General features: G+C 55.9%; 11 protein-coding genes across 21 annotated transcripts; 5 read left to right on the top strand and 6 right to left on the bottom strand.

The window, feature by feature from the left end:
• Positions 1-572: 572 nt before the first annotated feature.
• Positions 573-8,568, bottom strand: TUBG1 (tubulin gamma 1). Its single transcript, XM_080369196.1, has 11 exons — positions 8,411-8,568; positions 8,073-8,185; positions 7,258-7,425; positions 6,929-6,997; positions 5,638-5,717; positions 4,910-5,036; positions 4,047-4,133; positions 3,652-3,801; positions 2,181-2,333; positions 1,706-1,867; positions 573-1,286 (listed from the first exon to the last, which is right to left on the bottom strand). The coding sequence occupies exons 1-11, from the start codon at positions 8,457-8,459 to the stop codon at positions 1,089-1,091; spliced, it is 1,356 nt and encodes a 451-aa protein (XP_080225322.1). The 5' UTR covers positions 8,460-8,568; the 3' UTR covers positions 573-1,088.
• Positions 8,569-8,667: 99 nt separating this feature from the next.
• On the top strand, positions 8,668-17,554 carry RETREG3 (reticulophagy regulator family member 3; the record flags this gene model as incomplete). The annotated part of the gene is given in 11 exon segments (XM_080369205.1): positions 8,668-8,730; positions 8,732-8,765; positions 8,768-8,954; positions 9,818-9,924; positions 11,686-11,716; positions 12,849-12,975; positions 13,691-13,775; positions 14,194-14,331; positions 14,846-14,925; positions 15,284-15,416; positions 15,928-17,554. Coding segments are annotated over 11 exon segments (1,419 nt in total). The 3' UTR covers positions 16,362-17,554.
• A 236-nt stretch (positions 17,555-17,790) lies between these two features.
• Positions 17,791-20,839, top strand: PSMC3IP (PSMC3 interacting protein). 2 transcript variants are annotated; one of them, XM_080369232.1, is made up of 8 exons: positions 17,804-18,158; positions 18,358-18,464; positions 18,544-18,633; positions 18,700-18,811; positions 18,942-19,087; positions 19,579-19,632; positions 20,186-20,245; positions 20,343-20,839. In XM_080369232.1, the coding sequence occupies exons 1-8, from the start codon at positions 18,125-18,127 to the stop codon at positions 20,400-20,402; spliced, it is 663 nt and encodes a 220-aa protein (XP_080225358.1). In that variant the 5' UTR covers positions 17,804-18,124; the 3' UTR covers positions 20,403-20,839. The 2 variants fall into 2 exon arrangements, with proteins under 2 accessions (XP_080225357.1, XP_080225358.1); XM_080369231.1 differs by having other exon boundaries at positions 17,791-18,158; positions 18,544-18,811.
• Positions 20,840-21,052: 213 nt separating this feature from the next.
• MLX (MAX dimerization protein MLX) lies at positions 21,053-26,616 on the bottom strand. Its single transcript, XM_080369230.1, has 8 exons — positions 25,705-26,616; positions 25,416-25,452; positions 25,215-25,304; positions 24,669-24,775; positions 24,318-24,417; positions 23,947-24,046; positions 23,319-23,520; positions 21,053-22,753 (listed from the first exon to the last, which is right to left on the bottom strand). Exons 1-8 carry the CDS (start codon positions 25,747-25,749, stop codon positions 22,697-22,699), a joined length of 738 nt encoding a protein of 245 aa, XP_080225356.1. The 5' UTR covers positions 25,750-26,616; the 3' UTR covers positions 21,053-22,696.
• A 1,132-nt stretch (positions 26,617-27,748) lies between these two features.
• On the bottom strand, positions 27,749-33,189 carry COASY (Coenzyme A synthase). The gene is made up of 9 exons (XM_080369195.1): positions 32,500-33,189; positions 31,878-32,092; positions 31,261-31,392; positions 30,802-30,991; positions 30,288-30,352; positions 29,391-29,475; positions 28,644-28,741; positions 28,406-28,552; positions 27,749-28,096 (listed from the first exon to the last, which is right to left on the bottom strand). The coding sequence occupies exons 1-9, from the start codon at positions 33,095-33,097 to the stop codon at positions 28,052-28,054; spliced, it is 1,575 nt and encodes a 524-aa protein (XP_080225321.1). The 5' UTR covers positions 33,098-33,189; the 3' UTR covers positions 27,749-28,051.
• Positions 33,190-33,323: 134 nt separating this feature from the next.
• On the bottom strand, positions 33,324-35,642 carry HSD17B1 (hydroxysteroid 17-beta dehydrogenase 1). 2 transcript variants are annotated; one of them, XM_080369227.1, is made up of 6 exons: positions 35,413-35,642; positions 35,106-35,273; positions 34,640-34,819; positions 34,447-34,540; positions 34,141-34,324; positions 33,324-34,039 (listed from the first exon to the last, which is right to left on the bottom strand). In XM_080369227.1, exons 1-6 carry the CDS (start codon positions 35,507-35,509, stop codon positions 33,863-33,865), a joined length of 900 nt encoding a protein of 299 aa, XP_080225353.1. In that variant the 5' UTR covers positions 35,510-35,642; the 3' UTR covers positions 33,324-33,862. The 2 variants fall into 2 exon arrangements, with proteins under 2 accessions (XP_080225353.1, XP_080225352.1); XM_080369226.1 differs by having other exon boundaries at positions 33,324-34,324.
• A 417-nt stretch (positions 35,643-36,059) lies between these two features.
• NAGLU (N-acetyl-alpha-glucosaminidase) lies at positions 36,060-39,838 on the bottom strand. Its single transcript, XM_080369170.1, has 6 exons — positions 39,357-39,838; positions 39,075-39,222; positions 38,856-39,002; positions 38,612-38,697; positions 38,105-38,361; positions 36,060-37,889 (listed from the first exon to the last, which is right to left on the bottom strand). The coding sequence occupies exons 1-6, from the start codon at positions 39,761-39,763 to the stop codon at positions 36,673-36,675; spliced, it is 2,262 nt and encodes a 753-aa protein (XP_080225296.1). The 5' UTR covers positions 39,764-39,838; the 3' UTR covers positions 36,060-36,672.
• A 1,625-nt stretch (positions 39,839-41,463) lies between these two features.
• On the bottom strand, positions 41,464-71,997 carry ATP6V0A1 (ATPase H+ transporting V0 subunit a1). 8 transcript variants are annotated; one of them, XM_080369158.1, is made up of 23 exons: positions 71,785-71,997; positions 71,447-71,588; positions 71,203-71,281; positions 70,839-70,936; positions 70,094-70,222; positions 65,173-65,276; positions 64,224-64,350; positions 62,964-63,046; positions 62,209-62,302; positions 60,660-60,872; positions 59,798-59,948; positions 59,431-59,570; positions 58,472-58,629; positions 57,911-58,001; positions 56,983-57,101; positions 56,445-56,661; positions 55,729-55,836; positions 54,966-55,040; positions 52,376-52,483; positions 51,734-51,751; positions 49,758-49,875; positions 49,130-49,301; positions 41,464-43,140 (listed from the first exon to the last, which is right to left on the bottom strand). In XM_080369158.1, exons 2-23 carry the CDS (start codon positions 71,561-71,563, stop codon positions 43,047-43,049), a joined length of 2,613 nt encoding a protein of 870 aa, XP_080225284.1. In that variant the 5' UTR covers positions 71,564-71,588; positions 71,785-71,997; the 3' UTR covers positions 41,464-43,046. The 8 variants fall into 8 exon arrangements, 6 of the variants coding, with proteins under 6 accessions (XP_080225284.1, XP_080225279.1, XP_080225281.1 ...); XM_080369153.1 differs by lacking the exon at positions 54,966-55,040 and having other exon boundaries at positions 71,785-71,988; XM_080369155.1 differs by lacking the exon at positions 54,966-55,040 and having other exon boundaries at positions 65,173-65,255; positions 71,785-71,987.
• A 59-nt stretch (positions 71,998-72,056) lies between these two features.
• Positions 72,057-95,596, top strand: CAVIN1 (caveolae associated protein 1). The gene is made up of 3 exons (XM_080369222.1): positions 72,057-72,188; positions 76,927-77,390; positions 92,960-95,596. The coding sequence occupies exons 2-3, from the start codon at positions 76,971-76,973 to the stop codon at positions 93,623-93,625; spliced, it is 1,086 nt and encodes a 361-aa protein (XP_080225348.1). The 5' UTR covers positions 72,057-72,188; positions 76,927-76,970; the 3' UTR covers positions 93,626-95,596.
• Positions 95,597-96,525: 929 nt separating this feature from the next.
• STAT3 (signal transducer and activator of transcription 3) lies at positions 96,526-112,161 on the top strand. Of its 2 annotated transcripts, none has more exons than XM_080369169.1 (24): positions 96,526-96,649; positions 103,773-103,919; positions 104,520-104,664; positions 104,825-104,923; positions 105,351-105,446; positions 105,531-105,612; positions 106,041-106,135; positions 106,333-106,484; positions 106,896-107,054; positions 107,181-107,273; positions 108,033-108,092; positions 108,374-108,403; positions 108,549-108,642; positions 108,725-108,772; positions 108,978-109,061; positions 109,157-109,255; positions 109,416-109,551; positions 109,773-109,825; positions 109,915-110,009; positions 110,322-110,461; positions 110,853-111,065; positions 111,334-111,376; positions 111,715-111,827; positions 111,928-112,161. In XM_080369169.1, the coding sequence occupies exons 2-24, from the start codon at positions 103,792-103,794 to the stop codon at positions 111,981-111,983; spliced, it is 2,313 nt and encodes a 770-aa protein (XP_080225295.1). In that variant the 5' UTR covers positions 96,526-96,649; positions 103,773-103,791; the 3' UTR covers positions 111,984-112,161. The 2 variants fall into 2 exon arrangements, with proteins under 2 accessions (XP_080225295.1, XP_080225294.1); XM_080369168.1 differs by having other exon boundaries at positions 110,853-111,068.
• A 257-nt stretch (positions 112,162-112,418) lies between these two features.
• LOC308055349 (uncharacterized protein) lies at positions 112,419-114,614 on the top strand. Its single transcript, XM_080369228.1, has 2 exons — positions 112,419-113,672; positions 113,713-114,614. The coding sequence occupies exons 1-2, from the start codon at positions 113,528-113,530 to the stop codon at positions 114,507-114,509; spliced, it is 942 nt and encodes a 313-aa protein (XP_080225354.1). The 5' UTR covers positions 112,419-113,527; the 3' UTR covers positions 114,510-114,614.
• The last annotated feature ends 6,878 nt before the right edge of the window (positions 114,615-121,492 follow it).

Raw genomic sequence — 121,492 nt, 5'->3', positions numbered from 1 at the left:
TGCTGCCCCGCGTCCCCGTCCCTTGCAGCTTGACTTATCGTGGGGCAGGACCAGAGCTGCTGCGTCCGTCCGTCCGTCCCCAAGCCCCCATCCTTACTGGTGCTGGCGTGACGCCATCCTCTCCCTCGGGCCCAGCGTGGCACAGGCACCCCCAGCCCCTCGGGAGCCCCTCTCCTGTGCAGCACCTCACCCCTGTGAAACAGCGATGCGGGCACCACGTGCTCTGCGGGCACCGTGTGCTTTGCGGGCAGGGCTGGCAGGGTGGTGCCGGCTCGGGTCCCTGGTCAGCCGTGCCGGCAAGTCCTTCCAGTATTTCTGGCTCTGCCGAAGCAGGCGCCCAGCACCGCCCGGGGCCCAGACAGCACGCTGCCAGCTGGGGCAGGGCTGGCCCTGCGCACCACGGGGACGTGCAGGGGAGCAGCCCCGGTTCAGTGCTCCCGCCGAGCTGGGATGCTGCTGGGCCATGGCTGCACAGCCGGGCTGGCCACCTGGGCAAGGCGAGCACTGGCCCTGGCAGCATCTCCAGCTGCTTCCCTGCCTGGCAGCTCGCTCCAGGAGCCGTGCAGGCAGCGTCAGTGCAGGAACAGCCTTTATTAAAGCAAAATAACCTACAAAAATATAGATAACATCCTGTGCCCCAGGCCTGATCTGGCAAAGGAGGAACAAGGCTCCTGCCCAGGGCGAGGACTAGCTCAGCCACACAGAGCCTTTGGCCACCGGGGTCGGCACCCAACTCTTCAGGCCAGGCCTGTTCCAAGCCCCCGGGTTCGCTCTCATCCTCCTCCGAGCGAGCGTTGCTCCCACGGGCGGAGGTTCCCTACCAGCACAGCGTGCAGCTGCCCCAGTCCCGTCCTGGGCCAGGGCACGTGGTGGAGCGGAGGCTGTCCCCCGCCAAGGGTCTTCAGGGGCCATGCTGCTCCCTGCAGAGCCGCTCCCGCTGAGGAGTGCAGCGTGTGTGTGCAGCTGGGGTGACGGCTCCACCGCGGCCGGGCAGCGCCGAGGGGTGCGAAACGTGGGCGCAGCAGAGACGAGCCCTGCCGGCGTGCGTGGAGGTGGCCGTGGGACCCTCCCACCCCCTGGCAGGGCACTCACTGCTCCTGCGTGCCCCAGGAGATGTAGTCGGGGCGCGTGGCCGCGTGGTATTCGTCGATGAGCTGCTGCACGATCTCCCGGGAGTTGTCCAGCTCATCGAAGTTGTCCTTGAAGATGTCCTCCTTGCGGAACTGCTCCAGGAAAGCCTCCCGTTTGCGCAGCTTGTCGTACTGCCGGCACGTCCGCTCAAACAGCTGGAGAGCGGTGCAGCGGTCAGATGGGACAGAGCTCCCTGGGGGTCCCCGTGGGGTGGGGGTGGGGGGGCCGACCCCTCAGGCTGCTGCCTCGGAGGAGGCAGGCAGCCTGCCCCAGCCTGGCAGCGCGGTAGCTGCTACCCTGCACCCAGCCAGCACTCGGGATCAGCTCATGCTTCCGAGGCTGCCTTTGGCCTGGGAGAAAGGAGTCCCGCTGCAGCCTGACGCTGGGAAAAGGGCACGAGGGGTGCAGCAGGACCAGCAGGACCCCAGACCAGAGCCGGGAGCTGCCCACCCTCCTCCTGTCTGCAGGGCCCTCCGTGGAAGGCGCCAGTCCCAGAGAAGATCCATTTACAACTGAAAGGACCCCAGCACTGCAGCCGTGGGGTCCCAGTGCTGTGTAGAGGGAAGGCACTCACCGAGGAGATGTTGGTGTGGTTTGCCATCATGAGGCCGCTGACACGGTGTGCGGACGGCAGGTACGGGGACTTGCGGGACAAAGCCACCTGGATGCTGGCAGGACCCCAGGGGATGAAGTTGGCCAGTTTCCTCTCCCGGATCCGCTGCAGACTCTTGTGAACCTGGCGGGGTGAGAACAGCAAGGGGCAGCAGGGGGATGGGCAAAGCGGCCTGGTCCGTGCAGAGCCAGGAGCTGCTCCACGCAGGAAATACAGCCCCAGGAAGGCGGATTTTAGCAAACGGCCGGCAGGGAGGCTCCTCATGGCAAGGGACTAGTGGCTTTTCCACGCGGCCACACAGAAGCAATTCGGGAGGCAGTTCTCAGGCACCCCTCAGTCTCACCCCAGGACCCCCACGCAGGAAGACAGTGACTGTGCCCTTCCCTGTCAGGCCATGCCATTGCCATCAGCATCTGAAACAGCCATGGGAGCTCACCTGCGTGGGATCCACCTCCCCCTGGATGATGTTGAGGATGGCGATGTAGCAGTGGTTGGTCTGCCGGTCTCGTCCTGTGGACACCATCACGTTTTTAGGCTGCAGCAATCTTCTCATCACATCCAGGACTGTGGTTTTCCTCACGCTGGCCACCTGCAAATGCCAGCCAGGGGTCAGAGGGAGCAGGCGTACTGCCCTCTTGCCCTCCCCGCTGCCCTGCACACACACACAGAAGCGGAGGGCAGCTGGACGGAGAAGCCCTTGCCCTGGGGATGGGGCCACATGCGAAGTCACATGCAGGGCAGGGAAATCCCAAAGTCACACAACAGGCACAGCCAGGCTGAGAATCGGAGCGTTGGCAGAGGCTCCAGCACACGGTGAGGGACGGTGAGCTGCCCCCTCCAGCAGCACAGCAGGGGCTGGGGGCGAAGCTCAGCTGACAGGGGACATGTGTGTTGTCGCTGTCAAACTGCTGTCCTATTCCACTGCCAAGGCAAGGAGCAGGGCTGGAGGACAGCCTGCTGCACCCCCTCCCCACCTCGCCCTGCACTAAGCCCGTGGGCAAACTGGCCACTGCAGCCCCCGACTGCCAGCGGGGGCTTTGCCCAGCTGCTGCCTGCCAAGGGGGCCAGAGCCAGGGCGGGCAGCCGGAGGAGCGCCCGCAGGCAGGATGGCTCGGCAGTGTGGCAGCCCTGCTCCAGGCACCGTCTGAGCTGCTGGCTGAGCCCTCCCCACACTCCTCCCTGGGAGGACAGATCACACGCTCGATACCCTTTTCAGAGCCAGCAGTTTTTCAGATTTGCTTCTCTGAGTAACATCCTGAGGAAATGCACACGGCGAGAGGAGAAGAGCAGCTGTTAGCTCCCAGCAGAACCGAGACGCGGCCAGCGCAGGTGAGTGCCCCTCCGGACACAACTGCCCTGTTCTCACCCGGGGGGCTGAGGGGGCACTGCGTGGGGATGAGCTGAAGACGATCTGTGCTGTTCGATGCGGTTGAGGGGTGGCAATCCCCTCCCAGAACACAGATCCAAGCCACAGGAAGGGGCTGATTGCCTGGAGCCCACGATCAGGCTCGGAATGACAATGATCAAGTGTTCTGACCCAAACGGTGCGGGCCAGTGGCCCACTGGGCTGGCAGGACGGGCAGGGCCGCTTTGCTGAGCTCCCTCCGATCATTTCTAAGGGTGGTTTTTGTCAGATCAGGCATTGTCGGCTCTCCCATAGCTGCCGCAGCCATTCTGATATATGCAGCAGGGAGCCCAGCACAAGCACAAGCGCCTGCTCAAGTCTGATTCATATCACACGTGGCTGTCACGCGGTGCAGGCACACGGGCCTGGGATGTGGAACACGCAATTACAGCTCACACCAAGACCGTGGGACCGACTGATGTTACCAGGTGAGCACGGCAGCTCCTCCTGCCCTCGGGGGAGGATGCCTGGCAGGCTGCTTTACCGACTGGGGCTGCCTTACCGACTGGTCGGTGGTGAGTGGCGTGTAGCCGGTCATGAGGAAGTGCAGCCGGGGGGTGGGGATCAGCGAGGCGATCAGCCCGATCAGGTCGTTGTTCATGTACCCGGGATACCTGAGCGTGGTGGTGCTGGCAGACATGATGGTGGAGACCTGGGGGAGAGGATGGGGTCAGCATCTCTGTCAGCGCACTGTCCCACAGCACGTTCAACACCTGCTTCACCCAGCCAGGGCAGGGGAAGCTGGAGCACCCCCCCCGGGAAGGGCAGAGGACCCTCATTGACAGTTCCAGGCTGCCCACCACCGCGCCCAGCCCACAGAGCAGGCTCAGACCCAATGGAAGGCAGCGGGGAAGCCCCACGCCACCTTCTCCGAAGGGAGCGAAGGACCCTTCTCACCAGCTGGTTGATCTGAGAGAACGACGGGTTCTGAATGTGCAGCCGGTCTGTCGCGATCCGATTCAAGGCTGTGTTGTCCAGAACCACCTGCAAGAGAAAAAGTGGCTTTGTGAAGAGGCAGCCTGAGGAAGGGCAGTCGTGGCCACGTGTCCCAGGGCACCGGCTCACCCAGCACCGGCCCCGGCACAGCCCTCCGCGGCAGGTGGCAGACACTTGAAACCACGAGCTGACTCATCTGTGGAGCGTAACTGACACTGTCAATGGAAGCTCTTCCCTCACATCTTGGCTGTGCTCCCCAGTGCTCTTGCAAAGAGCGCTGCCTCTGGGCCAGCACCTCGCAGCCACCTTCAGCCCCACCAGCTCTGGCGCAGCACCTCCTGGCCTGCCCCACGCACAGATAAACTGGGAGGGACGGGCAGCGTCTCGGTTAGGACCTGACCGAAGGCCCCAGTGCGGGATGAAGATGCTGCCTGGCTGGGGCTCGCGGGCGCTGAAAGCGATGCTGGAATCGAGTTCAAGCAGAAGGCCACAGCGCAGCTACGCTGAGGAAGCACAGCCAGTCCTCGCTGTCACGAGAAGAATCTGCTGGATCCCGGAGGCAGAAATGCCAAGCCGGACACTTTAGCAGGGGTTAGGGCAGATTCCTTGTCCCTAGAGCCACTACATCGGCTCAGTCCTTCGGTATGGGGGTGTGCTCGCTACTGCGCTTGGGGCTTCGAGGCACACGGCATGCTGCAGCGGCGCCTGTTCCACACAGCTACAGCACTTGCCCCAGCAAAGGCTGTGGCTTTGAGCGGCTGGGGACAGGGCTGCCACCCAGGAGCTGGCTGCACTGCTGGCCCGACACGCAGCGGGACCCTTACCACGCAGTCAGCGTTCTGAGTCAGCCTCTTCAACGTCAGCAGAGAGTTGTACGGCTGCACGACAACATCACTCATCTCATCCTGGTTTGGGAAAACCGAGTAGGTCTCCACTAGCTTCTTGGGATACCTGGGTCGAAAGCACAGCCACCTCAAGGGTTAACACCACCAAGCCAGCACTCTCTCCTCCCACCAGCTCCCTTTGCAGTCTCCAGGGCTCAGGACAGCAGTGAGTCACCAGCGCTGCATGCCAGAGTCAGCTCCCAGGGAGGGAGAGAATTTGTCCCAGCAGTGCCTACCCCAGCAGTACGGGAGCAGGCTGCCAGACGGAGCTACAGGCGAGGCTGAGCCATCCGCAGGCTGATGAAGCAGCTGCCTGCAAGCCTTTTCGAGAGGCTGCAAGCTGGAACAGGCAGAGGTGGCAGCTCAGAGCCCACAGCTAGAGCCTCCCACCCTCCCCTACAGAGCCAGGGTGTCAGAAAGCATCTGCCTGATAAGAATGGCTGAGGGAAGGCAGAGTTTGGACAGCACAAGTCCACTTGCAGAGCCTCTGATGTCCCCAGGCATATCAGGAGCCATCCCTTGCCCAGGCAGCGTGCCAGGGATTGCACAAGGCAGTGTTTGGGTGGGGGCGGTGGCTCTGAGTCAGCTCTCCAGCTCCCGGCTTTGGCAGGGAGCCCAGGCTGGGCCAGACTCTGCCGTGAGGGAAGGGGACAAGGCTGAATACTCACCTGTCATTCAGTCTCTCCAGAAGGTACGAGCCCAGCCCAGAGCCCGTTCCACCAGCAATGGAGTGGCAGAGCACAAACCCCTGGAAGGAAGCGGAATGCAGGCAGCTCAAGGTGCAGCTCAGCCCCAGGAGCTGGCAGAGCAAAGCCACCCGGCGCCACCTCCAGCAGAGACCGGCCAGCCAGGGCGAGAACTCCCCCTGTGACAACCGAGGGCAGGGAGCAGAGGTGAGCCCTGGCTCCTCCAGACCACAGCGACAGCCACGTGCTCCTCAGGCCACTGCTGGAATCCATGTCTCTGCACCCACCGCACTGCAACTTCTGCTCAGGAGCCTGCTGGATTCCTCCCACCCCAGAAAAGATTTCAGAATGGCTCCAATGTCACCTTCAGGGTGCAGTCGGTCATACCGAGCAGAGGTACACAGTCTCAGCCCTTTCCCCAGGTCCTCCATGCCATTCCCCTCCTTTTAGAGTGCCCGAGGCCAAACTCCCTCTGCCTGACTTCAGGGCAGCTCCCACCTGCCACAGGTCCCACAACAGGCTCTTGGATCTTCTGCCAGCTTATTTTACAACATTTTCCCTTCCCCTGTTGCTATGTGACAGCCTGACACAAACACCAGGGAGCCCCTGTGTCTGTCTACGCACAAGAAATGGGTTTACACAGGCTGTGGCCAAGCTCCTGCCAGAGGCACACGGCAAAGCAACTGAAGAGCTGTGGGTACCCCTGGTGCCCCTCTAACCCAGCTGGAGGGAAAATGAAGCTGCAGCTGCCTGCACTCCTGTGGATTTCAAAGCACTCAGCAACTTTGGGTCTAAACACCTTCTTGCCAGCAGCCCGTGGCTCCCTCTTCTGCTGCAGGCAGAGGGGCAGCAGGTGCCTTGTCCCAGCACAGCCCTCCCTGGGGGACAAGCGGTGTTGTGTCCTGCTTCAGCTGACATGAGGGAAAGCCACGTGAGGGAGGTGGAACAGGGAAAGGAAAAAGCACCATAATGCCTGGAACTCTTCCTGCAGACTGTATCCTGCGGGATATGCCCAATGTAAGCAGTAATTGGGGCAGAAAAATGCCCCGCTGAGCAAACAGTAGGAGGGTTTCTAGGGAAGCCTGGCAGAAGCAGTAGTGGTGGGGAAGACCTTTCCGTAGTTCCCATCTCTGCGTGTTCTCTACTCAGCACCAAGAAGCAAGTTGTGCAAGTCTGTATACACCAGAGAGCTGAGCTCGACCTTATAAAAGAGCAGCCTGGCTCAGAAAACACCAAGCAGGGCAACCATATCCAAATCCACGGATTTACTTACCTCCAAACTGTCGCTCCCATCAGCCTCTCTGTCTATTATATCAAAAATATCTTCGTGAATTTTTTCTCCCTGCAAGAGAGACCAGACCAGATTTTGTTCCTTTCCCACACAAAATGCAGAAGAGCTCCTCAAGCCTGGTGTGAAGCCAAGTCAGACCGACAGTGTGACCCTGCACTCAGGGTGTCACAGAAGGTCGGGCGTAAATCCCTGCTGAATGACAAAGTATTCTTCAGAAACCACGGACTGAGCCTGAGATAAGAAAGCCATGCTAAAGCCTCACGCCCAACAAGCTGACCCGTGTTGGCACCCAGGAGCACTAGAGCTGTTACCTGCGAAAAGCCGCTGGCCCAGTTGTTCCCAGCTCCCCCTCCGTGCTCAGACAGGTAGATGTTCTCTGGGTTGTACAGGTTGGCGTAAGGAGAGTTCAGGATGGAGTGGATAACTCGGGGCTCCAGGTCCAGCAGCACAGCTCGCGGGATGTAGTGCTCATCGTCTGCCTTTAACAGGGAGCAGGAAGGTCACGATGCAGTTGCAGCTCCCAACGGCTTCTTACTGCAAGAGGAACTGCAAGTGCGTGTGCCACCCCCTGGCCATGGGACAGCGCGGCACAGCCAGCGCCTGGCAGGGAAGAGGAGGAAGAGAAACGTGTTATGTACAGCTTGTCTGTAACACAGCATCTTTTCCGAGCCCCACAGCATGTCCCGATGGCTGGGCAGGTGGAGGGGGGGTGGCTCGCCCCTAACGGGCTTGCACTCGCAGCGTTATGTAAGGTAGTATCTATAGCAGCCTCCGCCTCGCGTTCCTGCCTCCACAACACATCCATTTCCAGAAACTGGAGTGCAGGCAGGAGCCCTGGCAGCGTGCGGCTCGGCAGGAGCATGTGGCTGGGGCTACCACTCAAACCAGCCTGGGGTCAGCGTCAGCCCACCGGTCCCTGACCCGGAGGGGGGGTTGGTGGAGCGGGCTGCAGCAGTCACAGACAGCCCTGCTGGCCTTCATCAGGGCACGGATCAACCCAGCGACGAGGGCAGGAACACCCTGAAGTGCAGCGTGCCTGACCTGTGTGCCAGGGGCTGGGAGGGCAGGGGCAGGGGCTGAGGCAGGGACAGGGGCTGGGGAGGGGCTGGGCAGGGACGGTCAGTACCTGGTAGAAGAAGACGTCCTTGCGGTCGGTGCCCTCGGTGGCGAACTCCTCCACGATGCCCTCGGGGCTGATGCCGTGCTCGGCGCAGAGCTGCTTCCAGAACTCGAAGCCGACTGCGGGGGCCGCGGTCAGCGGGGCCAGGCCGGAGCAGAGCCCGGAGCATCCCGAGGCCGGCAGACCCCGCCCCCCTCCGTCAGACCACGCCCCCTCAATTAGACCCCCGCCCCCGCCAGCAGACCACGCCCCCGCCACCCCCCTTGCCCCCAGCATCCCGACCCCGCCCGGCGCGCGCTCCCCTGGCTCGTCCCCGTCGCCGCCGGCCCCGGGCGCGTACTCACTCTGGTTGCCGCACTGGCCCAGCTGCAAGGTGATGATCTCCCGCGGCATGGCGGCCGGAGCTCGGCTCGGCTCGGCTCGGCTTGGCTCGGCTCCGCTCTCCCGCCCGGCTCCCCCGCTGCCTCTCCCGCCCGGCGCCAACCACACTGCGCACGCGCACCGCGCACTTCCGGGACGGCGCCGCTGGCCCCGCCCCTCGCGGCACCCTGGGCAACGCGCCTGCGCATCGGCAGCCGGCGGCGACTGCGCTTGCGCCAAGATGGCGGCGCCCAGCGCTCCCCTGCAGCCCCCGGCAGCGGGGGCCGCCATGTCGGTGGTGACCGTGTGCGCGCGCTGGGCGGCCGGATGTTGATGCCGTGAGGGAGCCATGGCGGCGGCGGCGGCGCGGCCCGGCGAGCGGCAGCGGCGGGTGCAGGAGCTGAGCGCGGCGCTGCGGGGCCGCCTGGGGCCCTACGAGCCGCTGCTGAGCGCCGCGCAGGCCGCGCTGGTGTGGGAGCGGCCGGGCCGCAGCGCGCTGTGGTGGGCGGCGGCGCACGGCCTCTTCTGGTGAGCGGGCGGCGGCGGGGCCCGGGCCGCGGCTGGCGGGGCGGCGGGCGGGCCGCACCGGAGGGGCTCGGGGCCGCTCCTCTGTGGGACCGCCGGGCGGCGGAGCGGCCCCCGGTGTCGGGAGGCGCGTCCTGGCCGGGCCCCTTACGGCGGCGGCGGGCGGCCCGGCTGGGCTCCGGAGAGGCAGGAACGCGCCGGGCTGGGCTGGCCCCCCGGCCCCCCGCGGCGGCGCCCCTCGAGTGGGCGCTCGGAGGGCACCAGCGGCCGGGCAGCCGCGGGGCGCACTCGGGGCCGCTCGCTCTCCTTCTCCCGGGGCCTGGCGAGCCGGTTCTCCAGGCAGGAACGGCCCCTCCGCCGGGCAGCCCGGTCCCCTCGCACGGGCCGGGAGCGGCCCCGGTGGGCGGTGGGACCCCCACGGGTGACCTGAGGGCTCCAGCTCGTGGCCTGTTTCAGCAGCTGAGAAGGAACCTGGAAGTGCCGGCGTCTGCTTGAGCTTTTGGCGTGTTTTCCTCGTTCTCTGAAAGCATAAAACTAACGAGCAAAACCCCAAGCGTTGTGTGAGCGGTGGAGGCAGGGCGGCAGGTTCCCTTGCCTCCAACAGGTGAGCTGTAAAGTGGGGCTGTTGGGCTAGAAATGACACGAGCAGATCAGGGTCCCCAAAGCGACCTGACCGCGGCTGCCTGATAAGTTCCCCGCCAGGCAGTGCAGGCAGGCTGGGTGCTGGCTGATTAGCACTTGCTTGCTTTTCTCTGGCTATAACTCTTACTGAGCGACTGATTTCGTTTTGAGTTAGTTCGTGTTACCCCTTTTGTGTGTGTTGCATGGATCTGGTCGGTACCGATTTCTTAATTTCTTCCCCATAGGTTTTTTGCTCTGACTTCTCTTCGCTTGCTGTTCCTGGTTGCATTTACCCTCATAGTAGTAGTTTGTCTAGATCAGTGGAAGAACAAAATCTGGCCTGAAATTGCAGGTAAGTTGCAACATTTGAGTTGACAGCAGCAAATTAAGCACTGCTTTTAGCCCCACAGGTACAGGTTCTGCACCATCTGGAGTTAAATAGTTAAAATCATGTCTCTTTTGCTTCGTGAGTCTAGAAGCAGGCAAGAGTACTGTAGGCATGTGCTTCCTAGAGTTGGAAAATCCTTACCTACATAAACATAAGACAACCTTTTCATGCTTGTCACACTGGTATTTGTCTCGTAATCTTGAAAGATGTGGTGTACGTGAACAAGTGCAGGTTTGGAAGCAGTGATTCACCTTCCGAGCATTTGGTACAAGAGTGAAAATTGAAGTGCATGTTGTGGTTTAACCCCAGCCAGCAGCTAAGCATGAGACGCAGCTGCTCGCTTGCTCCCTGCCCCTGCCGGTGGGATGGAGAGGAGAATCAGAAAAACGTAAACACCATGGATTGAGATAAGGTGGTTTAATAACTGAAATTAAAAAAAAAATTATAACAAAGAGGAGAGGGAAAACAACAACTGATGCACAACACAGTTGCTCATTCCCCGCTGACCAGTGCCCAGCCAGGCTCCCCCAGTAGCGATTGGTGGCCCTCAGCCAGCTCCCCCCAGTTTATATACCAAGCATGACGTTCTACTGTATGGAATAGCCCTTTGGCTAGTTCTGGTCAGCTGTCCTGGCTGTGCTCCCTCCTGGCTTCTTGTGCACCTCTTCGCTGGCAGAGCCTGGGAAACGGAAAAGTCCTTGATTTGGGGTAAGCACGACTTAGCAACAACTGAAACAGTGTGTTATCGATAGTATTCTCATACTAAATCCAGAACACAGCACTGTGCCAGCTACTAAGAAAAAAATTAACTATCCCAGCCGAAACTGGGACATTGGAATACGTCTATTTCTCCTCAGAATCCATAGTAAACCATCTTCATGTTTTAAGATAAAGATGAGTCCCAGCAGCCTTGCTGTTGAGTAGGGATTTCTTTGAAAGGAGAGCCATCTTAGCGGCTGTTAATGAAGTTAGTCTCAAACTTTCAGTAAACAAAGCAGTTCTGTCTATCGTTTATGATATTTATATACTTATGAATACTACCACTCTTAGCAGCTCAGGATTTTGTTGGCTTTGCATGGACAGGTTGATTTTGAAGCCGTGTGTATGGCTTGCATGCTCCCAGAGGTGGTTCTCTAACTAACTAGCAGGTACAACTCCCAGCTTTCTGCTTCACCTTGTGTTCTGTGTCGTTCTTGGGAAGAGGTTAAAGCAGCAGCTTGGCTCCGGCTCTGTCATGGAGTGTTACTACTTACGGGCAGGTATCTGTCCAGCTCCCTCATAACCTTGATCTCTTATTTATCAGGATAACTGGTATGTCCCTTGGTCGCTTTTCAAATCCCAGCCTGGGTGAGAAAGTATCATGAGACTTAAATCTTTGATGCCTCTCAGTAAGCAAGCTGTTGTGCCTTCACCATCTGGTGTGTGCAGGGAAAGGGAGGGAGATGAAAGTGGTGGCTTTTGCAATTATCTGTCAGCATAACCAGAGCAGCCTTCCAGACAACATCCAACAAATACTGAGGAGCAACAAGGAGACCCTCTTGCAGTCTTGTACTGTCACATGTACACCTTCAAAACGCGTTATGCATCTTCGGTTCTTAATTATAGTTAATGTCTTTTCCAGGTATCCCCCCCAACTCATTAAAGCTTTACTTAAATCCCAAGAGCTAAGCGTTCTCATGGCAAAATTCCTTGCAACTAATGTAGTGTCTGTTCTTAATATTTTAGTGGCAAGACCTGACGAATTAGACAATGAGAGGTAGGAAACTAATTTAATCCTCTGCTATTTGGTACTTTGCTGTGATACCATGTAATTATTACCTGCACATGCTTGTAATGTTGGCTCCTTTAAGCGAGGAAGGAAGAGGGAGAAGGGAGCTGCTTAGTGAAGGGAGGATGGAGCTCTGGGCTCTGTCAAGCAGTTGTGACAAGTTTTTGACTTGCCCCAGAAGCCATTATGTTATATTTAACCTTTGCGTTTGCACTAGCCTTCAATAGTGCTTGCTTAAGTGTTGTAAAACTTCCCCCCGCACCCTTAAAGTTAGAGCTGCTGCCTTAAAAGCGATTCCTTTTGTATGTATGGGCTTCCAACAGCAGGAAAAGAGCATTTCATTTGAAAATAATGAAGTCGTCTGAGACGTGATAGGGATTGTTTAATAGGCTTGTTCCAGAAGTTGTTTCTGCATAGTTATGATCTGACGGCAGCAGTAATAATGGGTTAAGAAACGCTGGGGTGTTGTCTTGCTAATAACACCTTCCTCTCTGGGCACACCTTTCTGCCCACCTGTGCTGCCAAGCTGCACTGGATGCTCAACTCCCGATTAAAGCACTTGAGCTGTTGCCAAATGACAATTTTTATGATTTTTTTTTTTTTTTTGCAAGAGGCCCAAGTACAAAAGGAATTGCTTTTCCTAATTTTCAAGTACTTGTGACTGGCAGTTAAGAAGCACTAATAGAACTTGCCAAAGACAATGCCTCCAGAGTAACTGAATATATTAAGTAAGGTACAAGGCTGCTTGTAGACCTCATGCTGAATTCTTGGGGGTTGCAGTTGACCAAATAAATGCAGAAAAAGCAGATGGATTTGCTTGATTTGCTTCTGCACTGCCCTTTCCCTCCAGTAGCATGGAAACTAGTCTAAGCCAAAAGACTGAATGACTGAAATTACTGCTCCTTGGCTGCTATGGGAGAACTGGGACACTTGTAGAATGGTGTGCAGAAGTGCTGCTTTTGGCAAGGTGGAGTTTTGAAAGGCAGGCTGACCCTTATCTCTCAAGCTTAGCAGCTGGGGGATAAGAGAAGGCAGTACTGAGACAGCATTTGTAACCAGTGACTTCTGCACTGATGTCAACGCAGTAATATCTGTTCCCAAATTCTTACCTTCACTGCAGCTGGGGATATGTTCACCCTCGACTGCTCGGAGTGCCAGAACTCTGTCACCACTTGGCTGAAGGATGGGTGTCTGGGACCAACTTCTTAAGTAATCTCTTCATTTTCAAGAGGCAAAACCCTGGCAAGGTAAGAATGTGCAGACCTCAGCAAACAAAATGTTCGGTGTGGAGCCTCTGCTGACCACCGGTATCCCCTTGCGGTGGCATCCACCGTTGGCTGAATGCATTCAGACATGGGAGTTTACTGCGGGAGGTCTCCCACAACAACTTGGCTATTAAGTGGTGGTGAAGAATAGAAAGCACAAGCAGAATAATCAAGTTGTGAGGGAGGGAGGCAAAAACGAGTGTCGGCATGTTGTTTGCACTAGTAAAGTGAAAAACGTATCTGCTCCTTCTGTACATTTCTAGCTTTTTAAGTGTCTGTCAAACTCATGTGTCTCACTGGATTTTAACAGTTTGAGAAAGTGTGTCAAACTTTCCCCCCCCCCCTTTTTCTTCTTTTTTTGAGGCTTACGCAAAGAGGAACCTGTAACACAGTGGTACTGTCCTTGTCCTTTTCATGTTGAAGAGTTCTGTCATCTTTAACCTCTTCTTTGCTTTAAGCCTGCCTGCTTTGGGAAGCTTCTCATATTGTGAGGCAAGAGGCCTTGGTCCGCTGCCTGTTGCTCTGAAGCCAGATGCCTCCTGTGTCTGCGCTAGTCCTAGAGCAGGGTAGTTGAACGCTAGGAAGAATTTGCTGTTAGACTCATGACTTGACCTAGAATCTGTAGAGAACAAGACGGTCAAGAACGATGTGAATCCACTGTTTAACCTTGGAAGCTCACTGTCTCCCATGTCTTCAGTTTTGCCTTCTAGTGTGTGGAGTCTTTACTTTCCTGGCTGTCCTGGGCCGGTATATCCCTGGACTCTTGCTCTCATACTTGCTATGTAAGTAGAACTCTGTGCCAATACAGACTTGAAAAGGGGTAGAGATGAGTGGGATCTGAATGTCTGATGGATGGGGCTCTTCTGCTCAAAAGGAAAGCTTGTGTGAATGGCTTTAAAATTTAAAATAATACATTCTGCCTGGAATGTGGTGGTTCTTGACCAGGACTCTAAGGTCTCTGGTCCAGAGAGAACGCGTTTGAGTGCTTAGTAACCAGAGATCTGAGCACTAGTAGGATGGCCTCTCAATTTTGTTAAATTGGCAGAGGTGATTGCACCAATTCTAACAGCCTTCTGCAGCACTGCCTTCAGTACTCAGATCTTGCATACTCTGTGTGTTGCACTGCATCACAAAATGGGCAAGATGTTTGCCAAGTAGCATCCTGAACAAACTTCTAATCAGCGTTCCCACTTACCTCAGTGCTCTTCATCCTGCTGTGGCCCCTTGCTGTGTACCACAGACTGGGGCAGCGCATGTACATGAAGCTGGAGCCAGCTCTGCAGCGGCTGGATTTCAGTGTTCGAGGCTACATGATATCAAAGCAGCGGGAGAAGCAACGTAAGTTTCTGTACCGTGTTTCTGACCCTTCAGACACTGATCCTGGGTACCTGAAACAGCCTGTGAATCGAGCCCCTGGCCTTGGAGTGGGATAGGGCTGCATGCACGGCACGACAGTCACTCCATTGCCCTTGGCAAATACTTGCAGCTGCTTTGGGTAGGCAGCAAGGCAGCTCTGCCTCCACAGGTGTTTCCCAGTGAGCAGCTGGTTCTTCATGGTGCTGAGCTGCTCCATTTCTCAGCTGCCAGAACTGTGTGTTCCATATTGCAGTTGCACTGAAAAAAAAAGAGGAAGGACTCTCTGCAAGGTAGCTGCTAAACATGTTCATCTCGGCAAAAGATCTGCAGCAGCCCAAGTCAGAAATGATCACGTTGCTTTGCTGTGGAAAAAGCATGCCGCGTTGTTTGTGTCCCAGCTTGCCAGTTTAGGGCTTTTTTGCTTGGCATAAGGTTGGCCCTGTACAGACCCCTGTCCTGGCAGCAATAATAAGCTTTAATTGTGCTTTTCTGGCAGTGCGTCGCCGATCCCTTAGTCAGGAGGCTGCGGATGATGGGAGTGACAGCGAGGAGGAGCTTGCCGCATTCTGTCCCAAGGTAACAAAGTGTCTCAGAAATAGAGTGGCTGAATAGAATAAACTCACTGCATTGCACGGATGTGCAGTGTGTGGCTGTGTATCCAGCTGAGTGTGAAGCTGAGCTGTGATGGAAGATCAGATGAGGATGTTCTTTTAGAGAGATCTTTCCTTATTCTGTCTTGCTCAATGATGTCCGGAGCTGCTTGTACCAACTGCAGTCTCCTAGGCTGGGCAGCAAAATGGGAAATGAGCCTCTGGTGCTAGCCTCCCATGAGGGCTGGGTTTAGCTGGAGGCCACTGGATCACATTTTCTGTCTTGAGGCACAGGAATGAGCTTTCCAGTGTTGATGTTTTCAACTTTATCTCCTATTTCAAAGCTGGATGACTCTCTAGTCGCCAAGGAACTAACCATCTCTGACTCGGAGCATTCGGATGCTGAGGTTTCCTACACTGAAAATGGGATGTTTAACCTTTCGAGGGGCCAGACTCCCCTGACAGAGGGATCAGAAGGTGAGAGGAAATGGGCAGCTTCTGGAAGGTGTGGAATGCTGAGCAGGTGCTGGTGTGGCAGGTTGGAGGGAGGATGCATTGCCTTCTGTCCTTGAGGTCTAACTGTTTGATGTCTTGTCACGCCACCTAAGGTGAGAAGCAACTGCCAGTTTTTTCAGAGCTGAGCTTCCTCCTTCATTCCTGTGGTGCTTTAGTAGAGTAATGACAGCAGCTCTTCAAAGGCAGATCCAGCTCTGCCAGTCTCTGGCTGTAGGGGTACTGGTTGCAGCACAAAGCCTGGGAGGGGGTGCTTTCCTCTGGCAGAAGGTGTCTGGTTCAGCATCTGCATTCCTTGCCAGTGAACTGGGAGGTCAGCAGGCAGCCCAAATAGCTGTGTGTGGGGAGGTTAAAGAGCATTTGGTCTGGGAGCTGGCAAGAGACAGTCCGCCTCCAGCTTCTGTGTGCTGTGCTGCCCTTGCATGTGAAGTGTTTGGCATGTACTGTGTATTTAAAGCATTTTCTCTCCTTCTAGACCTGGATGGTCACAGTGACCCAGAAGAGTCTTTTGCCAGGGATCTCCCAGACTTCCCTTCCATAAACCCAGAAGCAACTGGCATAGATGATGAAGATGACACCAGCATTGGGATCCCAAGTCTGGCTTACCGCCCACAATTGACAGAAGATTTGCATCTCCCTTATGACCAGGAAGAATCCGGCGCGCTACCATCTGTACAGAATCTTACCAACAACATAGCTGGATTTGTCACCAGGGGGATGATACAGCTTGCGCTGTCAGGAGCCCCTCAGCCAGGCTCCTCATGCAGCAACAATCCCCAGAGAGGTGCAAAGACTTACCTCAGATCAGCCAGCTCGGACTTGGACACTGATGCGGAAGGGGATGACTTTGAACTGCTGGATCAGTCTGAGCTGAACCAGCTGGATCCTGCTGGCTCACGGGGCCAGTAAGCAATCCCATCACTTCCCTCTGGTTTTCTGTTGCACATCGTGGAGGGAATCCTGGAAGGAAAAGCCTTGCACAGTTATCTAGATTGTCTCCTGTGTGAGTATGAGTGACGTGACAGCCAGTCCTGGCTGGGAACACCACTGTGACTTGTGACTCTGTAGCCTCGCTTGGATTTTGAAATAAACTACACTGGTAATTCATAGGGAAAAGGCGTTGATGTGATAGCTCCACAATCACCCATGCGTTGCCCTGCACTGTCTGCCAGGATGCTGCTTGCTCCAAACTTCCTCACCTAAGACAATAAATCTGGTGTCTGCGGCTGTAGAGACCACCGGTCAGACCGACTTAGCATCGCCAAGGACAATCCTGAAGCCAGCCTTCCGGGGCTGTTGTGTAACCAGGTGAAGGGGATTGGTTTCCCCTCAGACTTACTGTCTGGGACTTTAATGCTATTCTGTCTTTAAGACAACCATTCCCCACTCCTAAAATGTGCACAGAATCCAAGTCTTCTCTTCCAGCAATATCCAGCTCCGGGTAGAAACAACCCCCTTGCTCCTGTTGTGGACACAGCGGTGTACGGCCGCAATGTTTGTACTTGCAATGACCGCTCATCTCCAGTTCCAGCTTTCTAGTGATGCTATTTTGTAAGAGACGTAATGGCAATAAGACATCGACTGTGATGACTAGAGTCCTGCGAAGAACATCTACATGTGGCAGCTGCTCTTGTGTTGCTTTCCTAAAATTAATGGACTAACACTTTGCTACCCCCCCCCGTGCTCCTCCAGCACACGTGCAGCGCGGACGGTGGCGCAGCAGTGGCCATGCTGCGCTTCCCCTGTCACCAGCTCTCACGGAACCGCTAGGGATGGGTTTTCCAGAGGAGGGAAGAGGTGGAGCTGCGCCCCCCAGCCCGTTGCTGGCCCTGGGGACAGCCTGCTGCTTCCCAACCCTGCGCAGCGGCGGTGGGAGCCATGCGGGGGGCACTGGCCCAAGCCACCAGTGACCGAAGAGTTCGTGGCCGTTGTGGTCACTCAACAAACCAGCAGCCTACAGGGGAGAGACGTTCTGTCAGCCGGGCGGCCCTGGCCCTCTGCCTCGCTGAGCTTCCCCATTGCTTTTCTAAGCCATAGAACCTGATTCCGATTGCGTTTGTTGAGCAAAGAGCGTACCTCATCAGGGAAACCCCTGCACCCGCTCCTGTCGTCTGTCTGTGCCTGCCTTCACGCGGTGGCCGTGCCAGGGGTTCACACTGGCCGGGGGGCTGCTGCCAGGCCGGGGGGGGCTGCCCTTAGCCGCGGTGGGGGGGGGTGGCTGCCCAGCCCCGGGCGAGGCGGTGGCGCTCACAGGTTGCCCCGTACGAGCGCCTGGCTGGTGGGGGGGCAGAGCTGTGGGCTGTGGCGGGTGCCGGCCTGGCTGCCCCCCGCCCGGCCCGGCTGCCCCCCGCCCGGCCCGGCTGCCCCCCGCCCGGCCCTGGCCCAGCGCTTTTTCGCCGGCGGACGGGCCCGTGCCGACCCGGGCAGGCCGCTGTGCCCCGAGGCGGGCGGACCCGCGGGCCGCCCCGCTGCTGCCGGGGGAACGGGCTGGGCCGGGCCGCCGGGGGGCGCTGCTGCCAGCGGCGCGGCTCGGGCGCGGGCCTGCGCTGGGGTCTCCCGCCGGTCGGGGGCGGTTTGTTTTCCCGCTCGCTGATTGGTGGGGAGCGGGCGGCGCGCCGGAAGTGCGTCATCGCCGCTGGCCGCGGGCGGAGCGGGGAGGGAGGTGTCGGAGGATGAGCAAAGGGCGCGAGGGAGCCGCTGCGGGCGGTGAGCGGGGCCGGGGCGGGGAACGGGCATCGGGCGGGTGAGCGGAGAGCGGGAGCGGGAGCGGGAGCGGGGCCGGGGCCGGGGCAGGCAGTGGGCACCAGGCACCGGGCGGGGAGTGGGGCCGGGGCGGGCACCGGGCAGCTGCCGCCCTCCCGTTGCAGGCCTGGGTGGCCGCGGTGACCGGCGGGCTGTCCCACAGGAGGCGCCGCCGCCGTCCTGCTGCGGTACCTGCAGGAGCAGAACCGGCCGTACAGCGCCCAGGACGCCTTCGGCAACCTGCAGCGGGAGCACGGGCTGGGCAAGGCGGTGAGCGGGACCGGGAGCGGGACCGGGGGCGTAGGGCGGGCCGGGGCGAGGGGCCCGGCTGACAGTGCCCCTCCTGCAGGCCGTGGTGAAGGCACTGGAGCAGCTGGCGCAGCAGGGCCGTATCCGTGAGAAGGCCTACGGGAAGCAGAAGATCTACTTTGCCGACCAGGTAAGCCCTGGGCCTGGGCCCCGGCCCTGCTGGCACCTGGCCCCGCTGACCCCTGCCTCACTGCAGGAGCAGCTCCCGGCTGCCAGCGATGAAGAGCTCCGCAGCCTGGATGGGGAGATTGCCACGCTCTCCGGCAAGGTGCAGGAGCTGCAGCAAAGCTGCCGGCAAATGGAGGCCGGTAAGTGTGCCCTGGCCACCCAACCAGCCCCCACCGGTACCTGGAGCAGCTGGCGGCCCCAAGAGCACAGGAAGCAGTGCCCTGGTCCCGTGGCTGTTGACCCTGCTGCTGATCAGTGCCTCACTTCTAGAGCTGAAGGAGCTGAACAGCTCCATGACAACCCATGAGGTGGCCAGAGAGATCGAGGAATTGAGGAAGGACTGTGCAAGTTACACAGAGAAGCTGGAGAGGATCAAGTCTGCCACCAACCATGTGACTCCAGAAGAAAAAGAGAAGGTAAAGAGCTGCCAGGGGCTGAGCCAAGCACCAGCAGCAGAGTCTGGGTCAGGGCTGGGTTGATTGTACCAGGCTTTGCATCAGGTTACCCATCCCCAGTCAGACTGACACCGATGTGAGAGAGGCAGGGGCTTGTGTGGGCCCTGCGCTGCCCCACAGGGCCTCTGCGTGAGCCTCGGCTGTATGTGCGATGGTGACAACTCTCAGGGTGTCTTTAGGCAACAGCCTGAGCTGCCTCTTCCTTGCAAACCTTTGCTTCATGTGGTCACCTGCCACTTGGTCAATTTGTCTTTCCCTGTCTTGCGTGATCCGTTTCAGAGAGATGTTTGTGTCCCCGCAGGGGCTTCATGAGCTGCTTGTGCTGTTAAATAACCTGTTGGCTGTAGCTGGGACGTGGGGTGGGCTCCAGACGCTTCCTGGCATTGGGCTTACGGCAGCTTCGTGGGGCAGCTGCTGCTTGGTCAGTTCTCATGTTCTGTTGCTGTTTGCAGGTGTGCAGCGAGCAGAAGCTGTACTGCAAGGAGTGGCGGCGAAGGAAGCGAATGGTAATGGTCGTGCCATGGAGTGGGGTGGGTGGCCAGCACCGGGGAGGTGGTGGTGACAGTCCTGTGGTGACACTGGGTGACACTGACGCTCTGATGGGGACATGGGGTCTGCTTGGCACCTTGTGGAGCAGCCCCTGTTGGAGCTGAGCACCTTCCCACTGCTGCAGTGTGGAGTGAGGAGGCCTCGGGTGAATGCCGTAGCTGTGGGGCAGGGAGTGCTGCGCCATCCCTGCTCAGTGCCGTCTCTGGGGCCATGCAGGTTCTGGGGAAGACTTGTGGGTACCAAGGTGATCCCCTGGGAAAAGGCTGTGCTGCTGCAGTGCCCAAGCATACCAGCCCCTGCAGAGCTCTGCCTGTCCTCAGGAAACAAACCAGCCTCTCCTCGTGTTAGAGGGCCACTCCCATGCTGTCACCTGAGCTGCAGTGACTTGTGACATCCCTACGGGGGATAGTCCCCAAGGGGGACAGTCCCCAAGAGCTGTAGCAGGGCTACCTGTCACTGGCAGCTCAGTGTGGCCATCGTGCAGCCCTCACAGCACCCCTGTCTCACCAGGCAACTGAGCTGCTGGAGGCCATCCTGGAGGGGTACCCCAAAAGCAAGAAGCAATTCTTTGTAAGTACTGAGGCCGGGCTCTGCCCCGCAGCCCTGGCTCTGCCTGCGCTGCTGGGCCAGGGCAGCCACCCTGCTGAGACACTCTGTGCTTGCACAGGAGGAGGTTGGGATAGAGACGGATGAGGACCACAACGTTACGCTGCCGACGGCTGTGTGAGCCACTGAAGGAGTCTTTGGCCCAGGGGGAAGGAGCTGATGCTGAGACTCAGCTGTTGGGTTGTTGATTTTGTCTCTTTTTGCAGGGCTTGGGCTCATCCTGTGTATATGCGTTTGTTTTAAAATGCTTTGCAGCTGGAAGGGTGGTCGGAGCGACTCGGCCCTGGGCCCTCTCACTCTCACTTGCAGAGGGAATGTGTTTTCCTGCCCGCCAGGGCAGTGAGGTGTCAAGGCTGGGTGTCCTCACGGGGCTGTGCAGGGGAGGCTGTGAGTGAGCGAGTGCAGTTACAGAGTCCCTGGTGTTCTGGTAAGAAAAGGAAGCGAATGAACTAGTGACCCCTTAGGCTGCAGAGCTCTTCGTGTATTTCAGCTGCTTCCCGCAGCGTGACTCAGTGGTACACCAGAACACAACCCATTAAACACCAGGCTTTCGGTTCAGCTGTGCTTTGCTGTGGCATTTTGCTCTGTTCAAAGGGTGGCGGGGCAGGGTTTGGGCTCTGGGTCGCAGCCACCGAGGGGAGGGGAAGGCAGGAGCAAGGAGAGGGTAACTAGAGCCACAACACTGGGCTGGGCTTCCAGAAACTACCCCTCAGTCTCTGAGCAGCGCCAGGGGAAGGCTCCAGGAACTTAGCAACAGAAGCAGAAAAATCATTAAAACATTCAGCAAAATTTATTTAATTACTTTTCACAATAGAAAAATATGTTGCTTTCACATGTGAGGTCTGTAAAACTCCACGTCCTCCCCCCCAAGGCAGGAGGCAGCTTCTGGCAGAGCTTGTCCAGGGGTTCAGGCTGTGCCCCCTGTTCAGCTGCGGAGCCTGATCCCCACCCGCTCACCTCCGAGAGCATTTTCTTCATCACAAAGCAACATCTTCCAGGCAAGACAGAGCTGACCCTGTGTGTGCTATGTCGGTGACGTGCACCACGGCAGGGTTTGACTCTGGGGCTTCCATCGGATTGAAAAAGGCACCCAAAGGCAGGGTTTGAAGAAGAATTTTGTATAAAAATCTCACACACGCCCCACAGTGGGTTCTCTGGTATTAAACAGGGGTAGAAGCAGTAGCTTAAACATTCTCAGGCCGCAGCGTTCAAACCACATAACCTACAGCTGAGTGCTACTTCATCAACAGTGGAGAACCAGTGTAAAATAAATATCTGCTACCCCTGGAGTGGGAGCATCAACACAATTCCAGGGAACAAATCCTGCTGCCAGCACCACCGTGCTGGAGGATCCCCCGCACGCTCGCTCTGTGTGGTGCGCAGCCATCGCTTGGGCAGCAGCTGCACCGCCCCACAAAGCGCCAGAGCCACGACCCAGCGTGTGACAGGTTGTGTCCCAGCGAGCACCCCTCTGCAAAGCTGACGCTGATCGTGCTTCAGGATGATTTCAGTCATTGATAAAAACAAAAATCAAATCAAGGCTCAAGGCTGGTTATATATATATGTGTGTGTGTGTGTATAGAAGTTCTAAGGAGCAACAAGAGCTTGTGGCAGCGCTGTGCTACACCCACTGAATTACTTTCCCGCAGTATGGCCACATCAAGGGCCAAGGGCAGAAGCCAGGCGTGTTTCAGCACGAGCAGGAAAAGGCTGCACAGAAAACTCGCTCCCGTCTCCCTTTCAGGGGAACTGCAGCTACAGCAGAAGAGGGCAGGTTTTAGCATGTCGCCGGCACGTGCCGCCAGCTCTGCACCAGGGAGGTCCCAGCTGCGCCAAGCAAGTGGCTCCCTGGCAGCGATGGGCTCGTCCTTCAGCTCTGCCAGGCTTCCCCAAAGCACCTACGCAACTAAAAAACCTGCCCCACAACAGCTGCATCAGAGGGAGGTATGAGAAAACCCGAAGTTAAGAGGAGAAGCCTCTTCGTCACCTGTTTTAACAGAAACCAACGGCTTTTAGCATGTGTTCTTGTTTCACTCCCCCCTCCCCCAGGATCGGAAGGAGTGGTGCTGGAGGCCTGAGGTTACAGACCAGATCTGCTCTGTAGCCAAAAATCGGTGGCACAGGCACACCCCGCTGCGGCAGCCTGAGCTAAAGCCTCTGGCACCTTAAAAATCCTCCACTCAACACACGCTTTTCCCCCCCTTTGCAGAGTCCCTACAAATATTTGGTAACATCGACTGTGGAGCAGAGGTGCCTGCACAGCCTTGGTTTGGTTTTGTACTTAATACAATAAATAATTTGGAGAAGCTTTAAAAAGCCACGAGGGAGACGGCCCAGCCTTTCTTGGTGCCCATCCCCCAGGCCCCTGGGCAGGAGGTGTCCGATCCCGGAGCCGTTGGCGCTGCAGGGGGAGGCTCAGTAGAGCTGACTCTTCAGTTGGTGCAGGACCCCAATCGCAATGTCCCGCAGTGTCTGGGACAGAGAGGAGACACCATCAGTTGTTCCAGTGGAGGAACGTTCCCAGTGAGCCCAGACTCCCACTCCCTGCGGGCAACCCCTGGTCACAGCCCCAGGGCTAGCACGCGCAGTGCCCAACACCACAGCACCGGTATATGGGAAATGCTCCCGCTTCCGTTCCGGAGCCGCAGAGCCTCAGGCAGCCACAGCAGCGCAGGGACCCGGCCCTGCCTCGGTGCCTGCCCCCCTCAGAGGTTTCTTACACCCCAGAAGAGCTTTAGGTGTCTGGAGAGTCTGATGGGGAACAAGCAGGACCCTCCTTCCGAACTCTTTCACCCTGGCCACCTTTCAGCACCAAACCAGTCCAGCAGCTGGAGCGGGAGAGGCTGGAGCTTGGGCACCCATCCTCCCCACACCCCCACCCTGCCCCAGCCCAGCCCTGGTTACATGTTGCCCTTTTGGAAGCCTCAGAAGAGGGGACACCCGCGCCCGGTCCCGTGCTGGGTGCAGATGGGCGCAGCGGTCTCTGCTGCGTTCCCCTCTGCTGTCGCAACAGCCCACCCGCGGCTCCAGAGCTCACCTGGGGTTTGCAGTGCTCCTCAATCCAGCTGAAGGCGCGTGCCGAGAGCTCCTGAAAACTCGTTACTGAGATGGAGGCGTTAAAGGACTGGAACAGGGAATCCATAATGCCTTGGAAAACATTGAACTTCATTTCATCAGAGACCTGCTCCTTCCCCTCGTTCGGGTTGTCCTGATAAGCTTTCACAATCTGCTCGTAGTTCCTGAAACAAACCAAGCGCCCCGTGTTCAGCAGCAGAGCGAGGCCTCCCACACCTGGCTTCTGCTCGGCTGCGAGGACAGAGCTCGCTGCCTCTCACTGGCCATTGAGAAACTGCTGCAGGGATGGGGAGGACCAAGAGTTTGCGGAAAATCCCGCAAATAAACACTGAGAAGCTGCAGCTGCTCCTGACACTGGGAGCAGATTCATTTTCTGACTCAGATCTACATTCACACTAAACTCCACCAGCTGACCCAAGTCAGACCCACATCAACGAGCCCCTGGAGGAGAAATTATGACAGTGGGCAGGGACAGGTTTGGGACTCCAGATGCCAGGCTGCCTGCGAAGCACTGTGTACCCACAGAGCCTTGCAAGGACGGGGGGGGAAACAGCAGGAAGATGGCAGTGCCCCAGCAGCTCCTCCCTTACACTTTCATGATCTTCAAGGCCATCACGTCTTTCCTGAGGGTAGAAACTTCCTCCTCTTGCTTCTTCTTTTCCTTGTGCAGGAACTGGATGTAGTCAATGGCTAAGCATGAAAACACAGAGTGAGGATTTGAGAACACACGTGAAGCCCTAAGACCCCACAGAAGGTGCCTGAGCCTGGGCAGCATCAGCTCCCGGCTGCCCTGGTTCTCCTTGGGGAGGTGACTGAGTGGGGGTGGCCGGCACCTAGGCTCCCCCAGAGCATCATCACACCAGAAGGTCCCCAAGTGCTGAACCTCCACACTGCATGGCTCTAGCGAGGTGTTTTGAGGGTTGGTAGCAGCCCCCTCCCTCTCCCCACCCTCAAGACTCACTTTTCTGGAGGACGATGGCCCTGCTCGGCTTCTGGGAGCCTACGGAGAAATCCTGTTGCTCACAGGTAGGAACGATGGCCTGCAAGTCATCGTAGCCTTTCTGTGGGGAAGCAGAACCACAGTGCATGTCTTTGGAGTTCAGCAGCGTAAGACCACTTGATTCAAAAGGTGTCAAATCCCAGCTCCCTCCACAAAGCTAGCCAGAGCCAAGGTGGCTCCCAGCACCCTTCTGTGGATCCAGCAACAAAACAAAGGGGAAGGTGCCAAAACCAGGAGGGTGCTGAGTGCCACAGGGCCCCAGGAACAAGCAAGTCACTGCGCTCTGCCAGCACAGGCAGCCTCTCAGGTTACCTTGATGGCATCTCGCCTCTTCCGCTCCGCCTGGGTGTGCGCCCGCCTGCGCCGGTCCTTGTAGGACTCCTTGTAGGACTCCTGGTGATAATCGCTGTCCTCATCGTCTGCGCGGAGAGAACTCGTGTGAGTGTGAAGAGGCCTGGCCGGTGAGCTCCCGCAGCGTGGGGCACAGAGGCACACGGCAGGGCTGACAGCTCAAGGTACCAGCTGAGCCTTATGGCTGTGGCCCCCAGACAGCGCCCAAGGTGGGGGTCAGCGCCAGCAGGTCAGGCCAAGGACAAGTGCTCCAAGGGGCCCCACCAGCCCTTCCCCTCGCCTTGTGGAGCTGGGCAGGGGGGAGACACCTGCAGCTCCCCTGAGAAGGCACCAAAACCCAACTGACTCCAAACACTGCTGGAAACCAATTCCTCGAACTCCTGGAATCCTGCCCAGCTGCACTCGCACCCTTGGCAGTGGGGTGAGAGCTGGGAGCCCAGCGACATGCCGGGCACCACGGTGAGCAGAAAGACCCACAGTCACGGGGGACAAAGCCCGGAGACTGACCTGTGTTGGGGACAGACGAGGCGCTGGTGGAGCCAATGCTGTTGGCTCGTGACACTATGCTGCCTTTCCTGGCGTTTTCCATGAAGAGCGCTGGAAGAAGAAGGTTTCACGGAGTAAGTGACAGACCAGGCCGCGGCACCGAGCAGCCGCTGTCGCCATCAGGCTCCCGATAAGCGGCTGCAGCGGCCGCCAGGCACCTACCCGAGTCCAGGCCATTGTCGCTGTAGGCGGCGTCCACCTTGCGCGGGGCCGGCGGCGGGAGAGGGGAGATGTCAGCGGGGCTGCGGCACCAACCTGCGGCCCCCCGGAGCCCCCCGCCCCCCCCCAGCACACCCTGCCCTCCAGCCCCGCCCCCGCCCGCTCAGTGACTTGCGGCCTTTGCCCCTCCCCCTGACCCCCGGCCCGCAGCCCTCAGCACCGGCCCCGGCGCCCCCGCCCGCAGCCCCGCGCCCCTCGCAGCGGCCACCCCGCTCCTGGCACAGGGACCCACCTTCCCCCACGAGTCCTCGGCCGCGGCGCCGGGCGGCTCCGCCATCTTCCGCCCTCCCCGATCATGTGATCGCCGCGGGGGCCGATGGGAAACGCAGTCCGCCAGTCCGCCCCCCCCCCCCCCGCCGGGCCGCCAGGGGGCGCGCCCAGCCCCCCGGCGCTGGCGTCACCGCCATGACGTCAGCGTGACGTAAGGGCGCGGGATCTGGTCGGAACCTGCCGCCCGCGGCGGTCCCGGGGCCGGCATCTCCTCGGCGCCGCCGCCGGGCCGGGGCTGCTGCCAGTGACGCCAGGGCCGGTGCAGGGGAGCAGGCCGCTGCAGGCCGCAGCCACATCGGGGCCTGCAGCCCCCATCCGGGGCAGCAGCTGGCCCTGCGTGGCGGTGCGGGACACAAATAGGGTCAGAGAAATAAATTCTCAGTCGAGTGGGTTAAACAGACATTAGCAGGAGGAGGGCTGGGCTGAGGGCAAAGCCCAGCCAAAGCCAGCCTGAGCGCAAGAGCCATGGTTGCAGGGCCCTCGGGCAGGGACAGGCAGCTGCCTGCAGCCCGACAGCACCTGCACATGGCCCTCGGGGGCTGCCGGCATCTGCTCCGCCAGCTCGCCCAGCAACAGGCCGGCCACCACCAGCCGTTCCGCCAGCTCGCCCAGCAACAGGCCGGCCAGCTGGGAGCGCAGCCCCAACCTGAACTCGAAGCAAACCTGGCCAGGAGCAGGGAGGCGCCAAGCCCCTGACGACAGGCAGGCAGCCCTGGCCCAGCAGTGGGACAGCAGCTGGTGCTGCCTGCAGCCCTGCCTGCAGCCCTGCCTGTCCCGGCAAGCCCCGCGCAGCGGGAGGCACTCACTGAGAAGTCCTGTGAGCAGGTGGCCATCTGTCTGGGCAGCCCTGGCCCGACCTGCCAGTGTCTCCAGGTGCCCGAAGACAGCCTGCGGCAGGGAGACCGCACCGCACAACCTGACACACCATTTAGGAGGCTGCTCTGCACCCGAAGCGTGTGGGGCCCAGCCATGCCCTGTGTGTCTGCAAGCTGGGATGGTCCCAGCATCCCGCGTCACCACCAGTCCCCACTCATGGAGCTGTTGGGGTGTCAGGCATAGCTGTACGCCCCCCACTCCAGTGGGACCCACAGCACCTCAGTCTTGCCCTGTCTACCCAGATCTGCTGGGAGCCCTGGAAGACCTTGGAGATGTAACACTCCAGGAGGGGTGGGAAGGTGACCTCGAGCCCTGCCTGCAGCACCTGCCTGCGGCAGGAGAGCACAGCCAGCCGGCTGCACCGTGACACGAAGAGCTGGTACTCCATGCTGGCCACCAGCTCGTACATCTGCTCCGCTGAGTCCCTGGACCCAGCGTGCTGATCAGGGGCCACACAGCCCAGCCAGTGTCCCTACAAGGGCCAGGACTGGGGGCGGCAGGAGGACTGGGGGCAGCAGGAAGACTCACCCGGGGACCCACTGCTCCTAGTGCCCGCTGGGGCCAATGCTCGCCAGCACCAGGAACAGCCGCGCTGGCTGCACCAGCAGGGAACGGGGGAGCCCAAGGCACCTGGGGCAGTGAGGGGGTCAGGGAGCCAGCTCCATCACCCCACGGCACACCAGCCCCACCACTGTCTCACTGGGAGGCAGCCTTGGTGCCCACAGCACCCTGAGCAGCATCTGCCTGTGCCCAGCCATAGCTTGGCTCTGCTCAGCCGGTACCGGGCTGGGATGGTCCTTGTGCTCCCAGTGACATCATGGGTGGGTGCTGGGGGTGGGACTGCCCCCCCTGCCCATGGAATGGACCCGGCCACACTGTGCAGGGCCCTGGCATGGGGACCCCTGTTAGCACTGTGTGTCTCGGGGGCTATAGCCCAACTGCTGGTCAGGGAGGAGAGGCAAGAGGGGGATGGAACCCCCCCAGACCCCCACAACCCCCAGAGCTGGAGGAGATGCCCCACAGCAGGAGCCCAGCAGGGGCTCGGGGTACCAGAGCCAGCTGCCGAGGTGGGTTTCGGCCTCCTGCAAGGGCACATGGGGAGTACAGGGGACAGGCCCAGCACAGGGACACAGAGAGAAGCCTCTTTACTGTCACACAGGCAGGTCCAGGCACCAGTGCAGGTTCAGCCCTTTGGCCCCAGGAGCTTCTGCTGTGTGTCCCCTGTCACCAGGGAGATGCCCCCAGCCCCTCTGCGGGGCTGGTCATGGTGGGTGGGTTCAGCCCCGACGTATCATTCCTCCCCGACACGGCCAGCTCACTGACAGCACACAACGCCAGCACATGGACCCTCGCCTCCCACCCCACCGGTGTGGGATCCAGAGGGTTGGTGCTCGATGGTCAAGAGGAGCACAACCCCCTCAGAGGCTGCGCTGCTACTGGTTCAGGCGCTGCTGCAGGAGCTCCCAGGCCTTCTCCACCTGCCAGAGAACACAGGTGGGGAGGCACCTCAGACCCCATGGCCAAGCTGGGGACAAGGTGAGCAGCACCATGGCATGGGCAGGAGTGTCACACGAGGACCCCATGCTTCCTGTCCCTTCCCGGCTGCGTTTACATCCCCAAATTCATCCCTCGTGGCCGTGCCCAGAAGCAGCCTCGCTGGTGAGCAGCACACCCAGGCACACCATGCATGACCCGGGCACAGCACAGAGTCCTCTGGCTGTTGTGGTCACCCACCTCCCCCTTCGCTACCTGAGAGACCCCAGTGCTGCAGCCAGGCTGCGGCTCACCTGCTTGCGGGTGACGTCTGGCTCCCAGAGCGTGCACAGCACCACCTGTGACTGCTCCACTCTTTGGCTGTTGCTCATCTGGCTCCGCAACCGGCTGTAAGCAGCCTCCTCGCTCAGCCCGTCCCTGACCATGATGCGCTTCACAGCCTAGCAGGACCGGAGGGGACACTCAGGTGCTCGGCGGGGAAGCCAAGGACCAGCCCCAGCGGCGAGCGATGGGCCAAGGGGGATCGCCCACCTCCTCCTCTGGGATGATGGCTGTCCACACCTCATGGACCATGTCTTGCCAGCCAGCCTCCAGCAGCACGGCAGCGTCCAGCACGCACACAGCCTTTCCTACGGAACAAGGCTATTCCTCGTTACCTGGCGAGTGCAAGGCAGCGCGACTGCTCCCTGGGGTCCAACCCAGGCAGTCCACTTACGCTCGTAGAGTCACGCCTTCCTGCAAACTGGCAGCACAGACGAGTTACTGCTGAGCCAAAGAACCTCACGTTGGAAAAGCCAGCAGCAGGCAGAGGCTGCGTTTGCTTAAAGGGCACACCTGGGATGGCAGGTCTCCCAGGTATGGCAAGCTGATGCCTTCAGCGAAATGCCTAGCGAGCTACCAACAGTATCTCCCAAAAGCTGGAAAAATTCTGCTCCCAGAAGGAATACACACCACACTCGCTGCTTGAGTACTACACCAAAACCAAACTTGAAGCCACGTGGGAAAGAGAAAGCAACCCCCACCCTCCTTCAGAGCACGACGCTTGAGCGAAGCCTGTCCCAGCTGCCAGCCCAGCCGGGTGGAAGGGTTTGCTCAGAGCCGTGCTAGTGCAAATCCCCAGCAAGCTGCCCGGCAGAGGAGAGGGGAGTCTGAGCATGGACGATACTCCTGGTGCTGCCAAAAGCAGCAGATTCTGGCGGGCTCTGGGTCGTGGTGTGCTGCACAAGACCATGCACCCAACCCCCACCTTTGTGCTATGATGGAAGCCGCCCCAGTTACCTCGAGCATCTGCTTCCCCAATCTGCTCCTTGACCATCTGGGCCATCTCAGGCCACACAATGTCCGTGAGACTCTTCAGCCGCTCCTAGAAAGGACCACGATGGGATTCAGTTACTTGCCCTCAGAACCCCTGGGCAGCCAACAAGGGGATCGCTGGTGGCAGCAGCGGTCACAGAGGACACCCAGAAAGCTAAAGCATGGGGCACAGCCCCGACCCGTTGCCTGCTCCGCAAGTGCTAGGACAGAAAGCTTCCATGCTGGCCAGAGGCTCTCATGCGTGCTGGTGGGGTCAAGGATCTTCTTATTTTCCTCGCCCTGCAGGCACAGCAGAACCTCTGGCTCTGCTGCGAGAGGCGCTTTGCAAAGGCCCACCCCACAGCACAGCAAGCTCCCGATGCAGCAGTGCCCACGCGAGACCCATCCGTCTCGGGGGAACCCCTCGAGCTGCCTTCATGCTTGGGCCGGGGCAGCCCGCAGGACCTGAACGGACGCGCTGGCCTGGCCAACAAAGCAAGGCGCAGAGTCAGGTTCAGTTGCCGCGTCACCGAGCCCCGCTGGGTAAAGCCAGATCACGCAAAGGCCAGAGAACACCAGCTCCGCGTACGTCAGGGCTGTCGCTCCGTGCTGGGTAAAGGACAAGGGTGGGACAGAGGGGACAGGGATGGGGACGGGGAGGCAGCAGCAGCTGCCGAGGTGAGAGGAGCATGTCCAGCACAGCTACTGACTGAGCTACAGAGAGGGGATCTCTGCGTCCTGCCCTGTCTGTACGTCACTGCAAGAAAGTACAGTCAGGAAGGCGTCATCAGCTCTAAGAGCTGAAAAACGAAAAGCCTCAGCGCAAACGGAGAGCTCCCCGCTCATGAGATTCAATATTGACAGTCTCTGTGCTGCTCTTACATGGTTTCCAAACACTTTGGCCCCAAGGACTTTCCTGTTTATCGTCCCATCTTCATTCAAGATTTCTGAAAGACAGAAGCAGAACAGGCTTGGGAGGAATGAACGCAACTCACTTCCCTGCGGCGAGCCTAGGGCAGAGTGAAAGGATTTCAGCACGGGGCTCTCAAAGGGCCCCAGAAAGGAGCTGTAGGACCTGCCCAGGCAGCTCTTCACCTCACCCCAGAAAAGGACAGGGAAAAGCTTTTCCTAGACGAACGGCAGCCCGGTTTAGCCTTCCCCACTAGCCACTGACAGTAGCTCGGACACGGGATGCGCAAGGTTTGGGGAAAGCAGTGCCTTGCCCCGCTTGGGCCCAACCATCAATAAATCAGCTACCTGGGTGGTGTGGAGCCCAAAACCCATAGGGAGGGAGGGGAGCGCAGGCCAGGCCAGCTCTCTGGCACGCCAGGACAACGGCACACCCCTCCCTCCTCTTTCTCCTCCCAGTCTTCCCCACAGCCTTTGGTAGCTCTACCTGCCCCGAAGGTTGCCACCACCTGCTTGTAGGCAGGGCCACCAGGGACATAGACAGCGTGACCCAGCTTGTCAGCGTCGATGAGGAATGCTCCCAGGTGTCCCAGGAGCTTGGCGATAGAGGTTTTCCCACTCCCGGTTCCTCCAGTCAGGCCGATCACGTATGGGCGTGAAGGCAAGGCAGGGTCTTGCTAAGGGAAGAGAGAAAGCCGTTGCAGGCTCTGCTGGAGAAGGACCCCGAGCAACCAGCCTGGAGACAGGCAGGACAGGTCCTAGCCCTGCAGAGCGGGGCCTGATCCTGCCGGGGGCCAGTACAGGCAGCAGGCAGTCCGTCCTCCCAAACCTGTCCTCTTGCAGCAGTGGGACAAGCGGGCTCCGCAGCTCCCGAGGTTGCCACCCCTCCTCCCTGGCACACCCCGGCACACCATTCCCACCGCAGCTCTGCAGGCATCCCCCTCACCCGCGGGGGCCGCAGCAGCGTCCCCAGCAGCCTCTGCCGGAGGCTGGAGGAGCTGATCTTCTCCTCCTCGTTCTGACTGTGGTCGGGGTCCTTCATCAACACGATCTCGTAGAGAGCCAGCTCGGGGAGCCCCTGCCGAGAGAAGAGCACCCCGAGGGCCATCAGCCCTGGCAGCCGCGAGGTGCAGCAGAGGGAAGGGGGCTCAGCGGGAGGTCAAGGCCTGAACGAAGCAGCACAAATGAGGCTGCAGCCGCCCTCAGCGTCCCCACGGGGCAGCTCCATCCCCACGAGGGACATATTCCCCCCAGACAAGAGGCAAAGGGAGCCCATGGAGCTGCCCGTTTCCCCCCACACATGCGGGGCTGTCAGCACTGCCGGGGGTCGTGCCGTGCACAGAGGCTGCTGCACCCACCCAGGGGCAGCTCGGCAACAAGCACCCATCCGCAGGGTGCCGGCAGACACGTGTGCCGGCATCCTGCCCTCACGCCCGGGCCACGGCACGCTGGGGCACCGACAGCCGCAGCTGCTCACCGAGACCCGGTTTGCCCAGAGCCAGCGGCAGGCAGGGGCGAGGGGGCGGGAGGGGGCAGCCCACCGGGCTCCTGCGCAGGCATTACGTTTTCAAGTCTCTTCTTGTTCACGGCCTCCCCTCCCCTGCGGGTCTCCTCGCTGACCACCAAGCACTGCAGGTCAGGGTCCGTGACCGAGGGGCCGTAGGGGTCGGCTAGAGGCACGATGTCGTAACGCAGCGAGGGCTTCACGTCCTGCAGGAACTCGCGCAGCTTCGCCGCTCGCAGCTCGTACGGCTCGATCAGCTCCGGCAGGACCTTGTCTGCCAGGCACCAGGAGAGCGCAGAAGCAAAAGAGCGTCCGTTTAACGACGTGCGGCCCCCGGAGCACCGGCAGAGAGTGACAGAAAAGCAGGAGTGGGAGACAGGAGTGGGAGATGGAGACAAAACCCACCCGTGACTTTGGCAGGCTCCCCCCTCCGGCTCCCCTTGCCCCTGCTGCCCCTCAATGCCGCAGCCGCACGCCTAGCCTGCTGCTGCAGTCGGGACACCAGGTCCCCTCTGTCACCCTGCCCAGATGGCACCGCCTGGCTGCTCTGGGTGCGTGGCCGCCGGGACCCCCGCGCCCCCGGCCCCCTCACCGCCCTGTCCCAGTCAGCACCACGCCACCCCCTCGTCCCCATACCGGCTCCCCCCGTCCCCGCACGGTGCCGGCCGCCCCGGGACTCACGGCGCAGCAGGTCACCGTCGGCCACCCCGGCCAGGAGCCGCTGCCGGGCCAGGAGGCAGCACACGCTGAGCAGGAGGCGGTGGGCGCCATGAAGGCGGTCGAAGGTGCCGCCGACCGCCACGTCGGAGAAGTCGGGGAGCGCCGCATCGTGCTCCTGGGGGTGCTCCGGGGGGTCCCCCGGGGGGTCCGCCAGCAGCAGGGCGGGCAGGCGCGGCGGGCAGCCGTAGGCGGTGGCGGCCAGGCGCTGCAGGCCACGCTGCACCGGCTCGGGCGGGCCCGGTGCCTCGGCGGCGGGGGCCAGCAGGACGCGGGGCGGCCGGGCCAGGCGGCCGCCGGGGCTCAGCAGGACGCGCAGGTCCAGGCCCCGCTGCGCCGCCGCCGCCGCGTAGAGCGCGGCCAGGGCCCGCAGCAGCGCGGGGCCGGCGGGGGGCGCGGCGGGGGGCGCGGCGGGCCCGGCCAGGCGCAGCCCCGGCTGCAGGTGCACGTACAGCGGCCCCGCCACCACCCCCGCCGCCGCCGCCACCGCCGCCGCCGCCCGCCCGGGCAGCGCCGCCAGCGGGGCCGTCAGCACCAGCAGCCCCGCGCCCGAGGGCGCCATGGCCCCGCCGGAAGCCGCCGCCGCCGCCGCCCCGGAACGGCCACTCGGGGGAAGCCCGGCACCGCGGGGGAGCGGCGGGACCCGGCCCCGCCCGCCGGGGGAGGGGCGGACAGAGCCGGCCCCCCCCGTACCCGCCCCCCGGCACGGCACCCGCAGCCCCGCGGGGCGCGGCCGGACCCCGGGGCGGAGACAAGGGGATCCCCGGGGCCGGTCTGAACCCCCGGGACCCCCCCGGGCGGCGCAGCTCGACGGGAGAGACGGCCCGAAGCCGTGCGGCTGCAAAGGGCTTGCTGGGGACCGACCCCCTCGGCACAGCCCCCGCCAGCCCCGAGCAGCGCGGCCGGACCCCGGGGACCCCGGAGCAGAGACAAGGGGACCCCCCCGGGACCGGGCTGAACCCGTGGCAGACCCCCAGGCAGCGCTGCTCGACGGAGGGATGGGCCGGGAGCCGTGCGGCTGCAGAGGACTTGCTGGGGACCAACCCCCCCCCCGGCACGGCACTCGCCAGCCCCATGGAGAGCAGCCAGACCCCTGAGCGGGAGTGGGGGAACCCCCGGGACCGGGCTGAACCCCCGGTAGCCCCCGGGCAGCGCTGCTCGACGGGAGGGACGGGCCGGGAGCTGTGTGGCTGCAAAGGGCTTTATTGGCGGCAGGCAGGGGGCTGCTCCCCCCCAGCCGAGGAGCACGGCCCGACCCTGGAGTGGAGGCAGGGGACCCCCCAGGGTTACGGGGCTGGGGCTCCGGGGCTCCCCTGATGCTGGTGGCTCAGGGCCGGGCCCCGCCGGCCTCGCCGCCGCCGTGGCCGAACACGAGGTCGTGCATGGCCCGCAGGTACGCGGAGCCGTCGGGGCTGGCCACCCTCAGGCGCCGGAGCGGGGCGAAGAGCTGGGTGGTGACGCAGCGCAGCGGCGGGCAGGGGGTGCCGATGGCCTCCAGGAACACCTTGGCACGGCAGAGGGGTCAGACCCGTGCCCAGCACGGCCCTGCAGCCCCCCTCCCCGGGCACAGACCCCTCGCTGAGCCCCTCGCCCCCAGGGACTGACCTGCAGGACATCCTCCACCTCCTGGGCCCTGTCCTGGAAGAGACTCCGGCAGTGCTGCAGGTACCGCAGGTACAGACCCCGGGTCTCAGCATCCAGGCCCTGCAGCTCGCTGCCCTCGGGCTCTGGGCGCTGCAGGTTGGCCAGGAAGCTGGTGTTGACGGGTCCACACTCCACCAGCGTCAGGCTGCGAGGGGGAGCGGGGTGGCAGCTCTGAGCCGCTGTGGTAGCCCCCCCCCCCCCAGCATCCCTCCGTCCCGGTGCTGGGCGGGCAGGGGCACAGCCCCCCGCGGCGCTGCCGGCACTCACTGGATGTTGAAGGGCCGCAGGACGATGGCCAGGCTCTCGCACAGCCCCTCCACCGCAAACTTGCTGGCGCAGTACACCGAGTTGAAGGGCAACCCTGGGGCAGAGCCGCACCCTGAGTGCTGGGTCCCTTCCCCGCAGCTCCTGGTGCCACAGGGTGCCGGGGGGGTCCTGCCACAGCAGGGTCAGGTCCCACCTTGCAGCCCCCCGATGCTGCTGGAGACGATGATCCGGCCGGCCCTGCGGCGTTTCATGGCGGGCAGGAACGCCTGGATGGTGCGGATGGCCCCAAAGAGGTTCACCTCAAAGATGGTCTTCATGGCTTGGTCAGAGCAGGTCTCCAGGGGGCCCATCAGTCCCACCCCCGCGTTGCAGACTGCCAGGCACAGCACCGGTGAGCCAGGCACCGCAGCCCCCCCACGCTCTCCGGCACCCCTGGCACCAGGGGCCCTTCCCTGCCGACGGGCCAGCGACCCTCAGCACCCACAAGCTCAGCTCCTGCACCCCTGCCCTGCTGAACATCCCCCATCCCAGCCCCAGGGCTGCCGGCACCTCCCGTCATCCAGCATCTGCTACTGGTACGATGGGGAGGGTCAGCAACCCCTGGAGAGACCCCCCCCCAGCCACCTTGGGCACGGTGGGGACACTGGCAAGAGCCGTACCCAGCACATCCAGCCGCTGCCCCTGCCCCTGCACCTGCTGCGCGGCAGCCGCCAGCGAGCGCGGGTCGGTGACATCGAGCTGCAGGACCTCCAGCGTGTCGGGGCAGTGGCCCCCGAGGCGCTCCAGCAGCCGCTCGCCCTTGGCCAGGTCGCGCATGGTGGCATACACTGGGGGACAAAGCAGGGCACCGGTGCCACCGAGCTGCTTGGCCGGTACCGGCACCAGCTGCCCATGGCGAGGTGCTACCTGGCCCTGGGAGACCCCCCGGGGGTGCCGGCCCCTCCCGGCGCAGCGTCACCCCTTTACCTTTGAACCGGCGAGCGGTGTCGGCCGCCAGGTGCGCGGCCAGCCCCAGGCCGATGCCCGAGGAGCAGCCGGTGATCAGCACCGTGGTTTTCTCCATGGGCAGGCAGTGCCGGCCGGAGGGGCTGCGCGTTTAAGAGGGCTGGGAGGGAGGGTCCCCCCGCCCCACGCCACGGGTGTTGTGTCTGCCGCCTTATCTCAAGGCCCTTCCACCCGCCTCCCTGCCCACGCTTGGGGCTCCCTGCGCCTTGATGCTCGCGCAGCTGCCGCGATAAAGACCCCACGGAGCCAAGGGGAGCTGCAGCCCCGGGGGTTGGCACCAGCCAGGCCCAGCACCAGCTGTGCTGCACCGTGCCAGGTACCCCGGCTGCTGGCACGTGGCCGGCAGCGCATTTTTCCTGCTCCTCTGCCCCCCGTTTTGCACAAGTCCCATGCTGGGGAGAGGAGACAGACACACGTGGGATAAAAGCGCTCAGCGGCCAGGATTTTAATTGCTCTGCAGGCGAGCAGCACCGCAGGCGAGTGGCACCACGGCCAGGCTCTGCCCGAGCCCCAGCTGGGGCGGGGGTGGGGGGAAGGCCCAGAGGACCCCGGCCCGGGGAGCGCGGCCCCAGCACCACCGCAGAAAGCTCAGCAAAGTCCCTTTCCATACAAAAGGCACGAAGCGTGGCCGGGGCCGGGCGGTGGCGGGTCCCCACAGGCACTGGGGTCCATGGGGCAGGGAGTGCCCAGCGCAGGGAGGCACAGGACCTCACCAGGGGTGAGGCCAGTTGCCTGCTTCCCCTGGGGGAGGGGGCTGCTCTGCCCCCCCCTCCCCTGCTGCCAGCTCCCCAGCTGCTTCATCCGTCAGCCAGCCAGGGCCCTGCGGCATGGACACACGTGTGCCCCATCCCAGCTCCCGCCGAGCTTCCAGCTGGGAGCGCTGGGACCGCAGAACCCCCCTGTCAGGGCTCACGCAGCCCAGCTTTCCCAGGGACAGGCTCAGGGCCGTCAGGCAGGGCTGAGCACAGAGCACAGAGCAGGATGGTTCCCTGGGGCAGAGCCTGTCCCCCACCCAGTCGCCAGCCCCCCTCGGGATGTATCCTGCCCGCGCAGGGGAGACGGCAGGTCCATGCTGGCTGGGGGCCAGCGGGGCTCTGCGCCTTCGTTCCAGCACAGCCAGGACGCAGCCGTCAGGCCAGGAGCTGCGGGGGCCTGGACGCAGGAGGGCGCGGGGGTCTCTGCTCTCGCTCCCCGGGGAGGCTCGGGCAGCACAGCCTGGAGTCACGCCGGCCCAGCCCGGCTGCGCCACAGGGCGCTGGGGTAATACTTGAGGAACAGCTTCCTGGAGATCTCCACCGTGTCCCCGGTCGGCACGGCTGGGTAGCGCTTCTTGTTGTAGACGAAGCCTCTTTCCACCTGGAAGACAGCCTGGTTGAACTGGTCCTGGTGGAAGGGGCTGCCCGAGTTGAGGCTCTCCACCAGGGCAGAGACGAAGAGGCTCCAGCGCACGCCATAGTAGTCCAGCACCAGCCCCCCCAGCTGCTTGTTGGCGTAGTCCAGGATGTTCCCGCTGGGACCCCAGAGCGTCACCTGGTTCCGGGCGTTCAGCTCGTACTGCTCAGCCTCCCGGTCGCTGGTGGCCACGGAGCGGGCGCTCTCCAGCCAGCGGCCCAGCAGGAAGAGGCTGTGGCTGGAGAGGAGGCTGTCCAGCTCCGGCAGCAGGTCGTATACCAGCACGCCGCCGGCCGTCAGCAGCTCCGGCAGCGCGTGGCTCTGGAAGGCCTGGCGGATGCTCAGGTAATAGTCACCCACCAGCTGCTGAGCCGCCTGCCGCGTGACGTCCACCAGGTCATAGCGGAAGGTGGGGCTGGAGCCCAGCTCCGCGCTGGCGCTCAGCAGCAGGCGCCAGGCCTCGTACACGTCGCTGGCGTTGTACCACAGCTCCGTGTCCATGTGCAGGGAGGGCCGGCGCACCAGCGGGCTGCGGTTATGGTTGACGCAGACGCCGGTGCAGTTGTACACGCTGCGCAGGAGCAGACGCCAGGCACTGGCCGCGGCGGCATTCGGGGCACCGTAGCGGCGCTCAGCGTAGCGGGTCACCCAGCTGGGGAGGTCGAGAGGCTCCTGGCGCCAGCCCAGCTCGTTCATCAGCTCGTACACCATGTCGTTCTGCTCGATGCCCTCGGGCACCAGCCCGGTGCCCACCATGGTGGAGTTGGGGAAGCGGCGAGCCGCGAAGGGGCCGTGGTTGATGGCCTCCATGGTGCCAAAGAGGCCATGATTGCCCCCGAAGTTGTGCAGCATGCACCAGATGAAGGGCTGCCCGTAGAAGGACTCCGTCCACTGGTAGACAGGCTTGGACTCGGCAAAGAGGTCGAGAACAATCATCCTGCCGAGGGGCACGCCGTGCAGCAGGGCCCGCACCTGCGCCGGCTGCCAGAAGTCGGGCTGGTGCTGGAAGAGCCATCCCTGCATCAGCCACTGCGCCTCGGGGTCAGCTGGGGACGGAGGTGCACAAGGTGAAGGTCCCACCAGGCAGGTGCCCCGCGAAGCCCCAGGGCCACCAACCACCCCTCTTAGAGGGGGCTTCGAGGGTCCGGCACCAATGGGGTCTGCCGATCGGTGCTCACGCAGGGCCCACAGCCGCCTCCCTCCCCCACAACCATCCCCACCTAGAGCCCCCCGACCGGGCTGGCATCGCATGGTGACCCACCTCCCGTCATCGACCTGAAGACGGCCTTGCTGACCCTCGAGAGATAGGCAGGGTCCGAGGAGAGGGGCGTCATCTCGTTGAAGGTGTCAGCGCTGTAGATGTGGTCCGTGCCAAACTCCTTGATCAGCTCCTTCAGGAAGAGGGTCCCGATCACCTGGAACATGGGGTCCTCCGGGTCCAGCAGGTAGGTGCATGAGTAGGTGCAGTCGAAGTGGCTCCAGCCCCCAAGGCGAGTGGCATTCACGTGTGGGAAGACCCTGCGCCAGAGGGCAGAGATGGGTGTAAGGAGCAGGATGGGACCACCATGGCCCTGCAGGGACAGGGGCAGCCTCCCGGGGCAGCTGGCACCGGCACAGGAGGGGCAGGAGCTGCGCTGGCCCCAGGTGCAGCCGGCACAGGCTGGAGGTGGGAGTGTGGGAAGGGTCCGGGGCTGAAATACTGGGGAGGGGGCTGCAGCCAGGGCTGCCCTGCCCTGGGGGGTCTGTGTGCACTCGGGGCTGCACCCACCGAAGGATCCCCTGGGGCACGTGGCCTGCGAAGGCCGGCAGCACCGTGATCATCCCCAGCGAGCGCATCCTCTCCACGATCCGGTACTGGGGGAGAGAGGGAGGGAGGGAGCGGGGGGAGGGGAGCCCCCAGCTCCCCACGAGGAGCCCCCCGCCAGCGGCTGGGGAAGGGAGCGGGGCCCCTCGGGCAGGGGGTGGCGTGGGCCTGCCCGGGGTGGGCGGGCAGCCCCCGGTGCCCCCGGTACCTGCAGGTAGAGCTGCTTGAGGTGCCAGGCGGGTGGCAGCGGCCCTGCCCAGCCGCGCAGGTTGCCCATGCGGTTCCAGGCCAGGAACGCGGGTCCGGTGAAGTAGGCGTCGATCTCGGTCTGGTTGAGGCCCAGGGAGCGGAACACCTGCGCGGGGCGGGGGGCTCAGCCGTGCTCCCCCGGCCGCCCTGCCCGTGCCCGGGGCCCCCGATACTCAACCCGCTGCCAGGCCGCCTCCTGCCCCGCGAAGGCCGGGGCCAGGTTGATGCCGCTCAGCGCCATCCAGTCGATCTCCCGCTCCCAGCGCGCCCAGTCCCACCAGGCGTAGGAGTAGCTCTGGGCGCAGGCGTTCTGGTAGAAGCGGAACCTGGGGGGGAGCGGGCGGGAGGCTGCGGGCTGCGCCCCCCCCGCTCCCGTTACGCAAAGGCGCCTTGTCCCGGGCTAACGAGGCGTGAGGCGCGCCCGGCCCGGTGCCCGCCCGCCCCGCCGCGGCCCCGTTACCTGCCGGGGGCGGTGGCGCGGATCTCGGCCCGCAGCCGCGGCAGCGGGTCGGGCAGGCGGAGCTGCGCCCCGGACCACGAGAGGTGGCAGCCGCAGAAGTCGCGCAGGTACCGGTAGAGCCCGGCGGCCGCCGCTACCCCGCTGGAGCCCGTCACGGCCACGGCCACGGCGGCGCCGGGCGGGGAGCGCAGCCGGTAGGTGTCGGGGCCACCCGCCGCCAGCGCCGCCTCCACCGTCAACGCCACGGCCCCGGCCCGCGGGCCCAGCAGCCGCCGCGCCAGCGCCCGCACCGCCGCCGCCTGCCGCGCGTCCCCCGCGCCCGCCCGCGCCGCCGCCAGCACCGGCAGCAGCAGCAGCAGCGCCAGGCCCGGCCCCGGCCCCGACCCCGGTCCCGGCCGCGCCGCCATCGCCGCTCCCAGCCCTGGCGCCGCCAATCGGGGCAGGGCGGGGCGGGGCCGAGCCGGTACCGGGGGAGTGGGCGGGGAGTGGGCGGGGAGTGGGCGGGGAGTGGGCGGGGAGTGGGCGGGACCGCCCCCTCGGAGCGGACGTACCGAGCGCGGCCCGGCTCCGCCGCCTCCGGCTCCCCGCGGGGCTAAGCGCCGCCGGGGCTGCGGGGCGCCGGGACCGGGGCTGGGACCAGGACCAGGACCAGGGCCGGCACCGGACACCGGTGCCTCTGGTCTGTTTTCGTATCACGTTTTCCACCCGCGAGGCCAACCGGGCCGCGAAGTCTCGGAGCATCCGCCGGCTCCGGGCCCCCGGTACGGACCAGTACCCGCCCCCTCCCCCGGGGGGGCGCCCGCTCCGGCCTGGAGGGGGCGCTGCCACACCGGGCACAGGCGCCCGCCGGGGCCCCGAGGCGGGGGAGCGGCCCAGCTCTTCCCGCAGCCCCCGGGACCCGGCACAAAGCCCCGCTCCGGCTGCCCCCGAGCCCCGGGGCGGAGGCGGGGGGAGACTAGCCCATGCTGCCGGAGGGGGTGGGGGGGCGCAGACCCTCGGGGGGCGGGAGGGACCCCCGGAGGGTCGGGAGGGACCCCGAGGGGGGCGCAAACCCCCGGGGAGGCTGCACCCCAGCTCCGGGCACCTCCGCGGCTGTGTCGCGCCCGGGGGCTGCCGGGCAGACGGCCCCAGTGCTCGCCCGCCCTGGGCAGGGTCCCTCGGGGACCCCAACGCACCGCAGCGCAGCCGGGCCCCAACGCTGCTGCGGGGGCACAGAGGATGGACCCCTCGGGGGGGCAGGGGCTGCCGCAGGGGCTCTCCCAGCTGCCGGGGGGGCTGCCTGGGCATTCCCGGGGCAGAACCCAGCTGCGGGAAGGGAGGGACGAACGGGGATCCCCCCACCCCCGGGGCTCCAGCCCCCCCCACCCCCCTGCGGCGGGGCCTGCCACGGAAACGGGCCGGGACTCCGCGATTGCCGGCGGGGGCGGTGCAGGGCAGCGGGGCAAAGGGGAGCGCAGCCCCTGCACACAGCTGGCACCGGCGGGGGGGCCGGGTCCCCATGCGAGGGGCGCGGGAGGGCAAGGGGCAGGCTGGGCGGCTCCCCACCCCCCCACCCGGGGCAGCAGGAGCCGGGAAACCCCGGTCTGTAGCTGCAAAACACGCAGAAACGCCCCCCCCCCGGGCAGCCCCCAGCCCTGCAGGAAAGGGCTAAGCAAACACAGCCCTCCTCGGTGGGGAGTGGGTTCCAAGGAGGGGGGGGGGGGGTCGCCCCACGGCTTGTGATGCTGGGAGTGGGGCAGCAGGCAGAGCACATTTGCCCCAGTAGCCCTGGGGGGGGGGGCACCCACACCCCCCCGGGTTTCATCAAGCCGTAGTTTTTCCTCCGGCACAAGCCCTCGTTCCACTCAGTTACAGGTTTAGCGGGGCAGGCTGGAACCTGTGGGGCTGGACAGACCCCCCCCACTCAGCCCCCCCTGCTTGGGATGTCAGCCAGGGCTCCATGAGCACCGAGACATGGGCACACGGTCCCGTTTTACAAACCAGCTCTGCCCATCCCACCCTACGGGATCCCAGGGCAGGAAAAGGTCCCAGCTCCCCCCAGGCAGGGGGGGTACCAGGGACCCCCCTTGGGAGAGCACGGGGGAAGCAGAGAAAAGGCCACAGCGTGTGTTGTGCAGTTCATTTAATTTATACAATGACTGTGGGCAATGCATTTCCTGGGAGCAGCAGACCCTGTTGCACCCCACCAACATGTTTTGATTTCCTCTTTTGCCCTGCAAACACCTCGGTAAACAGCCTGTAACCACCACCCTTACCCAGAACCTTCCACGCGCGGCACAGCCATCCCTGCGCTCCCTGCACCACCCTTCCCACTTCATTTTCAACAGCCCTGCACTGCGTGGCGCCTCCTCCTCCATGCCAGGTTACAGCGATTCTCGTTATAGCTCTAATCCACTTGTACACAAATACTGCAGATCAACGGCGAGAATTAAACACAACAGTTACACACAGCACTAACACCCCCCCCCCCCCCTACTGCTCCTACAGATACATCAAGTTGAGGAGGGCAAGAAATTATTCACATCTTGCACCGGAGAAAAAGCAGCAGCAGCCACCACGTAGAAACACCACTGGGATTCCAGTGCCGTGGGACTATTTTGGACTCTGCCTCTGTGCTCCCCTAAAGGGCTCCTCAGACACACCCTGAGCATACGTGACAACACAGGTCACCGGTACCTCCACCTTTGCAAAAGCTGCCACCACCGATGCCAAGTCTACGTGGGCACCATCTGGATGTGCCTCCAGGGCTCTGCAGCCTCAGGGCTTCACACAAGAGACCTACGGAGCTCCGCTGGGTCAGACAACAGTTTGCACCGCAGCTCGTCCCTCCTCCGTCTCACCCCAGGCAGCAGCCGAGCCCCCCGCGCCCACCACTGCCTGCAGAAACAAGGGGTGGAATGAGCCTTCACTGCCAGACACGGGGCTTTGCCTGGGATGCAAGTGGGCAGGTGCACAGTTAAAGGAGCATCTCTGCTCCTGGGAGGAAGGAGAAGACCTTTCTTGCAAGGACAAGGTGTTTCCCATCACTGGAGCAAACAGCTGCCAAGACTCAGCTGAGGCTCAAGTCCTTCGTATCAGCTCCTCAAGCCCCAGCCAGAGTTTGAGGAGCTGAATCCCCGCTCAGGATGAGACATTGGTTTTGTCAGATTAAAACGTGGCACATGTGGAAGCCCTGGAGGTAGGAGAAGCATGCCCTGGTTTATCAGCTGCCCCACTGCTCGTCACCTGTGTGATCAGAGGCAGAGACACATAGATAGGATCCACATGTAAAACTTTCTCCAAAAAAAAAAAAAAAATCTCTTCCCAAGTGGCAAGCTTTGCGCAGGCGGAAGCTGTTACACCTTTCCTCCACGAGCCTGTCCACCCACTCAGCCACGGCTGCACTTCTTTCACGCTGCCCCGATGAGCCTGCCAGGGAATTCACTACACGAGAACTACACACCAAAAACTCAGACACTTCATGCACTTAGTATCTTCAGTGGTAAACTTAAGGAATGAGAAGTTTCTTTGATCCAGTGTCACTCATTACCCGAGAATGTCCAAGCTTTTTGGCTTTGAAATGCCACGGTAACATTCGAGGGTGCTGCAATAAGTTATTTTCGCTATGGGAGGATTACATGCAACTCACACACATGGGAGAGGGCTAGCCACGGACACACGATGTTTAACACTGCTCGAGCAGAGGGACCTTTAGTCGTCAAACCTCCCCTCACGGATGATATCAAAGGAGAAAGGGAGAAACTTGAACCCAGTGCCAGTGTAGAACTTGTTCTGGAACTCAATCCTGCAAGAGAGGGAAGAGTAAGTGTTCATTAAAGAGGCAGCTCTCAGAGACGAGTTAGCAATTAGCAAGAACTCCATTAAAAGTATGATTGACTAGAGAAAAATAAAGCTTTAAGGAGAAAAAGTGGTATTATAACGTAGCGTTATCTTTTGGCACAAACCCTACATTTTTGTTTGACGTTTCTGTAGCAGAGCAGAACTGCCCAGGTACTTCGATCCCACCCCTACGGGCAAAAAAAGAGCAACAGAAAGAGGATGAACTCCCCAACTACAACATCACTTAGAAACACCTAGGAGCACTGAGCCTCGCCTCTAAGATCTCATTACTAAGGTTCACGTTTTAGTTAGAACAAACCTGAACCGCGTGATGCTGTGCTCAGGCTTCCTCCGTCAGCTACTTCTGTTTATTTACTTAAGCATATTTGGTTTATCCCCACATGACTACTCCTGCTGAGCTAGAGATGTGCTTGTTGCCTCCAGCTGAACATTAGCTTAGCCTTGTTTGCCTGCTTCCCCTAATAAACTCAGTTTAAAAAAAGAATTATTCTAGCGAACTGTCCAATGGTCAGCAACAGCCAAATAGGGAAAGAAAAAAATAATCCCATGATTCACAGTAAAAACAAGCACAGTGTTTCATGAGCCTCATGAGAAACACTTTCCATTGCGTGATCCACTGAAAAAAAAAAACCAAACAAAAAACAAACAAACCCAACACCCCCCCCCCCCCCCCCCCAAAAGAAGCCTCTGCAGGAATCAAGCGACAGCAAATTGTAGAGCAATTTAACACAATTCTGGAGAAGGATTTTTATGAAGCACATGAAGAGAGACTTGAATTATTTTTTTCCAAATCAGGAATGATGGCAAACTCCAGAGCTGCTGGTATTTTAGCTGGCAGAAAGCGATTTCCCAACAGAGCTCAGGAGGGAAATGTTCAGAAAAAAACCAGCTTTCTGCTCCTATCTTCTGCTGCCTGTTCATGCAGCTACACAGACTTCCCTGCGGAGGAATCCCTAGGATGAGCAGGATTTTCCGTGTGGGAGGAAGGGCTCCTTGCCAACACGCTCCAGTTTTTCAGGAACCCTGATAATCTTCATAAGTATCCTGTGACTAAGTAACTATTCTGTAAGCAAAGGGAAATAAGAGGCAGAGGGTTGGGCATCTGAGTCACACAGAACCCACTGTAAATGAAATTTTAACCCTCATGATTAACTGTTCCAGCTGGCCCTGACATCTGAAAGCTCCTTTTGGATACACTCAGTTACAACTGGCCACAACTGGATGCCTCCAAGCTGGGCGAAAGGTTGTTACAAAGTTAGGGAACTAGCAAAAAAGTTCATTTAACAAAATAATCATGGCTTACATGTTCTGTGTGGGTTTTTCCTGCAATTGTCTACAGGAACACCCAGAATCCAAGATCCTTTATTAATATGAGCCGCTGCCGTTCCCAGGATTGCTGGCTGTCACATCTACCCGCTCTATTGCTAAACTTTGCTCTGTGTGTCTCCCCCATCAGCGATCAAGTTCTGTAGAAGAATTTACTAGACAGTTAGCACTACACTGTAAATAAACAGACTAGAAAGCTTTCTGGCAGTCAGCATTAAAGAAAAACCCCATTCTTCAGCTTTTTTGGTATTAATAATTCGTTTTAGTGTTTGTTGGACTGTAGTTCTGTGGATTTTCCAAGCCAGAGTACCCACACTGTCCAGAAAACCAGGCAGCTCGGTTCCGTGAGCAGGAGCAACTGCAGAGATAGCTGTTGAGCAGGGACCTTAACTTCCATTCAATACAAACACAAATTCCTGCTGGGTATTTGTGTTCTTGCAGGCATGTGCCAATGCCTGGGGTCGGCTGGGATTCAGAGCACACCTCGAAGAGGGCAGCCTGCAGCACACCTTACAGTCAGAAAGCAATCAGGGTGTTGGCATAGAGATTGTTGCAGTTACTCTTTCCCAAAAAAGACGGCAGTGTCCTATGTGGCACCGCGGGTCACTCCATCCTGCGCTGCCTTTTAGAGCAGCAGCGTGCTCTTATGGTTGCACTAAAGAAACAAGCTCTGGCTCATGACCTTTTATAAAGAAAAAGAAAATTCTGGCGAGCAGGTGGGAAAGCTGGGCTTCACCACTCCCACTGCCCCCTCGCTGGATCGCAAGCGGGATGGAACTCCAGCACGCCCACGCCTCTCGGAAAGCGGCGCTCCCCCTTGGGTGGCAGGGGGCCAGGAGCTCTGCCCGGGCGGAGGAGGGTCTGCCTGTCCGTTCTGTTTACAGCCGAGAACAGCCGTCCACAAAGCACCGCATAATCGCTGCTTTTTATTTATTCTGCATGCTTGTTTGATGCTGACTGCATTTGTTCTGCTTGAAATCTGCTTTGGCATCCCTGCTCAGACCCACGGCACTCCTCAAGCTTTGCCATTCAGAACAAAACAGGCATCAGAACAAAACATAGGCTCCTTGCCTTCGGCTGCCCCTAACACTGCATGGCTGAGAGCACCGCTCCGAATCCATTTCGCTGCGTCCGAGGGACTGAGCTCATTTTGGGGATGCTTATGGACCAGTGGCAAACAGCTCAGGCAACCCAAAATAAAGAAAAATCAGGTTTATGTCTGCCTGGAGTGTGGCCGCGGTGACGCGCGCACACCAGGGAAGCTGCGGACGCTAGACCTGAGGGAGAGAACAGACTGAAAGCTTTAGCAAGAGCAGACGAACACAGTTCTCCGCGTTTTGCCAAACCTACGGTCACGTATGGCCAGGACCCACGCTCTCCGCACCGATGGACGTGGACCGCGGCGGGGAGACTGGCTCAGAGACACTCGGGTAAGCAGAGCCAAGTCTGAACAATACGGTTTGACCGCTCCAAACTCTGGAGCCGAGCACCCTACGTCACGATGCTCACGTAACACCAACCTCTCTCCTACCTGGCAATACAAAGCCCACTCCTCCCTGTTCTGCATGAACCCAACTTGCCTGTATTACGTCTACTGCTATCCAGTCTTTGTAGCTGTGACCTGGTCTCGGGACATAGTCTAGAACAGGTTCCAGTTCCAAATCAGGCCTAAAACACGGTTTTACACAGGAAAACAGCTCCACTGGCACTGCACTCCTGTACCAACCCATGATGTTGCGACCCTGCTTTGAATCCAGTTACAAACTTCTCCTCTTGGGCAAAGTCTATGTTGGCTCATATTAAAAGAGCTGACTAGCCTAAAAAAACCCAAGTAAGCAACTTTAATCTAAACATTCATGTCAAACTACATTACTGAACAGCAAATGGAAAGGTAAAATATTTCAGAACAGTGATGTTACAGCAAAAGGAGTTGACAGCACGACGCAGGGTATATAGCTCAGACCACGACCATGCTCCAGCAGACCTCCCATACACGTGCCTGCAGTTTTGGCAGCGCTCAGAGTGCTCCCTCCCCTCCAGGATGCCCCAGAAAAACCCAGCCTGCTGGAAGAATGCATACTTTCTGAAAAAGCACACCATAAAACTTCCTCGTTTGGGACTGATAGGCAGAGCACATGGAACAATCTGTGCTTTTTTTCCCCCCACCAGTAAGACACACGCTAAATTCTTCCTCCTTTCCAGGAAGGCTGAACCACCCACACCTTCAGAATTCCTGATAGGTGACACCTCTCCCACAGCCAGAAAATCTGATCTGCTCCTCCCAGGACAGCTGTATTTGACACATGCACACACACACATCCCCTTCTAAAAATGGAACAGTTACTGTTGGAAACATCCTGATTTGACGTTTGAAAGAAAAAAGAAATGTTAACAGAACGTTCTTTTGAACAACTGCAGGTGCCTTCCTCGCCACTGTGATTAATGAAAATCCAACAAACCCAAAATAATTTCAGCAGGTTACTTGCAGTCGGAAATATTACCTTAAACTTGGATTTTCAGGCTCCAAGCTTGAACAGATTCTCTCTTAGAGAACGTATATTAAAAGTTTTCAAGTTTGAAACGTACGTTTAGGGAAAATATGACTTCATTAAGAGCTTCAGTTCTGCAGCTCCCCAGCAAGTGCCCTGCACTGCACGGTGACCCATGTGCTTGCTGCTATTGCTCAGCTGGTTTCCCTCTTTGCTTGCCATTTCAGTGACATGCATCCTCCCTTGACACATTTCCAGACAATTTTTTTAATCACCCTTTAGAGACAGCCTGGCAATGTGAACTGCAGATCACGGTTCAGCCAGGAGGCAGCTTTTCCACACTTGTACCAGGTGCTCTGTGCGTGGTATCTGTAAGTGCAGTTTGTGGTTTATTAACACAAGACAGGTACCTCCAGAAAAACGTGCTTTCTTATCTTAGCCCATCCCTTTGGGTAAAAAAGAAAACACAGAGCCTGCCAAGAAGAAAAGCTGGTCAGAACTGTTCATCTGCCATTATTGAGAAACGCGCCGTGCAGCACTGCAGTCCAGAGAAGCAAGACTTTGAAAATCCACCAATTCGAAATTAAAATCCAAGCAATTGCAGATCAACCCCCCCACAGACGGCGTTAAGAGTACTGCGTACTCTCTGCCCTTCTTGGACTGCCAGCAGCAATACCAGGCAGGGTTTGCAGAGCTCCTTCTTTCACCCTGATGCAACGGCCATAGTACAGTCACAGCAGCGCGAGGATGAGGAAACGCCAGCAAGCAGTTCTCAAGTGACTGGTATGATTTCTAGGCTGCACGCCAGGAAAAACAGAAGCACCATCCAGCAGCCATTTTCAGCAGCGGCCCCCCCACGGGCTCCCTTCAGCACAAGATGGCTACACCTCCGAATCCCTGGTCACTGGAGCTACAAAGACCCAGGCAGTCCAGGACCCTCCAGCCTGCACCCTTGCAGGGTGCTGACAGAGGGCAAAAGGACGGTTTTCCTTCCTCAGAAGCAGGGGGAAAATGCAAAAGGGCTGAATTTCTTCCCTTTTTTTAAAAAAAAACAAAAAAACACACAAAACACCACAACAACCGGCTTCCTTTTTCACTTACAGAACTAATTCTTAAAAGCGTTCACAACCTTTTCTTCTTGTTTAAGCAAGACAGAGTATTCCTTGTGAACTTCACGGGACTTCACTTTGTTCTGATCTACCAGGAAAGAAGCTGCCTTAAGAGATGGCCGTGACCTGAACTCTCCTACACTTTAGGCTGAGGAGAACCCTAGGCGAGCAAAACCCATTCCCACATTGCTCCTTTGATCCCACCACTGCGCTAACCAGGGAATGTGAAGTGGAACAATGAGCACTCTTAAATACGGATTAGAGAAACCTCTTGAATACTTTCCATACTTGGGTGCGGCGAAAGCAACGAGCACTAGTGAGTAATTCCCTCTTGTTTACTGCCTGCATATACAGGAGCTTAATAATGGGAAAGGAGCTACAAAAGCATCTTCCAATAAGCAAGACCAGCAAGAAGTAGCCACCATTCCACAGCGCTCTGGAGGGCAGACAGGCAAAGCTGCCCCTGTTCAATGCAAGCTCTTACAAAGACGAACAAGACCACACGAAGGCAACTGAAGTCAGTAGCTACCGCACACTAAGGAAAACCAACATTAGAACCTGGCAAAAGGCAGAAGAAAGTCCTACAGCAAGCTACAAGCACACTCATCCACCTAGCGCAACCTGCCCATCCCGCTGTTCGCAAAGGTTTAGTCTCATTTATTTTTAAGCAGCGACCAGCGACTCTCCACCATCTCTCCTGATTGCATGCAGAAATGTTCCTTACAGTGGTGTGAAGACGGAAATCTCTGACCCTTCTAAAGACTTCCCGCTGCCAGAGCGCAACTGGTGTAGGACACGGAGGCGTTTAGGTAGATTTGTGGTACTCCAGCACCTCTGAACATTGCTGATCTTGGCTCAACGTTATCCACTACCCCAATTTTACAGCCTTAGCTTTCCTGCGTAAGGGTCAATACAACTTTCTAGAAGATGGCCTTTCTGCCTAGTCCAGGTGACATCAATTTCTTGCTATGAAGAGCTTTGAAGTTTCTGCACGTTCCAGTTAACTCACCAGTGCAAGCGAAGAGCATGGAGAAAAGCAGACAGCCCCTCCATGACCAGAAGAATTGCTACTGTCAGGGTAGCAAAAGCAGCAAAGATGAAGAAGAGGCCAAAGCCTCCACCCAGACTCCTCACGCTGAGGCCGATGTGGATCACCATGGTCCAGAGCACTTCCGAGAGCTCTGCCAGGAGAAAGGGGAGAAGAGGGCTCACGTCAGAGCATTCAGCAAAGAATGGAGGGTTGTTACAGTTCACTTACAAAGCAAAAACTAAAGTAAAGCAAATTCCCACTAGAACAAGGTGGGAAACTCAAGAGGGACAAGAGCTTTTGCTGCCGGGTGTGTCAGGACATTGCCTCCAAGTGTCACACACAGTGCAAGGCGCAGTCCTCGCTCAGCAGTTCTGCTTTATTCAGTGCTTTCGACTCTGTCCCTCTCTTTTAGCAGAGCACTACGCAAGTAGACACTGGTGTTTAGCCTTAATTCCTCCCAGCTGATGCACACACCCCTCTGTCCTCTTCCAGCAGTATTCGACAGCTGAGCTCCGAGAAGCTAACTGCATTCCTGCCTTTCACCTACCGCCCGCCCAGGGCGATCAGACACACGGTACCAAGTCTCCCTTCCGTCAGGAATACTCACGTGCGTGGGCTAAGCTGAGAGCCCAGAGCCTCAAGTAGGATGCAGTGTTGGAAATGCACCCCAGGCAATACTCAATGGTGTGGATAGCCTGGTACACCACCGTATCGCCAAAGTCAAACTGCAACGAGAACACAGAAAATGAAGACGGCTGCAAGCCCCGCCAAGCAGCAAGGGGCGGCCGACCAGGGAAAACGAGCACACTACCTGGTGCTATTACCGAGGACATCGTGTTTGAAATTAGACACTGATACGGTCTTCTCCTGGTTTAGCACGTCACTTCTAAGTGAGAAAATGAACTCTCTTGTCTCACAAGGTTTTGTAGAATGGTAGTTCGCTGTCGTGGCTTGAATATTATTGTTTTCACATTCCAGCACACAAAAATAAGGTATTTCAAATTCAGCCATGGGCTTTGCCAGGAAAAGACTGTTCAGCGACAAGATGGTATTCATATGAATTCAACGATAAATTGTATGTACCACTACAAACAAGGAGACAGTATTCCACGTCGATACTGCGTATGTACCTTTGCTACAGGATCAACGAGAGCATTTTGCAAGATATGGACTTGCCCTTTTTGGAAAGCAGAAATAATGCACAAAGCAATCTTGAAAAAGCCACATCTGTGCACCATTAAGTCTCTGTGTCTTGGTAATTTTCTGACATAATAAAAGAAGAACTTATAAGGAAGTCTACCATGTAGGAGTTTCTTATTTTGCAGCTTGGGAAAGCATTCCCTACATTTTGGATTTAATCCATGCTTCAGAAACTGCTCATATTTAAGTTAAGTGAACACGATGTTTTAAATACACCAAGTGACTAACGCTCTGAGCATGCACAGAAAGCTATTTATATTCTTATTTCTCCCCTAGTACACCCAGGGCAATAAATATTTCAAACAATTAAGATACATTAGCTGTCAAAAGCCCAGTTCTTTCGCCACAGATCATGAACTGCCAAGTTCTTGAATAAAGCGTGCCCCAGCAAATAGTACCACCTCCCAGCATACACGGCACGTCAGCGTGCAGTAAACAGAACGCGAACAGTATTGAAACAGTGACAATCTACAGCCACACGCAACTGCTGGAGGGAGTTACCACTATGCTAGGGAGTGGGAGAATCAGCAGGATTGCCGTGGCACAGTATTGGCAGTTCTATGCGTTTTTCACGGGTTTAAAGTGATATATAGAATTACCAGCTACACCAGCACACTGTTTCTGCGCCCCCTCAGTTCTAGATGAACCCTATGCATAAACACATCTCCAAGCAAAACCACTTTCAGCACAATTTACAACAGCATCACTGTTGCGAAGCTACTCTAATTTCATGGCATTTAGATCTTTTGTAATAAAACTGGTTCCCTGATAGTGCTGAAACCTACAATCAATCCTGCCAGAGTATTCCTAAAGAAAACGTTTCTTTAATACTCATACTTGTTACAAGTGTTTATGAATGAACAGTTTCTCAGAACAGAGCTTCTCTTTTATAGAAAGATACCGATTAGGTTAAGTTGTTGAACTGTATGAAAGTGGACCGGTTTTGCTGTATTTGCTGACTGGCAACAAGCAGTATCATTTTAAAATGGCAGACAGTTTGGGAAAAATCTTTATAAACAGTTTGTTGCAGTGCAGAATTACCAAAGACACAACATAAGGCAAACGAGACTTCTTCAGAAGTTTAAAAGCAAAAGCTTTTCAGTTTCGGACTTCCAGCTTAACAGCTTTCCGGGTAAACTAAGAAAGATCTGCAGACAGGGAATAAGACAAACAAGCTGTATAGATGAAGTAATTAAGGGTCTGTTAATGGGCATGTATGTATGAAGAATTGAAAAAAAAAAAAAAAAGGCCTGTAACATGTAGAGTAGCTAGATCTTTTGGAAAACGAGATGTTCTGACATAACATGTTTAATTCAGCATGTGCTTTACACCAATGGGAAATGGTCCAGGTACACATGAACGCAAAGCTGGCTGTAGTCTTACCACCTCATCCTCTGTAGGCTTGAAAACATAAGTTTACATTTAGTGCGGTGTCTCCATCAGAACATTAACCACAAACACATTCAACAACGCCCCCCTAAACATGACACAGCAAAGCAGTAACACATCACATGCACTACAGACACAAGGTACCGCTGGTCAGTTGTTAAGAGGCAGCAGAATGCTCCTAAACTACACAAGATCAACTCGTCTTTCTTCTCTACCAGTGGTAAAGGCAAATCAGTATTACCCCAACAGTCAAAGTGAACGTATAAACTAGATTTCGTGGCTGCAGAAACACAGCCCCAGGGTTTTCGCTGGCGCTGGAGAAGCAGGTAGCACAACGGCACTGCGCTTCAGCCAGAGCATAAGATGCACACGCCACCTGAGAGTGCCCCCAGGATGATGGTTCTTTGTAACGGGGGGCAAACACAGCCACATTTCCCTTTATATGCAAATTACACTGCTTTTTTCTGGAGTCCTGGGAATGACCAAGAGATAGCCTTGTGTGAAAACTGCTATGAAAACACTTTACTGAAAACGGTGGTATTTAAATCGCTTGAAAATCAGTGAATACAGCAGAATCTGCTAGCTTATTGACTACGAAGTGCATTGCCCTGAGAGTAAGGGCGGTCAGGTGCTTACCTCTTCCCCTTCCTCAGAATGGGTAGATAACTGGTCGTGTTGAATGATCTCGGCATCCTCCTCAGTTGGTCCGTTGCCCACCCGGATCCCACCAAAGTTGTGAGTTCCCTAACACAGGCAGAAAAAGAAAGAGCAAAGTGTTGTTTGTGTTTTACTGCAAGAGCGCAAGAGTTTCTTATGAGTCCACGTGCAGCAGCAGCTCACAGAAGAAAACAAAATATTAAATATTAAGGCCCAGGTTAAGGCAGCTGTACAATTCTATTTCCCAGCTTGGATGGGAAAGATGCTGATTCCTGCTAGGGCTGGGGAAAAAAGAACAGTCTGTCTGAATGAATACTCGACACATTTCTACAAAGTAATTGCAACACTAAGTAAAATAAAAGGCACATCTCTCAAAGAGGACATTTGCTGGCACTGATGTACAACAGACCAACGTCTTGCCCGGCAGCTGTCGGACAAGCACTGAAACACCACTGCTGTTGTCAACGAAACAAGCCACACAGCGGCAACTCAAAGCAGAATAGACTGACACAAACATACACACACACGCTCACTCCCCACCAGCATCAGGCATAACACCACCACGCACGGGAAAAATCAGACTTTCCCTTACTTGGGAACACCACGTTGTGCAAGCGGTTCCTTTTTTAGACATTTGTTCTGACATTCAACATCTGACCCTCAGCCACAACTCCCCTGCGCTCCAAAGAGAAACAAATGATCCGCAAACTGAGCTGAAACTTCGAAAGGGTCAGGAGCTCTTCTCACTTGACAACTGCAATCATTGCACGGTTAACACTGGATTTACGGCAGGCTTCCTTCTCCGTACCGTCTTATCACCAAGAAAGGATGCACAAACCTGTCCGTCATCTGACAGTGCCCTCAAGCAGAGCTTACACGCATCGTAAATGCATAGCGGACACTGAAGGCTTAACGTGCACGTCGTTATCTTTGGGTTTCTGTTCGGCAAGCAGCGCCGTGCACCCTACAGGCGGGTTTCTCTTTCCCTCCAGATTTTCCAAAGACAGAAAAAGCTCATGACTGATCTGAAGGACTTTATACCTTAAGACCTGTGAGTCTGACCGACCCAGAGAGGCAAAGTAAAATGCCACAAATGGGAAGCAAAGCCCGGCATTTAGCTTTAGCACAGTACTGGGATCATCTCTGACATGGAATGGGAACGGGCTAACTCAACACATGAAGACTTCAGCAGCTTAGGGATGACTAAGCAAACCAAGGAGGCTCAATATCCATCCCACGACCTGTCTACTTTCACAGTGCATCGCTCTGGCATACCAGCGGAATGGCTGCTCCATGTTCTTTTACCTGATTTGTTCTTAGAAGTCTGCTTCTATTTTAGGCTGAATTATATTTGGCCGTAATGCCAGATGTGACTTAAAAGATTGTGTCAGGTTTCTAAAAACAAATTAGATAGACATTTCTGCTCTGAAATGAAAATGAAAAGAATAATAACTTATAATAGAACACTTTTTTTAGGATGCTCAGCATCTTTGAAACACTACAAGTTGCTGATGACTAGTATCAGTATCCTATCGATGTATTTCTAGCCTGTGTGAATTTGCACTTTTGCAGCTTTTCCCTCGCACCCAACTTGTCTGTTCTCTGTAAAATATCCAATCTCAACACAGCTCCAAAAGCCCTGATTCTTTACTTTATAACTACACCTCATACAAAGACCTTCCCTCACAGCTTCTTGTATTGAGATGCACTTAAAACTCTGGATGGATTATGCACAAAAGATCCATCTTCATTACTGACGTTTCTATGAGGCTATTTAAAATGTCGTGACAGAAATATTGGCCAACAGCTGAAAAGTGCCTCAAAGTACCTTTGACGTGATGTGCACAATGTGCTTCATGTAGTTTGTGAGGTTTACACTTTTTAATTAGGTAGCTTTCACAACTGAAAATGAGTTGAAATAGGCAGTACTGGGGAAGGGATCAAGTTCTAGGAGCTGCTGCAGTCTTCACCCTGCCAAAAAGCTTTGGTGGTAAAGGGCTGTCTGTAAATTTAGACACAAATAAGTAGAAACAACCGCTACCGAGGGGCTTATTCGTGCACAACCATTTTATAATAGTTTCAAGTCAAAGTGTCTACAAGGGCACAGTCAAAAGATCCAGTAATTACCGGTATGAAGTTGTTGGGAGGCCATCACATAAACATGATGTTTGGGAACACATAATGCAAACAGAAATGCTTCACTGAGAAGAACCCTAATCTATCTTAAACAAATATGCAAGAAAAGGAAAAAAGGGGAACTTAACCTGGGGGGATGTGGCAGCAAGGTATTCTCGTGCTGCTCTGCAGGTTTTGATTTCAGCAGCACTCCTGCAAAGAAGTGTCTCTGCATTCTGTGCACACATAACTATTATCCTTCAGCCTGGTAGTTCTTCCAGAATGTATCAGTTTTGCTGAACTTTGCTCTTTCCAAGAGAAAGTGTTTTTCACCCTAAAGGTGCAGTTGCCATTCACTTATGAAATTCAGATACATTCCATGCTCTCTTGATAAATTAGATAGAAAGCCAACTCCCATCTTTAAATCCATCAGGTGATTTTTAAGTCCACTCACTGTTGCAGCCGCTGCTGCCTCTAGTGCCTGCTCGTTCGGGACTGTGCTGACTTGGGCCTCCACGGGTTGCCCTTCCTGATAGTGAATGGAAGAAGAGAAAGGGAGGAGGAAGAAAACAAAAAGAGAAAGGGAGACGAATGGAGGGGACATGGGAGGATGAAAGATGGTCAGAGAAGGGAGAGGAGGTGTCTTTAACTGAGCTGATCTTTCACTCAACATCCTAAAAGCTGTCTGCCATACATGCAGGGAGAATTTTCAAGTATCCTCAGTGCACGTGTGCCAGGTCCCTACATTTTATATATATTTTACAGTACAGCTGAAAACCTAGAGAGTACCCCAGAAGACAACCTCTCACATAATGACTGCGTAAGTCTATTTTTTTCCCTTTTAATTGTTATTTTTTTACCATCTAAACTGCTTTAACAAAGATAGCTGGTAAGTCTGCCAGCCCATTAAGCTTGCATCTCTGCTTTCACATTGTCAGCCTAGCGAAGGCACAGAAATGCATCCAGCAACCAGTTTGTCTTCCTAAAACAGCTGACAAAGCCCAAGCCAGATGCATTGTTTTTATCATTACCAACATAAAGAGTTTTTAAAAGCAGGTTTAATGCTGGATGCAGATCTGAGAAGCAGGCAGGCAATATGCAAAAACATTTTACAGGTCACAACGCACTGTGAACCTACATATCCAAGATCAAGATGGAGAACATAGCTTTTTAACCATAACTGGTTCTCATATTGAATATAAGAGGTAGTCACCCACCAAGTGCTTTCTCCTTAAATACTGATGGCGAAGGACCAGGGGTTTAGCTACCAGCATCCATGGCACGCACAGTAATGCCACCACCACGAGGAAACACTGGAGCCCTTGCTGTAAAAGAAACAAGATTCAGATGATTTAGCGGCAGTCCATGCTCACACACATACACAAAACCCAGCAAGAGGTCTTATGCAACACTGAACAACTGAATTCCCAGAGTATGTGGATGCTTCAGTCTCTCCTCCGCAACAGCAAGATGTGCTGTACTTAACACCTGCTTGCAGCTGCCCCATCTGACTGTACACAGCATGTAATGCTGATACTGGTTTATATCAGGGAAAAATCCAAAAGATTCTGCAGGGAACAAGAATTTGGCAGACATCTGATAGCGCTGGGAGGAAATGGCATTAGCATCTTAGTAAAGCTTAGAGGCACAACACTGCACAGGCAGGACAATATTCCTAATCGCTTTCCTCTATTAATCTGGATCCAAATGTTCTGGAGCCACAGCTGACACGTTCAGACTGATATAAATTCCTGGTATAGGGATTATTCCTTCCTTCCTTCAACACTGCATAGTGTCAGGCTTCAGAAATGATGGCACGTTTCCTCTAACGCAGAGGAAAAATGTTTCATTCTTGATTTCACAATTACTGTAAAGTCAATGAAAGACTAATATCACGAAGCATCTCTGATATTATTCCAGCAAGACCACGCACCTGCCCTTTATAAAGCATCTTATTACTGGTATCACTGTAGGAGAACAGAAACATGTTGATAAAGTGTATTAAAAGGCTTGGTGCATCCTTTGACGTGTGAGCATCATAGGCTGTCCATTTGTAGAAAATTAGAATAACAAGATATCCAAACAGTGATGACATGAAAATCATTTCTGGAATAAATCCAAGGTATATGTTCAGTGGCTTCTTAAAATAGCTATAAGGAAAAAAAGGAGAGTTTAAGATTACATTTGGTTAGCATTAGGCGTATGTAGGGCAAATACTTCTAATGAAAACGTGAAGGGAGTTTTTGGAACAAAACTGCAGGGGCTCAGCATTTCAACAGTAGCTGGGACTTAAGCACAGCAACTACTTGACATGCATCGTTCTACGTATGCGGTCAGAAGCAACTGCACTGCACCCTTCAAATCAGAAGGTTAAAGTCTGATAAACTCCTGCACCTTAAAACTAACACACACATTACACCCAAAGAACTTCCCCCCCCCCCGCCATGAGAAAAACAGAGCAAAGCACTTACATATGGTTGAGAAGACTCAACGTGACACCAAAAAGCATGTGGATAATGCCAAGAATCACAGACATTTTCATCTTAAATGAATTGAGGAAGGCCAGTTTATTGCTGGCAATATTCCAAATCTGTGAAAAACAACACTGAGTCAGGCAAACGCCGAGTAAAAGAACAACAGAGGAGAATGAAAATCTTCATTTCAACTTAAACTGTATCAACAATCCAGGAAGCATTAGGCTGTAAGAAAAAGTTTTTTTTTTTAAAGATGCGTTTGTCACACAGATATCTTCCGGGAAAATGAGCAGACAACCTTTTCTGCTAAGAACGCTGTCTTACAGCAACTGATCCCACTACCAGAGCAGGAATCAAACCTCGCTTGTTTTTATATTAGGCAAAAGGAGCAGGAAAAAGGGGGCTGTATCCTTGGCAGAAAAAAATATGATTTTTCATTTAAATGAACAGTGATGCATCGTTCTGATTTCCTGCACTTCCTCTTTCATGTGGAACACATGAGTTTTGTATCAAATATGCTAAGCAGTGTTGCTGATGCAGGCAGATACAAAATCACAGGATTATTTGGAAACTCACATTTCTGAGACTGACTGGAGAAAAAAACCCAAACAACTTTCCTCAAGGTAAAAAAGTAACCTTATGAAGTGATTCCCAAGTCTAGATTTGATTAAACCACTACAAGTTAGAAAGTGTGAGAAAGAAGCCTTTAAGTGGACCTGAGAGTAAGTCTCTCTATCCTGAATCTACTGTCTCAACAGGCACTGAATTAATTTTAACATTCAGGAGTATTTACAACATTGATTAAGAGTTTGCTAAGGGAATGGCTGGGCTGTGGAAATCTTGCACAGTGAACTGGACAGGTACTCTTCTTTCTGTTAACATAGAGGATGTTCTTAAACGAAGCAAAGGAAGGAAAAGCTCTTACCGGGTCAATGCCAAAGGGGTAGGGTCCACCGAACACCCCGGGAATAGCAGGGTTCAGCTGAAGCAGAGGAGTAGTCTCTAGCAAGGCATCTCTGTTTGGGTATAAGTAGATTACACAAACATTAACACAAGCAACTCTGTCCATTCTCTGCAAAAGCTAGCAACATTTATCCCTTGTAAGAGCAAGGAGTATCTCAAACGGAGAGAACTTTAAGGTTCTTGTGCGGTCCCAGAGATTTTCCTGAATGAATAATAAACCTGTTTCTTGATCTGTTATTGCCACAAGGAAGAACGATGCAGGAGACAGGAATCTTGCTACATCTATGAGGAGAAAGGCACTAAACTACATCTTTCCCAGAAAAAAAAAAAAAAAAAAAAAAAAAAAAAAAAAGCTGATTTGGACCATGGTAGATATTATCTTCATTATATTCACACCCCTCTTCCAATTCTACTTGAGACTGAGTTCAGAAGTTTGTTTTCCTGACTTGGGAGGACAATGGGGAAAGATAAGCCACCTGCTTATCACTGTCACTCTTTATCTAGTTATCAATGGTTTACTCACGACCAATTGCCTTTTGAGAACATGGGCCGGACACTCCATGACGAACCGAACATATTAAGAGACTTGGAGAAACAGTCATTGTAGATGAGGCCTGTGTAAGTGGAGAACAGTCCCATCAGCAGAATGATGTATCGACCACTAAAAACCATGTTGAACATCTAGTATAAAAAACAAAAACAAAACAAAAAAGGAACAAAGAAAGTCCACGAGAGGAAGGTCTCTCAAAGACAGAGCAGTAAAATCAGCCACCTGCAGGACAAACAATACCAGCTGTATGGACTAAAAGCCCAAAGCCTCTATTTCCCCACGGCAGGGATTAAGGGTGCAAAAGGTAGCGCTGCGTAACAGAATTTGAGTACAGCGGATAAAACGGGCAGCACGGTTGTCTGCAGGGAATCTGGGATTAGTCGTGGAGGATAAATTGCACTCCACGCACTGATGCAAACCCCCAGCTGGCAGCACTGGTTTGGAACTAGGCAGCTCAGCCCCTGTTCAGCTTTCTCCATGTTCTGTCAATGTATCTTCACTCTGGTTCACCTCCTGTCAAGCTAAGCCCTGAGCAAGCAAAACCCACCTAGATCAGCAAATAGAATCGTTGGGGGATATAATATACACATACAGACATTAGGAGTTTGAGTGACTGAACCCCTTTATGATCCAATCAAGTTTTGGGTGATTTGTTTAAAACAGCTTGTCTACTACACTTGATAAACGATTTCCTTCAAACAACTGAAAGGAATAATCTCCTATAAGTATCCGAAAGGAAAAGTAAAAGAACTCACTATTATCAAATTATACTACTCAGTCTGTGGTCTAGTGGCTTCCCAGTCTGTGTGCCTCACAGATTTCAAATGGGAGGAGTAGCAGCCATTGCCAACGAAAGGGAGGAAGGATGTGAGTAAACCAAAGCTGCAACTCTTTCTTTTAAATGCAAAGCTCAGCATAACCTGCCGCTTTACCTCATTGTCACTCTTCTGTGACAGAATACGACTTTCCCTAATCACCATCCAGACAGCAATCAGAGTCATCAGGATTCCATGGCCAAAATCTCCAAACATCACAGCAAACAGAAACGGGAAGGTAATGATCGTATATGGTGCTGTAAGAGAAAAAGATGACCCTCCTACTGCACTGTATTTGAGTGAGACCACATTTACCACAGCACAGTTTACACAGTTGAGCAATACAATTCCCAGGCTTCTCCTCTGCTTCTGGAAGGTGTTAAGTACTCTGTTAGAAACTTTCATACAGGATAGACAATACAGAGAAAAATCATGACTAAAAAGTTGAGATAGATGTCTTGGACTTTTCTAAGTTTGAATTTACCTGGGTTTATTTCCCGGTATGTTCCAATGCCGTAAGCATCAACAATGTTTTGAAAGCCAGAAGTAAACTTGTTAGTTTTGTTGTATGTTGGTGGGGTCTGATTGGTTTGCATCCTGTTTAAAATAGATGGGACAGTGGATCCGCTGTGTTCCTGTTTAAAAAAATAAATACATTCAAAAACGCACCCTCAGAGCACTCGAGGACAGAGTACAATGCTATTTTCTTGTTAGCATCTGGAAAACTACAAGCTTGCATGTCTGTAGTGTGCTTGCACAATGAGAAATACACTTGAGCAGCTGGGGAAAGTTGCCAAGTTTCCACTGCTCTCCACTCTGTACACTGTACAGCAGGAGGAGAAGCACATGTAGTAAGGATGAACGTTGTCTGATGAGGACAGACAAGAAGACTCATGCACTCTTTAAAAAAAAAAAAAAAGACTTTTTAAACTGCAAATGAAAGGATTTTAAGACACCCAACTCTATTGTCTATCTGAGCAGAGGGCAAGCTTGCCAATGTCCTGGACAGCTCCTTTTCGGTATGTTCCACTATATATCCAAACAGCATGACTACAAAGCACAGCCAGGTGAAATAAATGTACCAAAGGACTCAAATGCAGGAAAATGCCTTACCGTTACAAAATTTTCCTGAACTGAAAGCTTTACACAACATATATATTACAAAGTTTATCTATAAGCCATGATTCCCGCATGTTAAATAAACTGTCCTCTGTGTGGATGGATTCAAATAGCTCAAAGGGATGATCCTCGCAATTCGGAAAAATCAATTAATCCATGCTGTGTTTGCCAACACTTGATAGTCTGCTCGAACAGCGGCAGACAAGAGCAGTATGGCAGTTACTCACAGTGCCTCTCCTGAGAGCAAACTGGATAGAATCGAGGTCAGCAACAGGACACCAGACTTCAGCAATCAAGCACTTTTGTGTCACATCGATATTGCACAGATTCAGGGTATGGTAGATAGCCTTCATCTTGCGTACTTTGATGAACCAGACACGGATATTTTTAGCGGCTGCCTGCAACACCCTTTGGCGATGATCCTCTGTTTGGTTCAGCACCTTTCATAGAGAAGCAGGATAAAGATGAAGCAAAGCCATTGCCCAAAACTCAAAACAGAGAAGTGTACGGTGAAATTGGGCTGACCAACAAGCTTTAGCCACCAGAGGATGGAGGGATGAGCTCTCTCCTCCACCCGATGCACAAGCCTGCCACACGCCTGCAATATAGGCTTTAGCCTCCACATTAACCAGTTCTGCTAAAAGATTTAAAGGCTTCTTTTTCCAGGGATCCTTTTTGACTGCTTTCCTCCTCCACCTCCAAAGTCAGCGGGTATTTCAAACAATGAACCGTTCAGAGATCACAGAGAGTGTTTTTTCCTCCACCCAGGTTAAAAGAGCAGAGAAGAGTTCTACAAATGAGGTGTACACTGCCTTAAGAAAACACGTGATTACAATGGAAGACTTTTTTACTGAAAGGAAAAGGAGAGAGTGTTTTCTACTGAGGGTGTTTTCCAACTGGAACATATCTAACTCGGGCCAAGTCAGATTTCCAGACTGGAAAGTCTTAGACTCGAGGGAAAGTAAGGGCACAGGGCACAGGTTTGAATCCTGCTAGTTAAATTACTTCTGAATTCTCATCTACCTTAAAATTGCTGAACAGTTGCACTACAGCACTCCCAGCTTGAGACAATCTCTGTATCAAATAAGCAGTCCAAATTCAACCATTTTTCCTTTTAGTTTCTGAACCTTTATTTTTTGTCTCAAATAGCTTAAATTTTTCTGCATAACATACTGCCTTTCTTCCTTGAAGCAAGCATCAAATATTTCAGAGGTGGCACCCAGGAGAATTGCACGCTGGTTACTTTTTACCAACACTCAAGCTCCTGCACAAGAGATTAGCTGTAAAGCAGAAGCTCTTCAGGACAGCACAACATGAAAATAAGACGACAGGCAGAAAAAAAGAACAGCTAAGTTAAAGTTAGTGTTGTTATCTCAACATGGAAATAAGTTTTAAGTTCTTGCAGATGAAACAGGCAATACAAGCATGCCTCCAGAGTTGAAAAATATCGTATCTCTTACACATGCGTATTCCTCTCTGTTCCTGGTATGCAAGTTCTCTGTCAGTGCTGTACTTACACGTATATAATTAACTGCTCAGCTCTCCAGAAAGAGCAAACCACCCCACCATCCTAACCCCTGACAAAGAAAACTGAGCAGACGGTCTCCAAACATCTTTCTTGCACTGCCTCAGAGGCTAGCCTCAAACTACCAGGAGCTGAAAATACTTTCTTCTAAGAGGGCCAAAAAGTCTCCTGTTTTAGTAAGATCCAAATAAGTTTTCAACCATATTATTATAGAAAAAAAGAAAAAAGGGCAGTGACCCCAGTTATTTTACCATCTGAAGATCATCAATTCTGGTATTGACACCAGAAGCCATTTCCTTCCGCTCCTGTGGCGTTTCTGGGCATGGGTAGAGGGAGGCACGGAATCTGAAAGACATGCAAGCCACCTTAGTAACAAAGATGGAAAGAAGATAAATCAGTCAGGGAAATAACTGGCTGAGCCTGAACACAGAAATAAAGCAAAAAGCACCTTAAGAGAAGTTTCTGATCAGCAAAAGCTGCCAAGCTCAGTTTCAGTCTTTAAATCAAGCAGGTACGTAAGTTTGCTTTAGGCCAAACCAGAAGCTGAATGCTTAAGAAATGGAAGTAGGAGAAAATCCTCTGTTCCTTGTGCTGACAGCATCTCAAAGACACTGGCACAAAGCTGATTAGCCGTCCCAGTGCAGGGTGCTGCTATCACGCCAACGCAGCTGCCGCTAGAAACAGTCACTATTGGTTTCTCCCTGTGAGAATACTGACTGCTGATACCCCACGAGGTCTGTCTGAGAGTTCAGCACTTGAACTCCCTTGGTTTTAGCATTTTCTAGCATTTTCTAGCAAAGGAGACATCCACTTGTGGAGCATTACAGGCTTGGGGAGCGGCTAGTTTGACTGTAAAATACACTTCAGCTACTTATGGTATGTTTTATTTGCTGCCGAAATACGTACTCCTAGTCACTGTGAAATAAGGAGTTAAAAAATACTGATACTGTCACATCAATGCGTTTCAAATATTTGAGAAAGCTGCCCAGCTCTAAGACTTTCCTACCCTTCACATATCTTCTTGACTCTGTTCTTCAGCTGGTCACCTTGGAAAAAGATGATAAACACAGACTTGTGCACGTAATCCCCCTAGAAGAGAAGAAAGGGCATACTGTAATGGCTCAGGTATTTACAAAAATTAGCATTATAGCAAATTACAACAGAGTTCAATTTCTCCTTCCTCTGAAGCCGTACATACAGAGTGCATACTTGCACAGTGAGTCAAGAATGTACCTTAACAACAGCGAAACAATCACAAGGAAAGCAATTTTCTTAGCCTCAGTACAGAATGCCCCAACTATACTTGTGTTTACTGAAGCAAAATGTTCTAGATAACCTATTATCTAGTCTATGCAATAAAGTAAACAGGAAAACCTGGGAATATCTCCAACAGAGGTGCAATGAAATATTTATCGGCACTTACTGCAGTCAGCTCACCTACAGAATCAAGCAAAAAAACCCTAAAAGAGTGAATGAAAATAAGTTGAAACGGAGTTTAACAACTTTGATTCTCCAGGGAGGCCAACAGCACATTCTTTGTACAGCTGTTTTCATGTTGGTAGCCAGGTCCACTTTCCTGCGTTTGTTGACAAGTTATTGTTCTACCTTACTTAGGAAACTTTAACATAATGTTTCAAGAATAATGACATTAGGTGTAACCTCAATTTAAGGAAGTGTTGCACAATAAGAACAAAGTCTCTCCTAGTAGACAGATAATTCAACACCAGCGACCAGCAGGACAAGAGAATGAGTCAGACTTACACGAGGAACTGAGTTGCAACTCCGTCTTTGTTCCTGTGAAGCCTACACACAGCCGTGCTTTTTATGGGTTAAGAGCAAGAGTTCCCAAAATTTGGGCACTGTCCACTGATAGGAGCAGAGGACACTGAATGTAAAACCACTATATATTGCTGATGTCCAAAAGAGCCTCTTTCAAGGAGGACTGCTACTCACTCAGAACTGCACACAGGACTTGCACTTGTAGTTTGTACCACTGAAGCAACTACGCCTGCTGCAGTCCAGATTTTGAGGTTTTCCCCGCCTCTTTCAACAGCATTCACCATCCACCTTGCTATTTTTGTTTTAGTAAAACGGGAAAACATTTGTCACTGAAGCCTCAGAGGCTGCAAGCAGGTACTGTGAAGGGACACAACACAAACATTTGCCTGCGTGGAGTTCACTGAGGGACAGAGGCTTAGATCTAGAGGTCTTAGAGCCTTTTTACAAAGCTGAGACTTTTTCTGCTGTAACCAATAGTTCCTTTTACCGTTACAGGATCCTCCAGGGGGTTTTCAATTTCTGCTTGACGCAGGAATACGTTCCCTCGGCACACTCGCCATAGCATGCGCTCAAACATGGGGATTCGCTCGCGGTTGATCACACCAGCCACAAACCTGTAAAGGGGACAGCATAAACCTAAGTTCTGCACCTAAAAGAATACAAACACTTGCCCAAAACACTGATGGCAACTGGAGTTTAGCATCAAATTGAAAGCTCCAAAAATCTTGTTTTAAAATTAGGGTTTTTTAAGCAAAACGGAAGGTCTTCTAAATACATAGAAACAGCACAACAAAAACAAGTGCGCTATAGCACAAGCTATGCCTTTTAACAGAATGAAATTGTCTATTCAAAAAATAAATCACTAGTTCAAGGAGAAACAAATGCATGCAGACACAGAGTTTCTGTGCCTGCTAGTCTCAATTTCAATAGGTTCCTGGTACATTACATGGCAAGGATTACAGCAGTCACGGCTACCACTGACTGTGTCCTAGGCATGTGCTTCAGAAGACCTCACTGGTTCAAACCCCTATGTCCAGATACAGAATGACACGCATGAAGACACCCTGGAAGCAGCTAACAAAGAGGATATAGAACTACGTGGGTTTTCCAGAGTATTAGGTGCCCACAGTAGTTACTAGTTTCAATAAAGCCGTGAGAGCTCAGTACGTCTGAAAAAGCAACCAGAACAGATTTACTAAGAATAAACTAGGTTCATTTTTTTGTGCAGAGAAAAATGCGTGAAGCACAAATATGAACTGGAGAGTGAATGTGTATAAAGAAGAGAGACAAACAGCTAGGTTTAGATCAGCCTTCATCTGCTTGATGTGCCAATCTGGAAAGTTCCACAACTGCACTCAAATCGGTGCTGATTCCACAAGCTGAACCTAAGGCAGCAAGCCTAAAGCCAGATAAAAGAAAGCACAAACTGCCATTACCCAAGTCGTAGCGGGGCACCTCTTCCCATCTCACTTGGTTCCAGGAGTGAAGAGGATTCCTCCAACAGGTCTGGATCCGCCATCTGCTGATGATGCAATTCAGCCTGAATTCACAAATCAATTAATATCTAATGAAACTAGTTAGTGGCATGCAGGGAATGAGGAACCAGGAGATAGTTTGGGGAGACAAAAAAAAGAAGGAAAAAAAAAAAAAAAGGAAGAACAAACATAGACAGCAAAAAGAGGAACTAGATGATAGAAAAGACAGCAAGAATCATACAAGGAAGGAGAAAAACAAGAGGAAAAGTGGAATGGCTCAGCAAAGCTTCCATACAAGAAAGGTCTGAAGATTGCTGCAACACAACAAAGGGGCTGTGGGATATATAAGTCTGAAGAAAGGCAGAACTGAAAAAAATTTATCGAGTTTTAAATACAAGTGATGTTCCCAAGAACCATTTTTTAATGGCACAAAACAGTGACATCCTTTACTGTCATTTTCCCTAGATTTTAAATAGGGAAAAACATGATGGTAGATGCCGATTCCCTCTTGCACTACTTGTGCATTTTCTGAACGCCAACAAAGATGCAAAAGACATTTCTGAGAGCTGCCTGGGGAATGATACTTGCATGTAAAGATGCTTGGGAGTCTTGTTCTATGCGACAGAAAGAACGAGTCTCAGGTAAGTCTGCCACAGCCACTTGCACTGACCTTGGCAGCTTGCACCTTCACCAGACTGTAACCCTACAACCAGTTCTGCAAGACCTGCATATCCTATACACGCCGCTCTCCTGCCATACTCCAAAACAAAGGCTTTTCGGAATTACAGGAGGACAGTTTGATTCCACGTCACTTGCCACATCAGTGTGGACACAAGGTCAGAATCAGTAACAAAACCTGGAAGTCCTGGATGGTAATTTTCTTTACTGGCTTTACAAAGTTCTTCCTCCAGGAAAAACATACAGTATTTCCAGCTTCAAAATATGCTTACTGATTAAATCTTTTCATTCTTCAAGATATTTATCCTCAGTCACTATATGTATTATTGCCAGACACATAAGATATATCGCTTAGGGCAGTCTGACAATGTTGCTCAATTTTGCCTAGTCAGGCATTAAAACAGGACACAGTTTTATACTGTCCTTCATGGCCACTAATTTTGCAGGCTAAAATTCTTGGGAATACAACTTGTAAGCGTCAGCAATTCAGGTCAGGAAGGATGCTCAAATCACATCCTCTTGTGCACCATCTTCATACTTCATTCAGCCCCGCGTCATAGTTATTTCTACCTCTGCAGCTTATATAATGAAACGACAAAAATTACGGTTCCTTCACACAAACGGAGGACCAAATTCTACCCTCTGTGGTACACGGGAGGTCCTCCCCACCGAGCAATCAAGAGAACTTGCCACAATACACTTGAAGGTAGAGTTTGACCCTAGAACACATAAAATGCATGCACACGTACAGCACAGCCTTGCAAAAGTATATAGCAAGTTTAATACCTCAGCCACAGTTTCTTTATTTGTGCAATAGCTGCGTCACAATTTGAGTGAAAAACCCTACAACATTTTACTTGCACGTCAAATAAAAAAATTTACCATATACAAGAAAAGTTTTTGCAAGGCTGACCTCAAACGCAGCTCAGTTGTTTGTACACACACTTGCTTTAGCTTACAGATGTTACAAAAGTAAGGGAGCCCTTAATTTAGTTTTGAAAGGATCAGAAATTCTTCATGTTGGCTTTCCACTTTAAGGCAACTTGTTGCAACATCAAGAACTGAACAAAAATTTTGCTTCATAGAGAACACAACCAAAATAAGAACGTATGGGACCCCAAACCATAACATACAGACCAAACATACCAGTGATTACTTGATATCTAGATTTCAGGATGTCCAAAAACTGGAAGTTACAAGTTTAAGAGGCTTGTATTGTATTTGTCGGTAATCAAAACACTCTTGATAATTTTTGTGAAGTGCACCACATTTTAGCACGTGAAATAAAAAAAAAAAAAAAAAGATATCACAGGTGAAAACTTTGGATTCGCCTCACTTGAGGGAATAATTCTTATAAATGTCTAATATTACTTCTGACCCTTCTGAGCTATGCATCCTTTATTCAGGACGCTACCTAAAACAAAGACAAGCCCTGCTTAGGGGGGTTGAAATTACAGAACAAAGCAGTAAAACTGGTCTAATCCAAATGTATTCTAGGCTAAGTGAGAACTTTCTTACACAAGGATTATTTGCCTGACAAAGCACTATGTTCTTTAAATTCATCTCTCAACTACTCTGCCTGGATGATCACACCCTTTCTAGAAAGGGAATGGTGTAGCAACATCAGCTCTGGTTCTGGGAAGGTAACTGAAGCAGTATTGTAAGATTTAACAGGAATAAAAAATTGAGAGACTGTCAAAATGAAAAAAGCTGTCCAACTATGCAGAAAATCAAGACTCTAAGAAATTTACTTTGAATAGGCGTTTTCACCAGCAGCGAGTGAAATACTGTAGTTATTGTGAAGAATTTTTTACTACATCAGGTTGTTCAGGATTGGAAAAACTCAAGCAGCTGCAAACCAGTAATTAGGAAGCAGACCTCTCATTATTAGGCATTTTTACATTGCTTATCATTTACCCAGACCAGCACCTTTAATCTCAAGGCCTCAAAAAGAAGGTTCATTTTCCCTACTCTTGATTACAGTTCTGCTCTGTAACGGTTCTGGATCACAACACGCACCACCATACAATTCAAGCCCCTTCCAGTTCACAAACAGAACAAAAATCAATTTTCACAAGAACTAAGGATTCATTTCCCCATCTAACTTACTAACCCAGAGCCCAGACAGAAATGACAGATGCAAAACAAACAGAAAAAAGCAGATGGTGAGAAGAGTTAGAGGAAAGAGAGACAGGGGACTGCATGCCATTAACCATTACTTTTCCAGTCTTCTTTTACGCTCACACTCTAGGCAAAACTTTCAGAGAAATCTCTCCAGCTCATACTGTTCTTCATAAGCAAAAACAAGAAGACTGAGAAAAGGAGCATAATCATCAACATGGTGTGTTGAAACAAGAAACGGCTACTTTGACTAGAACGGTCGTATCAAGAACGAGTGAAAAAAATTTTGCCATCCTCCCTCCCCCAGCGCACAAACTCCGGAGAGCAGAGCAAATGCCAAGTGCAAAGTTAATTTGGACAGTAAGCCATTTCTTGTGCAACTTATTACTATGAATAACATCATCTTAATTACAACTTATTGAAGTCTTCGAGTGTTGAAGGTATTGTACAAATGACAGCATGCAGAAATGAAGCGTTCACCATGTCAGGATAATTAGTAGATTGTGCAAGACTTAGAAGCCCTGGACTAGGCAGGTTCTCTCACACGCAGCTGTTTGCTCTTTACAGGGTGAACCGAAGCAGTTTGACGTTTTCCATGCTTATGTTTTACTGAACTTCCCACATGAGCTGTTCAGTTTGCTTTTACACAGAGCAGTGCATTTTATTTGTGGTATGTTGTTCTACTATTCCAGACAACAGCTATCTAAAAGCAGCAGGACCATATCAAAACTTGCCAGTTCCATTTAAGTCTGACATGATGTCCCTTTTGTGGGTGACCTGATGTAGACAATTTAGAAAGTTGATTTTAATCCTTAAATTCAGTATGACCATACTGTACTTAGAGAAAAGCAGCAGGCAGCTCTCACCAGAAAGGACAGTAATTAATAAAAAAAGCACACAGCACTAGCTGCGCTTGCTTTTACTCAATACCCAGAACAGGCAGGCAGTGGCACCTCAAGGCAGCAAAGTAATGGATTATCAGGTTAACACTGTTGGTCCAAAAAAACGTTTGTAAGTGAACATTCAACACTCGAAGTCGAGGGTTTTTTTGTACTGAAACCAACCCCATGACCAATCAACCCATCACACTAGCAGCAGTATCTATGATAGCAGTGACTAAGACTTGGGTTGGCACGGGAATAACCTTAATGCCTGAACAGGCAGCATCCTGTGCCAGGAAACCAAAAAACAAACTGTTCAATAAACGGTCTGAAGTTTGCAGGAGCTCAGCTCTACTTGATCGCAGCCTTTGTAAATACCAGAAGCCACCTCAGTTAAGAGCCCTTTGATCAAACCGTTGCAGCGAGAGGAAACAGGACATACCCTCACTGTTCTAAAACACATACAGGAGCTCTTTGAGAAAACTCCCTAGACTTTGAGGTACTTAAGCTTTACAATGAAGAATTATGTCTTTTCCCGTGTAGGCTTTATGTCTGTATCATGAATGACATCAGAGAAGTGCTTCCCAGGCCCAGTGAAAGAGTTGCCAGTTTCTGGTCTAGCTGGTATTTGGCAAAATGTTGAAGATTAAATGGCAGCTTTGCTCCAGAACTTGCTTCTGAAGACTTTCGGGTTTGATCAAAGGCTCAAATAAGTAAATAAATAAATAATCTATTAGTGCAGCGGACTTTGTATTATGACCCTAATGAGTAATCACCATATAACATTTCAAAGGCTGAAGAGAAATCAAGCTTGATTGTAATTCCTCTGTGTAAGCAAGGCATGGCTGCTCATCTGTACCAAAGAAACTCTTACCCACTGAAGAAAGCGCTCGCTGTGGCACCGGATTTTTGGTCTGTTGATGTGCTTTAAAAACTACTAGCACCTTAATTATTTTACACAATTTTCAGACCAACCATTGCTTAACTAAACCAAACCCAAAACAACATCGTAAGAGGTAAACCATGGGTAGCTATATGTACTGCATGAAAAACGGAAAATAATTTGAGAAGCTTCTTAAACAAAGCATAAAAATGACCCTGCTGTCCAAAACAGCAACTCAAAATATATTTAAGAATAAAAATGGTAATCTGTGGGAGAAGAGCCAGCTCCCCAAGTGTTAACCCGCTCCCGGTATTCTGACCTCATCAAAAAATTGTTGAGTTTTACGCAGTATGAATTTTAATTCTGTCAGCTCCAAGAAATTTCTCTTCAGAGCCTCCTGGTTCGTGTTGATTTCTTTAAGCTCATTTTCAATTTTCTCAAAGTTTGCCTGCAAGATGTAAAAAGGAGAAGGCAAAAGGACTTAAAGCAATTCCATTAACAAGTGCTGTTAAGTCTATCAAAACAAGAAAATGGGCAAGATGCTTTACATCCCCACATGATTTGCATGCAATTATGGATGCATCTCCAGTCTGCTCTGATACACAGATCCAGATCCGTGACATTCTCTTCAGGCAACTCGAAACTTTTCATACTCAGCCAGTCTTTTACAGCCTGGATTTATATAGCTGTCCTCAAATCATTAAAAACCCTTATAAACTTTACGACGGATCCACCAGAAGCTGTGCAGTGCCAACAATTTTTACTCATTTAAAGGGGTGAAATTCCTTTTAATTGCTTTTACTTCTAACTGTATTTGGGTAACTGCCCAAGAAAAACAATGTTTGTGACTCAAAACCAACCTGATGTGAGCTAGCAGGGCTAGCACTTTGGGTGACAGTGGGGGACTATGATTAATACACCTTTGCCCCTAAAGTCAACGGGCATTTGCCAATGGAGATAATTTCCCCTGTTTTCATCTAGACTCAAATGACTACCTAAGTCAAATAATTATTTGACAAATTATAGGTGCAGATTATTATTTGAGTCTCAAAACACGTTATTACCTCCAAGTCAATCATGTCACGTGGAAATGGCACCTCCGGGTTTTCACCAGTGTCCATGATAGGAATATTTGCTTTTTTAATCTCCTTCTCAACAAACCCTGGAGAGACAGCATGGTTAACATTAACTAAAAAGATAAAACAGTATCATACTGTCACCGTAACCTCCACTGAGCCCTATTAGCAGCTGGGAACTCTTCCACCTCCTATTCCAAGATCATTTTATTTGGTTGAAGTTCTCTTTCAAGCAGGAGGTGGATCCCTGCAGGCAGCCTTCACCCCCCTGGCCAGCGCTGTGGTTTCTCACACTGCCTTGCAGGTTTAGCCCTTTTTTTGTTGTTGTTTTAAAACCCAGAGAGACACGTACGCAGCTTTCGGTCCATTTCCTCGCACCTCCTGACTTCATTAACGAATTTACGCTGGAACACGTTCACGTCCGGGTTCAGCTGCAGGGAGAGACACGGTTCCTCAGCGACACCCACCAGCCCCGCCACGGCCCGAGCACCGGGCCCCGCGCAGCCCTGGGAGCCAGGGGCGGCTGTCACCGCCCCCCCGGGCCCCCTCCCCGGCGGCACCGGACACCGAGGGGCCCGTGCCCGGCGGGTACTCACGTCACGGAACTGGACCTTCCCCAGCTCGCCCAGCTCGCTGACACAGCAGTACGCGGCCTCGGACTGGAGGAAGAGCTGGGCCAGGGTCATCTCCTCGCTGCGGAACAGCTCCCCCATGGCGGCGCCGGCCCCGCCGCGGCCTCTGAGGAGAAGGACCGTGAGAACCGAGCGCGGCCGGCCGCGGGGCCGGGCTGGAGCGGGGGCCGGCTGGGCCGCAGGGGCCTCGCCGCCGCCGGAGCCTCCCCGCCGCCGCCCCCCAGGGCCCCGGCTGCAGCCGGCAGCGAGGAAAGCGGACGGATCCGGATCCGGCCCTCCGGCCCCCCGGCCCGCCGCGTTACCTGCCGCAGCCCCACGACGCCCAGACCCGCAGCGGCCGCCACCAGCTGATCCGCGGCGGCTCCCGGCCCTGACGTCACCGCGCACGCGAGGCGGGGTCACGCCAGCACGTCTCCTAGCGACGGCGCGTCGCGGCCGGGCCCGCAGCGGAAGTGACGGCATCGGGCAGGAGGGGGGCGGGGGGGGCCGGCCTCGCCGCCCCGCGCCGTGCCCGCTCCTCCGGAGGGGCCGCTGACGTCACCTGCCCGCCCCTGACGCCATTGGCGACTCCGTGACGCAGGTAGTGACGTCACGGGCAGCGTGGGCGAGGTGCGAGGGTGCGGCCTGCCCTCCCTGGTGGGGCCCGCCCGGCCCGGCCCGGCCCTCGTCTGTGTGAGGCGGCTGCGGGGAGCAGCGGAGGCCACAGGTACGGTCCTGGGGAGCCCCGGGCCGATGCCGCGGGTGGCTTCTCCCAGCTGCGGGGCTGGGGGGGTCGGCCCCGGGCTCTGCAGTGGGGAGCCCCCGAGCTGCCGGCCTGGGCCGCGTCTGCAGCAGGGAGCCCCCCCTGAGCCGCCCGCAGGGCTGTGCCTGGCCGGGGCTGCAGCGGGGAGACCCCCTGAGCCACCCGTAGGGCTGTGCCTGGCCGGGGCTGCAGAGGGGAGACCCCCCTGAGCCGCCCGCAGGGCTGTGCCTGGCCGGGGCTGCAGCGGGGAGACCCCCCTGAGCCACCCGTAGGGCTGTGCCTGGCCGGGGCTGCAGCAGGGAGCCCCCCCTGAGCCGCCCGCAGGGCTGTGCCTGGCCGGGGCTGCAGCGGGGAGACCCCCCTGAGCCACCCGTAGGGCTGTGCCTGGCCGGGGCTGCAGCAGGGAGCCCCCCCTGAGCCACCCGTAGGGCTGTGCCTGGCCGGGGCTGCAGCGGGGAGACCCCCCTGAGTCGCCCATAGGGCTGTGCCTGGCTGAGACTGCAGCGGGGAGCCCCCCCTGAGCCACCCGTAGGGCTGTGCCTGGCCGGGGCTGCAGCAGGGAGCCCCCCTGAGCCGCCCGTAGGGCTGTGCCTGGCCGGGGCTGCAGCAGGGAGCCCCCCCTGAGCCACCCGTAGGGCTGTGGGCTGTGCTTGGCCTGTGCCGGTCAGGGCTGTGGCAGGGAGCCCCCCACCAAACCGCCTGCCTGGGGTCTGGGCTGAGCTTGGCCAAGCCTCCCACGCCCCAGCCTCGCTGCCTTCTCACTCCCACTGGCCAAAATAAGAGTTTCCTTGTTGAAGTCAGTAGAATTGTAGGAAATGAAAGAGCGAAAAATGGCAGTTCAGAGTTAATTCCAAGTGTTGTACAAGCATGCATCAGTGGAACCAGTTGCCTCCAGCAGCCTGTGGGTATAGCACTTGATAATACAGAAAACCAGTTAAATACAAGCAACCTCCTTGCCCATCAGGAATTTTCTGCGCTAGACTGTTAATGGAAGCACAGTTCATTGGGAAGGAAGCAAAACCTGACAGTTAAATTTAAGTTAAAATACGCTAAACTTCCAAGTACTGCTTACTGACTCTTTGAGTAAACGGTTGGTCTTGATATGGTGAAAAGAGGAGCTTCTGCAATAGCGAAAATATGATTTAACCACAGATCCCTTTTCACATGGTTGTCTTTGTTTTGAAAGGCCCTAGTCATGTGCGGCAAAGCGGAGGTGTGATGCCTCATTGGGATTTGGGCAGGCGTTTGCCTCCGGAATGGAAGATCCTAGTTACTGCCATGCACTTATTCATAATGCTCTGACAGATGGGCACCGACGGGGTGTGGGTGCTGCTCAGGCTCAGCAGATCAGATCCCAAGTACTGCTCCTGAGAGCTCCTGGGGGATGGAAGACCACCTGCAGATGTGTGAGGAGGTAATGACATCGTGCGGGTCAGCGTGGTGGGCTGCAGCCACGGCAAATGACGCCCTGTGCCAGCAGGCTCAGGCTGTGTTCGTGAGGCTGGTGGTGCTGCGGAATGGAAATGGCAGTTGTAGGGCTGCTAACACTCAGTTTTTTGCTTTTATGCTGATGTTTGATGTGTCTCAATTATGAAAAAGTGAGCAAGTTAGAAGGTTAAATAACAAGTTAACTTAATTTGCCATGAGATGAGTTAGGTGCCTGCCAAATGCATTACACTGGTAGTGGCCTGCAAAGCTGAATTCACCTTATCTGTGGGATGCATCTTAACAGTAGAAAAAGTTGCACATATACTGCACCTTTCCTCCCCCTGTGCTTATTCCCACGTCCTTGGAAAACAAGAGAGGATAGTTTTCTTTCTTTTTCTCTGTCCAGTCCATGTCCTCTGCACTTAAGCTAGAGGTGAAGGGACAAATTGTGTCAGCTGCACTTGGTGAAATTTAACAAGAGTCTGTCCCCCGCAAGCCAAGACTATTCCTTATTTCTGACAGGCCCTAACCAGCTGTATCTTGCTATTTAAGAAGTTAGTTAGCTGAGCTGTTTCCTATGGTCACAGGAACTTCCACGGCTTGATGTGGAAGCAGCTGCTGGACTTTGTCGTCCTTTGTTGTCCTGCGTATGTCTGACAGTTTTTTCTTTGAAGCTGAAATATGCTAGTTTTTGTTTGCGCTGTCTGTTCCATGTCCATATGACACATTTGGTAGTTGTATATATATATATATATATATATATATGCAATTATATAGTATAGTGGTATAAAATCGCTGGGATATTGGAATGATCAGTGATATCTAAGGCATAGTGCAAGTGTGGAAGAGCCAGAGATCAAACTGTATCTGCTCTGCAACGAGAGGCAGCACGTTGTTCGCGCTAGAAGAGATTGAGTCAGACCTCACAGCCCTGTGTGCTCAGCTGGGTGGGAAGGCTCCCAGCGGGAGGCTGCTGTTTGCCACCTATTGGCTTTTCCTGGGACGTCCCCACGGCAGAAAATGGCTGAGATGAAGTTAGTCCTAACAGAGAAAATTACTCATCTCATTTTAGCTTGGGGTGTGATTGCTGCACGCGCAGCAAGCGCCAAGTGTGGCACTGCATCTCTCCTGCTGTCTATCAAGAGCAAATCCAAATTCCTGTTCTCTTGTTTTATCTGATTCTGTACAGATTGACCTACTCAGTCCGATTTTCTTTTTTTTTTTTTTTTTATTATTCCCAAATGAGGAAATGAAGGCACAGAGACTGCACTGAAATCACACACGGAATAGGTGGCAGACTTAGAAAGAGAGCACTGCTCTGCTTGCATCCTGTCCTGTACATGAAACTTCACAGCAAATATCTGTGGAAATCCACTCTGAAGCAGATATCCCCAGTGAGAAACAACTGCAGAGCCTCAACGTTATCTGCCTGGAGTAAGGATTTTTTTCATGGAACTGACTCATCAGCAGCAAACACTGGAAATAAATGCACCGGAAAAAGGTCCCTCCAGGAAAAAACAGGGTATAGAAAAGCAACCTATTTTTGAGACGTGACATAATACCTATTGTAGAAGCAACACAGCACAATTAACTGATGCACAGTGAAACCAGATCTAGATCAGTGGTGCAGTGTGGGTACAACAGCAGTAAAAAGCGAGCTGTCACATGGTGGAGAGCACAGGGGCATGGAAAGTGCTGACTGTCATGAGCATTCATCATTAAACAATGTTCCTGTACATCTGTTTGTGCGTCGTGGGTTTCCCAGTTTGTAAGCTTGGAATTCAGCATTTCTTCCAGCCCTGTCTTGAGGTAGGCTGTGAGCCTGCAGAACCTGAGTGCTGGAGAGCAGTCATTTTATTTGCCCGCCTGTGGCAAATTGCAAGGGCAGGCTTGACCCCGGCAGGAGGCAGGATGTGCTGAGCATGAATTGCTTGTTGTCAAGGCTACAGGACAAGAGGGAAACTGCGGCCTTCCCAGTCTGCCCACAGCCCTTCAGCTGAGCCTGGAAGGGCTTTCTGCTGCCCAGGCCAGACGAGGCTTCACAGCGGTTCTGCCCGTGGGAGCTTGATTTCCTCTGGCTGAGCCAACGCCAGTGATGGTGTCACTCTCAAGATCTGAATTTTCCTTCTTCACATTGCGGTGCTTGGTCCAGCCTTTGGTAGCACCTCCCAAGTGCCTTCCAACGTGATGATGCCTCCACAAGGCATAAACTTCTGCCAACACTATATGAATTGCTTTGTGTCCGTGCTGAGGTTAAAAGTTAGCAAAATAAACATTATTACTTCCCCATGTTTTCCAAAGCAGTATGTACTCGATTAAGTTTTGAAACAATTAGTATTTTTTTTTCCAATAAAGCCTTATCTAACACACTGTGTTTGGGCATTGCTTACCAGTACATTTTTGCATGGCATATGCTGAAGCATATCCCGCATTTAAAAGTCTAGTGACTGGATTTGTCGATGGATAGAGGATTGCAGAGCTGAGATAGCTGCTTTTAGGTGGGAGTGGCCAAGCTGCCTCACTTCAGGAGTGAATTGTACTTCTTTCTGTGTTAAATCTGCGTAGAGACTTGGTGCACACTGTCTATATCATGTGTACGGCTCTTGTGTGCATTCACACACATGGCAGCTTGCATTTTTATGACCTAGAAGTCATGTGCCATAACTACTGAATCCAAATTGTAGCATTTCTTTTAAAGTATTGAAAATCAGGCTCTCATAGTCCTGGAAAAAAGACCTAAGTATTGGCAGGAGATCTGGATTTTCCAGCTGAACTTCAACGTGTGCAGTTGTTTAAACCAGCCTTCCTTTAATGTATACAGCTGCGCCCAGATGGGGTTGCTTTCTTTCCAGCAGCTTCCCAAGCCGTTTATTCAAGGTTTTTTATTTTTTCCTCTCGTTCCTTATAGTGCCTTTAGACTTACGGTAAAGAAGAGGCGGTTGTAGTTTCAGAGGTTTGCATTCCTCGCTGAGCTGTGCCTGTGTTTGCATGCAAAGCCATCGCCTCCCCTCCAACTATTTTAATCATTTCAGAAAGGGTGGGTCATCAGGCATTTGGCAGCGGGCTCCTTTTATATAGCCGAGGTGGAGTCAGCCAATGACCTGCAAGCCTGGAAAATTTTGCAGGGCAGTTTCACTGGACGGCTTTGCAGAGCTGTGCCATTTGAATTTCAGCAGACATCCACACACTGTGCTCTCCATTTCTGGCGTTTCTCCCAGCGCAGAGTTTAGCTGAGGCTCGGGTTTAGTTTTCCCTCCTCTCTCTCTCCCTGCAGTGACAGCTTCTCCCGGCTCTGCTAGCCAGGACTCCCAAGCGATCATGGAGGATACTACTTTGCAAATTATCGAGCCACCAACTGCTTCCGAGGCCTCAGAGGAGCAAGTGCCTGAAGAACCCATCAAATCAGACCAGATCAATGGTGTGATGGTGCTGACCCTTCTGGACAAGATCATTGGAGCGGTGGATCAGATTCAGCTGACCCAAACACAGCTGGAGGAGAGACAGCAAGAGATGGATAGCGCAGTGACCAGCATCCAAGGAGAGCTAACCAAGCTGACAAAGGCACACACCACCACCAGCAACACCGTGAACAAGATGCTGGAAAAAGTGCGCAAGGTGAGCGTCAACGTGAAAACCGTTCGGCAGAACCTGGAAAAGCAAGCTGGGCAGATCAAGAAGCTTGAGGCCAATGAAGCGGAGCTCCTGAAACGCAGAAACTTCAAAGTCATGATCTACCAGGTAAGGAGATATTTTACGCTGCTTTTTGTCCTGTTGGCGAGTGTTTTGTTTGCTGAGGGTTCTGTCATGCTGCACGGTCAGTCCGTGACACTCCCAGACTCCCCTGACTGGTGGTCCCAATTAAGGCGGGTCTGAAGCAGTTCTCTCATTCATGATTTAACATTGTCTATGTGTTTGAAGACAAGGTTTGATAAGAGTTTCTACATTTAACAGGAATTTTAATGAAGATAGTGAGAATGGCCCTAAGCAGTCATTGCAATGGGCCAGAAGTATCCAAATAACCTGATTTTACTGCTTAGCTAAAAAAAAAAGAGCAAGCATGCACTGCGTTCAGGAAGGGAATATTGTAAATCCGCCTGCCAATGTCTTTTCCACTGAGAGACATGTGTATCGCTATGTGGAGAGCAGTAATATTTCAGATTTGTGACATGCATCTAATAACGGCAAGAGACAGTAACCCCAGCATTGGGGTTAATCTCACTGACTAGGGCAGATAGAGACATTAGAGAAAATTCCAAACAGCTCCTTGAGCTCATTAGTGCTCGGCTCTGCCCTTGCCGTTGTGCTCGTACAGACTTTCACGTTCTTTTTTCTGCAACCTGCAAGTCTTGAATCTTACAGTTGTCTGGTTTCAGTAACAGCTTTGATTTGCTTGATGTTCAACCCCTGCACTAAGCAGTGGATTTTTCTTTTAATATTAAAGAAGGAGAAAGAGAGGAATACGTTTCTGTCAGTTTTCCTGTTTGGAGTTAGTCTTCCTTACCAGAGCAAACTCTTACAGCGGTCCATGGAAGAAAAGTGAGTGAAATAGTTAATGATTCAGTTAGAAGCCTCTGGGTTAATAATAGACAGCGTAGGGACAAATCGAGAAATGTGTAGTGCTGATCACAGGAAGAGAGAGAAGCAGAAACAAAGGGAAAATGCTTCTTACTACAGGGCTTGAAGGGAGGGCTGATCATAATAGGCTCAGGAATCTAACAAGTACGGGGGCCTGTGTAACACTCTGATTCAGAGCTTAGCCTTTCAGGCATGATAAAACTACAAATGCTTAAAATATTCCAGCCTATTCAGATCATACGGGCAGCCTAACCGGTTATATATATATATATATATATATATGTATATGTATATGTATTTTTTTATTATAAGCTCTTTGTGTAAAGCTTTTGCAGGAGGATAGATCTCTTAATGGAAACATAAAGTGGAACTCTTCATGTACTGCAGAAGGAACAAACGGTGCAAAAGGAGAAGAGTGAAGGCAGTTGTTTAAACGTAACATTCCTTGTGGGTTATAGAAATAGGTAGAAAGGTGGCAAGCTTCTAGGTCCTTTGGAAGCATCCTGAACATTGGCAGATTGTCATTTTGTGAGCAGTTCAGTTTGGTTTGCTGTTGCTTATGAATATTGAGGAGAGTTTCTTTTGGAATTTGAAAAGCGATCCTGCTTCTAAAGGAAATCAGGGGCAATGCTTTTGCTGATGTAACGAGGACAGGGCAGCCTCTGAGCAAATCAGCAGGCAAGAGACTACAGCAGGGATTTTGTGAATCATGAAGATACTAGCAAAAAAAGAATGAATTATTTGTAATTCGGAACAATTTCCCAGCATGGAACTTAGTGTGATTTGACTGTGAGGCCGCACAGCACAAGTGAGAAATTCTGCAGGTTTGCTTCACGTGAAACACAGCTTTTTGCACCCTCATGGAAATCCTCACACTTCTGCGGGAAGGCTGAGTAGACCTTGCCACAGCGAGTAAGGGCCAGTTCTGGGGAGACGGAAGGTGTGGCAGCGGGCGTGCAGGCTTGTGATGGACGCTGCCAAGGCAAATGAAGGTCTCTCTTGGAGGAGAAACTCTTGATTATCTCTTAACTTGGTGCTTAAACTGAAAAACAAAATCCATGATGGGCTTTTGATGTTTGAATACTAGAGAGAAATAGGCAATAATAATATTAATGTGCCTGAGTAACAAATGAGTTTATTGATCGTAGGTTGTGCTATTGTGGCAAAGACAGACCCATACAATGAGAAGTCGGTGGCCAGGTGTGGACCACAGGGAATCCCTGGGAAGAATGGGGGATATTTTTGCAGTCCTGTGCAATACTGCTCTTTCCTGGATACAATGGAAACAGAATTTCGCTCAACAGAGAAAGTTTCCAAATTATATCAACCTACAGTCTTATCTCAGAGCTACATTAATTATTATTTCTCAAATAGAAAATAGAGTTGCTTAATAGTTGTATTATTCTGTAGATTGTCCTCCATAAAAATGTCATCATGTAATTTTCAGTGTACAGAAACCTGAATCATATGGCTTGGGGTAAGGAAAAATAACCTGTTGGGTATAGGAGTCTCTCTTATTTGTGGAGACCTTTTATTCTGAAGAAGTTAAACATTTTGGGTGATCTCGGAAGTTTTGCTTTTGGCTTTGTGGTTTTTTATTCTGCTTTGTTTTTTCCTGGGAGAGGCAGGACTTTTAGAGCTTGTCTCTTACTGTAATTATGGAGATATCATTCTTCAGAAATTCCTAACACAGGCTGACTGTGGGAATTGCACAGCAGAGCTGCCAAAACATCAGGATACAATTTTGTGTCCCAATGCGTTCATATGAATATTTTATCACAGTCAGTAATTCTAGGCACATCAATGACAAGAGCGGTGCTTTGTCTGGGATTATGCAAAACAGATAATGATAACATGTTTAAATAATAAAACTCTGCAGAAAGAAGTGATATTTTTGTGTGTACATTGTAAAGGTGCTTATCAAATTGAGGATGATGTTCAGCTGCTTTACTGATATTGAACAGTGCTGTTTGTTGCAAGAAGCCTTGTCGATTCCCACTGGATTAACCTGTTTACTAATATCCTTCTGTGTTTCAGTACTAATAATCATGACATTTTTAAAAAATGTATCAAAAGTCTATAAAACCAAAACTTTATGGTGGACTCCACCTCGGGAGTGTAAATGAGAAGAATGCACTGTGGTTTCCTAACTGTGTCTATCATTAAAAAAAAATAATTGCAAGATAACTCTTCTAATTCAGTGTTTCACTTCTCAAGACCCACCACCTAGCAAAGTTTATGTTAGGTACTTTCTTGGTAATGTAATTAATTCTCTGATGGCAAGCAACATTAATTACTGCTTTTTAACTCAAAAAAAACTGCCTTTGGAAAGCTGAGATTAACTTTCCTGGGCAATTGTAATTTCAGTTGCTATGGCTAAAAATGCAAAGATTTATTAGTCTTTTGGAGAACAAGAGATAAACTCATCTTAAGAGACATAAAATATTACATAAAACCAGCGGTGGCTATTTTCAAGCAAGGTAGCTGAGCAAAACAGTAGTTATGCTCTATAGGGATTTAATATTGTGTGATTCTGCAGTATGAAGAAATAAAAGGAGGTAAAGATAAATTGGCTCATTACTGTTAGAGATGTTTGATTATCCTCTCAGTGCTGAATGCTGAGTCTCCCACAGTTATGGAGGGACTATTTCAGGAGTGCAAATAAGACCTTTTGGCACCTTAGTAGAAGAGGTCAAACTACGTGTGGGAGTTGTATTTTGCTAGCTGTTAGATTAGGAGGAAATGAAAATCAAATTTTATTCAAGGAAAGCTTGACCTGTCAAAGATGAGCCCGGAGCACATCTGCCTGCGTAGTTTCAGACTTTGGGGGAGAAAGTGCAGAGCTGAAAATCACTTCCACTGAGGCTGGCTGAGGGTGAGGCATTAAGCAGAATGTTTATGGGCTGGGCTGTTACTCGCAGTCACGTATGTAAATGTGCTTTCTCACAGGCTCACTCTCTCAAATATGCTTTTACCTGATTTTGCCAGGAGCTGGTCTGGTTTCTACCGGGGTAAGAGTTTTTATTTCCACTTACCAAAGGCAATTAGATTGATTCTTGAGAATAAAATCTGAAAAAAAACCAACCCCCCTCCACATTACCTCATCCGTCTTTTTGTTTTGAAAATCTGCCTACCAAAAGCAAAGGCGACAGACTTTTGTCAAGCTGCTGTGTAAACAGAAGTTCACGTACTCTTACCGTAAACAGCACTTGCCTTCCTAAAAAGTCTGATGTCAAATGACTGCGTGCACTTGCTAGCAGCCCATGCAAACAGAGCTCCTCAGTGCTTCCTTTGTGCTGGACTCCTGCCTTTCAGAGAAATTAGGACACCAACAAATTTGGTTAGAGTGGTTGCTAGTAAAAACAAACTGAAGTGACTTCATCCCAAATCTCCTGGTTTTAGGATACAAGAAGCTGGGGCTGGTTACTATAGTTCATGATTAAAGAATGGATGTCCTATGCAAAAAGCTACTACGCTGAAACCAGACAGCGTGCTGCATTCGTCTGAAGAACGGCATGGGTCAGCACTTAACAGAAGCACGGCATTTTTCTTCTAAACATCTTTTGACAATTAAACTTATTCCTGCAAATGTCAAAGGCTTGATTTTTCTTGCAGCCGGACAAAATGCTTGCAGCACTCGGCACACGTATTGAGTATTGAATTTCTAAAGTGTGCTGGTCCTTTATTTTGAGGCTCATGTGGGCGCTGAGCTGGAGGGAGGTATGGCTCGTGATGCTCGGCATTGTTTGTTGGAAAGAGAGCAGCCTTTGTCGGAGGTGTATGGACATGCTGCTCCCCACGCTGCCCCACATGTCTGGGGGCTCCTCTGGGGCTCCTCTGCTCTTCGGGTGACTCCAGAGCCTTGTGAGATGTAGAGTTTCTCTGGGAAGGGCTGGGCAGTTAGGAGAGGCGAGGAAGAACGTGAATCTCGGCCGTACAATGTGTGGAGTAGGTAGGGCTGGCCGAGGAAATATAAATAGCGCAGCTTGGCTTTTGTGCCTTGAGTGGGCCTTATACGGATGGGAGCAACAAGATTGTTGATCGTGGGGAGGAGGGATGAATTTCAAACCCGCACATTAACGTGACGGATTTGGAGGCCAGACCTGAACTGCCTTATTTTTAGGTCTGGGTGCCCCAGAAGAGAGCGTGGAAAAGAACATGAGCTCAGGGGTCTGATGAGAAGCACAGGGCAGGCAGCACAGGGCGTACGAACCCACGTACCGCAGCCGCCGCACCCACTGCCCCTGGGCTGCAGCCTTTCTCCACCTCCTAAACAGTATGTCAGCTGCCCCGAGCTATGGTTTTGTTTCAAATTAATCATTCTGAAACAAAAAACCTTATGAGCCTAATGACGGCAAAGGGTTCATGAGAGCCCGTGGGATCTGCATGCCCAAAGAACAGCCTGTGTGGTTACATGCCTTGGGTTCAGCGGAACTTGCCCAACTACAAGTGTTAAAGAATAAATAGAAATTCCAAATACAGTTTAAATTACAGTACTGAGGGCAGGCAGGGGCTCTGGGCACCCCCGTTACGCTTTTCCTGCAAGAGCAATTGCTCCGTGCATATAGGAGCGCTCTGTGCTTGCACTTGACTCCTCCTCCTGATCCGGAGCAGCGCTGTAGGTAGCATCTGCTTTTCCCAGTAGTTCACTGCAGAGATTGCCATTGTAGCAGCCAGTGTGTATTGTATTTCTTTTCTGATAATACTTTAAAATAAAAGGCCCGTTTTATTTTGCTGTGAATCCACTAAGCAGCTCCCTTCGTAGCCACAATGGTTCTTATCCCAGGTTCAGCAGAGAACTGGAGCAGAGAATGGGAACGGGATATTCCTTTGGTGCTGGATTGGCTTTTGCTTTATTTTATTCTGTTCTTAAATGAAATACGAAAGAGACTTAATCATGAAGCCTTTGTTAAAAACCACAAAAAATCTGAATCATACAAATTGATACTCATTAATTAAGAGTTAATATTGTTTGTCTCTGATCCTTTGTCTCTGTTGCCGGAACACATGGGTCTTAACCCAGAAGGCTGTTGTATCTTCCCTTCTGTTCTCCTGCTTTTGGTCACAGAAGCAGCAAAATTAGAGGTGAAAAAATGCCATCCCAGGGGAAGGAGAGAAATATCATTCAGCTGGGTTCGTTTGGGCTGGATTCAGCTGCACGTTTTCCCTCCACTGTAAGGGGCACCACGTTCACATCTTGATGTGCAAAGAATCCTTCATATTCTCTGCACATGACTGAATTATAAGAGTCTCAAGAGAATAATACGCAGGAGAGTGAACCTTAACAAAATTTCAGGATTTTAATAGCTCTAACTTTCAAGATTTTTCTTAGTGCAGATTATTAGTCTTTCTGCCAAAAGGCAGCTCAACAGCATGGATTTTTCTGTTGCAGCCTGGAATCAACTGCATTAATATTTCATTGCTCAGGTATTATTTATAAGCAGTTAGAGCCAGGACAGTTTGCTTTGCTGCAGTCCTTTCAGCGTTATAGTTACACGCCGAGCTGTGCAGCAGTAAATTGTCTCAAAGCAAAAGGCCAGAGGCTACTCAGCCAGTTGGGATAGGGTTAGATCAGACAATTAATGGCTCATGAAACTAAAACCAAAGGGGATATTCCTTCTGATCACATATTCCTCTCTCAGGCCTCTCTTGTGCCTGTCAGCAGTGGATCTAAGCATCCGTCACGTCTGTGTGATGCCAGTGGGGCACTGCACACAGGGATATAATGAGGTGCAGAATCTGCCGGCCGTGCTCACTGGGCTACATGGCTGGGGTGCTCTAGTTTTCGGTAAGATTGTGGCTCCTTTTCCCATTCTTAAACTAGATGCAAGCCCTCGGCAAAACACATCGCTAACAGACAGCAGGAAAAACTCTCCAAGGCTGCACATAACCCAAGAATTCAAGAAGCCAGCCAGTGCTCAGACGATGCCTCTCAAAGACACAGTCCCATTACTCTCCAGTGTACCCTGTGTGGGAATTTGACTGGTAGAAGGTAAAAGCTGCTTCGTGTTGTAGGCGCTGCAGAACACTGGAGGGGTGTGAGCATCGCGGGAGAAGCGGTACTGCCGCGTTTTGTCTCCATTTCCCCCATTTTCTGTCAATGCGAATGCTCTGTAGTTGGCTTGCGTCCCTCTGTGTCCTTCAGCATTGCTCACCAGGCAGGCGCTGAGCGAGCTGCGTGGTGGGTGACTCACTGCACGCTGTCACCCCGGCCCAGCTCCAGACAAGGCACGCAGCTTCTGCCAGGCAGGAGGAGTTAGCAACCGCGCTCAGTCTAACGCAGCCGTTTTCCAGAGAATGTACTGCCTGCCCTAGGCACAAGACTGGGGGAAACTGAGGGCTGTTCCTGCATCTTCCCTGAAGATGCTTCTTGCTACGCTACCCAGAAGTGGGATGTGCTGTCTCTGTAGAGAGCTATGCAGTCTCCACTCTCTGATGTAGCAATGTGTCTGTGACCCACATAAAGCGTGGCAATAGCTCATAAGCTTTTTGCCAACGTGCTTAGCCCTCTTTTGTCCTGTTTGGGATAACGTTACGCTCTTGATTCTGCAACATCTTCTACAACTTAAAAGTACCTGAAGAACTGTGGGTCCACTGGCCATCTGCAAGAAAAAAACAAAGACGAGAAACAAAGATGCTCAATGTCAGTGAGGGAAAATCAGATATTTAGAATAAAAAGTCTCGGGACGTTCAGTCTATAGCTTTATGTGAGGATGCAAATGTCAGTGTCAGCACAGATCTATCTGCAAATCATCTGTAATGCAAACTCCATCTTTACTTTTTTGCTGTTCAGAAATGGCTCCGGAGTTATTAATCAGTCGAGACAGGTTTATCTGGGAGGAGCAGCTCTGAGAGTAAAGCCAGTTGTACAAACAGACTGATAATAAGATCAGAACTTTTTTCTGCTGTCAGAGGGGAAAAAAGAAAACAAAAAACAAAAAAACCTTTTCACTCCACAATCTATTTACTTCTCTGTTTCCTACAGCCCTGCCTTTCTTCTGACTCACTGCTAGGCAAAAGCATTTTCCCAAACACAGCCTCCTCCTCTCCCTGCACCCGTTCCTCCCTTGCTTTTCACCATCAAGTTTGAACCAGCTCCAGTGCCTGTACCATGCTGCTCTTTCTCACCAGCTAATGAAGGAGATACAGCCTTTTAGGACATAGCTTCCAGGACACAGAGTAACTAGACGCGCCTGATAGAAAAAAGTGCCAAGAAGATTGCACAATACACAAAATTGCAGAGAGTAGAAGGACTTCTGCTAATCAGGGAGATACTACTTGAGAACGAGCTAGCTTATCCCGTTAACCTTTACCTAATGCCAAACCTACGTTGCTTTTCCCCTCATATTTTAGATCTTTTCCTTTTTCTCAGCAGTATTCTTTGGTGACTTCTTACTGCAGGGTTCAGTAGTCTTCTCTCTAAGGACTCAAGGCTTCTCTTTTTACAGACCTTTGGAACATAAAAGTCGAGGCCAAGCCTGATTTTGCAGTGAGCACGCTGGTTGTGCCACTGAGTATATACATCTGTAAGCTGCTGGGTATTCTCCAGAGTTGGTTTAGGGTATGGTCAATACGCTGACAAAACCAGTGGATGGAGTTCTGGAATCGCACCCAGCTGTTTCGATCTCTCCAGTTTATGTGTTTGAATTAATTAAAGTAGGGTTTTAAAATCGCTATCTTTGCATAATCTTACACATACAAGCAAACTCTGCTTTCAGCTACACCATAGAAATCAGAGATGTCTCCAGAACTGCTGACATCAAATCACTCTGTGAAGAGGAGTGTGAAAAGAGAGCAGAATCTGGCCCTATGGCAGTGTTCAGTGTAAACATGCCTGAAACCATAGAAGCGATTCTTCATCTCCTAGAACCTGCTGTAAATTAGAGGACGCTCTTCCTTCTAATAAATCTTTGCTGACTGTCATTTCTGTCCCATTTTTGCTACCTAGCTTCTCCCTTTACTAAAACATACCCCTGTGCCTTTTCTCTCTGCCTGTTCTCACGCTAATCTGGATTACTTTGCTGGCAATGGTCCCGATCAGATTCCCAGTGGGGACAGGTAAGTGTTTCCATTGTGTTTCCTTTCCGCTGGCTATTGAAACGTAGTTTTCCTCGTCTTAGCCAAAGAAGATCCAGAGTGTGCGCATTGAGTCTTCGCCAGGGACTGCCCTCTGAGCTGTCTCCAGGATCGGTTTCCCTCTGCCCATGCTGCGGAAAGTGCCATGGCCCAAATCAGCAGAAGACATGCAAGGAGGCAGCAGTTTAGGGCCTCAGCAGGAGTACCCCCCGAAGATTGCTTTGAACCTCTTCTTGAAACCCTGAAAGCTGCTGATTCCAGAGCCTTTGCCTCTCTGCCTGCTTGTGGCTGCTGCAAGTTGGCAGAAATGCCTCCACTTGTTGATTAACGTGCTTGCTGCTTGCTGCACGCTGCTGCCCTAGTTATAACGGGTGGTGAGGAGCTGTGATTTTCTCCCAGGCGTTACAGGACTTGTTGTGCTACTACCTCTGCGATCTGGGAGGGAGGAATTGCTGTGTGGCTTGCATGAAGGGCTAGTAGCCAGGAGCAGTTGGCTCTGCTGGTGTCTGCTGTGACTGGGCAAATCCCACCTGTTTTCTGAGTTTCTCCCTCTGAAATACAGACCTGGTAATACCTACCTCCTCAGGCTTCTTGTAAGGTTTGGTTTGGAAGTGTTTGTGGAATGGTTTGAAGTTGTTTTAAATAGAATAAAGACAGGCAGAGAGCACAAACTGTGTGACTTAAAACTACGGTTGTCCGAGATAGGCACTGCAGCATCCATTTCTTCTCCGTGGCAGCCCCCCCGGCACTGTTACACACGCTGGAGCTGGTGATGACTTTAACTGCTGTTTATCTAACGCTTATCTCATACCAAAAGGGCAGCTGGTAACAGCACAGTGCCCTGTTAGCCTTCCTCTTATTGTGTGGCTGCTGGAGACAATACCCCAAGCTGCAGTTGCCTGCCCTTTGGGTGGTCACCTGGTGGGGTGAGGAGCATGGTCTGGAGGGAACGGCCACGTTGGTCGGTGGACAGGACAGACCCGGGAGCCAGGCGAAGGTGACCTCAGCCCAGGAATCAGGGTCTCTGGGGGAAGCTGCCAGGGAAAACTTCTTTTCAGGGAGAGTGACCAGATTTTTTAAAAAGGCAGGTTTTTGCAGGATAGCAAGAGAGTCTGACAACAATTACCATCTCCACAGGGAAAGTCTGTTCTGACAAGAACACCGGAGAAGAAAGCACAGCCCTCCTCTTTTCTGCACAGGGCATCTTTACATCCCTGAGCTTTGCTAGGCTGCGGGTGCTTACCAGGTGTGTTGCTCTTACTCAGGAATAACTGAATCCTCCTTCCCGTGATGGAAGGTCAGCACAGAAAAGCACCCTCTAAAGACTGGCAGAGCCAAACAGTTAGCATGGCAACGGGAGAGCAGAACGTTTTCTTCTCTGGCAGGGCTCGACCTGACCTGCAAGGCTGATTTCTGTCCAGAAGCTTTTAATCCTCCCTCAGGGATGGTGTGGCACAGGGGGTGCAGCAGGCGCTGGTTCACCCAGCAGCAGCAGGGCTCAGCCTTTTGTGGTTCTAGCAGAGCTGGGGGATGTGAGCTGGTCATGTTCTGCATGTCACAGCTGCATGCCAACCCAACGCAACTGTTTGTGCTCTTGCAATTTTGTCAAAATAACGGAACAAAATTAATTGCAGATGTGATTAGCATGCCGCATGTGAAAAATCTTCCATTAAATCTTCAAACTGGAGCTCGGAGTGGCTGGGAGTTCTGGGACTCTTTTATTTTTTACATGCTGACAATAAGAGCCTCTTCAAGAGCAATCCTGGTGCCCTTCTCGCCTTTTGAGAACGCTCCCCAGATTTGCTGGGGCTTCTGCAGTGCTTGAAGAGCTCTGCTGGGCTGGGAATGCAGCTCAGCTTTGTGTCTCATTGGCCTTTTATATGACGGGGGAAGTGTTTACATGTGTTGTAGCAACCAGGCGCTGTGTACATGGCCGTATGGGACTGCCTGGGTGACTCACTGCAAGGGAACTCGGGCTTGAAAACAATGTCAGATAAAAAGCCCACTTGGTGGAGGAGGGCAGAGGCTGGGCCGCCCTGTAGATCTCAAAGCCCTGAATTTTTTGGGGCAGGAGGAATAAAGAGCAGCCCAGCACCCTGTCAGCAGGCAGCCAGCTGCCTTCGACGCTGGGTACGGGCACCGGGGACCCTCCGGGTGCCCGCAGAGTCAGCAGACGGACGTGCTGCCAGTCCCGTCAGCTCTGCCAGCGGGAGGGAGCTTCCCAAAGTGAACCGCTTCTCTGCGCCGAAGGGACGTGTCGGATAGTGAAATGGACTGGGGGGTGGCACTCTGTGAATGGGTAAAAGAAAGGTAGAACTTGAATCAGAGCTGAACCTTTATGTGAAGCGCATCGGATGGCAGCAAGCTCGGTCCCAGCACACGTACAAGCACGCTCCCTGTCCTGCCAGGCATAGCTCTGCTCTGTGCGCAGAGCAGGGCAAGATTTTTCTTCTGCTGGTATAAAAATCTTCTGAGAGGTCTTGTTTACCCACTGTCTTTGTGCCAGCTGGATTCAAGCTGTCTTAGAAAACAGAACTGGTTTACATCTGCTGACTGGGAGCCAGGTTTGAACACCCCAACAGGCAGGGATGCCAAGACCCAGGATTTTGGACTCACCCACTTCAAGGGTCAGTGTTTTCTCAGTAAAAATAGAGTAGTTGGAATGCCTGGTGATAAAAATGTGGCTCATCTGGACGAGTCATGAGTGAAATAAAGTGCACAGACCATAGGGCCTTGCCCGGAGTGGGGATTTGTGTGGCAGCCACCCATAGACCCAGGACGGTTCTTGATTGTTCCAGCGAGGTCCCATTGTCCTCCACCACGGGCAGACGCGGCTGTGTCTGCAGGCACGTTCTGCCCACGCCGGGCAGCTGCCCTCCCCCCCAGGGGAAACACCTCCCAAGCAGGGAGGAGGAGACCCTTGGTGGCATTTGGGCAGTGCCTGGGTGCAGGTGGGGAGCGACACACGAAGGATGCTCAGCAGCAACATATTCAGCCTTGTTAAGACACGCCAGAGCTGTCGGTTCTTCTTGCACCAGCTGTACTGTGCACAAGCCAGAGCCTGCTAAACCAGCAGGAATGCTTCTTGGATGCAGGTGGGCTTGGAGGCAGGAAAGTAACCCACGGCAAGCAGTGCTGAAAATCCACCAGCTGTCCTCCAGCTGGTGATCTACTGCTCAGATAAGCAATCAGCTTGAAGAAGAGTCAGGGGGAAAAAATGCAGGAATTATCCCAGGAATAGGAAAGAGAGACGCACTCTCCGGGGGCCCTCAGCCAGCCCTAGGGTGGCATGCCACCCTGTCACCCTGGCCCGGTGGGAAAGGGGCCGGGTGAAGGCTGCAGAGTGTTTCCTGAGCACAGCTGGAAAAAAGCTGTTGAAAACCATCTTGGGGTGGTGGTGGTGGAGAGGTTGGGACTGGAGGCATCCTTACTTATGGGAATAGCTGTGCTCCCTCTTTGCCTCTGTGCCTGAGCAGGGAAGGTGCCTCCTGAAAGAGGCATCAGCAGGGTCTCAAGCCCAGGAGCACTTGTTGTGGGCGGCGTGTGGGACAGCAGAGGTGTGGGTCCGCACGTGAGTGCAGTCTGTGGGAGTTGGGATGAAACAGGGGGGCAGCTGCCCTTCCCGGGGGTGCAGTGACAGGGATTAGAGAGAGCCACGCTGTCACCCTAACAGGGGTTGCTCCAGCTGTCCCGTGGTACCGGGAGCTGCTGCTGGCCACGTCTTCAAGGTTGTGAGGAAACCGTTGTGAGGAAAACTGCCAAGGTTGGATGGGTGTGCTGCTGGTGCAGCCCACTTAGCCGCATCAAAAAATTCAGTCAGAAGGTGGATTTGCTGGTGTAACATGAGGAAAGGCAATTATTTATGTGGCAGACGTGGAGTTTTTGAGGTGGTGTTTCTTTCGGCAGACACATGTTCTGGAGCTAACAAGGGACTGATAAGTATCTGAGTTTGCAGGATATGGCCTGTTTCCAGTGACAGTCGTGCCAGGCGAGAGGGGGATGCCTTTGTTCTGGCTCATTGTGTTGACTCAGAGGGAAGGAAGTGGCCGGAGTTCCTGATGTTCTCGGCTGGTGGGGCAGGGTCCCCGGGAGTCCCTGGGATTGCTCCAGCAGGTGTTGTTGTGCAGAACAGGATAACAGGATCCTCGCCTTCCCAGTGACGTGGATTTGTTTTGGACTGACCTGACCCTCTGGAGAGCATGTGTATTGTTTTCTCCTGAAGTGGCTAATCAAATGAAGAAAACATGTTGGCCGCTTCACCTTAATCTCCAGAAGGTATCTGGGACCTGGGCTGCGATGTGGAGGGTGAAGAGCTTTGCCCAGCACAGCTCTCTGAATAAAACCCAGAACGAACCCCCTGCTCTGGCAGACTCTGTGTTTTGACCGTGGACACTGCAGCCCACATCACCCTCACTGAGCCCAGTGCTCCACAGAGCCGCTTTTTCACTGTTCACAAAGTTTTCCGCAGATCCCCTCATGTCTCCAGAAGTTCCGCTTGCCCAAGGATCAGCCCTGCCCTGTGCTTGGCGAAGAATGAGAATGCAGCTAAAAGCATCTGAATTTCACCCAAGTGAGGCCGTACTGGTGTCATGTGTTGAATAAGGTTATGTCAGATCTCAGGTGGTGTTGAGGGAAGGAAGAGCTGGGGATGGCGCAGCTGGCCGAGCTGAGCACCCCGTGTTTGCAGAGGGGGTGTCCTGTCCTGCCTCCGTCCGGGCACTGAGGCCGGAGCAGCAGCGTGGCAGGGACCTCGGTCAGCCGGAGCAGCAGTGCATGGGTGCGGTGGTGGGAGAGCGCTCAGGACGTGGGCATGCAAACACACCGTCCCTTCCCGCACCGTGCGAGGGATCGGGACGTTCTCTGCTGCAGCAGTGCCAGAGAAACCTGTGCAGAAGTGTGCCTGGAGTCACCGTGGCTCTTCGGGGCTGGGCCTCAGCGGCTGTTTTGGTGGTGTGACCATCATGAATGTCCTGGCTCTTGACACCTGTGTAGCTTGTTAGCTCGTGGCTACGTTGGTGCAGTGGCTAGTGCTGTGCAAATGTGGCATGCAGAGCGTGCAGCCTTGCACAGGGGACGCCATGGCAAATTCACCTTCCTGGGACACAGGGCAGTTCCGCTCCTGGCATCCCCAAGCCGGGGGACGGCGTGTCGCAGCCGATGTTTGCCACGCACTTCAAGCCTTTTGGGTACCCCAGGGTCTGTCCCTTGATTTCACTGGGCCCTGCTCCTGCCTGTGTTGGACTGGGATCCCCCAGCCTTGCTCTGTTCAGCTCCTGTCTGCCCTGGGGCTGGGAATGGTGCCCAGCCGTCCTGCTGCCCCGACTTTTCTCCAAACCTCAGCCCAGCAGCTCTGCTCTCTGCGTGCCTGTTCCACACGCTGCCTTTTGGCTGCTGCTGGCTTGCTGACAGCGCTTGTGTCGGCAGCTCCATGCCTCTCCCGCCCAGCTCCATAGATTAAAACCACGCGGGCAATAAATTTCTGAGCCGTGGGCTGCAGCCCCGCAGCTGTGATGCTTTGCACATTGACAGGCTATTTCCAGCCTGTCCTCGGAACAGAGAGGTGATTCATTGCAGCAGGGACGCATGCTATGTGCTGCTCAGATGAAAACCAATCCCACTCCAGACCTGTGCCCCTCTCCTGGGTGCATGCTTGTCCTCTGCCACTGGGATCAGAAACTTGGCTGACCCGGGAGACTGGAGAAGCTGAATGAATTCGCCCCCAGTCCCGAGCAGAGACAGTGGAATCTTGCAGACCTGGTTGTGTGAGTCGGGGCCGCTGGCTCCACCAGCTCCAGATACCAGCTCAGACAAATTGCCTAACTTATTCCCCAGTGGAGAAATGGGAAAAAAAGGGCAGCCTGCTGCATCCCAAGGGATGTTTCAGCCGCACATCTGGATCCTGCAGGCCTTGGGAAAGTCTGAGTGCAGGCCGGGGCTGGCCAGTGCACACCAGGCAGCGTGGCCGGACTCCCAGTTCCAGACTGTGCTGCCATCTGCAGCCCAGCACCACGCCGTGCCCGGGGCCGCTGCTGGCCGGACCCTGGCCAGGCCACTGACGGGGGAGCGGCTAGCGGTCTTACCAAGAGAAGACCACGTACGGGAAGGAAGCTGAAGCATCGTGGGCTTTGGGGGGGGGGGGGCACTCTGGGCAGATGCTGGGGAGCAAAGGGGCACCACATCGCTCCAGGGGGTCCCCTGCACCCCTCCACTGCAGGATGCGGGTGGGGGCTTTCCTGGGGCCAGGAGCGGGGAGCGTGTGATGGCCAAGTCCTGGCATGAAGATGAAACTGGAGGGGATGGAACTGTGACAGAGGCACAGGAGGAAGGGGAAAGTCTCCGGTTTGAGTGCTGGCCTGCCTCTTCCTGCACTGCTGGAGTCATGGGTGGGTTTGGAACCAGCCCCGGGGCCAGCAGAACTGGTATACCTGAGGTTAAATACAGCAGAGCCCTCAGCGGCTGTAAGTAGAGCAGATCCTCGTGACAGTAATTTATCAAGTGCATTAAGGGAGGCTGAACCCAGGCCTGACTTCGCCTGGGTCTGCGTTGCTCTGAATTGTGGCTGTGCTTCTGCCTTGTGCGCTGCTCTCCAGCTGGCTCCCGAGGCTGGAGAGGCTGGGGGGGTGTGTGTCTCACTGGCTCCGCTCTGTGTCTTGCAGGATGAAGTGAAGCTCCCATCTAAACTGAGCATCAGCAAGTCTCTAAAGGAGGGTGAAAAGCTGGAGAAGGAAGGCGAGGGTGAGGAGGTGCCCGTGGGTGAGGACCATGCAGAGGAGGACCATGTGCAGCTTTCCTCGGATGAAGAGGTGGAGATTGAAGAGATTATTGAAGAGTCACGGGCAGAGCGTATCAAAAGGAGCGGCATGAAAAGAGTGGATGACTTTAAGAAGGCATTCTCAAAGGAGAAGATGGAGAAGACTAAGCTAAAGACCAAGGAAAACCTGGAGAAGACCCGCCACAACTTGGAGAAGACCCGCCACAACCTGGAGAAGAGGATGAACAAACTAGGCACCAAGATTGTGACTAACGAAAGGAGAGAGAAGATGAAGACCTCTCGGGACAAGCTGAGGAAGTCTTTCACCCCTGACCACACCATCTATGCCAGGTCCAAGACAGCCGTCTACAAAGTGCCACCCTTCACTTTCCACGTCAAGAAAATAAGAGAGGGTGAGGTGGAAGTGAAAGCCACGGAGCTGGTGGAGGTTGGTGGAGAGGAGGGAGAAAACTCGGATCTGATGCGTGGGGAGAGCCCCGAGATGCACACACTGCTGGAGATAACGGAGGAGTCTGACGCGGTACTGGTGGACAAGAGTGACAGCGAGTAGGACAGGCTGCAGCGCGGAAGGGTTGTGGACGACGGCTGAACACGTTATCATTCACATTTCGAGATCTCTCTCTGCCCTGGTGCCCCAGGGAAAGTGTACACGATGCATCTTTACTACCCTGCAGAGCCGACGCCAATCCCCTGCCTGCTTGGACAAGGTGTATTTTATATTTTAGTTTTAGCACACAGAAACATTAGGAACACGGGACTGTTTTTCTTACACTGTTAAATCACCCTTGGAGACCATTCCTGCCGCAGGCTGCGTGAGAGCCTTCTAGCACGATGGGCTTTGAGTGACGGGGACCCAGCCCAGCTGGAGAGTGCTAAAACCAAGATAACGGCTGTACACCTGGAAAGCTCAAGTGTCCTCCATAAGCAAAGACCTGGTGTCAAGAAAGCCTCCTGCCAAGCAGCCCACCGCCCCCCGCCACCCCGGCTCCCTGTGCCAGGCTGCGCGGCTGTCCCCGCAGGCAGTAAGACCCCCAGACCCCAAGCTGGCCACCCCGTTCGGGGGAGCAGAGGAACTGTGATGCACCCAGCGTGCGGAAGAGCTGAGCAAGTCCCGTTGATGGACAGAGTAGAGGTGAAGCGGAGCCAGCTGCATGGCAGGCAGGCAGCTCTGCTCCTCTCTGCCCTTCTGAGGACCGGGTTACGTGGCGGTGCCTAGGACGGCTTCACCACGAAGCCACCCTGCAGCTGGGACTGCCGTGGGTGCCCGCATGGCATCACCCAGCCGGGGCCCGCTGCTGCTCCCGGCTGCGGTAGGAGCAGAGTGAGCTGTGCGCTCCCCTGCCCACGTTACAGATCTGGCTGACAGTGGCCCAGTGGCCACGGGCAAGTTCTCGCTGGGGCAGGGAGCACCGCAGCGGTGGGGTGCTGGGTCTGGTCCCTTCACACCCGCAGGGATGGCGGCAGCTGGCGGCAAGGCGCATGCTCCTGCCTGGAGAGAGGGGACACACAGGCAGCGGTGCCGGAGCAACCACCACCGGCTGCAACTTGTTTCCAGAGGGATATGGGATGCACTGATGCCATGTGAGGCTCCTGACTGTCAGAGAAGCGACCTTGACACTGGTCTAGCAGCAGACCTTGAGTATTTCTGAGCATCTGCTTCCTCCAGGGGCCCTGGCATGGCTCAGGCTCGTGCCCACACCCTGTGCTTTCCTCCCCGTTTCCCACTTACTTCCTGCAGCTTCACCGTCCCCTGCAGCAAGGCAGCGTAGGGCAGCACCCCCCAGACCCCCCAGCTTGAGGGCACTGCCCCGGCTCAGCCCGGAGCTGCCACACTCCAGCTCTCATGTAGGCAGGCTCACGGCAGCAGGACCCGGCCCTGCAGGAGCAGGCAGCGCGGCAGGAGGCTTCGGTGCCTGGCACCTTCACCTGGGGAGCTGTGGGTGCTCCTGGGGAGGCTGATCCCAGCAGGCAGCCGAGACAGGGACCTGATCCTGCTCATCCCCGGCTGCTTGCTGGGCTCAGCCCTTGCCCACGAGCGCAGTTGCTTTCCTCCCCAGCCTGCTCCCCCAGCCAGCAGGGAGGGCTGCTGCTGCTGACATAACCAAATATATAAACTTGCTTTTCCTCTAAGAATTATTTTCCTTCTTATTGTCTAGTGCCTCCAGCCTGCCCCCGGCCCCAGGGTCCCGTCTCAGGGCCTGGGAGATGCAGCCGCCATCCCCGGAGAAGCTGCCTCCCTGCTCGGGGACACCGGGTGCTGGCTCTGGGCTGCCCACGGGCGCTGCCAGGCCTCCTGCCCATGGGGCAGGCGGGGCGGTGGCTCCCAGCCCGGCCTGGGCCCCCAGCCCATGGGTCGCGTCCCCCCGCAGAGCCTCTGGCGGGCCCACGGGCGGTTTGCACGGAGGTGTATCATCCCACAGCGCTGGGGGCCGGGGCAGCGGGAGCCTGGACGAGCCCCCGGCCGTTCCCGCGGCTGCATCCCGGCGAGCAGCGCAACTAATAAAGTCTCTTTTCTAAACCACCGGCGTGAGCCTGTTCATGGCGCCGGCTGGGCCGTGGGGTGCCCAGGGTGCAGGGAGACGCCCCACACGGGGCCGTGCCCTGCTGCCCTGCGTGGGGCCCATGTCCCTTGCCCCACGTGGGTTGGCTGCTGGCCCTACTGCCCCATGTGGGGCCAGTGCCTGCTGCCCCACACCGGACCAGGGCCCAGTGCCCAGTGCCCCACATGGGGCTACTACTGGCCGCAGTGCCCCGCGTGGACCAATGTCCCCTGTCACACGCATGGCTGATGCCTGTTGCCCCATGCAGGGCTGGGCCCCACTGCCCCACATGAGGCCACTACCAGCCCCACTGCCCCACACAGGACCGGTGTCTCATGCCCCATGCAGGGTGGCTGCTGGCCCCAGTGCCCCACGCGTGGCTGATGCTCATCACCCCACGTAGAACTGGGGCCCACTGCCCACATGTGGCTGATGCCCATCGCCCCACACGGACCGAGGCCCGCTGCCCCACACGTGGCTGACCCATCGCCCTACATGGGGACCAGGTCCCAGTGGCCCACGCGTGGCTGATGCCCGTCACCCCACACAGGGACCGGGCCCCACTGCCCCACGCGTGGTTGATGCCCGTTGCCCCACGCGAGGTCGCTGCCGGGCCCCCGGCGCGGGTGGCGCTGCCCCTTTAAGAGGCGGTGGCGGCGGCCGACGTCACGGCGCTGCCCGGAACCCAGCTGAGTTTCCCGCACGGCCGTTCCCGGCAGCTGCCGCCCCCCCCACCGCGCCCCCCCCTCAGCACCGCCCCGCGGCGGGAGGCGGCGCCATCCGGGAACAGCCGGCAGGGGGCAGCCCCCCCGCGCCGCCGCGAGCCGTGACGTATCGCGGGGAGGCCGCGCTGATTGGCCATCAGGGCCCGTCCCTCGCGGGGCTGCGGGAGCGTCGCGCCGCTATTGGTCGCGCTCGGCGTGACGTAAGGGGCGGGGCCGGGCGGGCAGCAGGTTTCTCGTCATTCGGGCAGGGTCCGGACGCGATCGTCGCCGGTACCGGGAGTCGCTGCCCCGCCCCGTCCGGGACCGCCGGTGAGCGCGGATGGGGGGCGGGCGCCCGGCCCCGGGGGGCTCGGCCAGGGCCGCCGGGCCAGATGGCACCGGGCCCGATGGCGCTGGGCCCCGCGGGCCGGTTGGCACCGGGGAGCGCGGGCCCGGTGTCCCCGTCCCCGCCCCGGGGCTGGGCGCTGCCGCGGGGCCGAGGCCTCGCAGCGCGGTGGGGCTGAGCGGGGGGCGGAGCGGCCCTTGGGGGCGGTGGGCACGGCTGCTCCCGCAGCGCCTGCGGCCTGCCAGCTGTGTGCGGGGGCGGGGGGCGCAGTCGCGGCGGGGGGGTCTTTCCCGGACACCCCCCCCCCCCCCCCCCCCCCTCCGGTTCGGGGCCCGGCCCTACTGTCGGGGCCCGCGGGTTCCCTTTCGTTGGGAGGCGGCAGCTCCCACCGCGGCCTGGCCCTGCCGCCGGCGGGAGCAGGTGAGGGCAGCACCCCGTGCTCCCGGGGAGCCCTAATTAGGGAGGCAGTAATTAACCTAATCCTCTGGTCTTACAGCAGACGGGATTTCTGCCCTTCCCGCGGCGCCCAGCAGGCCCTGGCCCGGCAGGGGCAGCTCCCCGGAGCCGACAAGGCTTCGACCCACTGCGGTGCTGGCATCACCGTCCCTGCCTGCGGGGTCCGGGGGCTGGGCCCGCCGGTGAAGCGGGCTGACAACCCACCACCCCCAGCCCGAGTGGGCTTCTCGGAGAGGGGAACGCATCCAGGCTGGCGGGGCTGGAGGAGCTGCTGCCCGGTCCGGTTGCGGTGAGGCTGGGATGGTGAGCGGCTGTCGGGCCCGTGTGCTGCGGGATGGGGTTTGGGGCAGAGGCTGATACAGCCGGTCGCAGCGGTGAGGTGTTTGTGCTGATGAAATGATGTGTAACCAAGACAGAAAGCCTAGCTGGAGGTCCGGCGCCTGGGCGGACTGAGGCTTGAAGACCTGGCTGATGTCTCCAGCAGAGCTGGGAGCTCCAGGCTGCAGCTTTACCTGCCCCTGCCCCCCCACCCCGAACAGAACCGCTCGCCTGGGGCCACCTGCCTGGAGCAGGCTTCAGTCTGAAGCCGTCCTACAGGCGGTGGGTGCGCTGCAGCGTGGCCGAGGTGCGGAGCAGACCTGTTAGGCTCTGCATCACGGGGGGAATGCGAGCCGTGTGCCCGAGCTGCTCGAGTGCTCTGTGGGGGCTGGCAGCTCTGCCCACCTCCCCTCTGCCCCTCGGCTTCCCACCGCTCGGCACAACGCTGTGTGTGACGCTTGTTCCACAGGCTGCCTGTGCCCCCCCTGTGTGCGCCCGTTGCAGGGGCACAGCTGGAGGGCTGGTGGGGTGGGGGGAGGAGGGTGGGCTGCCCTGGGCCTGCTCTGGAGAAGGTCCCTTCTGCATCTGTGGGGAAACCGGCCCTGCCTGCGTGTGCATGTTGGGGCAGTTGACTCCGTTTCCACCCTGAAGGTGATCGCTGTCGCCGTCGCTCCCCAGTGGAGCCTATTCTGCTGCTTCCTGGGGATCTGTCAGAGCTGCGGGCGCTGGTGGCAGAGGGCAGGAGGAGTGTGCGGCTGGGCATCCTCTGCCCAGGGACAGGGGTGGCGACGGCATCCCTCGCAGCTCCTGTAACAGGAGTTACATGCTGGGATGGACTCTGGAGACCTCCTGAGCTGCCACGAGGAACAGCCAGCTGTGGCGTGTGGGTCGATTGGGCAACTCGGCACCGTGGCTACGAGGTCGCCCGGAGCCTCCCTCTGCCCTGTGCTGTCACGCTGCTTTCGCAAACCTCTGCATCGCTGCGTGTTTTTCCACCTCCGGGGCTGGCTTTGAAAACGCTCCAGAGGAACACAGCCAAGTTCTAATAGCCTTTTCAAAACTTGCTCTTGTGTTTGCCTGGAGCAATTAGCTGCTTTGTTGTAGAAGAGCAGGTTTTTGTCAGCCTGGTGATGGTTGTCTGGAAGCGAGGGCCTGGTGTCAGTCCTTGTTGGAAAGCCTGTGAGGCGGTGCTGATGGCATCTGTCGTGAGTCTGTGATGCTCCCGACGGTGATAACTCTGTGAACGTGACCCATGCAGTGCTATCCGTAACTGAGCTTTGTCCTGCTTGTGGCACTGCAGGGGACGAGGAGTGCCACAGTCCCAAGTGACTCCCCCTGTACGCTGTGCCCTGGGGGTCATTGCTTGTTTTGGGGGTGCAAGTGAGGGGTGCTCCCAGGAATGAGAAGGCGGATGGAAGGCAGCGGCAGGATTGCTTCCAGGGCAGCAGCCTTGATCTGAATAAGGCTGTTGGGAGTGTGCAGAGCCGTCCCCAGCTGCCGGTGACACCACACAGCTCAGGCCTGGCTCTTGTGCTCTGCCCTTGCAGGGGAGCTAAAGAAAGATGAACTTTAGCTCTTGAGCTACTTTTAGCAGCTTTGCTCCGAGCTGTGGACAGCGTGTTTACCCTGTGGGCTTGCATCATGCTGTGCTTGGCCCTGGCCGTGTTGGTTGCTCCCTGGCTCCGTTCCAGAGACAGGAGGAGAGGCTAACCGCAGAGACGGGCAAGCCCAGCGGAATCGGAAAGGTTCAACCCTCAGATCTTGAAACCCAGACAAGGGAGGCTTCCCAGCGGTGGGGCTGGCTGGGGAGAGGCTCCTGCACAGGGTTTCGGAGCTGAGGTCAGAGTTTCCCTAACGCTGGTGACTGCAACAGTAAGGAGCATCGCAGGGACCCTTCCCCTTTGGGACAGTCCGTGCTTCTGGCTGCCTCCTGTTGATGCTGGGAGGAGCTGGAGCTCCGTGCTGTGTCCCCTCAGCCTTTCTGGAGGGAGAGGAGACTTTCAGCTCCTTCCTGACCGCTTCCTGCTTCCAGCCGGTCCTGCCTTCCCACATCCTCCCCTGGCTCGACATGGGCTGGGAAGCCTCCCCGGGGGGGGTCCCCTCCTGTCACCCACTGCCGCAGAGCTGGCTCTGCCCTTCTAGGAAGGCACGTCTCAAAGCTCTTCCCAGCCCCGCTGCTCTTGCGGCAGCATGTGGAGCCTTTGCCAGCTTCGGCTCCGATTGAGCTGGGGGCCGTAAAAACATGGTGTGATCTGCTGCTTCTGCTGAGAGATCCCTCGAGGTGAGGAGTGGGTGCAGCAGAGCCTCTGGGAATGGCGAGCACAGACTGTGTCCTCCCTGGGCTGGCTGCAGGCACAGCTAGCAGGCAGTGACCGTCCCTGCTGGCTGCCGTGCGGGGCGAGCCTGCCTTGGTTCTTCTGTGCTTGTGCGTGCGGGCTGCAGTGACTTCCTCGCCCTCTCGTCTTGCGAGGAGATGCCCGCGGTGGGAAGCAGCAGAGCAGCTCGTGTTCCGCTGCATGTTAGTTCTGTTTTTCAGGGATAGGTACGACGGCGTGTGGTGCTGGGGGCCCTGGCAGGGCGCCGGCTTCCTGCAGCCGCGGAGCATGCGCTGCAGCGGGGAGGATCTTGCGCTTGAGCAGGAGCCTGGGCTGCCATGGTGGCTTGTCCTGCAGCTATTTGTGGCATCGAGAAGTGGCCGATTCCCATCCAAATGCTGCATAGCAGCCTGGGGGCTTTGCTTTTGACCTTTTGGCGCTCTGCAGATTGGGGCTTTGGTACTGAAATATTCAGATCGTGTCTTTCTTCTGGAAGATCTGTTTGGATCTTGATCCAGGGAAGTGGTGTCCGGTTCAGCTACCGCAGCTTCGTCCATCCGCGAGCTGCTCGGCACCAGTGGCCGCCTGGGAAGCGGCTCCTGTGGGAGGGTGATGCCCCAGCAGCACAGGTCCTGGGCTCAGGGCTGGGGATGCTGCTCTGGGAGGAGATGGGCTGGGGCAGCAGCTGTTCCTGGACAGGCTGGTGCAGCCCCCTCCGTGCGTGGGGGTGCTGCCGCAGTGGTGCAATAGGAAATGAGATTGCTGAGCTCACCAGCCACACAGAGCACTCGGGTGACTTGTAGGTTTTCAGCTCTTGCCTGGCCCGGGTATTTGTTGTGTTTTTTTCCCCTCCCAGAAGCAGCACCATGTGGTTCACGCTGCAGTAGTCACCCCCAGGGCCAAGTTAAAAGGGCTGCGAGCACCGTACAGGACCAACAGCCAGCAGAGAGCTGAACCCACTGCGAAACGGGGGCTCTGTGGTGCCCAGTACGCAGCCCTGAACCGTGGCTGAGGGCCCAGCCTTTCTTGGCCTGCAGTTGCAGAAAGCAAAAGTTACAGGGTGGCAAGGGCCCTGTCGCATCAAGCCGGGTCTTATTCCGAGGCTGAAGGAGTGCCTGTTCTTCACAGGCTCTTGCACGGGTCTGTGTCTGCCCCTTCCCTTTCACTTACTCCTCCACTGAAAGCAGGCTTGGCTCACGTGGCCTTCCCTGAGGATTGCACCAGAGGGTTATAGTTCAAAGTTAGCGTCCTGCCCATGTCGCTCCTGGTTTTGGGGCTATTCAATGTTCTGAAGTTCTAAAAACCTCTTTTAACTCCATGTCAGGTACCAGCGTCTGTCTTCTCCCTGGTGTCTCGGTCCACAGCAGGATGTTCCCCCTCTCTCCTTGTACAAAAAGCATCCAGGAATGTGTTTTTTTTTTCCCCAGAAATGGGGAAAAAGAGTCGCGTGCAGCAGAGTTCAGAAGAGCACGACATACAGCGGTGCTGGAAGCATCAGGGATCTGATCCATGGGCGCATCTTGGAGAAGCTGCTAGTGAAACCCAGCTCTCCGTGCTGGGCAGGGGGGGCTGGGGCAGGGGGGCAGCTGCAGGGTGCCTGTGGGCCCCTTTTGTGCTGCTGGAAATCTGCACAAGCACCCAGCTCCTAGGCGAAGGTCAAAGCTCCTGATGCTGCCGTGCGTCCGGGGAAGTCTTAGTTGCTGTTAAGGTTTTATAAATTTCTGTCTTGCCTAATGAAAGCCTGCCTGGCTCCTGCGTGGAGCAGCTGCTCTGGCTGTGGGCTGGGGTCTGGTCATCTTGTTTTCACCTGCTTCCAGCCTGGCCTGGGGTGCAGGGCAGAGCAGTCTGGTCTGCTGGAGGGGAGTAAATCCCATTTTGAGGGGTGGCACAGCCTTCCCCCCATCTGCCTCCTTGCTGAGCAAAGCTCTGCTTGCCGGCCGCTGCTCTGTGCTTCCCGGCACCCCTCCTGTTCCCAGACCTTTGCACCTCCCGACGCATTCGCTGTGATTTCCTTTGCACCGGCTCCTCGGGGCTGCTCTGCCTCGGTGGTTTGCTCCTGCTGCGGGGTGGAGCGCGGTGCCCTCATCGGAGCCCAGGGCCAGCCTGGGACTTGTGGCTGGTGCCAGCCCCCTCGCCTGCTCCTGCGGCACCGGCTGTGCTGGCTGCTGCTGTGCCGGCTGCCTGGCCATCCCCAAAGCCCAGCTGGCACGTCACTCGCTGCAGTGACCTTTGGGGAAAAGCAAACTGCTTTCTGCAGGGCAGTGACTTTCTGCCGCTGTCAAGTGGAGCTCTGTGCCTCCGCTTGCTGAGCACAGCTTGCTGTCCCCTCGTTAGCGTTGCTTTGATTTCCATTGATACACAAGTTGCTAACTCAGAAATTGCCCCTTCCTTGTTTCTGTTGTTTCCTGGCAGTCTCCGCCTTCTGCACTTACTGTAAGCTCTGCAGCTCCTTCCCAGCCTCCCGGAGCAGAGGCAGGCATGTGCACTGTCTGGCTGGAGGGTGCCTGGAAGATATTGGCACCACATTAAAGCCTTGTACCTGTCACTAGTGACCTACATGCCCAAAGCCTCTCCCTCTCCCCCTGGAAAGGAGGTAGGAAAGCTTTGGGAAATGATGCCTCTCTCGAGGAGAAAGCTTTGCTGAAGGCAGGCGCTTGGGAAGCGTGCTGCCACGCGGGGATGCTCGGTGCTCACCAGGCTGAGGCCAGGTGGAGAGAAGCTCAGCTCAAGGCAAGCCCAGAGCTGTGTTCCCTGTGCTTGGGGAGCTCCTGTGCAGCTCGGCGCAAGCCCGAGGGGTTGGATGGTGTTGGGAGCTGCCTGCGACCCGACTTTTAACTCTGATCTGACCCTGCGGCGTGAGGAGCAGCGTGCGTCGAGGCTTCCTACCCATCTGGGTTTGTAAGAGCGGCTGCATCTGGCCGGACCTGCTTGGGACTGCACCTCCAGCCCTGTGGGCTTGTGCCCCTGCCGAGCCCCCGGGGTCTGTGGGCTGCGAGAGCCTCCGCCGGGGTGGGAGAGGATGGGGCTGAGCTCGGCAGGCAGGGCTTGCCTGCTGCGCTCCTGCAGTCTGCTGCGAATGGTCACCGGCTGCCAGTGCCAGCGTGAGCTCTGCTCTTCTCATCTCAGATGTTTCAGATTAATTTCATGACGTGGTGAAAAGAGAATGAGTCAGAATCTGGGCTTTATTCAGCTTTGCAGCCGGGGCGGCTGGAGCGCAGCCTTTCTGCTGCCGCTCTCCTCGGGTGGCTCGCCCGGGCAGCGGGGGGGAGCTGGGCTGGGGCTGAAGCTGCCCTCCGCCCTCGCCTTTGGCTGGATTTTGAGTTGAGTTCTCGGGATGGAGCGATGCTGCTGGGCCCCCTGTTTTGGTGCTCTGGCTGCTTTGCCACTCACCCTTGCAGGCAGATGAGGCTGCGTGGCCGCATCCTGCGCTGCCAGGGGCACCGGGGCACAGATGTCAGTGGGGTGAAAAGGGCTCTTCTTGCAGCCCTCTGGCTCCTTCCCCACCCTCCCCCAGGCGTACGTGCCATTATTTTTGCACGAGTGATGCACTTTCGGTCTGTGGTTCCACCTTCCCTTGACCCAGGCCCACCCGTGGGTGCCGGTGCTGGCGGTCGCTCTCGCCTTGCCGGAGCGCAGCCTGGAGGCACAAACCGGTGCCAGTTCCAAGGCTCCTTGAGCTGGTCCCGTGGCCACCATGTCAGGGTGGGTTTCGCTGAAGAGGAGCGAGCTCCTAGATGTGTGGTCGGCTCCGTGGGGACACGGGCTCATCCCTCTGTGTGTGCTGGGGCTGTGCAGTGTCGTGGGCTTGGAGCTGCGCACCCAGCAGCTGCCTGGCCCCGTGCTGCCCTTGGAGGGATGGGCACTGCCCGGCCGGTGTGCCCCGAGCCCTGGTGTGTCTGGTTCCAGCCCCCCCAAAGGAGAGCAGTGCTCACAGCTGCGTGGTGCTGAGCGGCTGGCAGGAGGGAGCCCGGAGCTCCCGGGTGCCAGCTCCGAGCAGCACATGTCCCCATCCCACCAGGTCTCCGGAGGTGGCCAGGATGGCGCAGTGGAACCAGCTGCAGCAGCTCGACACGCGGTACCTGGAGCAGCTCCACCAGCTCTACAGCGACAGCTTTCCCATGGAGCTCCGGCAGTTCCTGGCCCCGTGGATTGAGAGCCAGGACTGGTAAGACCTTGCAAAACGCTGATGTGGGGACTTTGCTCAGGACACCCACCCTGGGGTGGCAGCAGGCTCCAAGGTGGTCTTGGAGGAGCTCTGCCGCTTTCCCTGGGGTCTTGATGCGGCAGGACCGGTCTTCCTCCCCGAGGCTCATGTGGCGCCAAGGGGAGCGGGACTCTGTGCGCACGGTGTCAGACCCTGGCCCAGGAGAGGGGGAAGCTCCGAAGCGGAGGTGTCCCCGTCCAGGGCTGACTTAACGTTGACCTCTATTGAAAACTAAGTTGACACAGAGCACCGATTCTTGGATCCAGTTCAGAGAGCGCTTGGGACTGGTGAGGCACTTGCATGCGCTGTCTGCCTGGCTTAAGGCCAGGCTCTAAGCCCGGATCCCAGACCTCTCTGTCACCCTGCCCTCGTGGGCACGGTCTGAGGGTTCGGTTTATTGGCATGAAGCGAGTCAGGGCTGCTCTGGCTCTTTCTCTGGTGCAGATTAGGAAGATGGCTGGGGTGTTAAATGGCGCAGGGGATGGCGGGTGTGAGCAGAGCCGCGCCGCCTTGCCCCTTCCCCTGGGCCGGGCACCCACGACTCTGCCCTCCCTCGCACAGGGCGTACGCTGCCAGCAAGGAGTCTCATGCCACGCTGGTGTTCCACAACCTGCTGGGGGAGATCGACCAGCAGTACAGCCGCTTCCTGCAGGAGTCCAACGTCTTGTACCAGCACAACCTGCGGCGCATCAAGCAGTTCCTGCAGGTGAGGTGGGAAGTGCTGGTTTGTCGGGGGGAGGCATGGGGGGAGCCTGTGGAAGGCCAACAGGTTCTTGGCACAGCTCAGGACCCACAGCCCTAAGGGGTGGGGGGATCCCAGGAGTTACGTTGTACCTGCTGACCTTGGGGGTTTGAACCTTTTACAGAGCAGATACTTGGAGAAGCCGATGGAAATAGCCCGCATCGTGGCCCGCTGCCTGTGGGAAGAGTCCCGGCTCCTCCAGACGGCTGCTGCAGCGGCCCAGGTCAGTGGCTTGGGTGTCCTGGGGCCGCTGTCCCACTGCCCACCCGGTGGTGCTGTGCGGGTCCTGGGCAGTGAAGGGCAGCTGCAGTCTGAAGCTCCCCACTTGCTTCCTTCCGCAACAGAAGCTGCTTTGTGCTGAGGGATGGTCCAGCTGCGGTGGCTGATGGCTTCTGCTCTCCGCGCTGCGGCCTGGGCGCGCTCTGCCTGGGCTTGCTATTAGCTTCGTGCATCCCTCTCTCCTCTTGCCCCTTGCGTGGGCTGTGCCCCGCTCCGTGCGCCTTGCTGTGCACCCCTGGAGCTGACGCTGCGAGCAAGCAGCCAGCTGCCCTGGCTCCTGTGAGGGGATGAAGACCCTTCCTGCAAGACCTCAGGCTGGGAGGGGAGCATCCCTGGGTCATGTTCTAATGCCCTCCTTGTCCCCTCTGCAGCAAGGGGGACAGGCAACACATCCCACGGCGGCGGTAGTGACGGAAAAGCAGCAGATGCTGGAGCAGCATCTGCAGGATGTGAGGAAGAGGGTGCAGGTATGTGTGCTGCCTAGGCACCTTCTCCTTTCCTCACCGTGGTGATTTAGTGCTTCGAATAAATCCACATCTCTTGCCTTGCAGGATCTGGAGCAGAAGATGAAAGTGGTGGAGAATCTCCAGGATGACTTTGATTTTAACTACAAGACTTTGAAAAGCCAAGGAGGTAATGGAAGCTCGTTAGCATCTGGCAAAACAAAGTGTGTTCCTGCAAGGAAACTTGCTGGAGGGCATGTTCCAGCCCTCCCGGTGCCTCCTCTCCGAGCCAGAAGGGTGGCCTAGGCTCAGGGCATTTGCATGGCAATTGGAGAAACCTCGTCCTTTGTTTCTGCCGCTCACGTTGCCTCCAGGGGAGTAGAACCAGAGCTCCTCTGCCTGGGAACAAAGAAATGGCTTGTGGAGGTGATAGGGCTGCCCGGTGTGCAGGAAAGCCAGCAGCAAGGTGCTTAGAGGCTGTGTGAGATTGCTCCCTAACTATTGAAGGGATCCTGGGGTGCCGGCTCCTTTGTGGTGGAAATTTTTTGTTTGTGCGAGGCTTGGAAGGGCAGGAGGAGTCCATGTGTGTGGCTGAAGCTTTCCCACCTTTCTGCGCAGACATGCAGGATCTGAATGGAAACAATCAGTCCGTGACCCGGCAGAAAATGCAGCAGCTGGAACAGATGCTCACGGCGCTGGACCAAATGCGAAGGGTATGTGGTGGAGCTGGCCCTGGGGTGCAGCGGTGCCCTTTTTCTGGGGTGTGAGTTTGGTGTTCCTGCGTGGTTAGAACTGAGAGCAGCGCTAGAAACGCAGCCCTGGGCCACTTCATCCTTGTCTGTGAACGTAAAACTCGCAGATCTCGAAGGGAGTCAGAGGGTGTTGAAGGTTCTGCTTTCCTTTTTGACAGGGTATTGTGAGCGAGCTGGCCGGGCTGCTGTCAGCCATGGAGTACGTGCAGAAGATGCTGGCAGATGAGGAACTGGCAGACTGGAAGAGGCGGCAGCAGATCGCCTGCATTGGCGGCCCACCGAATATCTGTTTAGACCGGCTTGAGAACTGGTGAGAGCTGGCTGGGGGTTGCATCAGTCCCTAGAGAGGTGGTAGTCGGACACCTCCGTGGAAATGAGCTCTTTGCTTCTGGAAGCATCCTTGCAAAATGGCTTCTGATGCCAGCACGCATAAACAGAACCCATAGTGCTGGGATGGTTAGCCACAGGCCTGTGGGACTTCAGGGCTGCTGTGAGAAGTTCCTGGTGTGTCTCTGCAGAATTTGGGCACGTGCAGGGTTTCTTTTGTGATGCATGGCTTAGAAAAAACTGGGCTGGGAGCCCTAGATGTGTTCTGTTTTCTGCTGGTTTGGTATGGAGAGCATCCTCTGCTGCATAAGTGAGGGGAGAGGAAGGCTCTGCGGGCTGGGACCGTGCAGGGCTTGGCGACCAGAGCTGATGCTGGTTCTTCCTGCTCCCCTAGGATAACCTCTCTTGCCGAATCACAGCTACAAACCCGGCAGCAGATCAAGAAGTTGGAAGAACTGCAGCAAAAAGTGTCTTACAAGGGTGACCCAATTGTCCAACACCGGCCCATGCTGGAGGAGCGGATTGTGGAGCTCTTCAGGAACCTGATGAAAAGGTGCTGAGGGCTGGGGGCGAGCTGTGGGCAGTCCCCTGGTCACAGGGGATGGAGGGGTGGGCAGGGAGTGTGCTGGGCAGGGGGGGCTGAGGTTTGACTGTGGCTCTTGTGCCTTTCCCCCCACAGTGCTTTTGTCGTGGAGAGGCAGCCCTGCATGCCCATGCACCCCGACCGGCCCCTGGTCATCAAAACTGGGGTGCAGTTCACCACCAAAGTCAGGTGGGTGGCTGGCCCCCGCTATCCTGCCGCGCTGCAGGCGAGGGAAAGGGGAAAATGAAGCAGGATCGCTCTCCTTGGGAGATGGTGGTGGAGATGCAGCCTCGGCTTGCCTGGGGAGCACTGGTGCTGGGAGGGAGCGCATCCTAGAAGGCTGGTCCTGCTGCAGTGCTGCCTGTGTGACTCAGTGCAGGGATGGAGGCTGCTGGTGGGGGCTGGGCTGCGTTCCTGGAGGCAGCCGGGGTTCTGGTAAATGCCGGTGGGCGGCAGGAAGTGTCAGCACGTCCCTGGCTGCCTCTCAGCTGGCCCATGTTCCCTGCCAGCTTCTGCAGAGAGAGCCTCCCTGACACAGGGCTCTGCCTGGGCCTTCTTCACCATCTCCTGGCTGTGTCCCTGTTGCCCCCTTGGCACGTGGCAGCATCTGGCCACAGAACACTGTGGAGGGCGTTTGTTCAGAGCAGATGTCTGCCCGGTGTGGGCAGTCAGCAGCCAAAACAAGCCCTCCTCGGGGTGCTCGGGGGAGCATCAGCACCTTCCCTGGTTCTGGGGACAGGTGTCACGGCTGATATGTCACAGGTGGGCTCAGGGATGCCGGAGGAGCTGGGTAATGCCCCTGTGAACTCCGTGGTGCGAACCGTGGAGCTGCCTGCTGGGGGCTGCACGCAGCACTGCTGTCCTGCAGCCTGTGCCAGATGCTGTGTTCAGCCGGAGTTGTTAGCACGAGCTGGATGCTCACGCTCTGCGTCTGCTGACTCTTTGCAGGTTGTTGGTCAAGTTTCCAGAGCTGAACTATCAGCTGAAAATTAAAGTCTGCATTGACAAGTGAGTCCCATGCTCTGATCGTGGCGGTGCTGGGCGGGTTACTGGAGAGGGACTCGTTCCTGCTGCCATTGGGTCAGGCTCCATCCCCGCACCGAGGGCCAGCACGACCCCCAGTAGAAGAGGGGGTGCAGGGTGGCGCTGGGTCCCAAGGATTCATTCCCATGTGGGGGGCAGCCTGGGGAGCTTGTCGGACTCACGATGCCGCCAGCCCTGCACACCAGCTTGTCTGCATCAGGTTGGGAAGGCCATGGCCGTGACCGGGTGTTTCTCTCCTTTCCTAGGGACTCCGGGGATGTTGCAGCACTTCGGGGGTAGGTGCAATGTTGGTTTGTGTTGTTTTTTGGTTGGTTTGTTTGGGTTTTTTTCTTGCTTCTGCTTTTAACCCTGGCAAACATCCTACTGTACGTTCACTCGGGGAGAGCCCTGCCAGCCATGCTCTGCCTTTCTTCTTTCGAGGTCGCGGAAGTTTAACATCCTGGGGACAAACACCAAAGTCATGAACATGGAGGAGTCGAACAACGGCAGCCTCTCAGCAGAGTTCAAGCACCTGGTAGGTACCACGAGCTCTCGGGCTGCTCCTGTAAGGCCAGTGCTGTCACTGTGTCGCTTCAGCCTGTTCCCTCTCCCCGCAGACCCTGCGGGAGCAGCGGTGTGGTAATGGAGGCAGAGCCAACTGCGATGTAAGTGCTGGGGGGGTCCCTTTGCTGGCAGCTCTGCTCCCTGTCTCGCAGCTGAGCTGTGAGGGGAAGCAGGAGCCCTGCCCCAAGCGGGGGTGTCTGCAGGCACCTCCACCCAGACCTGAGCAGCAGTGCTGGGCCCAATGGCCACGTGTCGGGCCAAGGGCAGGCGCCTGCTGTGTGCTTATTGTGTCCTCTTCCACCCTAGGCCTCGCTGATCGTCACCGAGGAGCTGCACCTCATCACCTTTGAGACAGAGGTGTATCACCAGGGTCTGAAGATCGACCTGGAGGTGAGCCGTGGGTCACTGCCTGTCCCTGCCGTGGGTATGGGTGCGGAGGAGCCCTGGGAGATGTCCGAGCCTGTGCTCACACCCTGTCTTTGCAGACCCACTCGCTGCCTGTGGTGGTCATCTCCAACATCTGCCAGATGCCCAATGCCTGGGCATCCATCCTGTGGTACAACATGCTGACCAACAACCCCAAGGTAGGGCCCGGCGCTGTGGTGGCAGCTGGCAGAGCAGCAGCGCAGGTTTGGGGACCAGAGCGTCCCAGCAGGGAGAGGTGGCCTAGGAATGGGGCTGTGGGGCAGGACCTGGCCCTGCTTCTGTCCCGTGTCCTGCTCAGGGCTGTTTTCCTTTGTGCAGAATGTGAACTTCTTCACCAAGCCCCCCATCGGGACCTGGGACCAGGTGGCAGAGGTGCTGAGCTGGCAGTTCTCCTCCACCACAAAGCGCGGCCTCAGCATCGAGCAGCTGACGACGCTGGCAGAAAAACTTCTAGGTAAGTCGGTGTGGGTGTCCTGCCCGTCCCTGCTGTCCCTCGGGGTGGCTCCCCATCTGTAAATGCGATACAGGAGCAAGACCGTGATGTTTGGGAGAGGAGCTATAGCTTTCACCTGCTTGGCTTTCTCCCAAATGATACAAACCTGGGGCTGCTCCCTGGAAATGGTATCTTTGGAAGGACAGCTCTATCTAAATGTTGATGTTCCTGTTCTCTGCCAGGGCCAGGTGTGAATTACTCCGGCTGTCAGATCACCTGGGCCAAGTTCTGCAAGGTATAACTCCCTCCCTTCCCCTGAGCCCCTTCCCTTGGCTGTTCCCTTTCTCCAGGCCTTCCTCACAGCCTTTCTGCTCTCTTCCTCAGGAGAACATGGCTGGCAAAGGCTTCTCTTTCTGGGTCTGGCTGGACAACATCATTGACTTGGTGAAAAAGTACATCCTGGCACTGTGGAACGAAGGGTGAGCCTCTGCCAGCATTGGTCCGGAGACCCTTGGGTGGGCTGGGCCTTGGGAGGAGGGGTCCCACAAGTCCTGTCCGGGTGGGGTGGGGTGCCTTCTCCAGGTGCAGGTGGGCTCTTCTGGGATGCTTTTTCTGTCCAGGCCCTGTTGGCTGGTCCAGAGTGAAAACCCACTGGGGAATCCTTAAAATGTCAGTGGTTTTACTGGTGGCCAGGTTCTGCCACTGTGCAGAGAGCTGGCGGTGTTGACATCCTGGAATAGCTGCCCCGGTGTCCTGACCCACCCTTGCTCTCCTCACCTCCTGCTGCCCAGGTACATCATGGGGTTCATCAGCAAGGAGCGGGAACGAGCCATCCTGAGCACCAAGCCCCCGGGAACCTTCCTGCTGCGGTTCAGCGAGAGCAGCAAGGAAGGCGGCATCACCTTCACATGGGTGGAGAAGGACATCAGTGGTACGTTGCTCTTGTCCTCACCGCCCTGGGTACGGTGCTTTGCTCGGCCAGTGTTCCTGGCTACAAAGGGGGCTTGGAACCCCCCGAGACACTTGTTTGTCCTTGCCCTGACAAGCCCTCTGCCTGGGTTAACCCTTAGAGCCTGGGTGCCCTTTGCTGGTCTGTGCCTCCTGGGTGTCCCTGCCCCCGTGCTGCCCATGGGCAGTTTTCCACAGCACTGAAACCACCTGGCAGGTCCCCATCCTGCCCCGTGGTCTGCTGGGTGCTGAGCATGGCCCCAGCCTGCTGATCTTGTCCCTGGGGTGTTTGAGGAAGGCCCTGCCTCTTCCCGGGGGGGGGGGGGGGGGGGGGCACAAGTGTCCTGCCCTGTGTCAGAAGTCTCCTTGTACAGGGAAGACCCAGATCCAGTCTGTGGAGCCTTACACCAAGCAGCAGCTGAACAACATGTCGTTTGCGGAGATCATCATGGGCTACAAAATCATGGATGCCACCAACATCCTGGTGTCCCCCCTGGTGTACCTGTACCCAGACATCCCCAAGGAGGAGGCGTTTGGGAAGTACTGCCGCTCTGAGAGCCAGGAGCACTCTGAAGCTACTGACTCAGGTAGTCGTTGACTTTCTACGCTCCAGGGAGGTTCCAGGGACAGCGCTGCTGGAAGAGCTGTCACCAGCCAGGGCGTTGTGCTGGTCCCTGGGGGCATGGCCCCGGTGGGGGACTGGTGGCAGGGTCCCCGTGGGGTGGCAGGGTCCCCGTGGGGTGGCAGGGTCCCCGTGGGGTGGCAGGGGCTGTGCGCAGGTTGACGCTCCGGAGTGGGAGCAGAGCAGGGTTCCCCCTCCGGCAGCTGGTGACGAGGCTTCTCGCTCTTCTGCAGGTGCTGCTCCGTATCTGAAGACCAAATTCATCTGCGTCACCCCGTGAGTGTTCCTGGGGGGCATCTGTGAGCACTAGGGGGGCATTGCTTGGGGGGGGGTGGGGGGGTGTCTCCTTCCCACCACTGCCTGGGCTCTGCCTGGGCACCGTGAGGCTCGCAGCCGGGGCTGGGGGGGACGGCCGGGGCTGAGCCAAGCTCCAGCTTGCTGCCCTGACCGCAGCCTCTTCCTCCCCTCCTGGGGCCCCTTTCCTCCGGAGAGCTCTTGGGACCAGCTGTGCCATGCCCTGGGGCCTGTCGCGGGGGGAGAGGGGGTGTCGGAGAGCTGGGGCCAAGCCCTGACGCCGGAGGTTTCTGTGCTTTTTCCCTTCCTCCCTGGGACAGCACCTCCTTCAGCAACACCATCGACCTGCCCATGTCCCCGCGCACCCTGGACTCGCTCATGCAGTTCGGCAACAACAGCGAGGGAGCAGAGGCCAACGCGGGGGGACAGTTTGGTGAGTCCGGTGGGTCGTGGTACCCCGGGGAGTGGGGACGGGGGGGTCCTGGCCATAGCCACCCACGGACCCTGTAACCTCTGGCCGCGTCTCCCCGCAGAGTCGCTGACCTTCGACATGGAGCTGACCCCGGAGTGTGCGTCTTCACCCATGTGAGGTGCTGCCGGCGCCCGCGGGGTCCAGCCGGGGCTCGGGCTCCCCGCCTCCGAAGAGCCCCCCGCTCTCACCTGGCTCGGTCACGGTCGCTCTGGACCTTTCCTCAGATGGAGCTGGGGGCCGGGGGCCTTGCCACTGTTCCTTGTTTGACCCAAATGAACACCCCCCCCTCTCCAGGGTGGTGCCGTTCGTCTCTTCGGGGGGAGGGGGGGGATGAATCTTTTTCTATTTCCTTCCGTAACAGTTTTTTTTTTATTATTGTTTTGCTCATTCAAGTGCCTATTAGCCTCCGACCGCAGCCTCAGTTTTTACAGATGCTCCTGCAGCCCTGGGCGCGCTGCCTGCTGTTGAAAGCTGCTTTCCTGACTGCCAAGAGTCCAAAAGCCTGTGACGATCTTACACCCCCGGATTTGCCCCCAGTGTGGACCTGATGCGTTTTGCAGGGGCGGGGGGTCTGCCTTGCGCTGCCCCAGCCGCCCTCCCAGAGCTGGCGGAGGGCAGGGGGCTCTCCTCCCCGACACCTTGGGCTCCGCTTTTGGCCAGGAGGAGCAGCGCACGCCTCGGAGCTGCGAGGTGGCTGAGCCCAGGGAGGGCAGCGCTCCTGATGGGCTCAGCCTGGGCTTCGCTGGGAGCAGGGAGTTTCGGTGGCCACCTGGGCTTGCCACCGGCTTCCCGCTGCGGGCACAGGGATCTGGCTGGCCCCGGGGCTCCTGCTGGGGTGGGGGGTTTTGTTTGGGTGCAAAGATGCCCTGGGGCAGGGCAGTGACGCGTCCCGCCGACACCAGCGCGTGGCTCTTGGGTCTTTTCTGGGACGTGGCTATAACCAGAGGCCACCCCAACGGCGGCTCGCCCCGTGGCCGGGCCGGTGCCAGGAGCGTGGCCACGCTTCCCTCGCTGGGCACTCGGACCCGTGGCACCCCGAGGGGAGGATGGGGAGGCAACTGGATCCAGCGTGACCTGCAGTGGGTGGCCTGGCCTGGCCCTCGTCTCTCTGCTGTGGCGTGTGAGCTCCCAGGAAGGGGCTTTGCAGCGTCTCGGGGGGCTTCGTGCGGCATTTTCGTTGGAGGTTGGCTGTCGCGGTTAAGGCAGGAGGTGGCACGAGTTGAAAGGAGCAGGATGGACATAGAGGAATCTGCTGTTGGCCAGTGCTGGATGGAGATGCGGGGGGGGCAAAGGGCAGGTTTCCTTGCTGCGGGGGGGTTGAGGAAAGGTGGAAGCGGTTCTGGCTGGTGGTTGTGGTTCTCTGTTTACCAAAACGGGGGGAGCCCTTCTGCCCCCTCCGTGCAGCGGGCGTGCAGACACCCAGTGAGCAGGGAAGGGGAGGGAGAGGCAGCAGGAGAGCTGCTGCCCCCCAAGCATCGTGTGGTAAGGGGGCTGCAGCTGCTCTGGGGGGAGGGGGTGTGTGGCACGAGGAGGCTGTGCTGTGCTCGGCCAGGACCAGTGCTCCGGTGCGGGGCTGCGGGAGCTGTCGGTGCTGAGGCTGTGGGTGACATCAGCGGAGAAACACCTTGGTGGGCACCAGCCCTGGGCTTTACAGGTGTCTGATGTGTCTTGATTTGGCCCTGGGTGGAGAGAAACCCTCCGTCGTGTGTACCAGCAACGCTGCTGGGGTGCGGCGCGGACCCCTCGCAGGGCTCTGGCTTTTCTGCCCAGTAAAGACCCTGGGGTGCCCCCCCAGCTGTGGGCTGCACTGCCGGTGTTATGGGGTGCCCCCCCAGCTGTGGGGTGTGCTGCCAGTGCCGTGGGGTACCCCCCACAGCCCCCCAGCTGTGGGGTGTGCTGCCAGTGCAGTGGGGTGCCCCCCCCAGCTGTGGGGTGTGCTGCCAGTGCAGTGGGGTGCCCCCCCCAGCTGTGGGGTGTGCTGCCAGTGCAGTGGGGTGCCCCCCCCAGCTGTGGGGTGTGCTGCCAGTGCAGTGGGGTGCCCCCCCCAGCTGTGGGGTGCGCTGCCAGTGCAGTGGGGTGCCCCCCCCAGCTGTGGGGTGCGCTGCCAGTGCAGTGGGGTGCCCCCCCCAGCTGTGGGGTGCGCTGCCAGTGCAGTGGGGTGCCCCCCCAGCCCCCCAGCTGTGGGGTGCGCTGCCAGTGCAGTGGGGTGCCCCCCCAGCCCCCCAGCTGTGGGGTGCGCTGCCAGTGCAGTGGGGTGCCCCCCCAGCCCCCCAGCTGTGGGGTGCGCTGCCAGTGCAGTGGGGTGCCCCCCCAGCCCCCCAGCTGTGGGGTGCGCTGCCAGTGCAGTGGGGTGCCCCCCCAGCCCCCCAGCTGTGGGGTGCGCTGCCAGTGCAGTGGGGTGCCCCCCCAGCCCCCCAGCTGTGGGGTGCGCTGCCAGTGCAGTGGGGTGCCCCCCCAGCCCCCCAGCTGTGGGGTGCGCTGCCAGCATCGCAGCCTGCAGGCAGGGGGCAGGGGCTAGGACCCCCAGGGGGCGAGGGCTGTGGGGGTGGGGGGCTGGCCCTGGGGACAGCGGTGCCCTTTGGACTGGGGAGGTGCTGGGACGGGACGAGGGCCCCTGTGCTCCTCCAGCTGCAGTCACTGTAGCCCTGGGCAGCATTCAATACTGTAAAAAAACTTTATTTTTTTGTATATTTTATTGCTGTATCTACAGGCTTTAACCTTCTCTGAAATAAAAAGGCTCTGAAGCGACGCGCTCCGGGGGGGTGAGTTCGGCTCCCTGCGTGCGGCGCCTGCCTGACCCCGCTTCGGGAACTGGGGTCTCCGTCAGCCACCGCCGGCAGAGCTGCGGTTTGGGGGGGGGGGGGGCGCCGCGCCCAGCAGCCCACCCTGGTGCTGCCTGCACCTGCCCAGCACCCGTGGGCTGGCTGCCCCGGCCGCCTTATCGGGGCCCTGCAGGGCCCGGCGCGGGGCGATGGTGGGGGGCGTATCGCCCCGGCACAGCCCACAGCTGGGGCTCCTCCGCTTGCGTCGAGGAACCTCCAGTGCCAGCGTGGGAGGCCGGGGCATTGCCCATGCTGCTCCCTGCCCAGGGGGGCACCTGTGGGTGCCTCTGCCCCGGGGGGGGGCACTGGGTGGAGGTGACGTTCCCCACTGCCTCTCTCCTCGGGGCCGCGTCCCCGGGTTGGGTGACAGGGCGGCCACCTTGGGGACCTGGCCCCAGGCTTGCAACGTGGGTCTGCTTACCCCTCTTGTAGGGATGTGCTGGGCCCCCCAGACTGGGGGCTGAGGGCGGTGGGTCCGGGGGTGGGGGCTGGGGGTGGGGGCTGGGGGTGGCCAGTGCCGGGGAGGTGCTGCCCGTGGAGGCACCGTGCGGGCTCCGCGCCCCCGGCACTTGCCACCTGCCACCCTGGGCCAAGCCGCGGAGCAGCAGGATCCTTGCGGGGTTTGGGTTCTGCTGAGGCCAAGAGGGAGAGATTATTGCTCTGTCCGAGCGGGATTAGCGGGGATTTTTCATGCAGGTCATGCTCAATAAATCCCTCATCGCTCCTGCGGCACCGGCTGAGCTGGAGCTGCCCCTGAAGCCTCCCGCACCCTCCCGGTGCCCTGCAGCACCCTGCGTGGCTTTGAGCTAAATGCTGAGGCCAGTGCCTGTCCGGGCTATGGGAACCGACACCCCCCCCCTCCCCCCCCCCAGGATCACCCTCCATTTCCCTGTCAAACCAACCCAGGGCTCTGCATGGAGCCAGGAAACCCACTCCTGCCCCTGCAGCAGCCGCACGGGAGCACGCACCCCCTCTTCCAGCGCAGCGCAGGGGGATGCAGGGGGGATGCAGCTCACACGGGAATGCAGCCCAGCCCCGGGGGGACACCCCCACCCCCTACCTCCCTGGCAGTTCCAGCTGCAGCATGGGGTGGAAAACCCCGGAACGTTACCGATATGCAAACCCTGGGGTTGCCACAACCGTTTGCTGTCAGGAACGCAGCGTCCCGTCTCCAGCTCCTGCAGATAAGTGGGTCCTTATCTCCCTGCACCCACCCACACGCCCTGCTGCATCCCTGTTGGAGCTTGCCCTGCTCCCCGGTATTAGCCAGAGGGCCTGGCCCTTGAGTAACGGGGTTAATTGGCCACTGATCCGATCTCAGGGGTTGCTGTTGTGTGTGAACGCTCCAGTTGGCAGCCCCTTGGCAAGTGCCGTGGCCTGATTTGCGGCAGGAGGAAAGCGCCTGGGGAAGGTCCCTTGGGCTGGCTGGACCCCTGTGGCTCCGGAGGGTCCCTGTCCCCCCCTCCTGCTGCCCGGGCCATCCCTGGGGGGCTGCGGTTTGGGTAGGGCTGGGCTTCCCCGCTTTCTCCCTGTGCTGGGTGCTTCAGCGGGACCCAGGCGCTGGGGGAATTGGGGTCGTTTGTGGCTCCGAAAGGAGGTCACGGGGGTGGCTTTGTGCCTTCCCCAGGGCCGTGGCCCCCCACGCCGGCAGCGCAGCGGGGACAGCGTCTGAGCCAAACGTGCAAACGGATTAGGGGTTTCCAAATGCAGATAAGCTGCTTGGGATGCAGACGCTTGCGTGACGGGGATGGGGTGGCCCCATAGGGATGGGCAGCCACCTGCCAGGGAGTGCAGGGCAGGCGGCTGTCGGCACGGGCGAGCTGGCAGCTCTTGTGGGGTCCCAGCTGCAGCTGGCCAAGCCCCGGGGTCCCGCTGGCCCCAGGCAAGTCCAGCCTGTGCAATATTGATGCTTCTTTGGGGATAAACCCGCAGATGGGGATTAGGAAGGCTGTGGCACAGCTGGGATTACAGCCTCAGTCTCCAGGGCCAAGGAACTGGACCAGCAGTGCTGTGAGGGGGGGGGGGGTGGGCGGGGGAGGCAGAGACCACTGGGGCTTGGCTGCCTCGTGTGTGGGGACCTGCCAGAGGGTCTCCTTCGCTGTCCTCCTGGATGCTGCACAGGGTCTTCCTGCAGGACACGTCTCTGAACACCCCTCGGCACCAAGATGCTCCGCGGGGACCTGGTGTCGTGCCCCGGAGCAGTGCCCATTGGTGGGACCGCGGCAATGGCCGGGGCTGCCCGGCTCGGGGGTGCAAGGAGGCATCAAGGGGGACAGCATGGGGCTGCGCAGGGCTGAGCACCCCCCTCCCTGCTGTTTGCAATGACCCTGGGGGCTCCAACGAGGCAGGGAAACCACAAGCATCCCCCTCACCAGGCACAGCCCCTGGGCAGCCGCCCTGGCAGGTCCCAGCCCCCCGCTCCCCTCACCCTCCCGTGGGGCAGTGTGTGCCTCGAGCCCCCCGAGCTCGGCAGCGCGGCTGCTCCCACCCAGCCCATGGCATTGTTGTTCACAGTTCCAAACCACCACGGGCTCAGATTGCACAGGCAGAAGCATGTCCTCAGCAGCTGGGAACGCAGCCGGAGCAGCCCCGGCTGCTCCCGGGCACGTGGGTGGCAGGCAGCGGGGCAGGCAGTGGGGTAGGCAGCAGGGTAGGCAGCAGGGCAGTGCATACCCAAGTGCCATGAGTAGGCAGCAATATTTGCCCACAGCTGCACTGGATGCTGGTGCCACGCGACAGTGAGTGCACGGGTGGCACCAAGGCCCCCAGCAGCACAAGGGGTCGGTCCCTGCCCTGGCCCCAGCTTCTGCCCTCCCCCTGCACCAGCCCCCAGCCCCTGACCGAGGCTGAGCCCAGCAGAGCTTGGGTAGGGCTGGTTGCAGCAATGAAATGCTGCTCTGTACCTGCTGGTTTGTGAGGGCAGACGTGTGCTGCAGCCTCCTCCATCCTTCCTCTGTCCAGTCGTTTGCTGCCGTCACGGTGGAACAGGGAGCGAGTGGTGGGATGCTCTGCTCCAAGTACCCATCTAAGCCTCCTCTTCATCACGCCCTCAGCGAGGGCAGCTTTCAGCGGAGCTGCAGAGCACAAGCCATCCCTGCCCAAGCCAAATGCCATCCCTGCCTCCCAACGCTGGTAAAACAACAGTCAAATATTGCATCACTCAAACTTTAATACGCAGCAGAGTTGAGCCAAGCAAGGTCTCGGCGGTGGCGCCCACTGCCAGGTGTGGCAGAGGTCAGACCCAGACCTCCAGCACAGTGCGGTCCCCAAGTGCCACCATCTGCCAGCCCTGCTGCCGGCTGCCATTGCTGGAGGGACACGACCTGCCTGTTTTCCTGCACACGTCCCATCCTGGCTCAGAGCGTGGCATTTGGCTGTGCCGGCACCAACACCAAGGCCTCGCCCCGCCCCAGCGCAGCTCCTGGCCGTCCCCATGGACTAATGCTGCTTCCAGGCTCAGCTGCTCAGGAGACTGGTGGGCTTCAACCAAAATCAGGTTCTGAGCCCTGCATGCTCTGAGCCGCCAGCCCTCTGCGGGGGGTGGGGGCGCTCCTCAGGTGCGTTATTTCCCTTATTTTCCCTCCATGGTGTGGTTTCCTCACTGTCCATCAGCACAAGGCCTGGGAATTAGCACCACGCCACCATTTGCAGGGGCGGGAGCCCTCTGCCTCCCTCTGCATCCCCCTGCATCCCTCTGCCTCCCCCTGCCTCCCCCTGCATCCCCCTGCCTCCCTCTGCCTCCCTCTGCCTCCCTCTGCCTCCCTCCGCGTCCCTCTGCATCCCTCTGCATCCCTCTGCCTCCTTCTGCCTCCCTCTGCCCCTCTGCCTCCCTCTGCATCCCTCTGCCTCCCTCTGCATCCCCCTGCATCCCCCTGCCTCCCTCTGCATCCCCCTGCATCCCCCTGCCTCCCTTTGCCTCCCTCTGCCTCCCTCTACCCCTCTGCATCCCTCTGCCTCCCTCTGCATCCCCCTGCATCCCTCTGCCTCCCTCTGCCTCCTTCTGCCTCCCTCTGCCCCTCTGCCTCCCTCTGCCTCCCTCTGCATCCCTCTGCCTCCCTCTGCGTCCCTCTGCATCCCTCTGCCTCCCTCTGCCCCTCTGCCTCCCTCTGCCCCTCTGCCTCCCTCTGCCTCCCTCTGCCCCTCTGCATCCCCCTGCATCCCCCTGCATCCCTCTGCCTCCCTCTGCCCCCCTCTGCATCCCTTTGCCCTCCCTCCATCCTGGCACATCAGCTCTGCTAGAAACCTGCCAGCATGGGGAGCACGAGCTGTGCCCCTCACCATCCCCACAGCCAGGCACCCATGGGGTCTGCAGGGGCTGGACCCCCTGGGCAGTCCCCCCCAGCGGTCCCCAGCCCCTGCCTCGCCCCGCTGCCGGCCGGGATGGAATGGCTGACTTTCCCTTGGGAGCTGCCCAGTTGCCATCTCTGCCAGCTGTGGCCGCAGTGGGGGCAGCGCCCAGCCCCAGGGTGGGGGTCAGGGCTGCTCTCACTTTCGGGTTCCTGCTTTCGCTGCCTTCATGCTTCCTCCTCCACCCCAGCTGCCAGTTCCCATTCCTGCTGCCCAGCCTGGCTCCAGCCCACACTCGGCTGTGCCATGCTGCACTGTTGGCACATCCAGCACCGGTGGCAGAGATGATGGCTCTGCCTGTGGAACCTTGGTCCCACTGGGGTGGCCACGGTGCCACGTGGCCCCAGCCCTGGTGCAGCCGCCGCTGAACCGGGCTGACCCGCTGCAGCGTGTTTATGGCAGGAGCCGGCTGGGACCAAGCGGTTACTGTGGCAACCTGGGCTCTGCCAAGGGATGCTCCGGAGAGCGTGGGGATGTGCAGCTGCATCGGTGCAGGGTGGGGGGCCAAGTGCCGCCCCAGTGCTCCTGCTCCCAATGCCCCCCAGCCAGCCCTGCCCCTGGGGTGGGTGTGAGATGTTTGTGCCATCGGTCCCAGCTGGGCGGTGGGTGCTGGCTAGACCCCCCATGACCCCCCCCAGGGTGCAGCAGTGCTCACCGGGCTGATGGGGGGCTCTGCTTCCCATGGTGGACCCAGCCTGGCTGTTATTGCCCCGTGTTTTTCAGTAGGCAGAAACCTGGATGCTTTTCCTGAGCTGGATGAATGATGTGAGCGAACAAGGAGCCTTTGCCTGGGCAATAACACTTGCTGGCGGCTGAGAGTGAGCGTTTGCTGGGGTTGTTCCCAGCTGTATCCGAGGGCTGGAAGCAGAGGTTTCCTGTGGAAATTCCCCCTTGGACAAAGTGCCATTTCCCAGGTTTTTGCTGGAGCAGATCCTCCCCTCCCGCTGGCACGAGGCACCGCAGGGCAGAGCCTGTGCCAGTGATGAGCTTCTGATGGTGACGAGCTTCCCAGGTGCTCCCCGTTTTCCCCTGCCCATCAGCTCCAAGCCATGGGCTGGTGGGCCCCGGTGGGGTCCATGCTGCCCACTCCCTCCCCTGGCCCCTCTCTCCGCACACAGCCCCCACGGGGCACGAGCCTCCGCCGTCCCCGGGGTTTTACAGCCTCTCCCTCCTGGCAGGGCCCATCTGAGCTGCCTCTCCAAAGGGATGTCACAGCCCTCGGCCACAGCAGAAATAGCCTGGCCAGCTCCAGGCTGACCCCTCTGCGTCACGCCAGGGTCCTGAGGGACGGCAGGGCCACCGTGGCACGGGCAGGCCAGTCCCTGCGCCCAGCAGCTCCCCTGGCTTTGGTAGCACTGGGTGCATCCCTCTCTCCCCAGAGGAGGATTTATGGCCCGTGTCACAGAAATCAGGACATGCTGTGCCTGGCACTGGGACAGCACCTTCCTCCGGGGTGGCTGGGTCAGGGGAAGACCCGTGGATACCCTGGGAAGCGGGACCACAAACGGCCTCGGCTCTTTGCTGCTGCCCGAGGCGCTCCTGCCCGCTCCGCTCTGCAGAGAGCGTGGGGAGCAAATGCTGCCGGAGCAAGGAGCTGGGGAAGGTGCTGGAGACCCAGCAGTAGCTCCAGTGCTGCGAGACCCGCTGCAGGCAAGGATGGCTGCATCTCGCTGAGCTTGCCTGGCCAAGCCTGTGACACTGTCCCTGCCTGTGGGCACCCACACCGGGGCAGAAGGGGCTCGGGGCTGCCAGGGTGGGCAGGAGGGCACCGTGCCGGGGGCCGCGGGGCTGCCGTGCCAGCGCAGCCCTGCCAAAGCTTCACCCTCGCTGAGTTTGAAACCGAATGGGAAAACATGAAGCTGTGACTAATTTGGGGATTTGTCTGGTTTTCATTAGCTGGGCTGGATTATCACAACGGGGTTTTCTGGCCTGAGCACAGATCTGGGACAGCGTGGGACCCAAAGCGGGGACACGTTGAGGCTGGGGTCCTTGGCAAGACCTCACATCTCACTGATAAACTTGAGGGGATGGAGCAGAGGCTGCACCCTGCCCGCAGGTGATGTGGTCGGCGCGTTCATGCTTTGGCTGAGCACCAAGTCCTGCATCCTGCACATCCCAGGAGCGGCAGAGGGATACAGGGGAGCCTCGTGTACAAGATGTGCCGGGAGGGCTTTGAAGGGGGAAGGACAACAGCCAGCAGCCTTGGGACCTCTCCAGAGGCTGCCTAAATAAATGCTTCCACTCCTGAGAAATAATTAAGACCCTCGAGATGCCACTTAGAGAATAAGGCTGCTCTGCCTGCACTCCTCACGCTCCTGCTCCAAACACAGAGGCAATTTTCTAGGAAATCAGTTACAAAGCCCCATGCTCCCTTTCTGCCCTGAACGCGCAACGTCACTCGGCATCCTGTTGAGTTCATCTGAGGTGACAACGTGTTTGGCCACAGCTTCGCCTGGA

The sequence above is a fragment of the Falco punctatus genome (assembly GCF_963210335.1).
Source record: "Falco punctatus genome assembly, chromosome: 19".
In the NCBI taxonomy this organism is placed as follows: Eukaryota; Metazoa; Chordata; class Aves; order Falconiformes; family Falconidae; genus Falco; species Falco punctatus.
This window is presented reverse-complemented; position numbering and strand designations above follow the sequence as displayed.

Bases quoted from the DNA above. Each gene is read 5' to 3' on its own strand.
- PSMC3IP (XM_080369231.1), top strand. From the start codon at position 18,125: ATGAGCAAAGGGCGCGAGGGAGCCGCTGCGGGCG. The intron at 18,159-18,357 runs GTGAGCGGGGCC...GCTGTCCCACAG, and splicing joins CGAGGGAGCCGCTGCGGGCG to GAGGCGCCGCCGCCGTCCTG. The intron at 19,088-19,578 runs GTAAAGAGCTGC...TGCTGTTTGCAG, and splicing joins CTCCAGAAGAAAAAGAGAAG to GTGTGCAGCGAGCAGAAGCT.
- CAVIN1 (XM_080369222.1), top strand. From the start codon at position 76,971: ATGGAGGATACTACTTTGCAAATTATCGAGCCACCAACTGCTTCCGAG. The intron at 77,391-92,959 runs GTAAGGAGATAT...TGTGTCTTGCAG, and splicing joins TCAAAGTCATGATCTACCAG to GATGAAGTGAAGCTCCCATC.
- HSD17B1 (XM_080369226.1), bottom strand. From the start codon at position 35,509: ATGGAGAAAACCACGGTGCTGATCACCGGCTGCTCCTCGGGCATCGGC. The intron at 35,274-35,412 runs GTAAAGGGGTGA...TTTGTCCCCCAG, and splicing joins CACCGCTCGCCGGTTCAAAG to TGTATGCCACCATGCGCGAC. The intron at 34,325-34,446 runs GTGAGTGCCGGC...TCCCCCTCGCAG, and splicing joins CTGCGGCCCTTCAACATCCA to CCTGACGCTGGTGGAGTGTG.
- COASY (XM_080369195.1), bottom strand. From the start codon at position 33,097: ATGGCGCCCTCGGGCGCGGGGCTGCTGGTGCTGACGGCCCCGCTGGCG. The intron at 32,093-32,499 runs GTGAGTCCCGGG...GGTGCCTGGCAG, and splicing joins CGACGGTGACCTGCTGCGCC to ACAAGGTCCTGCCGGAGCTG. The intron at 28,553-28,643 runs GTGGGCGATCCC...CGGTCCTGCTAG, and splicing joins CCATCATCCCAGAGGAGGAG to GCTGTGAAGCGCATCATGGT.
- TUBG1 (XM_080369196.1), bottom strand. From the start codon at position 8,459: ATGCCGCGGGAGATCATCACCTTGCAGCTGGGCCAGTGCGGCAACCAG. The intron at 8,186-8,410 runs GTGAGTACGCGC...CGGCCCCCGCAG, and splicing joins GGGCCAGTGCGGCAACCAGA to TCGGCTTCGAGTTCTGGAAG. The intron at 2,334-3,651 runs GTAAGGCAGCCC...TGGCATTTGCAG, and splicing joins CACTCACCACCGACCAGTCG to GTGGCCAGCGTGAGGAAAAC.
- LOC308055349 (XM_080369228.1), top strand. From the start codon at position 113,528: ATGTGTCTTGATTTGGCCCTGGGTGGAGAGAAACCCTCCGTCGTGTGT. The intron at 113,673-113,712 runs ACTGCCGGTGTT...GCTGTGGGGTGT, and splicing joins CCCCCCCAGCTGTGGGCTGC to GCTGCCAGTGCCGTGGGGTA.
- ATP6V0A1 (XM_080369158.1), bottom strand. From the start codon at position 71,563: ATGGGGGAGCTGTTCCGCAGCGAGGAGATGACCCTGGCCCAGCTCTTC. The intron at 59,949-60,659 runs GTGAGTAACTGC...TTTTTTAAACAG, and splicing joins TTGCTCTCAGGAGAGGCACT to GAACACAGCGGATCCACTGT. The intron at 52,484-54,965 runs GTGAGTGGACTT...TGCCTGTGTTAG, and splicing joins AGGCAGCAGCGGCTGCAACA to GGAACTCACAACTTTGGTGG.
- STAT3 (XM_080369168.1), top strand. From the start codon at position 103,792: ATGGCGCAGTGGAACCAGCTGCAGCAGCTCGACACGCGGTACCTGGAG. The intron at 103,920-104,519 runs GTAAGACCTTGC...TCCCTCGCACAG, and splicing joins TGGATTGAGAGCCAGGACTG to GGCGTACGCTGCCAGCAAGG. The intron at 104,924-105,350 runs GTCAGTGGCTTG...TCCCCTCTGCAG, and splicing joins CGGCTGCTGCAGCGGCCCAG to CAAGGGGGACAGGCAACACA.
- MLX (XM_080369230.1), bottom strand. From the start codon at position 25,749: ATGGCGGAGCCGCCCGGCGCCGCGGCCGAGGACTCGTGGGGGAAG. The intron at 25,453-25,704 runs GTGGGTCCCTGT...GCCCCGCGCAAG, and splicing joins CCGAGGACTCGTGGGGGAAG to GTGGACGCCGCCTACAGCGA. The intron at 24,047-24,317 runs GTGAGTCTTGAG...TTTCATGCTTAG, and splicing joins GGCCATCGTCCTCCAGAAAA to CCATTGACTACATCCAGTTC.
- NAGLU (XM_080369170.1), bottom strand. From the start codon at position 39,763: ATGGCGGCGCGGCCGGGACCGGGGTCGGGGCCGGGGCCGGGCCTGGCG. The intron at 38,698-38,855 runs GTACCGGGGGCA...TCTCTCCCCCAG, and splicing joins TCAAGCAGCTCTACCTGCAG to TACCGGATCGTGGAGAGGAT. The intron at 37,890-38,104 runs GTGGGTCACCAT...CTCCGTCCCCAG, and splicing joins CTTCAGGTCGATGACGGGAG to CTGACCCCGAGGCGCAGTGG.